Below are 124,949 nucleotides of genomic sequence, written 5' to 3'. Positions count from 1 at the left end.
ACAGATTATTACAGACTGGGTATGTGTTTCTGACTTTCTGAGTGGTGGAACAACTATCTCTTGTAAGTCATCTAAGCAGGTCTGGTAGCAACATCCACTAACCACTCTGAAATTATTGCATTATATGAAGCAGCACTTAGACGTGTTCATCAACATGTACAGAATGTATGTGGAATCACTATTGCGCCTACCGCTACTATTATCTACGAAGATAATAAGACAATAGCAAGCTATCCGATGAAGAGCCATGCTGGCATAAATAAGAGGCAACACGAGAAATTAAAAACATGTATAGAGGATTAAATCTGCAGTATCTCAAAAGAAGAGGGAGAAATCAATCGAGAGAGAAAATGTTTTGATCAACCATCAAGAAGACTCGAAAGAGAAAATTTCTCCTAGGCGACACAGCTCGGCCTCACAATGAGACGACGGTTGGCCAGGCTCTGCTCGCTGCCATATCGTGAGGAAAATCGACGATTTAATTTCGGTTTCTACTGAAATTTGTGTCTGGCACCTGTTTGTCTACGTGTGCTCCCGCTCCGCCCCTTGGAGCAAGTGCGATCGCGCCACCAGCAGCTCGCACGGCTGGCCGCGCCGACTTGGCCACCGCTCTCGTAGCTCACTCACCCGGCCATGCCGCCCGAAGCTAGCTCGCTTGCCTAGCCATGTCGCCCCTGGCCGCACGCGACCGGCTCGGCCTTGTTGCCCACGGCCGGCGGCCGCCACCTGCAGCTTGCACGCAGCACGCCCAGGCGTGTCGCCCCTGGTTGCCGCATGCAGGCAACAAGCGATAGCACTGGTAACTGGGGTGTTTGGTTGCATGCATCTATCCTCGGCCAAGCTCTCCCGTCTGTTTGATCGGTGTATCTGTTAGACTACGGTTTTCTTTATGTAAAATTCTCCTTGCAACTAGGTTCTAGAGAAACTTAGGAATCCAGCGTACGTAGGAATCGAGTGTTTCTATGAGGCCAGATTAACACAATGCATACTGGGGCGTGCAAACTATATGAAATGAGAGAGTACAGAGCAGTCACGCAGTGATGCAAGGCCAACTCCTGTGTCCATGCAAACCAATCAGCTTCTCTACTTGGCCATGCTACACTCACCCAGACGACCAAATAGTGAGCAATTGCATGACAGTAGGCTGCCATGGAGGACATGTCTCGGCCGGTACGATACAGATTGAGACATACCGACAACCAAACGGCCCCTAAATTCCTCGGGCGAAGCTCATAGAGCTACAAGCCTACGACTACTAATATGTTGTATTCATGAGATGAGCTCTAAGGTTGGGTTGGGCCAAGGTGGGCCAAGATGGAAGGGTGGAACAAAGAGGAGCAATAGAGCATAATATAGTTACGCACATTGTAGAAACAAAATCAGTAACTATTATCCACCTGATTGAGTAATAGTACGTAGCAAGGAACAATCTATTAAGTAAAGAATAGTTAAATGTAATTAATATGTAATGAGCAAAAAATTACATTTATGAAAAAAAGAAAAGTTATATACTATTAGAATACTAAATCTGAGTATATGTTGACGATGATACAACCTACTTAATAGGAAAAAAAAGAATCTTAACTTCTGAGCTTTTCCTTGACTGACCAATATTGGGTGTTGAACCCTTACTTTTTCATAACAACTGTAGAGTTTTTGGGTTTCTATTCTCTTTCGTTGCAACCCATGAGTGTATAAATGACCATACAATAAACTATGTGTCTCTTACTCCCGTTGCAATGCACAAGCATTTCTGCTAGTAAACATAAATATTAAAATACATGCACAAGGTTCTAAGATAACATATTTATATGTCTATTATTTTAATCAACATACTCGTGCCAATAATCAACATTCATATTTATCATTCCATAACAAACTACTTAACAATTATGAAATGGTCAATTATATCATTTAATTATTATGTAAAGAACAAATGGGGAGGTTAGGTTATATACATTTACTTCCATTGTACTATAGTGCATTGTAGAAATTTTAAGACAAATTAAGAGAGAACATTAAATATACATGTACCTCTATTTTATTTCCTAATCAGACGGTATCATCTATGTGATTAATGATGATTGATTGATAAATAGAAAGTATTTAATGTAAAAATAAGTTTTGTTCTCCGGAATGCATTATATTTGAAGACAAATTTTGAATATTAGAATGAACTATATTACAAGATGGAGGGAGTAGGCAATATCATAGTGCCCATGTCGTACGAGCTAATTGGTCCGCTGTATATAGAAACAACAAAACATAATGGTGACCACATTTAACATATATAATTAAAAGCAACCAAACATAGTCTTACTAAATGTAACTTGTATGTATAAAAGATCAAACACCACATATACAAAACAAACATGTCATGGGCGACACCCTTCTTGCCCACATCCTTTACTTCAGATTCAACGCCATCTGAATACACAACTTTAATTATTCAGTAAACTTCCAGCTCCATAGAAGATGTTCATATATATTCCAAAATGCAGAATCATTCCTAGTTACGCAAAGTTTTCTGATCAGGAGCCAAATAAAAATAAAAAAAATCCTTTGAAAGCATTAGGAGATGCACGCATTTTCTTATTGGCAACTAAACACATCAGACCTTGAATAATCAAGAACAGTAGTGAAGACAATATAGACAGCAAAAGCAGCTCACCAACGGGTTAAATTGAGATCTGGTCATAGTTGTTCTCAACTTATTCAGATTACTAAAGTCATAATATGAGGACACCAAAAAATATGGATAAGAAATGCATTTTCTAAGTATAAATCCAATAAATTAGCTAAGTATAACACTATAATCCAATGAATTAGCTAAGTAAATATGGATCGAGTCTACCTAATGTGACCTCTCTTTTGTTCTCCCAAGCCACAAGTGCACTACACGAACAATGTGGAATGAAGCAACGTTAGGAACAATGAGGAATGCAACAAACGTATAAGCAAGTTGTGGAGGAATCAAATAACTGGACCATGAGTGAATAAAATATAGCATAAGTAGCATCATAGTTAATAGAGTCAATTCCGTCGATGCCATTGAAGATTTTACCTATTTTTTCCCCTCATTGCCATCGAATTTTTCAAACTTCTGTCACTGCCATCGGATAAATTCACATTTCCCTTACTACCATTTCTGTCAACATCTGTTAAGTTTGCTGCGAAAATGACCATTTTGCCCCTCCCAAGAAAATGTTGTGAAAATTATCCTTTTCCTCTCCTCCCTCTCTCTCTTCCTTCCTGCGCCCCTCCATGAACGCTGGTGACCACAACCTTCCTAAGTCCTCGGGCCAATAGCGGTCGCCGCAGCCGACAACCAACCAGCCACATTAGAATTTAAAAGTAATCCACAACCACATGCTAGTGAGCAACTATCTGCATGCAGGTAGCTGATCTGTTGGTATTGATTGGACAAATGCAAGTAACCAAATAGAGAGCCATCTTCATTCTGTGGGACTTGTACAACCAATCCTTAACACAAACAAGGAGGGCTAAGGGTTCATGTGTCATTTGGCTTGGATTATCACTAAGAACCAATGAAGTTGTCATTGACCCAATCATATGAACCAACGGAGCCATTCATTGTCGTCAAACTGTCCAAGTCCAAGTAGCACACGGTCAGTGGAACTTTTAAACAACTACTCCCTCCGTCTCTAAAAAGGTGATATTTTAAACTTTTAGTTGACCATTCGTTTTATTCAAATTTTTTTTACAAATTATAAAATAAATAAATCATTAGTAAAGTATCTCTAATAATAAATAAGTCTTAACAAAATATATAATATTTATGTAAAAAATTTTAATAAGACGAATGATCCAAAACGATATCTCAAATTCTAAAACGACACTTTTTTTTGAGATGAGACGAGCGATGGTCCATCAGGCGAGAAGGTGTCATATCTAACAGCCGGAGCTTGGGCCTGCCATGCTGCACCTCCCGTAGGTGTCGGATGGAGGCAAGGGAAGAGCGGGGAAGGAGAGTGGCCGTACCTGGACTGGAGCTGGGAGAGGACAATAACGGTACGTTCATCTATAGTGGTGCATGGGCACCATGGTAGAAAAATAGTGTAGCATTAAGTAACCTTTTTTTACCATGTTAATAAGCTCTCAAATGGTGATGTTACTACAAGGCTATGCTTGTGTGCACCACTATAAATGCGGAACTGCTAGCGCCCGGACGTCCGGCGCCAACAACGCGTCCGGACGCCGAGCCCCCCACCCGCGTCACAGAAAAAAAAAGAAAACCCCATCCGTCTCTAACCAACTCACCTCTGCCCCACTCGCTCCGCCTGGAAGACTATTTCTTATCCGCTCCCTCCCAACCAACTTACCCCTACCCCGCTCGCCCCACGCAGAGGACCGCACTTCGTCCGTTTCCCGCGCAAGGAGCCCATCCTCCGCCCCTATGAGCATGGGATCCGCCCTACCCCTCGCTTTGTCAGCCCCTAGCAGATCTGCCTGCCGCTAACTCGTCCCTACAACCTATTCCCACACTTGACGCTGCAACACAATATGTATAATAGTGCAACAACACCTAACATACTGCTACAACAAACAAGTTGAAGTAGCTGAAACATCATAAACATCATATTACAACAAACAAGAACAACTGCTGCAACAGCATGCAAACAACTGCTACAACATACAGATTGAAGTATTGGATTGAATAGCTGAAACACCATAAATATAGTATTACAACAACAAAGAACGGTTGTTGCAACAACATGTAACAACTAATACAACAACATAGGTTGAAGCATTGGATGGAGCAACCGAAACACCATAGACATAGTATTACAACAACATCGACCAACTGTTGCAACAACATGCAACAACTAATACAACAGTGCAGATTAAAGCATTGGATGGAGCAACTAAAACACCATGGACATAGTACTACAACAACACCGAACAAATGTTGTAACAACATAAAACAAACTACTACAATATGCAGACTGAAGCAACTGAAACAACATCTCAAAACACAAAACTGCAACAACGACTAAAACCTAATGCAACGTCTAGATAGAACCATTGCAACAATGACGAGATCTGAACCCGAGAGCTCGCCGGAACCCTATCCTACTGCAACATCACCTGAAAAATATACTGCAAAAAACCAGAGAACACCATTACAACACGTACGAGCACTGAATCCCAAGAGCTCACCGAAACCCTAGCCAACACAATATCCCATAGATCTAGATCCAGAGGAAAAGCAGGAGGAGCAAGAGGTGGAGGAGGAGCAGAGGAGGGCTCAGATCCGGATCCATAAGAGGAGAGAGAGAAAAGGGAGAGAAAGGCTTCGGATCCAAATCCCTCCCCACCTACCTCGTCGGAGCTGCGTCGTTGTCTCCATCTCCAGATGCATGGAGGTCACGAGAGCGAGAGAGAAAAGAGCAGGGAGGAAGGGAGTTGCGCCGCTCACTGAAAGCTGTCACCGTCGTGCTCTACTCCGGCGGCATGGAGGGCGTGTGGGTCGCAGCGGAGAGGGAGGAGAAAAAAGAGGGGGGAGCGGCTCGCGCATGGTAGAATGTGCGGCCGCATGGTGCGAGTGGTGGAAGTGGCAGCGAGATGTGAGAGAAGAGTGGGGATGAAAAAAAATGAGTGGATAAGAAGGCGTGGGAGAGCAACAAAAATGAGTGGACAACAACGACCGGACGGACGGACGTATTATAAGTATCATTACCGCATAAATTCTATTTCAGCTTCGCCTCTGGGTACGGTGTTGTCGATGACGGCCGTCGTGTGACTGGGCGAGTTCGCAGTGTTAGAGATGGAAAGAGTGAACCCACCCACGGGTTGAACCACATGAACCTGGGGAAAAAAAATCAAACCATTCCAACCCGATTTCCTAGCAAATCCAACTCATCTCAACCTGTTTTGACCTCTGAATCCATTACCACCCATCCAAACAATTTCATAGGACACCACAACTCAAAAACTCCAATTATTACCCGATCCATTAGAGCAGGCTTAACTGCAGCTGCCAGATTCAGCATAATTCATTGAACAATTTGTACGCTAAATACAGTTGCTAGAGTACATGCACCACCGCCCCCTTCGCTGACATCCTTGCCAACGGAAATTGCTTCAGATGCGAGAACAGCGCAGACCGACCCGGGTCACTTTACAGCACGGTCTCAATCCAATTCATCAACTCCTTTCTGTTGTCAGATTGGGCTTTGAACAGAATTTACATCAGTTGGCGGCGGCGGCGAGCTTGCCCGGGCCCGGCGGTGTTGGCTGCGGCTTCTTCTTGCCGAGCTTGTACCTGACCATCCTGAGGATCCGCAGGAACCAGTAGGCGCTCACCAGCTGCAGCCCCGTCGCCATCGCCTGCCAAAGCGGAAGCAACAGAGCATGTCGTCAGAGATGCGAGGAGTGCCATACTGCCATGTCGTCAGAGCTTTTTTTTTTGAAAAGTACTAGTAGGTTGGTGCGATAAGGTTTGGCTGGCGAACGGATTCGGTGAGCGCATGTGTACTTACGTACCTTGATGAGGATGGGGTAGTCGGCGGTCAGGGTGACGTAGGTAAGGTAGGGCCCGACGCCCATCCGGGCGACGGAGAAGGTGACGGCGAAGAGCACGTCGATGAGGAGGTTGAGGTCGGTGTCCCTGACGCCGAACTCCTTGAGCATCTCCCGGAGGTGCAGCAGCGGGCTCGAGATCTCCGTGATGAACAGGCACGCCACCATCTCCGTCCCGCACTGCACGGCATGCATGCAGGTGCAGCTCGTTAGTTAGTTAGCTCAACTGCAGATCGCCAAACTAACGGCCGGCGGCCGCGCGCCGGCAGCCTACCGACTACCGACGACGAAATGCATTGCATGCATTACCCTCTGGTAGGCGAGGCCGGCGCCGATGCCGACGATGCTGACGAGGTGGTGCACGGTGTTGTCCAGCCGCACGTCGCCGTTGAGGTGGCAGCACGCCGCGTCGTAGACCATGTACGCAAGCGTGACCGCCAGCGCCTTCATCTGCCGTCCAGTGACGCCACGGTCGTCATCGGCTTATTTATTACAGTATTTATTTGTATGATGAATTGATGAACTGAAAATTAAAGGTATACCTGGCGCGGGGAGGACGCGGCGGCGAGCGGGCAGACGGGGCAGGACCAGTCGGCGACGGAGAGGCAGACGGCGGCGACGGCGTGCATGGTGGAGACGGCGCGGTTGCAGAAGTCGTAGGAGCGCTTGGGGAACAGCGCCCGCACCAGCAAGAAGGCGGTCGACCACAGCACCACCCCGGACGCCACCCAGCTCACCACGCTGCTGCCGTTGACGACGACGCCCGGCTCCTCCATGGCCATGGCCGCCGACGACTCAGTCGCCATATATAGCCTTGAGGATCTGACGAGAGAGAGAGAGAGATCTGGGAGGAGATCGATCGAACAATGATTGGGCCCAAGCAAAGCAAGGCGCGCGAGTTATATAAGGCCAGTCTCATGGGGTTTGTCATGCACATGAAACGAAGAGGAGAGAGAAGCAAATAGTTTCACTATGGTGAAACTCCGCGGGCGTTGTTTCCCACGCGGTGAAACAGGATGAAATCTCCACTGAAGACTAAATCGTTTCACCATCTTACATGTGATCCAATCATTTTGCAGTAATTAAATGCGTTGCCCAGCCTAGAAAACATCAAGGTGAAACTCATGCATTGTGGAGGTTGTTTCATTGTTCGTTTCATTGATGCTCTGTCAGCAGATTTGTTTTGGAAATAGTGTAGTGAAACGGGCCATTGAGACTGGCTTAAGAAGAGACTAGAGACTGGAGGAGGAGGAACTCGGACACGATCGGTCACGGCCGTAGCGTGACTGACAGCAGGCATATATATACTGAGGCCTTGTTTAGTTCATCCAAAAACAATTTTTTTTAATTCCCTATTCAATCGAATTTTACGACATATACATGGAGCACTAAATATAAATAAAAATAAAAACTAATTACACAGTTTACTTGTAAATCGCGAAATTGATCTTTTAAATCTAATTACTCCATAATTATATAATATTTATTAAATAAAAACAAAAATACTACAGTCTCAAAAACCAATTTTTTTTTAAAAAAACACTGAGGGCCCCGCTCTCCGTAGAGATTCAATGGGGGCGGTTGGGGACGGCGGACGGGTATAGGTCGGACTCGGACTCAGGTGGCTAATAATACGCAGCTGATTTTAAATCAGCGACGTCAAAGGAGAGCAATGATTTCTTTAATTCGTTCTTGGTTCTGGTTGACGATGCACGGGACGTGTCATACCTCTCCGTTTCATGTTTTTTCCCTCGTGCAAAAAATATGCGTTTTATATTATGTTATATAAAAATAAACCATTTATTGTCACCCGGAGGTTTTCCATTTCAATGTATGGTTAGTAATCTGTTGCACTGGTCCTCAGATAGCGACGTACGTTGGCTAGTTCAGTTTCAAGGAAAAACTATAATAATTGGTACAGCATCATATATAAATGTACTGTTGCAGATAATTCATACATGGTTTTAAATAAATAGCAAGCTAAAGTATTTAGCGGTGGCATTCTTCTGGAACTGAAACTATATAAAACTATGATAACGAAATATAATGTAAGGTATTCTTGTTGATGCAAAACTGATCTGCAAACACAAAGGGCTAATACCCGATTCAAACGTTAAGGCGTGCCAGCCGATTTGACCTTGCTATCGGCAAAGGTGATAACTCGAATACTTTAGTCCTGACAACAGCGATGCGCCCGGATGTCACGGCTAAGAGGTACTCACGCGGAACTCGAGAACACGCCGAGCTTAAGTCGACGAATTCCTAAGAACTCGTAATAAAAGAAAAAAAAATATGACGAAGTCGTCGAAAAGTAGATGCTGGAATATGAGTAAAAACGTGTGTTTGATTGATTTCTTGATATCTTGATTACAAGGTCCTAGGGTTTATATTTATACCCGGCTCAAAGAGCTACGACCAGACACGATTAGAATTCGAATTCCAAATTACACGGAATCCGTATACAAAACGATGCAAATAACTAAGGAAATAATAAAACTATCCTTCGTAACAAACCGAAACTCCTCCAGATGACAACTGGCAGCTTCCGGACTCCTCCTTCGCGTCATCGGCAATCCCCTTGCCATAGTCATCGGCAGACCTTTTTATCCAGCCATCGGCACCATATTACTGCCTGTGGACTTAGTCACATTCAACCTCTCCCTCATCGGCAACCATCCTCATCAGCAACCCGCATTGTACTGCCACCCTATCCTGCCATCCTGGACACGTGCCCAAAAACGGTGTCAACACATGCCCCCCAGTTTCGGAGTATAAAACTATTAATGCTCCGAAATTCTCTGCAGTAATGATGCCTTCTCCGCAATTAATGCTCCTAATCCGGTAACCGACAACCTCAATCTGGACAACTCTGATCCTAATCCTCCGCAGATTCCTCGAAATTCCCAACTTCCTAAACGGGCATCTTTCTTGGTAGTACATCGGCAACAATTCCGTTATAAAGATCTGCCGATGCTCTGACCAGGATATTCGCAAAAAACGGTTACCCCCCGTCTATCCGCCCATCGGCAAGATGACCGTTATAGAATATCGCCGATGGACCGACCAGGAGATCGCGCACAGTAAAATATCTTTAGATAATGACCGCTTCCTGTCAAATCACCTGCACAATCCCTGGATTACCGTGCGAACAGTTACCATATCCACCTGAGTACCCTCGGGCTTCTCGGATGCGGCAAAGAGATAAGACGGATTTGCCCTTGCCCATCTTGTCCTATAAATAGTTCCTTCTTGGGTACTCCTCCCCCATTACACCATTCTACTATCCAACTTTGCTTTTCCAGCGGCGGCGCCATCTGCAACCCTCAAGACCTCCGACAAGCACTCTTCTTCATCAACTCCGGTGCCCTCCAACGTCCTCTTCACGACAAGATGGCCATTGGCTTCATCGTCCCTGAGGTCAGACTTCCATCTCATCTGTTGTACCTTTTTCTCGCATTCCTGTTCATCTGCGATTCATCTTACCGAACATTTTCCTTTTCCTTTTTCTTTGTATTTTTATTCCCCAAAACACTAGGAGTTGTCCAACAAAATTGTCATCCCTACCGATCAACCACACCTTCAGTGCCTCGGCCCTCTAGGGGATCCAGATCCAACCGACCTTATCAATGCAGAAACCAATAGGATTCCCTTTAGAGCTGAAAACTTTTCTTTAGATCTGTGGAAAGACACCTTTCGTTCTTGGCCCAGCCCTACTGTAGGGTGGAAAGATTGGTTCTTGAGGGTCAGCAATTCTTATGAAGTTCAATGGGGTGAGAGGAAGCTAGCTCAATGCATTAGGCTATCCATTGCCGATATGCACAGGAACGAGTCATTGCTGATAGCTGCATCCTACTTTTGGTCAGACACTCTCAATGCTTTTGTTTTTGGCCACGGCCCTGCTTCTCCTACCCTTGCCGATGTAGCCATGCTTACTGGGCTAGATATATCTTCTGCCGATAGCACCCACTTTTTTGATACCGCCCCCAGTGCCAAAGTGGAGACTCGCGCTATCGGCGGTTGGTCAGGGTACATCCAGAAGTACCGCGGGAGAGGGCCTGTCACCACAAAGGAGCAAACCACCTTTCTGAACATGTGGCTGGACAAGTTTGTATTCTGTGGTCGATCGGCAGGACCGACTTCTGTCTATCTATCGGCAGCAGAAAGACTGGCTAGCGGCGGCCAATTTCCTCTCGGCCGATATTTGCTCGGCGCTGTTTACCACCTTCTTCATCAGGTAGCCCAGAAACTCCTGCTTGGCCAATCCATCGGCAACTTGGGAGGCCCCTGGTGGTTTATTAATATGTGGCTCAATCTGCACCTGCATAAGCGCCTTGATTTCAACTTGTTCTCACAGCACTTCCCAAGAGATATAGCCGAGAATCATGTGTTAGGTGAAGAGGAATCGGCAACGCGTGCCCCCTTGAACTTTGGTGAAGCCGTTATAGTCTTACCCGGTTCAGGGAACAATCCTGATCAGATCGGCCGATTCTTCGAGACTCTGTATGAGGGTCTGGCCAGAGATGAACGACCATGGCTGGCTTATGACGACCCAGACAACATGCTCCCTCTAACCTTCAATCCATTTGATGAAGCTCTTGACAGGGACAATGAGGTGATGATGGCAATCGTGACTCCCAGAGCCATACCAGTGAATTTCTTCGGTAGCACGAAAACCTCCCCCCAAACCTATGAATTTTATAATCCATCGGCATTAGCTCGCCAGCTAGCTTTCGGCCAATTGCCGATTGCACTTCCTTATGCCGATGTAATAAAGCCCAGAGAACCCATCGCCAACCTCCTTGAGTGGACTCGAGTAGCCCAGCTACCACCAAATGCCGATACAGATGTAGATCTGTCAGAATGGGTTCCAGCTGCCTTTATCACTCAGGCATACAAGCTATGGTGGGCAGAATGGAAAGAGAATCTATTCTGCAGATCGGCCCTCTCATACCGCGGCATGATCGACCCCGAATACGAAGTCCCTGATGACACTGTAAGTATTTTAAACCGATGTCTCATTTTCCAATACTATTCCCATCGGTAACTTACCCCTGTATTCCTTTTGCAGATTGTCAACACCCCCCCATCGGTTAGCAGGAGTGGCAAGCCGATCGACTTATTCCCATCAGGCCCGATCTCCTCAATCGGCCATAATGCTCCCACTCTGGCTTCCATCGTGCACCGGGGTGCGCGTCTCAAGAAAGTTACCACCAGGAAAACTCAGACATCACCAACGGTAACTGCTTCTACTCTGGCGCAAGCTTTCAAGGCAATCTGTTAAAACCTTTTTCATTTATGCTGACTATCTTTGTATCGGTTATCTGTGCTCATAAACTCCTTTTTGTTGTTGCAGCAAACTGGTGCATCGGCAAAAGCCAAACGCCAAGGTGCCGATGCCCCCCAGTCTAGCCAGCCAAAGAGGAAGGGCACCCAAGGTGCTAAGGCTGGAACAAAGCGCCAGAAAGTGGCAACTCCTCCTCCTCCGGTGTCCCCAATCCCGGTGGAATCTTCCCCTTCTCCTCCAGAAGTCCAGACACAGCAAGCACCATCTCCCCAACCAATACAGGAAGCATCACAGATGGAAGAACCCCAGCAGGAAGAACCTCAAACGGCAGGTACATCAGCTGACGTAGGTGAACAAACAACTGGCCTGGCAGGCCCAGTTATATCATCGGCGGTTTCCCCGACTCAGGCAGCTGTTCTCTCTCCTCCGGGTAACATATCTCAACAATACTTCCGCCGATAAACTTATTCTCATTTAGTCTCATAATCCTTCCTGTCTTCTTTCAGGCGATATCGTTCCATCGGCAACATTTGCCGATCAACCTGTAGCTCCATCGGCCTCTTTGAGTCAAAGGCAAGAAATCGCCTTGAAGCAAGTAAGTCATCCAATTTTCCACCAGTATCGTCTGCCGAAGTTTTGACCATAAAACTGACTTATTTCATCTTCATTTTCAGGAACAAGATTCTCCCAACAGCTTATTCTCCTTCGCCATTGATATCTTCGAAGAAGAAGGCGAGGAAGCAAGCTCCTCCCGGGCAGTTGGAACTGTATCGGCAGAAACCAGAGCTAAGCTGGAAGAGCTATCGGCCATACTTCATCAAGACACAACTCAACTGGTCAATGATTCTGACCCAGCCAAAGCCCTGTTCAAGACCCTTAGAAGCCAACTTCCTGCCGATGCTGAAGAAACACTCTTCCATGCTGCACACCTAGAAAGCCGCCAGCTACAGTACCAGAGAGCCACTCAACGCCTTGCCGATAGAGCCGCTCAAATCCAGTTTTCTGAGGAGATGATGAAAGAAAAACTCCTAGCCGATGAGAAACATAAGAACATCGGCACCTTAAAGTCCTCAGGTGATGCACTGAAGCAGAAAGTGTCTGATCTATCGGCAAAAAGAGAAGCTCTACTGGCCGAACTCAAGCAAGTAGAGGACGCTTTGTCCCAAGCCCAGCAAGAAGAGAGTCAACTGCCGGAGACCATCAAGCACCTTGAACAAGAACGAAACGTCCATGGTCGCAAAGCGCTGCAGCTGAAGAGGAAGCTGAAGCCGATAGAAGGTTCTGCCGATGATGATATCAAAGAGATAGAGACAGCCAATCAGATTCGGCTGCGCGCCATATCAGCAATCCAAGCGCTGCTGAACATCTGAAGCTTTCATCGGCAACACACCTTTGTTTTTCCGCTTTTAGCTTTTAGTCTAGCCGATAAGACTGTTATCGGCATCTTTTGAAACATTAAGTCTGCCCCCGAACATTTAAATCCAGCCGATAGGAGTGTTATCGGCACTTAAACTTTCATGCGTCGACCCATATGCTGGGGTAGTACTTCTTTAAATATTTGCCATTTAATGCTCTGGGAAATTCAACTCCTTCGAGAGTTTCTAGAATATAGGCATTACCAGGAGCTGAATGTCTTATCCGATAAGGACCTTCCCAATTAGGAGACCACTTCCCAAACTTCGAACTTTTAGTCCCGACTGGCAAAATCAACTTCCATACCAAATCCCCATCGGCAAACTCCTTAGCCTTTACTTTTTTATCATACCATCTAGCAACTCTCTTCTTATTTTCTTCTATACTCATTAAAGCCTTTAACCGATGCCCTGCTAAATCATCTAACTCATCGGTCATCAAAGTGGCATAATCATCGGCCGATGTGAATCCCTGGCCTAATTTTCCATCATCGGCGAATCTATCCATTAAAAACCGTCGTCAGAACTGACTGCTTGGATCGGTGGAATCTCATAATCGGCAACTTTGAGAAAATCTTTCTCCCAAACTTCTCCTGAAATGCACCTAGTCTTTTCATAAGTATCCGCTTCTGCCGATGCGATAACATAAGAAGAGTCCCCTGGGACGATCTCAATCTTGTCACCTACCCACTGAACCAAGCACTGGTGCATTGTAGATGGGACACAACAATTGGCATGAATCCAATCTCTCCCCAATAATAAATTGTAGGCACCTTTTCCGCTGATCACGAAAAAAGTTGTCGGCAAGGTTTTGCTGCCGATGGTCAACTCTGCGCATATCGCCCCCTTGACTGGAGACACGTTTCCTTCAAAGTCTTTGAGCATCATATCGGTCTTGGTCAAATCTTGATCCCCTTTCCCAAGCTTCCGATATACTGCATACGGCATAATGTTAATAGCAGCTCCACCATCAACTAGGATCTTAGTCATTGGCTGCCCATCAACCCTTCCTTTGAGGAACAAAGCTTTAAGATGCTGCCTCTCGTCATCGGCAGGTTTCTCAAAGATAGCCGTCATCGGATCCAGAGCCAACTGAGCTATCTGATCAGAAAATTTCAGGTCATCGTCACTGGCTGGTGCAAGAAACTCCATCGGCAACATGAAGACCATGTTGACGCCTGCCGATGGACCTTCCCTCTTAGTGTCTGACGGCTGCCGACTTCCAGAGTTCTCTCCCTTGTTTAGCTCCTCTTGCCTTTCTCGTTGCAATCTCCTTTTCTGTGTCTTGGTTAATCCTTGAGGGCACCATGGAGGAAGTGTCCTTTGTCTTGCCATCGGGCGTCGGTTCTCCCTTGACTCCATACGATGTGTGTTAGCATCTCTGCAAAATATGAACTCATCGGGAACCCGCGCATTAGCCATCTCCTCGAGCTCTTCCTGGTTCCTGGGAAAATACTGGACACGGTCACCGAGCCGATCGCGAACGCTAAGCCTGCCCCCCAGCCGATCATGAAGTGACGCCCTTCCTCTGATTGGCCCATTAAATCGCCGTTCATCATCATGATAACGCCGATCGTTCCTATCGTACCGATCATAACCGTTGCATTCAGGGCAGTCTCTGACAGTAGGGAGCTTGATATTTTCCTCCCAACAATGGATGAAGAATGGGCAATTCCAATGATCCCTGTGCCGATTCCACTCCTGTCGGCGTCTTTCTTCTTCCCGTTGATAATCTTCCTGCTGGCGCCGATACCGATCTTCCCGTTGTTGCCATCTCTCTCGAGGCCTTCTATGAGTTATGACGATACCAGATCGAGGAAGTCTTCCTGAGCTAGCTCCTTCCTGGACCAAGCCCTTACTTCTTGCATCGGCGGTAGTAACTTGATGCTGAGGATCTACCGATGCACTCTTCTCAGCTGTCTCCGACGTTAAGACCTTAGCCTTCCCCTTAGCATCCAACATGTTTGTCGGGAAAGGATGTTGGTCTATCTTCATCGGCTTCTGGGCTTTGGAACTGTCAAACTTGATTCTCCCTGACTCTATAGCCGATTGCAGCTGCTGTCTGAACACTTTGCACTCGTTGGTGTCATGTGAAGTTGCATTATGCCACTTGCAATATCTCATCCTCTTCAACTCTTCTGCCGACGGGATCACGTGGTTAGGTGACAGTTTGATTTGACCTTCCTGAAGTAGAAAGTCAAATATCCTATCGGCCTTGGCGGTGTCAAAGGCGAACTTCTCTGGTTCCTTCTGCCCAAAAGGACAAGACATCGGCTTCTTGTTTTTTACCCACTCTGCCAAACCGATTACTGGTTCCTCATCGGAATCTGAGCTTGTTGCTTCGTCAACAAATGACACTTTCTTATTCCATGCCCTCTTAGGCTCGAAAGGCTTGATGTCTTGATCAGATATCCTCTGCACCAAATGACTTAAACTTTCGAACTCCTGAGAGGCATACTTATCCCTGATATGTGGTAACAAACCTTGGAAAGCCAAATCGGCTAGCTGCCGATCATCCAGAACCAGGCTATAGCATTTATTCTTGACCTCTCGTATCCTCTGCACAAATCCTTCCACCGACTCATCGTTACGTTGCCTCAACTTGACCAAGTCGGTGATCTTCTTCTCATGAACCCCCGAGAAGAAGTATCTGTGGAATTGCTTCTCTAGATCGGCCCAAGTAATTACTGAGTTGGGAGGTAATGATATGAACCAAGTAAAGGCCGATCCAGACAATGATGATGAAAATAGACGAACCCTCAATTCGTCCCTGTTACCAGCCTCTCCACATTGAATAATGAACCTGTTGACATGCTCCATGGTTGACGTGTCGTCCTGTCCGGAAAACTTTGTAAAATCCGGTACCTTGTACCGATGTGGAAGCGGGATCAAATCATACGCTGGAGGATACGGTGTCCGATAAGAATAAGTGTTGACTTTGGGTTTTATCCCAAATTGTTCCCTCATTACTTCAGCAATCTTATCGGCCCAATACGCATCGGCATCTTGCCGATGAGGCAGCTGCGGATCTGGCATTTGGTGGCGAACCTCCACATGTCTGTTCGGGACGTGACCTGTATGGAACATCGTATTGGTCACCTGTCCTCCAATCTGCGGACTACCAAACTGCTGTCCACCGATTGGCTGTCCTCCGGGTTGCTGTCCAAAATTTATTGGCTGGTTGGGAATTCCCTGACCTTGGAACCCGGGATAAACCTGCCCTTGCTGGAACCCCGTAGTCTGATAACCTTGCTGGGGCGATTGTGGAAAGGCTTGCTGTCCAAGCCATCCATTATTAGCGTTCATCGGCATAGGTACTGCCGATGATTGGTAATTGGGTACCGTCGTTGAATTGACATACCCCGACTGGGCCATAGGCCTCTGTTGCATCAGCATTGACTCTGCCGATGCGTTGGGCATCTGGAACATTGAATCTTGAGGATTTCCAGTGTGAGGCCTTGCAGTAGTAGTTGTGGTATACCGAGGACTCTGGTTCACCGGCACATTGGAAGGTGCCGATGTCATAGGAGTTTTGCCCCTCATGTCAGTTATTTGTGATGTTCCCGGCGTCAACTCTGGAGGCATACCATAACCCCACCAGTTGGGAGGAAGCGTTAACCCTGACATTGTCGATGCCAACATATCTGTTGTCAGTTTATGCTGCCCAACTGAAATTTGTGGGTTGGTTGCCATCGGCATGGATAGTGCACCAGTAGTCCCCAATGTACTTGGAGGGACGGCAGACTGTGCACTTGCACTCGTCAAGGCAGCCGATGGAGCCGTGACCTCTGGTGCCGTGGGTTGATGATGGGAGGGGCCCACATAATCCGGCGGGATTTGTCCTTCCTTGAAGGTTCTTGCCACGGCGTTGAAAACCGTATTAGACAGTACACCAGCTTGGTTAATCAACGCTCGATTGATGGCATTGTCAACCATATCTTGAAGCTTGCCAGGATTGGCGTCGAAGGTGACCTGCCGTGGTGCCGGCAGTGCATCTTTCTGGACCACTTCGCCGCTCCTGTTTATGCTGAAAGACTTCAGGCATTGCTGCTTGAACTCTTCCATGGCTTGGGCAATAGCTTGCTTCAGCTCATCCTTGAGGTTGGCCTCCGTCACGGGGATGACGTTGTCTTGATCGAGGTCAGAGATCGACATGTTGATCTTGATCTTGAATCGGTCCCACTGGGCGTGCCAAAAGATGTGTTGATGCAAAACTGATCTGCAAACACAAAGGGCTAATACCCGATTCAAACGTTAAGGCGTGCCAGCCGATTTGACCTTGCTATCGGCAAAGGTGATAACTCGAATACTTTAGTCCTGACAACAGCGATGCGCCCGGATGTCACGGCTAAGAGGTACTCACGCGGAACTCGAGAACACGCCGAGCTTAAGTCGACGAATTCCTAAGAACTCGTAATAAAAGAAAAAAAAATATGACGAAGTCGTCGAAAAGTAGATGCTGGAATATGAGTAAAAACGTGTGTTTGATTGATTTCTTGATATCTTGATTACAAGGTCCTAGGGTTTATATTTATACCCGGCTCAAAGAGCTACGACCAGACACGATTAGAATTCGAATTCCAAATTACACGGAATCCGTATACAAAACGATGCAAATAACTAAGGAAATAATAAAACTATCCTTCGTAACAAACCGAAACTCCTCCAGATGACAACTGGCAGCTTCCGGACTCCTCCTTCGCGTCATCGGCAATCCCCTTGCCATAGTCATCGGCAGACCTTTTTATCCAGCCATCGGCACCATATTACTGCCTGTGGACTTAGTCACATTCAACCTCTCCCTCATCGGCAACCATCCTCATCAGCAACCCGCATTGTACTGCCACCCTATCCTGTCATCCTGGACACGTGCCCAAAAACGGTGTCAACAATTCTCTTTAGCAATTTATACATTAAAAAACATGAGAAAAATTCATAAATACAAATACTAAAATACAGGTATAGGGTTCTAATATTTATTTCAATCGGCATACTCATGACAATAATTAACATTCATATTTACTTATCATTTGATACCAAACCACTTAACAATTATTAGACAGTTCATTATATCATTTATTATGTAAAGAATACATATAGTTATACCCGTCTAGAGTAAAAAATGAATATTGTGAGCTGGTTAGGATTATTAGCGGCGTTGGCTAAGCCAAAGATATAGCAATTTTTAGTGGAGATAAACTGTTTCTAGTTACAATAGGAAAATAATTGGCAATATGGCAATGCCCTACGAGCTAATGGGCCGGTCCACCATGTACGAACAATGCAACAAAGCTTAGCGGCGACCACATTCAACATCGATCTATAATGGAAGCAACCAACCATGATCTTACTAATTGCAACTTTTTTGTATATACAAAAGACAAAATTAAGCACCACATTACATATGCATTCATTTCTAAGGTCTAATGCAAACTAGGCTGGTATATACAAGCAACTAATCAAACCGATGCTACAACCTCTAGCCGCATACAGCAAAACAAAATTCTGGAGGTGGCACATGAGGGGAAAATACCTGTTTTTCAGTGATAGATGTTATTTTTCATGACTTTGTATCTACACTAATTTTCTCTGTTCAGTATCGGTGAGAGCGTTGAAGATAAAAGTACTACAGGACACATATTTTTCTCATGCAACTAGTTTTCAAACTAATAATTAAAAGTTTTTTTTGGTATTTGTATCTTTTAATGTCTAACCAAAATTTGAGATACAAGATATGTTTTTTTTCCATAATCGGAGGCTCAGTTCATTGGAGTCAACTTGTCAAACTAACTTTTAGATTGGGTTTCTTGTGGTGTAACATGTTCACTTGGAAGTCCTCGATTTGGCACAGATACTCGTATTCTTCTGGATTTATTTAAGGATTTAATGACATTATGTTTTCAGTGGTAGACAACGTCTCCATTGATTACGAGATATCTCTGGTGACTTCATGAATCTCGAGATGATCTGCCAGCTTAGTTCTTTGCATATATGTATTCATAGGAGTGAATATATATACGTGTCGTGGATGCATATGTACAACATTGTACCGTGTAATCTAAAAAAAATACTAGTCAAACAAGGAACTAGCTTGTACCAAGAAACTAGATAGACATGTGCAAATAATTAAAGCAAAGGGGATAGCTTTTGTTGTACATACAAAACAACACCGCCATCTAGTTATCTCAGCGCGCGTATCCACAGTTGGACCTGAATGAAACATGTTCGTGCATGTTGTCTCTAATTTGCTGCTATATAGTAAGGGCTTTCCCCCACACACTCGCTATATCTCAGCACTGATCGTCCATGTCACAATCAAACGGTGATCTCGCAGGTGTTAGAATATATATAGTCTTCACAAGCTGCATAGGCCTCATCTGACGAAAAGTTGAGGCCACTGCTCAGTCTCGCGTTACAGAGAAAGGGTGGTGTCCCTAGCACATGCACATCATCTGCAAAAAGCTACAAAGACAATTTTAATGATGCAATAGAGTGTGCGCGCGCGTTGGGAAGATGTGATTTCTCTCTTGGTTGCTTATGTGTATATTTTTTTGGGAGGATGTGATTTCTCTCTTGCTTGCTTATGTGTATTGTATTTTTTTTTATGAGGCTGTCTTATTCGCTTGAGCTTATCAGACAAATCTATCAGACATTTAATAATATTTTTTTCTTACAATAAATTAACTAACAGTAATTTCTATCATGACTTATCAGCTAAATAAACAAGACCACGAGGTGTTACCGTGTTATTAGGCTGTTAGTTGGCTGGTCAGCGTCACCAGTGTTGCAATGACTCTGTCAGAGAAAGGTCGATTGGCTCACCAGTCACCACAGTCCACCACAGCATGCATGGTTGCTCGATCAGCCCAACTGTAAGGCGGATGTGATTGGGTCAGCTGTCATGTACTCCTAATTAAGTGTCGGTTGGCGCGCTAACTATTTCTTTTGAACCTTGTCTCCCTATTTATTGAGGTGTCTTTAATCACCAAATCATTTACAAAGCTCCGGATTGGGGGGTCTATGCTGCAAGTATTATAGTGGGCTATAAGCTGGATAAATGCTGAGTTAAGGAGAGAAGGGAGGAGAGAGAAGAAGCATGCTGTAAGCTTACAACCAGCTTAGGCACAGGAAAAAAGAAACTTTGTGAGAGATAAGTGGGCCATGTATTAATAATGAATAGTTAACTATTGTATGAGTGGGCTGAAAGAAAGCTACAAGGAACCTTGCAGCCAGCAAATAGACTGTATTATTAAACTTGCTCTAAGACCAGTTTCAATAGAGTTTTATTAGAGTTTCATACACATTAAATATGCTAATATGGTACTATATTAATAAAGAAAGAGATGATAAAAGTTTCATAAACGTAAAGAGAGTTCCATCTCCATGAAACTCTTCTGCACTATTTCTAAAATATAGATGTATTGAAAACTGGGTCATGAAACTCTCATCTCCGATCCTAATCCAAGGATTTTGGCAAGATAAAAAAAACTCATCTCCAAAATGTATAAGTAGACGTAACTCCCTAAATAGGACATCACCTGGAGTCTGATGATTTATGGGATGTGAGTTGTGACCACTACTTCTCCTCCCTGTTGTCAACCATAGAGAATAAAACCAGACTATAAGAGAAAGAGATAGGAGGGAGAAGGGATAAAGGAGAAAGAAAAAGTATGTATTGGGTGAGGAAAAAATTCCTTATAAGCCCACACAAGGAAACTATGTTGGATGATAAGGTTTCTAAGAGAAGTTTCTTATTGAGGTGGGAACTATGGAAACTATGTAGCAGTTTTAGGGTTGGTACTATCCTCAATATGTTTATATGGTTAGTTGGTTACAAGAGGTGGTAAATGCCTTATTTAGGTGATAAATATTTAACATTAGGGTTATCTAAACCCTTAGATTAGTACCACGATGACGTAATTAACTCTCAAACTGATTCTCTTAATTGGCCAATGGCTCCGGAGCTACACCCAGCGAATGCACTCAAACGCCTCCACTGGATCCCAACTATAGAGCCTAAGAGGTCTGACCATCCATCGCCTAAGGGCTCAGAGAGTCTTCGACCTTGTGGCCCAAGGGAACTGCCCGACCGAATGATACTCGGCAAGCTGGCTCGGGCAGATGCCTAGGAGCTCTTTACAAGTCCATGCCGCATACCAGGCAGGAGTCTGACACCTGATCAGTTGTGTCGAATAAGACATGAATGAATATGATATGAATATCCGAAATTAAGTATTTGGATAACATACTAAATCTCTAGATTCAGAGATGATTTTTTAGATAATAAGATTCAGATGACGACGACGACAACAACAACAACAACGACGACAAAACGACATTTTAGTGGCTAGAGTTGAAACCCAACATAAGCCCCTAGTCACGGTTCAAGCAAGTCAATAGCTGATTTCCAAACACTCCTATCTAAACAAAGATCTCTAAGTATATTCTAATCATTTGAATCTAGATAATGAGATTCAGAGACTATATTAAAGGTCTATTTGGTACAGCTTATAACAACTTTATATTTCTATAAAACAGCTTCATGGGTGAAGCTGTTTTTTCTTCTCTCACAAAACATGAGTTAGGATAGCTTATTATAGCTCTCTCCCTCATTTCTCTTTTATCTATGCATGAAGCAGTTGGTAAAGATATTTTACCAAATATTTTTTTTGCAAAGTAGCTCAGCTCCACCTAGAAAGTTGCTTATAAAGCTATTTTCTAAAAGAAGAACAATTTTATTAGTGAAGTTGAGTTGTGCCAAATAGGATCTAAGGCCTTGTTTAGTTCACCCCAAAAACAAAAAACGTTTGAAGGTTTCTCGTCACATCGAATCTTGCGACACATGCATGGAACATTAGATATAGATGAAAACAAAAACTAATTGCAGAGTTTGCCTATAAATCGTGAGATGAATCTTTTAAGCCTAGTTACTTCATGATTGAACAATGTTTGTCAAATAAAAATGAAAGTATTACAGTGTCAAAATTCTAAAATTTTTTGGATCTAAACAAGGCCTAAATATATTGTGGATACTAAATCTTAGGTCAAACTGTCACTTAAAAAATATTGGTGCATTCACACCTCCAGCCCTACCTTCGCTATTGCTAACTTCCTACTCCTATGGATCCTCTATGCTCATTGGGATCATCCAATACGGCTCTCCCCACATCTGCTCAACTTGGCTGCTTCCGAGCCGACACTCCAGCGTCTCTCCCACTTCCGGCCTATTCAGGCGAAACTCTTCCACGTTGTACACCACAATGCGGCGCCCTTGCGGGTCTTCCACCGGTGTAGCACTAATCGTGTAGACGCAGTTCCTCTTCACCCTGCCGGCAGTGTCCTCACCGCCTACGCCCACCGAGAATCCATGTAGCCTGTCAACGAACAGCGCGCGGTCGCCGATGTCGGTCACCTTGGACCACTCCGGCGTCGGTTTCTTGTGCCTGGCACGGTACACCTCGGAGAACAGCTCGCAATCCATGTCCCTTGCGCGGTGGACAAGCAAGAAGACGTCGTCCGTGGAGGCCACCAGGTGGACGCAGTCGACGGCGTCGTCGTCGTCGTCGTCGCCAGGCGGCGGCCAGATATCCGCGACCTTGTCGAGGGTCCTCGCGTCGATGACCGTGGTGACCAGAGTGCGCTGTTGGAGGACGAAGAAGAAGCCGCCGCGGTAGTTCACGGTCATTCCCGACGAGGTCGTCGACCGGTACAGTGTCGTCCACTCGCCGCCGCCCTCGCAGAAGAACACCGTGTCGCCTAGCGCGATCATGACGCCGCGCGGGGACCGGTCCCACGCGAAGCCGTCGTCGGTGGGCGGCGCCGCGCGGCGGCGGCCTTGCACGCGCGGCGCCTCGGGCTCGCACACCGACGATGGCTCCTTGTACCAGAGTGGGACGGGCAGGTCCGGGAGCGGCGTGCAGTCGCCGGTGAACGGGTCGACGAGGCGGGACGGGTGCCTGAAAGACGACAGGTCCGTGGCGAGCACCGCACCGCCGTACGGGGACGGCACGACCCGGCGCCCAGTGACGGGGCGCAGCCGGACGCCGTCGCGCAAGCGGTCGTCGGCGAGGGAGAAGACCATGTACCCGTTTCGCGACGGGAACGCGACGCACGGGAGGGTCGTCGCCTCCTTGTCCTCCGACGACGCTGTATCGTCGGCGGCGATGATACGTGAGCTTGATGACGATGGTAATGATTCATTAATCTCGCTGTCTCTATTGGGAGAGAGCATCAGGAGGGCAGAGCTGAAGCCAGCATAGTCGGAAAACCTACAAGCCTCTGCAAGCTCAACGTCGTGGTGCGTCTGCGGCGGCGCCATTATCGCCGACGATGGCGAGAGTCCGCAGGCGAACCTGCTCAGCTTATCTGACAATCTTGTCAACATGCTGCTGGGCGTCGTCGTCGTCGCGTGCATATTGGCAGCCCAACTCGTGCTTGCCATGGCGGCCGCGTTGTACGTTAATTTCTTCATCACGTGAGGAAAGAGGGATCATTGTTTGTCATAATAACATATAATATCGTTCTCTAGAAAAAAACATATATCAGCTTGACTTTAAAGGAATCCAATTAGGATTGATCTGCATTGTTTGACGAACACAATCAGAACCTACTCCTAATACATCTTCGATGATGAGTTTGTTTCCGTTACTTGTTCGTACAGGACCGGGTACCCCGGCCGGTCTCATCGGGAACCGCAAGGTTACATTTTTTTATTGAAAAAAACATACGTACTATGGACTTAAAAAAACAGTTTATGATGATTTTATAATTCATGTGTCTCCCAAAGTATATATAGGAAAAAAAATACAAATATGTGGCTCTTGTCTAGCTACGAGAACAGAGTCAATCCAATCACTTTGTACAGAAGTGTTACAAACAAGAGTATACGGGGCCAAAAAAAAAAAAAGAAACAAGTGGATACATGAACATTGTGCGAACCAATAACAAGCATGTTCATTACTCCATATATAAACAATACTACAATAGGTGATATTATTTATTATGGAACAATAAAATACGTGCAGACCAACAAAAACAAACAAGAAATTGGATAAACATCAATGCCTTCACTGTAAGAACCAAGATAGGGGCTTCACATGTAGATTCATCTGAACGATTCAAATGGGTTTCATGATTTCATCAATGACAACGTCGATGCCTTCACTCTAGGCACCAAGATCTCGCTTCTTGTCTTTTTTTTTCGCGATCGAGTATGAGACCCGATAGGTGCATTGAAAGTTTGAAAAGGTTATAATAGTATTTCCATCTTTGCTAGCGAGCCACTAGAAAGACAAGCGACGTCATTAAAACAGTACTATAGTACATCCGTAAAAATGAGCCACTGAGGCTGCCGGCAGTCACAACCGCACCCTTGTTGCGCTGCCTACTCCTTCCGTCTTTAAATATTTATTTTTATCTATTCCCAAAAAAAAATAATTTTGATTAATTTTATATAGAAAAATATTAATTTTTTTTAATATATAATTATAAAAATTTTAGTCTACTATATTTTTATATGTTCGCTGGTCTAAAAATTAATTAAACGGTGCCCCATCCCCTCTCTATTATGTTCCTTGCCGGACCGGAGTTCTACATCCAAGGACTTCTTCGTCGATAATGACCAAGAGCGTAATTGAAGTGATTTTTCTCATATACTAAGTACTATTACTAACTGAGTGGAGTTTGGTACCAATATTCCTTGCACGGTATGTGATTTTGTATTGTATTTTGTGCATGTACAAAAAAAAAGTTGGATGAAAATTGTGAACTGCTTCACAAAAAGGTGATGGCGCTGCTATGACTTAGGCTCGTCTGGATAAGAGGGACGTAACCTGCCTAGAGCTGTTGCTGCTCGTGCTGCTGCCTCTGTCAAGCTAGCATACTTGTGCTAGGAACATGAACTGTGCTACAAATAGGAACTGCCCAAGATACTGATGAAGGAGATGACAGTGAAGATCAAAATCAGCATGTAGAATCTGATTCAGCAACAACGGCTCAAGATATTGATGGAGATGACAGTGAGAACCAAGATCAGCATGTAGATTCCGGTTCAGTAACAGCAACGGAGGAGGAGGATGAAGAATCTGTACATACAACGGATGGATCTGCACTATGAAAATGGATCGAATATGGACGGATATCACTGATATTAAATTTGTTTTCATATTTCTAGTCGGATTCGGATTCGAATACGGATAATATTAATCATGTCGGATAAGATACGATTGGATGTCGACGTTATAAATACATAATTTAAGTATTCAGATACGAATACGGTATCGGATGTTGAATATTCAGACTCAGATATAGACAGATCTAAACCACTCTAAACAAATTCAGTCTCGAATACGGTCGGAAAATATACGTACCGTTTTTATCTCTAGAGATGGACATAGAAGCTTTCATTTGGATGATAGTTTGCTAAATTAGTTAATTTGATTGAAGAATCTGTTGCTTGCTTGATTTGCTTAATTGTCTGGTTTGACTATACGATTTGTAAATATTGCTAGAAATAACAAGAGCACCAGACCAACTCTGCAAAAAAGCTACAACGTGTATAGGGTGTCTATATCCACTAGATTATTACATCTGAACCAAATCAAGGACATATGCACTACTTCATTCGCTTGTCTTATAAGCCGTACTTTTTCTGACAGGCAGCAATATATTTTCAGCCATGGCTTTCCAAAACTAAAACATCACTGACTTATATTGGGAAGTTGAGATTGAATTTGCCAAGCATCAATGATACTCTGCAGGCCAGATCTATAAGTTGGATGAAGCAGATTAATACCAAGTTCCTGCTTCATCCGAGCATTAGAAACCCGTTTCTCTGCAGGTATAATTATTTCTTGATAATCCAAGCCTGTAGAGTTGGCATCAATGATTTCAGTTATCAGATCAGGATATCTCCTCTGTATCAAACTCCTAGCAAACGCAAAAACCTCAGCTCTTGGGGCAGGGTCATCATCCACCACATTAAATATTTTCCTGGAATAGAATTATAAACATGAGAAGCAAATCATTAGCAAACAAGATATTTCAGATTTCACTAGGTCCTGTGAAAGAACCAAACATGACTAAAAACTAGTACCATCTGTACTTGGGTTTGGAATTGAAGTTTTTATATTTGATAGTGTATGATCAGAATATCAAACGTGCAAATATTGCATCTAGAGGTATTAAACATTCCCTCCGTTCCAAATTATAAGTAGTTCTGGCTTTTTTAGATGCATAGGTTTTGCTACATATCTAGATATATATTTTTTTAAGGCAAAAAACGTGGCGGAGATCCCCACAGCACTTCAATTTATAATTTTATAGAAAAAGACAGTACAAACTTACAACAGACATTAACTCTAAGCGTCTAGCCAGAAACAAAAGGCTGATCTAAGATCCTCATCATGTCTAGATACATAATAAAGTTAGAATGACTTATAATTTAGGGAGTACCATTCAAAGTCCATAGCACAAAATGCGAAATTCCCACCATACTTGTTACCCTAAGAAACTTCATGATGCATGATATCATTATGTTGGTTAATTGGCAAGTACAGTTGAAATCTCTTGGTTGTGCATTCCCACAAGCAACGTGGCACATGAATTAAGACTAAAATATTGTTGGATATCACAAACTGAAGTGAAATCAATGCATCCAAAAAGGGAACCTTGCACATCTGATGCACATGCTAGCCAAGACAGCCTGGTAGATGTCAGCCACGTGGATTCGTGCAGTATACTGCTTAGATTCTCGCAACTTTTGTCTCTGCGACAAAAATTTGCCCTTGGCTAAGGTGTCCAAAGCACTGCAGTAAACAGGGTCTAGTCATTGGAATATAAGAAAAGAACTATGAAACAAAGGATTTCACAAAACAGTCATCAAGGTACTACAACAGTCTCCAATAAGATGTTCTTCATGTTATAATCTATTCTATTATTTGACCTGGCATTATAGGTATGTTTCAGTTTTCATAAGCTTTACACAGTGCTACTAATCAGCATGCCAACAAATGTTCTATTTTTGGTCAAACTGAATTAGTAGAAATTAAAATGGTGAAATGGAATGAAATTTCAGCAGGTCAAAACCTTCTTCCAGGCCCATATATTCCACCTAAACGGAATATAAAAGCTGACAGATTTAGATCATCAATAAGATTCAGCCATCCTTTTTCTGCATTATATCTTAGCTTGGCAGACTCACTCTTTGGGTTTACTGTATGACTGCATGCACAGCAGTGTATTTAGCTTTCTATTAAAATGTACTTCATGGACAAGAGAAGAACCAATAAGTCCCTTACTCCTCATCAACCAATACACCACCACAATCACCATACACACCTGAAAGTAGGAAATTGTTACAAAGTAGCTTTCTAAGGAAAATCTCTTATATGGTGCACTGCACACAGCATGATTTGTTATTACCCTTGACTCAGCTTCAATGTTTGACAAGTACAGATTAAGTGCATGACAAGATAAAAAGAAATATATGCATTATAGTTAATGACTACCATGATATAAGCAGAAGAATGGAAGAAGCACTCTGCTCAATTTGATGTTACTCCACATATAATATGTTGGCAACTAAATAAGATTTATACGAGGGGCCTATCCCCATGTTTGGATGTTTGGGTGTATAGAGATAGTGAAATTTCAAGTTTCTGCATCATAATTGCTTAGAGAAGATATTTGTTTTTTCTTCCCCACTATTTGAGCCTGCTAGTTTTCATACGAAACATCCATTTCTAATGATACTGCAAGAATAAGAACCCCCTCCCCCTCAGGTCTTGGGTTCAATTCCCTGTGGGAGCGAAATTAAAAAGGCCTGGGTTAAAAAAAACACCCCTCATTAGCTATGTTCCTGAGTTATACATGTAACCATCTGAATCTGATTTAGCGAGATACACATGTCCACAGCACGTCCAGGTCAGCTGGCCTTTGGGGTGTTTCTCGGCCTGCACATGAGAAGCTTCTTCTTAGTGCAACGTTGTTGGGGTGGTCTTGCCCCTGCAGGTCGATTTTTTTTAATATTGCAGCTTTTAGCTTATGAACAAAATATTGACATATTTAGTGTGGAAATTCCCCTGACTAATTGCAGCAATTCTCTTGACTAACCCCAAAAAACCTTGACAACTTTGAGCAGCAGGTGAGCAACTTCACCCTTCACAACCCTGAAATCCCCAACCCCAAGTAGCATATGATTTACAAATAATGAACATGTTAAATGAAAATATCATGCAATTAAACCTGAATGTGCACGAAATATTTGAGAGCTTACTTGTTGACGAAAGGTAGCATAACCATTCAAGATTACCATGGCTGAGTGTTCTCCTCAGGTCTTCGCCTAAATTAAGTAGCTGGGGGTAACAGGTGCAAATTACCATAAAGTGAAATCAAGTTAGCATTAAAGCTTGATCAAACAAACACAAGCAATGATTGAAATACAACTTACAGGATCACCAATTCCAGGGATGGGTGGGATGGAGATGAGCAAGTGAGTTGCTTGTCGCAAATTGTGAATATTTTCCAGGCTGCAAGTGACATATCTATCAGTAAGAACCACTTAAAAGTCGACCAAGCACAGAAATATTTATGTACAGAAACATACTACCATCACGCCCATTAATATGAGCAAGAGGATGTGGAGAACACATGCTAAGTAACAGGGATGTTCAGACCTCAGAATGGAGTCAGATACACAGTTTGATATCATGGTAACTAAGAAAAATAAACTCTACCAACTAGCCTATCTGATAGGCTTAATAGGCTTAAAGTACGGCTAGTGAATCTATGCTGCAAACAGTTACCTAGTGCAAGCAATGTGTTACAAAGCCAAACAGAAAAGAACCTTGTTACCACCTGCTTCTGCATGATTTCACCAGAAACTGCTATAGGCCCATCTCTACGTTCTTTGCATGTAAAATGTGCCGGTGGGATTCCTATCATGAAGGGAATAATCAGTGCTTACGGAGGGGCTTCCCCTATCATGAAGGGCGAATCTGCCCACTCTCACAACAAATCAGCGAACAATACTTTTGCTTATCAGCCAAGCGAACAACCATGGCTTATAGGTCGGTTCTTCTCTCCTTATATTTGATTCATTATTTAGAAATGCTTGTGGCTGAAGAACCATCAATATTTAAGCACAAATGGGGCAGGCTTGAAACAAGTGCAAGAATGAAAAGGGGGACAGGATAAACAGCACGAACCACGAATTCACACCTGCTCTCTGTAGCATCGAAAACGGAAGCATTCATGCCCAGCATCTCGAGCTCTCTCTTCTTGTTGACACTGGTGCACGTCCCGGAAACCTGCCTGCAGATTCATCCACTCCCAAGTCAGGAATTAGGCTGAGACGGGGAATTGGACATTAGGAAGGAGCGGGCTGGATTTGCGCGGCGCCGCCCAGCCAGCGAGAAGCAGGGAGGATGAAGTGGGCGGGGCAAGAGTGAGGGGGGTAACCAACCAGCCCTGCGCGAGGAGGCGCTCCGAGACGTAGCGGCCGACGAAGCCCGCGCCAAACACGAACATGTGCCGAGGCTGAGGTGCCCAGGCCACCGGCACCGCCGCCGCCGTCTTGGGGGCGATTCCTGGAATCATCGTGATTCGCGTTTCTGGCCCGCAAGAAGACTGTCGTGGAAATTAACAAGATCACAAATTCGCAGAATCGCAGTTCAAAATAGAAATCAATTGGTTAAATTGAATCCAGTGAATCCACTACAAGAACCTATGTGTGGGTGGTTCTGTTCTTGGTGTAGGCCGCCGCACACGCGGATGAGTCCTGCCAACCTCGGAGCTCCACCTACGACAGGGTACGGCAGCTGCCCCAGCCAGCTGAACTGAAGACCCCCACTCCTTTCTTCTCCTTCCATAGAAACTGTTGAATTATTCTGTTTAATTATAGAAAAAATATAGATATAAAGTTACAATAAAAATTTTATAATAAAATATATCATATTATATATTAACTGTGTATTTAATGTATAGATCAACTCATATAGAGTCCAACAAAATTAAATTTTCTATTTTATGATTTTTTTATTTACTATATATTTTTAGAGATTCAGTCAAAATAAATAAAAAATAAAAAGACAAAACCGCCTTCAAAACCGTTTATAATCAGGCTAGGGAGGTAAGTTAAACAGTTTTAAAAGTTGAGAAAGAGGTGGCTTGTCCGATTTTAGAGTTTAGAGAGGAAAATAAACTTTTTTGAAAATTGAACGAGATAAAGTGGATTTTTTCCTTTTTTTTAATGCAAATCCTCTTATACGAGTAATGATAAAGAGAGTTTCAAATTATGACATTTTAATTTTTTTTGGATCCAAAATTAAGGACCTAGAGCCTCAAAAAAATCTTTTTGATTTTCTAAAATATATGCTAAAAATTAAGGGTGACCCATTTAATTGTATTTTTACGCAAGATTTTATTTGCATTTTTCGTCATAGTTTCTGTAGATCCGAGATCAAAATTCTTCCTAAAAATGTTGCTCTCTTCGTTGTAAATTATAAGTTATTTTAACTTTTTAGAGAGATAAAGTATCTCAGGTACTTTTTATATATATTTAGTCAAATTTACTCCTTCGAGTGCAAGATAAGCACTGATTTTGAGACAGAGAAAGTATGCTATAGCTGACCCTTTGGAAACATCGTCTATGACTATTAGGTTATGTACAACTCACAGACGGGAGTCGTTTGCAAGTGCCTCAAATTAGATGTACAGACAACCAAAAAGACAGGTTATACAACTCATAGACACGGATCATCTGCAAGCTATTTAATGCTATGCATGTAGCCACAAGATCAATCATGAATACTATTTTGTATACCACTATATTGTTATTTGATATATAATAGATCACAGCTACGCTCAATTACATGACCATCGATCAGCATATCACGTGACGGGATTTGCCAATCTGAACTAAAAGCAAGCTGCCCAAATCGAACTGAAACGCTTCAACAATACATTATACAGATACACCATACCAGTCAACCAAAATCATTTGCATTAGTGTTCTGTACAATAGCAAGGAAGCAACATGGATAATCAGTGTGTTCAGTAGGAAAACTACTCGAATGGGCAAACGTCCAACAAACTCTAGGATTAAACCTAATAATAAAAGAGATTCAATTCAGTACCTGACCCGCAAGATAAGCATTTGGGCATTCAAGAAAGTTTTGATTTCTGGATATAACTAGAAAAACGTAAACCATCTATGCAGTCCATAACATTTTGCTTCTAGAACATATAACTGGTTCACGTATATGTCATTTTGCACCTATTCAGTCTTCTAAGAAAAAGGAGTTTTTTATGGGATCGGACTGTTTCGGAACCAAAAATAATCTATTATCAGAGCGGAAAAAATATTGTAACAACCATACTCGAAGTCATACATTTTAGAACTGTACTCATCATATTTTTAGAACTACAACAACTATTTTTAGAATTGAAACAGAATTGCAATCATACAACATGGTGACGAGAATCTTTGAATGATAGAAATGAGGTAGATAGATAAGCTAGATAACACATAACTTGAGTCTTCAAAGTAGCTTCCGCTTTCACCATGACAAACAATATCATCCTACGTAAGAGAATTCCTATTCAGTCTAATAATAATACTAATACTAGTATAATGCCCGTGCTAACGCTACGGCTTCATCTTGTGAATGTATCTTAAAACAATAAAATTATTTTTGCATAGTCTAATTTTTATACAATTGTATTTGAGTCTATATATAATTCGAAAGTAGTTTTGCATATAAGAATGTGTAGTAATATTATTTCTAATATTATAACCATCTAAGTTATATTCTGTCTAACTCCTTAATCATGTATTGGAGATCTTCAGAAATGTTGTCGAAATATTCGTTTGCACGACTCGTCAAAAACGTATGCTAAGAATTCCATCCTAAGTGAAGTTGAGAGCTGTGCATGGTATAGATAATTAATAATAAGTTATTATTTTTCTATATATTGTATAATATATATAAACAGAACATATATACTTACAGTGTTGATCTGTGGCAATCTTTCGCCATCCCACAACTTCATGTAATTGTATACAAGAAAGCCTCCTAGTTTTCTAGACAAGATCAGTTGTTTATTCGATGTACATAAATGAAATAACTATTTTTGTGTGATTTAATAGGTGACATGTATTACAACTGGTTACCAGTATTTATTATGTGTAACCTTTGTCTTGCAATGCTCTGACCATAAGCCTCGTTCCATTGCACAACCCATTGTTAGGATCAAGATTGTGGAGAAGAATCACCGGACAATTAATTTTTAGCTTCAGCTCATGTGGGGGGAGAACATTTGGAGTTACTGAGTTCAAAAAATTAATAGAAAAGTGATTTGAAGGATCGTCAACAACAGTGTCAAAGCTATGGTAAACCTTTTCCTCACTTGGAAACCTTTCAATCATCATCCATTATAGTTGCAGTTGATAATCCAGTTTCGAAATCCGTAATTTGATTTTGCACTATAGTTGACAATGCAGTTCTAAGATTCACACCTTGACATAATTAGGATGCATAATTAAGATGAAATGCAAAATTAAGATATATATACATTGAGGTGGACGAAATGCTTAATTAAGATTAACAAATTAGTTACCTGCGGACAAAGATGCCTGCAATATTTGTGAGACAACAGGGGTGTTGCTTCCATTTTGTAATGTAGCCTTCCTACGCGCTCGGTATTCCCGTTGGTACTCACGTTGTCTTCTATTAATCTCTTCTCTTTGTTTGTCAGTCATCTCAGCTCTCTGTCTAGTACTCATGTTTGTAGTAACGTTGTCTGTAGGTCGTTCTCGTGGGTCCGCACATATATTAGAGATAGAAATTTTTAAAAAATAATATCTACTGCATAAGACTATATTTACTGCATAAGACTATTGTGCATCTGGTGGGATATTTTCCTTGTCCAAAATAGTTAGGGTGTCTAGCTCCATACCACAATAATTAGTGTCTGTATAATTTTGTTATCAATTGCACGGTGGTAGTTTGCCCAATGGGTTAAAATATACATGATTTAATGGTGTAACAAGAAGCGTGAATCAAAGAGATTAGTATGTACCTATGGTCGAAGAATCTGGCACTATTTCACTAAGAGCACGGGAAGTGGTAGCATTTTGGGATGTAGCTTTCTTCCGTGCTCGGTAATCACGCTGATACTCACGTTGCTTTCTTCTAATTTCTTCTCTTTGTTCGTCGGTCATTTGAGCTCGACGATTGCGTTGTTGTATATTTCTTTCCTCTCTCCTCCGTGAGCCTTCATCTAAAGTGGATATTTTAACATATATATATATATATATATATATATATATATATATATGGTAAATTTTTCATACTCCTTAGGAGTAGTTACTCCCTCTCCTCTTTGGCACACACGAGAGGTGAGATGCCACTAGCTAACGGGTTAAAAAACTTGACCCGTTTACATGATACGTGTATTCGTGAATAAAAAATCAGCGTACCGATCGGAGGATAATTGGCGTGGAAAGCGGATCAAGCTCACGCTTGGTTGAGCGTGGAAATCGGATCAAGCTCATGCATGCACACATCATGGCTATCATTTATAATTTCTCATTTTTCTCTCCTCGCATCACTCCAGGACGGGGCGGCGGTTGCGCCGAGCTCTCGTCACTTCCACTAGCTGCTGTGATGTGGCGAGCCCTCCCCACCTCCCGGCGATGTTGACGACGATGGCGCAGGGCCCCTCCACCACCGGCGAGCATCACGCAGGGGCGGCGGCGCGGTCCTCTTTGCCACTAGCAAGCCTCACGCAGGGGCCATGGTGCCCCCGTCCTCTGCCGTGGCGCCGCCGTACGTCTAGCTTCACGGCGAGGGCAGCACTGGTACGGCTCCGTTCGCATCGGCAACGAGGCCACTAATTGCAAATCCAGATCGATGGCTACAACTCCCCCATGTTGCCGTACCTTGCTGAGTTGTTGCAACTCCACACGGTGCCGCGGCGACATCGTCTCAGCGAGGGCACTTGTTGCTGCTCCCTTCCATCCACAGTGACCGCTCGGCGACAGCCATGGCAATTGGCTGGTGATTCTCATGAGTGCGAGTGTGGCACGATTTGAGTCGTATCTATTTTCTTTGTGAATTCCAATGCTTCGTCTCTCTATTTCTTAAAGCATTTTGTGGTGAAAATTATTCCCAACAAATGCGATGTTGCTCACGAGTGGCACAGATGTGGATGTGTGCGTACAAATGCCAGGAACGACAGTTGCTAGATTTGTTCTTTCTGATCGTTTTTGTTTGTACAGAGTATAAATGAGTTTGGTTGATTTTGGCTCAAAAATTCATGTGTAATGTACATACTCTTCTCTTAATGTGTATACTCGTCGCCATGGAAATATGTGCATAGTCATACTTCATTGTGATACATATACCAGAGTATATGAATACAGTACACGTGAATGTATGCACATGTACTCTGATCGTCTGGTTTTAAGTATGCACTTATACTATCTTAATCTAGCGTATGCGTGCATACTTTATTTGGAAAAGTATGTATGAATACTCTATTCTAAAAAGTATCTATAAATACTACATGCCAAAAAAATATGTATAAATACTCTATTCTAAGAAGTATGTATATATACTCCATACTCCATTTTTAAAAGTATATATAAATACTCTATTGTAAAAAGTATGTCTATATACTTCATTTCAAAAAGTATGGACAGATACTCATAAACGAGCAAGCTCAATCTAGATAGGATAATCATGGTAAGCTGGAATCACGGCGACCGTACAACGTATATAATAATTAATTAAGTTTGTTAAATATACGCTGCATGTATCCCTCACAGTATCCACTACCCGTTATGGCTAGTGGTGTTAACGCAGCTGTAGTACAAAACAGATACGGAGTAACTGCTCCCGGGAGTATAGAAAATGCACCCTCTCTCTCTCTCTCTCTCTCTCTCTCTCTATATATATATATATATATATATATATATATATATATATATATATATATATATATATATATATATATATATTACAAGAATTTAAACAGGAATAGGAATTGAAATAAATAACTGGATCACAGAGAAAAATTGAGACAATGCAAACTGAAAATTCAGATAATGCATTTGCGAATGATACTGCATACTTAAAATTAACAAAGGCACTGCTGATATTGCATAATGATACTGCATCACTACTATAATGCTAAAAATTAACAAAGACTCTACAAAGCATAGCAATAAATAATATAAAAATTAATATATAAAATTAATAATTGTTACAGATCTTTCTTCTATATCCATATGAGCAAAGCATTAAATAATATATAGAAATTAATAATTATGGAGACCAAACAAAGTAGTTGTACTAAGGATGTTGGTGACGTCGCTTAGTCTCTCGCGTGTATCTTCTGGCGTAGACATTACAACATCTCAGAGCGTGTTGTCGTAGGCGAGGATGCCGCCGCCGCGGATCAGCCGCAACAGCCGCTCGTGATATCCTGATGTTTGCCGCAACAGTTGTGGATCACCCGTCAACAGCCGCAGATCAGCCGTAGTTTTTCTAAAAATTTTTGCTTCATGATCCACTTGACTGGAGAATATTTTCATGAAATATTTTTCTGAAATATTTTTGGATCCATACATAGTAGTTTTCCTTGTTGGCTTCCTGAACTGCCGTACTCAGATTCTGACAAAGGTACAGACTTCCTGACTTGGATCAAAGGGGAGGGCGTAGGATTTTGCAACTGGCCTCATGCTCAGGATTCGAGAGGACGCCGGCCAGTATGTTGTCGCGGTGCAGACTTGGTGCTTTGGATCAGAGGGGAGGGCGCAGGATTCTTGAACTGGTCTGCTGAGCAGGATTCCAGAGGATGTTGTCGCGGTGCAGATTTGGTGCCTTGGATCAGAGGGGAGGGCGCAGGATTCTTGAACTGGTCTGCTACGCAGGATTCCAGAGGAGAGGTTCCCTGCTGCCGTGCGCAGGTGTCCAGAGGAGAGGACAGCGGCCTGCTGTCGTGCGTAGGTTTCGGCGTGAGGGGGAAAGAGCGTGGGAGAGCGAGAGTTTGATGCAGGCTTCAAACTTTTCTCTAGAGCCGTTGGATTTGGTCCTAATTGATTTTGAGACGTTGATTTTGATAGAGACAAAATCTTGTGTGCGTTTTTCTAGGTACACAATGTTTGCAGCCCTCAGCGGGGTGGTTTTCTTTGGTGAACTAAGCATAATTCTGCTGGGTTAATTATAGTAGAGATGAGATGAGATGACCAATAACATGGAGAAAATGTTTACCTCATGGGCATTCTGGCAAACACCTCCTGTGCGCTATGGATGTTGACATACTTTGATATGGGAGGTGGTGGTGATGGGTGTTGCCGGGCCTGTAAATGGTGGCGTAGTTTACTGTGATGCTGTAGCCATCGTCCCCTTTGGCTTGGGGTGCCGGTGATCCCTTCCGCGGCTTCGCTTGGACTACCGCCGCCAGCAGCACGCGGCACGGGCAGGCAGATGTCCGAGCCCTTGGCGCTCAGTGGCCTAGGTACGACGACGATGGCGACGGCAATGAGATGGGGATGGAATTTGGCGGGCAATTTCTATGTCTCCCATGCACAACTCATAGTGCGACGAACTGGTCCGCGCGTCTCGCGGCGGTCGGGACGGAGATTGCCGCGCACAGGCTGTGGTGTCTCGCTACGGCCGCGGCGGAACTCCATGGTGCAGCTCACGGCAGCCTAGGCACCTCCCGCGTACCAATACTAGTTTCCGCGTGCACCCACGCGGGATCCGTGTGTGTCGGCGAGTTGAGAAGACGACTCGTACAACATTGCTCTGGCCCGCGATTGAGCCTCGGAGCATGGGCCCTCGTCGTCACCTCGCGAGACGACAGGGCGACCGTCTCCAAGCAAGATGAGGGTGTTTTTCGTAAAAACAAGAACACACAGACGAGGGGAAGAGACGTATTGTACGTGCTCTATCTTTGAGTGATACTCCGTATGTACGTTTCTTATGTTACAGATATAGTACCTCACTCACCACTAGAAATAAGGCCCCAGAATCGGTACTACTAGCAAAAGAAAAGTTCGATCCCTACCGCGTCAAGGTCTAGCTAATACACTATCATCAAGTTGCATATGTAAAATAAAATTACATATATTATGCATGTCAAACTAGAGATTCTTTTAACAGCGCCCGAACTTTTGCCAAATTTTCGAAGTTCTTCTTAATTAAGGTCTTGTTTGGTTTACCAAATACTAAAAAATTTTCAAGATTCTCCATCACATCAAATCTTGCAGCACATGCATGAAGTTCTCCCCTAAACCATCCGGCAGCTTCCAGGGAAAGAAGCAGGGTCCACATCACCCGAAATTCACACAGCCGTACGATCTCTCGATGAACGGTCCAGATTGATCGAAGCGGATTTTGCCGAAAGCAACTTCTTCTGCTTCTTTTTGGCTTCTCCAGCTTATCCTCGGCTTCTTGAACTTCTCGTTAGAATCCCGACAAGCAAATATATACAACAGCTTCCGCTCCACCTCCTGAGCCTTCTGCGTCTCGACCCTTCTCCTCCTCGCTCGGTCGGTCTCCGTCTCCCTCTCGATATGGGCAGCGACGACAGCGCCCTTGCAGCACGCGCCCCCACGGTGGCCATCCTCGACTGCCACGGAGCGGCGCGACCGGACCCCACTGCTCGCCGTAGGCTCGGCTCCTCCCAGAGCTGCCTCCTTCCGCCGGTAGGCGTGCGCTCGACGAAACCCTACCTGCATCTTCCTCGCCGCCACCGGCGGTGGCTCGGCTGCATCTGGCGGTACGTCACCCTCTTCATCTCCTACTTCCTCCCATGGCTCCTCCCCCAAATCCCTCTCCCTTGCGGGCGCGCCCTGGCCGGCATTTGTGCCTTAGTGGGCGACTTGAAGCAGGTGCCTGGCTGCACTATGCGCCTGCACCTGGTGGTTCACGTCCGCCAGCACGGCTGCTCGGCGTATCTGGCATCAGCCGGATGACAGCAACCGGCATCAGTTGGCCTGCTCCTGTGGTGTGGATTTCTCTGCGTTTTTTTGCATGGACCAAACAATTTGGATTGTGTAGATTTTTTTTGGCATTTTAAGTGAAACAAATTAAATTTGGAGATAATTACATAGTGCTAGGTTTTCTATTGTGCGAGTCTCCATATCACATAGACGCCCAAATGACTCCATGCTTTATGACATTGACCGGTCCTTGCATGATGCTTTGTGCATTTTGAAGAGAACCCCGGAAGTCAGAATCCTAGATACATGAATCTGGATGTCGCTATATAGACCATAACCATGCGAACTTCCAGGATATTGGAACAATAATTACTTTATTGTGTACTTATTTCATTTTGAAGGTCGAAGTTTAATACTTAGCCTTCTGCAGCTAATTAACTAAGTTCTTACAGGCTAGATTTAGACGTGGACTCTACAAACATATATGTCTTGGCTAAATAAATTTGCACAGAAAAAAGGAGATTCTCTTACTTTCAATGCCAGGTAAACCATTATTTTGTACCTTACAAAAAAATTATCACTCTTCTGTTCTCATTATCCTATCCCATGTGTTACCATGTCAACATCCTAGAGTGTGTAGCGAAATGGGAAAAATGTTAGTTCAAACTTCCATTTTATAAATATACTTACAGGCTAGATTTAGATGTGGCTTTGTTTAGTATCTCTACTTGGCTTTAAATATTTTTGAAAAGGCATTGTATGTTGGTGGCTGTTTTGCCAACGCTTTTATTGTGTTGTAACTTAACCGTTTTTTTTTCTTTTTTATTATTCTTATTTGTTATGCTGATTTAATTGACTCCTTTAGTATTCTTTTTCATCAATCCTGATGCAGATGGTCACAGGCTTCTGGGAACAAAAGAAAGTCCAATTTCACTTTGTATGCATCATCTCAGGATTATGGATTTAGAGTTTGTTTTTAAAGTGACATTATGATTTTCTTCATACAGTAGTACTTTCGCCATACCTAGAAAAAAAAGAAATTAGACAAATACGGGTCAAATAACAGTACCCTTCATTTCTTCTATTACATAACTTTTACCTTTCAAAAATATGCCAGTGCCATATGATCGAACCTTTAGGTAGAAACCTTGGACTTCAACAGGGAAACTTACTAACTCAGAAAATCATGATGTCCTACTATACAGAGATAGATATTAGTCACCTCATAGTTTCATAAACTATTCTAAAGATAAACCTTCGACCCCATCACCCTTCGGGCCCATAAAGCTACTTTTCTATATTGATAGATTTCAGGAAACAGGATATTTTAAATCTCCATTTTCACCAAAATAAGGTAGTTGATGCTTATAACAATGATAAATTCTCTTATGAGATTTGCAGTTCTTCTAAATTCTCGTTTAATGAATATGATCAACATTCATGTGATTCATGTAAATAACCTTTGCACATCTAATTTCATTCTGCTTTTTAAACTGGTGATAAAATGATAGTATTATTATTAAGTTTTTTTTCTACTCAATAGATATGATACTAGATTTACTCAACATTCTGGTGTTTTGGCCCCATATATTTTCTTCCACGAAATAGTGGTGTGATGGATGACTGCCACACTTTGTTTGTGTGTCTGCATCTACGAGATACAGGACAAACTAGAGGCAACATTAGAATTGCATGTATATGCCAGTCTAAGCTACCATACTTACTATTCCGACAATATGCTACATAGATACTACTACCATGGTGCCCACTGTTTTAGTCTACAAAATAAAGGTTGACTGATAATCCTATAACTGCAGCTAGGCATTTATTATGTGAGAAGCAGGGGAAGATCAATGAACCTTATTAGAAGCTGCAAAATGGATGGCTAGGTAGTGGGGACAAAGACCCTTCTGTTAAGTTTGTTAAGGTAAGGGGTAAGATTAGTTGGTTCAGATAACCTGCTACATTTTAGTTTTTATTATTGTGGACTGACCCTCCTCCCATTAAAATATAATATTGGATAAAAACAGTCCACACTTAAAGGTTACTTGGACGAAACTGTGTGACAAACATCAAGCACAAGGCAATTAATTTACATGTTGGAAACTTGCCTTATGCCCCATTTGTAGCAACGAATGTTCCTTCAATATGCCTGTGCAGTACTATCAATTGTAGGTTGCCAAGTCTATCTTCCTTTGATGCACTTTCTCCCTATTTGTAATGTTAGCCATATCAATATACCTGTGCAGTACTTTCAGACACTGACAATGTTAGTTGTCATTGTTAGAACTATTTTTCATGTAGAGTTACTTACTCCGGTCCTGCTTACATCTTTTTTTAAATCCATAAATTTGTCCCCTACATCTTGAAAATACATGGCATGGTTTTAACATCTACATCTCAGCTGGACATTGCCGCCACTCCATGTCCCTCTTCTTCTCACCTCCTAGACTCACCTTAGTTTGGCCATGTGCTTCTCTTTTTTAAATGATTTTGCTGATTTGTCTTCTCAGTTAAGATGCCACGGTTTCCTAAATTGTTTCCCCTTTTGTTCTGACTTTCACAGGACCTACACATGCTAATATGGGTCACACTGTGTACTACTATGTCATAAACTCCCTTCTTTTTCACTGATCTCAAGTTGCCAACTCCCATCAATTTTGGCAGAAAAATGACATGTGTACTCCTTATTTTGATTTCATCTCTATATTCTTACCCGTATAGCTCTGTTTGTATTATCTTTATTGATGGATAGTGGTGGCATCGTAATAAAAAGATTGTATTCAAAGATCTTATTGCTCAATCCCTTAGCTACAGATTTTACTTAGTTCTTTCCGCCATCTTTGCTTGGATGATTGGCAAGGTGCTGAGGCTCGACGAAATCATAAGCTAGGTGCAATCGCAGCAACAACAGGCCTGAGGTAAGTAGCAGAGCCCCAGTTCAAACTGTGCGATGCACCTAACAAAAATTCCATTTTTCCAAATTCTTATCGATTTCAATGCTTTCTAGCCCAGCTCTCTTCATGAAGCTTGCAAGACCCCAATTGACTTCAGCAACCTGCCTACCCTCCTATATAAAGATGCGAGTTTAAACTTTCCCCATGTTCCATCCTGTGAAGGACCAATCGACCAAATTAGTAGATTACTTACATGTCGCTGGCAACATTCAGATGTTCCAAGCCTATGGCCCTTTGACAAGCTCGGTCTTCTCATTGGAAAGCTCCAGCTTAGGATTTTGATTCAGCAATCAAGGAGATGTGTTCCAGTCGTCCGTTCCAAACGTCTTCGACAACCAACCAACCAATGGGCAGTATGCTTTTCAGGATGGAACAGCTGGCACAAACTTGCAGGTAAACCAACTAATGCATGAGGAGCTCATTTTTGTTATCCATTTAGTTAACTTACTGAATAGTCAAATCACTGGGAATCCTTGGGAATCCTAGCATAGCTTTGGTTGACATTTTTTTATTTTCCAGCAAAGAAGCTACTACAAGGAGGATCTCCAGAGCATTGTACACATCAACTACAAAGAGCAGAGCCACGACAATGGGTTCTCAATTTGAGCACAGAGCTTTCATGGTTGGTAAATAAAACACTAATATTCTGAAATGTTTTACTAAATCTTGCTCACTTTGCTCAAACACCTCACCTGAATTACCGCTCGGAGATATGTCAGTTAGAAGAAGGCCACATGAAAATGGAGTTCTGATGGTCAGCATAGACCAACCATGGAATGCATGGATTCAGGTACATTTCTCAAACGCTCATATAACAGATGCTCAAAACACAACTCATAGTTCCAAAAAAATTTACAGAGTATTTTCTCCATCAGACTGATCCAACAACATGGCCGGACCTTCCACAAACACAGCTTTTGGGACCGCATACGAGGATAATTGGGCGATCACTACCGACCTTGAAATGAACATGTATAATTACTCTCGATATCGCTATGTACATAAACCAAGACCTTACCCCCGATGTATAGAACTATGAAGCAGTGAACACTACTACACCTATTATTCATCACCCTATGTATAATTATAACAGTGCTAAACCTGTGAACTCTATCCGTATAATTTTGTGATAACTTATGTAATATTACAATCATGATCTACCATACTTAGTATCTTTCAATCGACAATTTCTCTCAATGTATACTGGCCCACACTATATCCTTTAACTACAACGCTACTTAGCCTTCGTAATTCTGTCTCCACGTGCGCGCGATGGCGCGTGCTCCTCCACTAGTAATAAATATAGACGAAAATAAAAACTAATTGCACAGTTTACTTGTAAATTATGAGATGAATCTTTTAAACCTAGTTACTCCATAATTAGATAATATTTGTCAAATAAAAATGAAAGTGTTACAGTTCTGAAAACAAAAAAAAATCAGAATTAAACAAGGCTTAAATTGTGAATGGCGTACTCATACCGATAATACGATCCTACAAGTCAACCGCCTAGCTCGATTATTGAATCGTGACTGGCTTGTTCGTGTATTTTCCTAGCGGCATCGAAGCCCCCGTTTGTATGAAAGATTCCGTTGACTTCAAGAGCTCAAAAATATGAGAATTTTACATGTATGTTATTATAAAAGTTGATAATTATTTACAGTGGCGGACCCAGGATTTGGTTATGACTAGGGCCAAATCCTAGTAGCGAAAAGCTAAAAACTACACCATCGTCTATATAATCTATGTATAAAAATTGTTATTACAAAGAAAATTTTTTAATCAGAAGTTCTCCAACTACATATTGCCATACAATTTTTAAAGATACAACATTGAACTACAAAAATAAATACTTAGCAATAACAAGAATATAACATTGAACTACAAAAATAAATACCTAGCAATGGTATGCTACATTCACATTTTTCATGTCCTTTTCAGTAACGCCTAAATCTAGACACAAGATGTGAGAGTTAATTAAAAAAGACAAACAAAAAAGTAAGCTTACTTAATGACAATGGATTTGTAGCCTGAATGTATCTTGTAGCGTCAGAGAGGATCGTAACATTGTCCATTCGTTTCCAAGATTTATGGTGGAGTTTTCTTTTGTTAAGATCAGAACGGGTGTAGTAGAAGAATTACAGGGGATTCAATTACTTCATAAATTAGATCAGGGCTTTCTTGAGGCCGTGACAGAACTTGATGAAGCGTTGGTTGATCTTCTCCCGCCCCTTCCTCTCAGTGATGATGTTTCTCGCCTACTCGCCCGACTATGGTGCGGTGAAGCACTGGCGGGCAACGAGCACAAGTTACGAGTGGTGGCGTGAGCAAACAAAGCATCCAAGCGAGAGGGCGAGATAACAAGAGAATAGGCGTCGATTCCTAATCTCCCTGAGCTGGTTGGCATTAAAGCTATTGGGCTAAGGCCTTGTTTAGTTGGAGAAATTTTTTTTGGCTTTGGCTACTGTAGCATTTTCGTTTGTATTTGATAATTATTATCCAATTTTATAGACTAATTAGGCTCAAAAAATTTATCATGCAGATTATAGGCATACGGTGTAATTTGTTATTTTTTATATCTATATTTAATGCTTCATGCTCGTGTCTAAAGATTCGATATGACAAGAAATCTTAAATTTTTTTGGAAATTAAACAAGGCCTAAACTCTGATAAATTAATAAGACAATAGTCCAGAGATTAAAGAGCTGTACCTAGAATACCTAGTCTACCACTAGGGCCAAGGCCCTAGTGAACCTAGGCCTGAGTCCGTCAATGATTATTTATAAGCTATTAAAAAGGTTGAGCTCTCACAGGTGTTACTGCTCCAAACTCTTTTATCCTCTACGTCGCTTTTGTCAGATTTGACCTTAACGATGTTAAACTGCAGATATAAAAAGTCAAAAATACACTCATATCTAAATATTCAATTAGGTTTTTTTAAGCATCTTAACGATCATAAATGAAAAACTCAAAACTAGAAAGTCATAGATATCGTTGAGGTCTACAATATTTATATAATAAATAAATATTTTTATCTGATTTTGTATAAAAAATATTTTTTTTTCTAAAACATATTAATCATATCAAATCATATATTTTTTGTACGAAATTCAATGAAAATAATTTTTATACAAAACTTATAGATATTGTCGAGATCTACAACTTTATAGTTCTGAGTTTTTTCATTTGAGGTCATTAAGAGCATCTCTAAAAGATTAGCCAAATCATTTTCTAAAGGTAAATTTAGCTATTATGGAAGGAAAAACGTTTCCAACATATACTCTGTAAACGACTCTTCAAATTTAATAGCTCTTCATCCCACCTTATTCGCTCTCTATTTTTGGATAGCCTACCTCACTAGCCATCCTTTACGGAGTCTGTTGGAGTACTCTAATATTTTTTTTGTCGAATCTATTTTAGAGAGTAGCTAAATCAGTAAATTTGTCTAGTGTTTTTGGCTAATCTTTTGGAGATGCTCTAAGATGGTCGAAAAAATTAATTATATATTTTGCCTCGAGGGTATTTTTGACTTTTCACACTCGCGGTTTCGTTAGAGCCAAATCTGACAGAAATGGCATGAAGGGCAAAAGAGTTTAGAGCAATGACACCTATGAAAACTCAATTTTTTTCAATAGTTTGTAAGTAATTACCAACTTTTTATAATAACATACACCTAAAAGCCTCAAAAACATTGCTTAATTCGAGAGCCAATGAGCTCAGCATCTGGTTTAGGCCTTGTTTAGTTGCAAAATATTTTGCAAAATGTAAATAGTACCTATTTCGTTTGTATTTAACAAATATTGTTCAATCATAGACTAACTAGGCTCAAAAGATTCGTCTCGTCAATTCCGACCAAACTGTGTAATTAGTTTTTATTTTCATCTATATTTAATACTTTATGCATACGTCTAGACTCGATGTGACGGGGAATCTGAAAAATTTTGCAAAATTTTTTTGGAACTAAACAAGGCCTTATACTCCAAAAGGACTATGTCATTTCAAATGGCTCCAAAAGGAGAGAATCGAACTGGCTGTGCGGCGCCTACTAACAAAAGCAAGCCAGCTGACACCACACGCGAGTGTAGGAGCGAGGAAGAATGGCTAGCGTCCATGGCTGCAAGGACTTGCATGTCCGAGTCGTGAGCCGCCGTCTCGTGATGGCCTCCGACACCTCCATCGAGCCGCATGTCGTCGCCGTCTCCAATCTCGATCTCCTCCCGCAAACCATCCGGGTCGCCATGTTCTGCCTCTACCCCAAGCCTCCGGCCACGGCCATGTCCTTCGACGCCGTCGTGGCCACCTTCGAGCGAGGCTGGCTTGCCTTCCTTGCTGAACCACTACTTCCTGCTCGCCGGCCGCATCTCGACCAACCCGAGCTCCGGCTTCCCCGAGGTCCACTGCAGCAACCAAGGCGCGGAGCTCGTGGTCGGGGAAGCCGCCGCCGGCGTGGCGCTGGCGAGCCTGAACTATGCTGAGACGAGCGCGTCCTTGAGGAGGATCCAGCTGCCGTACGGCGACGACGTGGCGCTGTCTGTTCAGGTGGTGTCCTTCTCGTGCGGCGGCTTCACCGTGGCGTGGTCCACGAACCACCTGCTCGTCGACGGGCGAGCGCTCAGCTCGCTCGTCGGCGCGTGGTCAGAGCTCGCCTTGTCGGGGAAGTCTCCACGGTGTCCCGCCGGCCGAACCTCGACCGCTCCGTGTTCCGGCCTCGCCCGACGCCGCCGTATGCCGCCGCCGCCGCGCTCAACGAGGCGTTCACGCCGGTGGTCGGTGGACGCCAGGAGCCAGGTCAACGTCCTGACATTTCAGCAGAGCTTCGTCGAGCGCATGTACCACGTCGACGCGCGTCCGACATCGTCTGGCTGCGCGAGGAGGCGAGCCGAAACGGCCGGCGCGCGACTCGCGTCCCGTCCAGGCGGTGTCGGCCTACCTCTGGAAGGCCCTCGCCGGCGTGGTGGGCGCGGCGGACGCACACGCTGCCGGATGGGGTGGTGGGTGGACGGGCGCCCGCGGCTCACATCGCCGCCGCGGGGGCTCCGCACCCGCACCGCGATGCGCAACTGCGTCGGCAACGTTACCACCTTCGTGCTCCGGGAGGAGCGCGTGGACGACGTCGCGTCGGGCGGCGCTGTCGAACGTGGCCGCCACGGTGAGCGAGGCGATCACGGCGCCGGCGTACAACGAGCACTTCCAGGAGCTGGTGGACTGGGTGGAGGAGCACAAGACCGAGCGGGTACGTTGAGGCCGCGTGCATCGGGCTGGGCAGCCCCACGATGACCGTGACCTCGTTCGCCACCGACACGGACTTCGGCTTCGGCGCCGCCGCTATGGCGCTGCCAACAAGCGCGTCGACGGCGAGGTTGTGCTGTGGGTTCATGCAGATCGATCGCCGCACGGCCCGGGGAAGATAGCTCGTGGATTGCCAGCGCCTTCTTGTGGCCGCAGCTTGCGGCGGTGCTCGAGTCCGACGAGCCGCGCGTCTTCAGGCCCGTCACCGCGGAGTACCTGGGCCTGTCTGCCACACAGTTCCTGCACAGCCGCATCTGATAAAAAGCTATACATATCGCATTACTGCAATCGTCATATGGCACGTAAACGCTAGCTTTGCATGTTTTTTTCCCCCTGGTGAACGTACCGTCCATATTATTTGTCCACCGTCTATATCGTGTTGCTGCAATCATATTATCGCTATAACAACTGATATTATTTGTGTCAACAATTGACAGTTTGATCTTCAACCATAACTTTCGGCTGTCAAATGTTGATAAAGTTACTACTATATCCGTCTTAGATTTGACTAATAAATTTATAAAATAGCATCAAACATCTACTATAACTCTAAAACAAATATATAAAAAAATAATTACTTATTTAATATGATAAATATTAATATCCTTTTATATAAATTTGATTGAACTTAAGATGCATTGCCTTAGCACAATGCTATATTATTCTTTCTATATGACGGATGGAGTATATCAAACATCATCATCAGTAGTGCTGATCTCTGCATTCAAATGCATGATCATCTAGCTACCCCAGACGAAAGATTGCTGCAATTAGTGGTAGAGACTATTCCACCACCACCATGGTTATATATGATTGTTGACGGCTTCTAACCTTTGTCACTGCATCATCAATCGTCCTACGTGAGTAAAATCGGTGAGAAGACTAGTCTAGCTATTATCGAAGAGCAAAACTAGAGCTAGCATACAATCATTAATAAACCAAATAAAAGACTAGTCTAACTATAACTAGAACCATATTGTAGTCTTTATGTGACATGTACCTCCTTAGAGCATCTTCAAAAGTACTCAATATTTTCTTCTCAAAACATAGAGTTTACAACTTCTAAAAAAGTATTGGAAGGAATAAAGAAACAAAACCATCTCCAAGAGTTTCTAATAATCCACTCATAGAAGACAATTTACATCAGAAATCCTATACTATCTCTAAATTATTCTAACCACTTTTATATATTCTCTTGTATATTTATTACATCAAAAACTTTTTCCTACCTTTTCCTACTTTTTATTCTTTTCACGTTAAATTGGCCAACAAACACACAAGGAGAGAAGATATGCGCCACATTTCCTAAGATCAGGAGGATGGATTAGGAGTTGTTGGAGAAGTTTTTTCTCATCTTGCTAAAAACCAAGGATTAACTTTTGGAGATGCTCTTGTAACTATGACTTCTATGACCACTGGAGACATGGCTCAACGAACCTTAGGCGTCTGAAGCTGGAAAACGCCATTGCCCAAAGCCCAGACTGACCATAGACCCCGGTTCAGTCCAAAATTCAGACAAGGCTGTAAATCATCACTCACAATTAACCTAGGGTGCAGCACCCAGATAAACCATTGAAGCACCAAACTCGATTAAGCATCCCCAAACACCGCACAGGGCGCTGAATTGTTGGGTGCAAGGGCAGCTCACACTACGGTACGACCTCGCATATTTATCATTCCCATGACATAATCTCTGCTTGGTGCAAACAGCAAGCCACTGCTTCATAGTTTACAACCATGCAGTTTATTATTACAGCAAGATTGAGGCCAAGCAACAAGCATACAGGTAAAGCTTATTATTGATCATATAAATATCACCTGTAAATATCTAAATATGGGTAGTAGTATAATGCTTATCTAAGCAGCACACTAGCACCACTGCAGCGTATCAAGGGCCTGTTTGTGGACACGGGCATCCCCAGCTGCTACCACGTTGAAACCTACAAATAAATCAATAGTGCAGCATGAGATGAACTGAAATTTTCTGATCAAAAGCAAGAAGTGCGCGATCTAAGTGACAATAGAGCAAGTTTTTGCCATAATGCAGTTTGGCGTAATAATCTCTATGAAATTACTGAAACCAGAGGGCCACTCTGAGCTGAGGGCCTGAGGCAACATTGGAAGGACTTGGAGACAGCAAAAATAGATTGATGATTTTAATGAGAAGGGAAGACTATACTTGTGGGCCGTGATTCTGCAGTAACAGGCCAATGGAGATTGTCCCCTCTCCAATCAGTTATTGACCCTCCAGCTCCTTCAATGACAGGTACCAGGGAGAGGAAATCATATGGCTGCACCAAGCCACCAACAAAATCAGTTATCGTAGTAAAGAATTCATTCATTCAGGCAGTAAATGCATGCTACATAGACTGCTCTTATTCAATTAAATATGATCACAGTTTTTTCTTTTCCCTAAGATTGTACTAGCAACTATAGTCATGTGAAATCAAATCTGAGTTCAGAGAATAATTTTTCTAAACTTCTGTTCTTTATCATGCATGAAGATAACTTCCTGATGATATCATATCACATATATGATATATATTTTCAAAATTCAAATGATTAACCAGGTACAAATATTAAATGATCCAGAAGTTGAGATTGAGACAGCATGGTTCTAGTGGTTATCTAGAGGAGTCAAAACAATACCTAAATCATAGCTATCCCTGTCCTCAAAAGAATGCAACTATGGTACGCGTGCCAGTTAAAGTGTTTCATGTTTGACCAAGTTTCTAGTAAATAATATTCACATTTATGGCTTAATTAAAATTAATTTATTATGAAAATACATTTTGTAATTAATCTAATGGTGTTTATTTGATATTATAAATATTTATACCTTTTATCTATAATTGGTCAAACTTGGTATACTAAAACATGACTGTGTTCTAGAATTGCATTCTTTCGGGGACAGAGGGAGTACCAAACTACCAACCAAATACCAGCACCATTGTATACAGATGAGAATAAAAGAACAGGAACATAACTTTAATGTTTGTTAATTAGTTGCTACACTAAAAGCTCGCTACATAAGCATGATCGACCAATTTGGTACAGCTAAAACACCGATCCAGAAAACAATGAATGAAAAGCTTTGGAAATTACGGTGCCCACTAGTTTTGAGTCAACCTCAGCTTTCAATGTTCTTAAGCTGACTTACGCTTTCAAAATATATACATAACTTCTGAGTACATCTAACAAAACTTAGCAAATTAAATGCTTCAGTAAGTAATTCAATCTTGCTAGAAAATCAAAAGGACCTTTGTCAAACTGTCAAATGCAAATAATTAAAAGTCAAAACCAACTCTATTAGCTTGATTTCAGTTTATTTATGGTCCTTCCCTTTATGTTGTCAGAAAAGGTAGAAAACAAGAAACCCTCTACTGAACACAATTTAAAGGCTAATGCCATATTCCTAGGTCCTAACAAAAAAAAAGGAAATCATACCTTCAAACCGGATTCAACAACAATATCCACAAAACCAGAAGCCAGAAGAGCATAAGCATAACAATCACAGCCATAAAGTGGGACTTTCACCTGGCAATAGAGATGGTAAATACATGTGAGTAATGTTGATGATTGCAGAAAAACATGAAGCTATAATGTAACACACATACCTTATTCCTTACACGAATAAATGCATCTTCAGCATCTCCTTCAAAGAGATGTGGGCTTGTTGTATATCTGTCATAGCAGAACAAAGAATTGTTATACTGTAATGCATTATTCAAGACTGTAAAGAGATGTATCCACAATACGTCTAAATACTAAAACAAATGTACATACAAGTAAGCTTGTGCAAGTAAATTACAAGAGCGAACGGATATTTCTTGTCCGTTCAAAGTTGTTTGTTTCCCATCCACCCCAATCCATCTTTCTCGCAAGATTGGTTGGTCAATGACACCAATAACCTAGAGAACAGAAGCAAAAAAATCAAGCTTAACTAAAGAAAATAGCAATATCAAATATATTAGTAAAGATGCCCACAAAGAAAATTTTCAAGAAATTTCTCAAAAGACATCATGATTAAAAAATAGCTAATGATTTAGAAAATTGTAATCAAAATACCATGTAAAGTAGTTCATTGCTGATATAACGAACAGAGACATTATATAAATATAACGATATGGTGTTTTGTGACCCTGATAAATCATTAACTATCTGCGTATGCCGTCAAATAGTTGTAAAACAGAATGAAGGAAATAGTGAATACCAATGAAAACAAAGGCAGCTAGAAATGAACAAAAGAAAGCAAGTGTACCGGCTTCCCATTGTGCAGAAGTGCTATAAGTGTACCAAAAAGAGGCTTGCCTGCAAACAACGAATTAACATTCATTATAATTAAAAGTTCAATTTAATCTTCTCAATCATAAACTCATAATGTGATCAAAGATCCACTACCAGTTATGAAACTTTTCGTTCCATCTATTGGGTCCAAAACCCAAACATAATCTGCAGAACTCTCTGCACATCTCCAACCATTCTCCTCACCAAAACTGCATGATTCAAGTAAATGTTGGAACTGCATGTTCAAGGTGCCATAAAAGTGAACATAACATTTTAAACACTAGCAAAGCAATCCCACATGGCATGAGTAGGGAAGCTCTTCAGTATAACTGACACCATTGCTTCTTCTGCTTCTCTATCTGCAATCGTAACAGGACCTGGATAATATTGAACAATTCTATAAGTAAAAAAAAAAGGCACAAACCCACCAATATAATTAAATAAAATATTCTAATGTCCCAGTGCAAGTATCCTTTTATCCAATAATCAGATATGGATAGTAGGTTCCTATACATCCCGAAGTCAGCCCAATTTAAAACATCGCTATGTTGATCAAGTTGAACGAAAGAGTACTTAAAGAACTTCAATGTTGGTGTGAACACTTTACACAACACGTCTATCAGGCATCAGCTTCCTGTATAGATAATTATTAGAAAGTTGTAACATAAAAAGGGTTGATTTTCTTCTACCTATTGATGCCATCGTGCTCGTCCTGTTGTTTGACCACAAATTTTCCATCTCAACCTACCTAATCCAACTAAGTCAATTACCAAGATTGACTTGTTGTCCTGACAAGGTTTTGCAGAATGGGTTACTGAGGAAGGAAGTTGTACAATTATATACAGTCAATCTTGTTCACAAGTCAAGCCCTAATGATTCTCTGGACTTGAAGAAAAACAAAACTATACAAGGATATACACAGAAATGGTGTAGAATCCTTGAATTTTCCAAAGCTCACCTGAGCACACCCATAGGAAGGAGGCTCCCATTAAGAGCACAAATAATGAATTGAGTAATTCCTTACAAAAGAAATGGTAATTTATCACCACTCTAATGACCAGTACTCCCTAAACTTTGAGTAATTTACAACCGCATACCAAATTTCCTACACATTTCTTTCTTTGGAAATGATTTGCATACTGCAGGACGTAACAAAGACTATCAGCCTGTTAGTTTACAGTTTCAAGTGATTTCAAACAAAGTATGCTCCTGCACTAGCCGTGGCAGCATTCCTTGCAACAGAAACTAATAATACTACTAAATACTTACGGAGTACTTAGCCCGTTCGCTTGTCTTATAAGCCATGCTTTTTCTGCCTGCCAACCGTGTTTTTCTCTCACTGAAACAACCAGCACACTATACCCTATACCCAAGCAGGAAGCAAAACAAAACTACGAGTGTGGTGAGCGTAGCACGCACTGTTGTCCTCCTTGTCGATGATCTCAACCCGCTGGCGGAAGTACTTCCTGAGCACCTCCCCGGCCGCGTCTGCCGCCCGCTGCGCCACCTCAACCAGCCGTTCCGTCGCCAACTCCCCCACTGCCGCCGCTCCCCAGCCGCCCGCCCCAGCGGCGGACGAAGCGCTGACCGAACACATCGGCGGGCGCCCGCGCGCGTTTAAGGCCGCGGACGGCACGCGCGATGCGGCGTGGAGGCGGAGGAGGCGGGAGCGGGGGTTAGGGTTTGTGGAGGCGGGGCCGGGGAGGGGCGAGGTGGCCGAGTGAGCGGTGGTGGAGGAGGAGGAGAGCATTGGGGATGAGGAGTCGGCGGCGGCGGTCGGGAGCGAAGGTTTAAATGTCGCGGCGGAGGATGACGCTCGGAGCACTGAGCAGCGGTGCGCCGACGTGGTGGGTTTTGTTTCCAGCGCTGGTTTTTTTTTTGGCTCTGACGATGGGATCCAGCCGTCTGCCGTCTAGCTCTGGCTGTTTTCTTCTCTCTCTCAAGCTGATATTGATTTGCCGTGAGAAAAAAATATTATTTCATATTAATTGATTTTACCTCTTCCTAAATTGTAAGTCATTCCAAAAATTTTAGAGGACTAAATTTATATTATAAAATAATAATTATTATGGTACTAACTAAGTATCATTAGATTCTTTCTTAATTATATTTTCATAGTATATTCATTTTACGTTACAAATCTTAGTATTTTTTTCTATAATTTTGGTCAAACGTGAAAATGTTTTGACTCTCCAAGATTCTTGGAATGACTTACAATTTGGGATGGAGGGATTAGTTAATAAGCTGAAGCGAACTAAGGGTGCCTTTGGTTGAGCTGCGGCTTTTGAAAAAAAACTGTTGTGGGTTGTGAGCTGTGGAAAAGCAGCTATTAGAAAACAGCTGTGGGAAAAGCAGAAGGTCGTTTGTTTGGAGGTGTTGTCAAACTGTAGATTGTTTGTGAAATACCTGTGTTTGCCCCTAACTGTCTAGGACATGTTTATATAGAAATTGCTCGAAACATAGTAATTTGTTCTTTAATTTATATGAAAATAAGTATTTAAGCAAAGGTAAAATAATTTAACATAATAGAAAAATATCCATCAAAGTTCGGATACAACAATGTCATCTCTCAACATAACTAGCCTCATCTCGCACTAACCAAAGCATCAGCTATCCTATCACGTATGATATTCATGGATTCATCGCTCTCCCCTTCGTCGGTACCATCTTATTGTGTTTGTGTTCTGCGTTTTGCACATCGAGGAATGTAATCCTCATCAGCATCACACCTGTCGAACTCCTTGTCACGTATTTTGCTATCACGGATGAAGTTATGCAAAGCAAGACAAGCAGTAATGATATGCGTCTGAGTAGTAGCATCAAAACTTGGCATGTCCTTCAAAATACGCCACTTTTGCTTCAAGATTCTAAAACACCTTTCAATGACATTACGAAGGGATGAATGTAAGAAATTGAAAACCTTATACTTTCCTTGAGGAGGCTCTGAACGATTCCGGAATTCTGGTATATGGTAGGTGCTTCCTTTGAAAGATGCAAGATACCCATTTCGGTTTGAATAACCCGAATCCACAAAATAATATTTTCCTAAATAAAATAAGTTAGTAAGGTACATAATAATACAACCGGCTAACATAATACAGGAACAGGAAATGATGAAAAATTTGCCAATGCATGATTGAGGATGCGTGAGTCATGGGCAGATCCCGGCCAACCGATGACCGCAAATGTAAACCTCATATCAAAGTCACAAATAGCTAGCACATTTTGAGAAGTATACCCACGACGGTTTGTGTGGTTAACTGTTTCATCCAATGGCACTATCACTTTAACATGTGACCCATCTATTGCTCCAATTGCTCCTTTGAAGTATGGCCAAAAACGGTTCTCTCTCACCCTTTCATGTTCTGTAGAATAAGTAGGATCTCTTGGCGTAATATTGTCCTTAGCTAACTTGCGCAAACATCTCAATACTTCATGAAACTTGGTGTGAATCGTCCAAAGTGACCGTGTGAATCGATTTTCAGCTTGCGAAAATAATTGCGGTCCTCCAACGATCCATAAAACATAGCTAATGACTCAATAGATGAAACATTCTTGTTTGAGGTCAATCCATAGTTAGAAACTAGCAAGTCATGAAGTTCATTGAAAACCTCAAGGCTCATCCGAAACATCTTGTAAAAATACCTGGGTGTTGACATACACCTCATAACCCATTGGATGCCAGTTTCTGGTGTTTCTCTGTATGCACCTTTTTGCAAATATTTTTCAGCATACGAGTTCCCCGTTCCTCCAACAATGGCTGCATGCTGTGATAGCTCAGCAAGCAACAATAATCCCTTCTGCCCTTTAGCTACAGCTCTCAAGTGGTCATCCATCTACAGAACACAGTAAGGATATGTAAAAAAAATAAAATCTGGAGCAAACACAGGATGCAGGTCAAGACATCTACAGAACACAAATAGATAAATAGATGAGTACAAAGATCACACAAATAGATAAATAGATGAGTACAGAGATCACACAAAATAGATAAATAGATAGAAAGTCATGACATGTACAAGCTGTTGTTCGGTACAGACTACAGTTTGGTTCAACACATATCACAAAAATTATGGTTGAGCATAAGAAAAAAAGTCTAACAAACATGGAAATAGATCACATAAGTTATAGCTAGCACATTTCAAATCAAACTGAGCCTTCCTTCTTGTTCTTCTCCTTCTCATGCTCCCTCAAAATCAAATTGAGCCTTCCATTATTTGTTTCCAGAGAGGTAAAGAACTCTCGAAATTCAGGATTGGCAAGTGCGGACCAAGCTGTGTACATTAGAGCAGTTCCTTCCTCCACACCACATTCTTTCACCATCTTCACAGCCTCTGCAATGGAAGGAATTTGGTTGATGGTAGGAGCAGATGATACTTTAACACTTGTCGAGATCCTCTCGGCTGCGTTTTCTATCTTCAAACAAGTGTTCTTGTACATACGAAAGAATGGACTCTTCTCTTCTCTTCAGCAGCAGTGGAGGTCCCCTTGCGTTTCCTTTTGCCTTGGTTGACTGTCTTTTCCTTCTCTTTTGTAGGTTTTGGTACCTCAGCCACATCCTCATCACTTGTATCATCGGAGGATATATCTCCAGGACAGGTTGCAGTAGACCCATCAACATGTGCCTTGCCAAAAATGACATGCATATCTTCAAGAAACTTTGGTCCATGCTTTCGAAACTTCACATGACTGCATTTGATTCCTTTCTCAGAATTGTTGCATCTCTGAAATTAAAAGAAAAAATTAGAAAGGCACAGCAAAAACAAACAAATGACAAAATATTTACAATGGCAGTACAATACTTACAGCAAGGTGTTCATCCCACCATTCCTTCGGGCAGTCAACAGTTTTGTTCTCTACATCCCATCCAAGCCCAGTGGCAAAATTCTTGAACTCCATAAACATTGTATATTCCTTCTTCAAGATATCTAACTTGTTCTTCAATTGTTTTTTTTCGTTTATTACCGGATTTATCTCCAAACTTGGAAACAACGTTCTTCCAACCAGTAGCAGTGAAAATTCCCATCGGCCTATTGCCAACATCTATTTCTTCTTTGCAGGCGTCAAACAAATTTCTCAAAAAACGATCACTCCAATCTGCCTTGTCACCCATACTTGAACCAAACAAAAAAATTTCAATCTAAAATTAGGACAATATCAGATGCATACAAAAATCGGTTTTCAAATCTTGACAGTTTTGAAGTCCTTGCTTCCTTGAACTTATAGTAATCTAATGGTAGATCAATCACTCCTAGAAATTTGTGATATCCTACTTTCTCAAATCTATTTGAAATTCACTGAAAGATCTATTCAAACACTAATGGAACCCACTAATGCACTATCAAGCTCCAACTCCTTTTACTGAAGCAAATCTTGACGTTTTTTAGGCTTCAAACATCATAGCTAAACAGGGCAGAGGGGATTAGACATCACAATCCAAAAGGGAAGAGGAAATTGGACATACCTTGCAGGTTCGTCGCTGGCAACGCCCTCGGCTTAGGTTGGCGACCTGGAGCCCTTGGAGAGTGTTGGTGAAAGCCCAAGTTTGGTTTTGGTAATTAATGACACCAAGTTGCTAATGCCTTGTGTTTAAGTGATTTGAGTTAGGCATAGCAACACATGTGATGAAGGTGCATGGTGGCATGGAAAGGTGGCCACATGATTACAAAGAAATGAAGCATGATGTGGAGATCATGATGATAGACGAGGAGCAAAGTTATCAAGGCAAATGTATAAACATAGGGTTTTACTTTTGCCGGTCTAAGATGAGTAGAGAAGTGTTTGACCGGGTTTAGGATAGATAGCCGACTATCAAGAGGGGAAATCACGGTCATCTCTCGAATCAAGTGCTACTAGGTCCATGTCTTGAGCATATGCATTAGGATCTAGTAAAGTGCTAACTTAACTCCTTTGGTGAAAATGTTTGTGAAAAGCTAACACATATGCACCTTGGTGGTGGACGCTTGTTGGTGTTAGCACATTTGCAAAGGAGGTGAAGTTCCTAGGGTTGAGAGGGGTTTGGGTCGGCGGGATTCGGCGCTTTTGAGAAAAATAAGTGTATACTTTCTATTGCGTCGGTGAAAAATTGGGTGAAGTCGTGGGAGTGTTTCTCACTGAGAAACACCCACCGGACGCTATGTGAGTGCGTCCGGTGAGGTCGTCTGCGGTTAGAGTGACTGGGTGCCTAGGGTTAGGCACCGGACGCTAGCACCGGACTCACAGGGTAGCGTCCGGTCCTATACCTAGGGAGGTCCAAAAGGTGAACAGGTCACCAGACGCTTTTTGAGAAAAATAAGTGTATATTTTCTATTGCGCCGGTGGAAAATTTTGGAGAAGTCGCGGGAGTGTTTCTCAGTTGGAAACACTCACCGGACGCTCAGTGCGGAGGCACCGGACGCTGGCCCGAGCGTCCGGTGTGCTGTTAGAGCTTGACTCTGTTAGGGTTGAGCACCGAACGCACTCTGGTAGCGTCCGGTGGTTAGCGTCCGGTGTGAGGGGTTTTTGCAACCCTCTCTGCGCACGAGTCCGGTGAGCACCGGACCGTCCGGTGCCTAGCGTCCGGTGAGGTCGCGAGTTTGACAAACTCTCTGCGCATGAGTCCGGTGTGCACCGGACGCGTCTGTGTGGACCTGCAGAGCGTCCGGTGATCCGCAGGTGACCGTTAGGATCTGACACACGAGATTTAGGAGGGACACGTGGCCAACTCCAGTGCACCAGACGCAGGGAGTCGAGCGTCCGGTGCTCACTTAGTAGCGTCCGGTGCCCCCGTTTTTAGCCCAGTGAAAAACAGCCAACGGCTAGTTTCTTTGAGGGGCTTATAAATAGAAGGTGGCCGGCTTTGGGAGGTCAACTCTTGCACATTTGATTACTTGAGGCATACATTGAGCTAGAGAACACTCCCTCCACTCATCTCCTTGCTTGATTGCTCATCCTAGTGAGATTGAGTGAGATTCAAGTGCATTGCTTTGAGAGTTGCATTTAGTGGCACTTGTTCCTTGAGTTTGCTGCGGATTTCTTGTTACTCTTGGGTGTTAGAATAGCTTCGATTTTTGTTTTACTAATCAACTTGTCTAGTTGAAGTTTGTAGAAAATTTAAATAGGCTATTCACCCCTCCCCCTCTAGCCATTTGGACCTTTCAGTTGGGACATGTCATGTTCGCATAGGCCAAGTCCCTAGAAGAGGCCCAACTCAAGCCATTGGAGTGGCATGTAAAATCCACCCCCACAGGGGGTCGCTTGTAAATTTCCACTTGCCTATATAATGCCATGATCATGAGGGCAAGGGGGGCTCTCTTCACTCTCCCACTATTTTCTCGCAAAACCCTAGCTGCCGCCTCACTCTCCCCCCTCACCTGTTGGAGCCTTCGACGACAGACCTTCTCCGTAGAATCTCCGTGCTAGACCATTGTTATGTAGCCTTCTTTGCGCAGCCTCTGTCATGGAGCCTTCTCCACGAAGCCCTTATAGAGAACAATCAACAAACCTTCATCTGAGGCTCTTGTTCCACGCCTTCGTCCTGGACCTTCGTCGAGAACCTTCTCTGGCCAGGCCTTCGTCCTAGACCTTCGTCGAGAACCTTCTCTGGCAAGGCCTTCGTCCTAGACCTTCGTTGAGAACACTCTCCAGCAGTGCCTATATCCTGGACCTTCGTCGAGAACCTTCTCTGGCCAGGCCTTCGTCCTAGACATTCGTCGAGAACCTTCTCTGGCCAGGCCTTCGTCCTAGACCTTCGTCGAGAACCTTCTCCGCCAGGCCTTTGTCCTATACCTTCGTCGAGAACCTTCTCCGGCCAGGCCTTCGTCCTAGACCTTCGTCGAGAACCTTCTCCAGCCAGGCCTTCATCCTGGACCTTCGTGGAGAACCTTCTCCGGCCAGGCCTTCATCCCAAACATTCGTCGAGAACCTTCTCCAGCCAGGCCTTCATCCTGGACCTTCGTCGAGAACCTTCTCCAGCCACGCCTTCGTCCTAGACCTTCGTCGAGAACCATCTCTAGCCAGGCCTTCATCCTGGACCTTCGTCGAGAACCTTCTCCAGCCAGACCTTTGTCCCGGACCTTCATCGAGAACCTTCTCTAGCCAAGCCTTCGTCCTGAACCTTCACCGAGGGACCTTCTTCAGCTAGCAATCCTCGAGGAGCCTCCACCTCTCAACCCTGTTCGGGACGCTTGTCCCAACAGGGAGGCGGTTGTCGTCGGGCAGAGACGTGGCCTGCGCGTCGGAGCAGCTTCAGTCACGGCCGGGATCTCAAGCGGAGATGCGGCCTGCGAGTCGGAGCAGCTTCGATCGCGGACAGAGGATCTCAGGTGGGGAGGCGGCCTTCGTCGAGCAGCTTCGGTCGCGGGTGGGGAGGCGGCCTTCGTCGAGCCTCAGGCAACGGTGGCGGCGGAGGAACCCTAGCCACTAGTCGCGGCCATGCGAGTGGTCGGGTGGGTACGGAGGCGTCGGGCGGAAGCAGAAGAGGGGAATAGAAGCCACCGAAACATTTTTTCCTTTTCATAACCTGTGGCAGTGGGTAATTTTCTCCAACTTGGTCATTCAAAAGCCGATGAAAGCAAGGGGGAGGTGCTTTTGAAATTATACTGTAGTAAAAGTTGCTTTTGGGTAAAAGTATATGTGGCTTTTGGACCCTTTGGTTGACTTTTGGCTTTTGCGAAAGCAAAAGCAGGTTGAAAAGTCCAACCAAAGGGACCCTAAGTTGCACCAGCTGGAGGATGGAAACGTACTCTGAGTTTTTGTTTCGGGAACTTTGCTTATTCGCAAAATGGGAACCTAGACCTTGTTTACTTCATCCAAAAACTTTAAAAAAATTAAGATTCTCCATTATGTCAAATTTTATAACACATACATGGAACATTAAATATAGATAAAAATAACTAATTGTACGACTTGTCTATAATTTATGTGATGAATCTTTTAAGCCAAATTAGTTCATGGTTGGACAATATTTTTTTATGAAACCGGAGGGGTAGCCCCTACTTGTTAATATATATTAATTAATAGCAGAAAAATATGTGTCCAAACAATAGAATTCAATAAACGAAAAAGGATAGGAAAAATTAAGAAGAACACAATTGGTGCTCTAGCAATTCTTCTATAAGAGGGAAATATTTTTTCTTCGCTCTATGGATAATCAGAGAAAACTCTTTTTTGAAAAATGCCCTATAATTTGATATAGATGGCTGAATTCTTTGGAATATATATGGTCATTCCTTGAGACCCAAATGCTCCAACTCATTAGTATGACGATTTTCATTAGTGGGACAGATTCAAGATCAAAATCAACATGTCGACTTCTGAGTTTGATCAGGAGAACGTCATCCCCGTGACGGAAGCCAATCTCAAGGATGAGCAGAAGCAAGCTATTGCTAAAGCTATGGAGGATTACAAGCAGCAATGCCTGAGGTCCTTTAGCATGAACAGGAGCGGCGAAGTAATCCAGAAAGATGCACTGCCGGCACCACGGCAGGTTACTTTTGAAGCTAATCCTGGTAAACTTCAAGAGATGGTTGATAGTGCTATCAACCGAGCTCTGATCAACCAAGCTGGTGTACTGTCCAATACGGTTTTCAACGCCGTGGCTAGAACTTTCAAGGAAGGACAATTACCACCAGATTATGTGGGCCCCTCTCATCATCAGCCAGGGGCACCGGTGGTTACAGCTCCATCGGCTGCTACAGCCGCTGCGGGTACACAGACTACTGTTCCTCCAAGTACGCTGGGAGTTACTAATACGCAATCCATGCCGATGACAACTAATCCACCGACTTCGGATGAGCAGATTAGGCTCACCACAGATTTATTGGCATCGGCAATGTCAGGACCGGTCCCTCCTCCTAACTGGTGGGGTTTCGGTATGCCCCCAGAATACATGAAGACACCTGGCACATCTCAGGCAACTGATATGAGAGGCAAAACTCCTATGGCATCAGCGCCTCTAAATATGCTGATGAACCAGAGTCCCCAGTATACTACAACTACTACTGCAAGACCTCACACTGGGAATTCTCAAGCTCCGACGTTCTAGATGCCTAACGCATCGGCAGACTCAATGCTGATGCAACAGAGGTTTATGACTCAGCCAGGGTATGTCAATTCAATGATGATGCCCAATTACCAGTCATCGGCAGGACCTATGCCGATGAATGCTAATAGTGGATGGCTCAGGCAGCAAGTCTTCCCGCAAACGCCCCAACCGAATCATCAGGCTACAGGGTTCCAGCAAGGCCAGATCTACCCAGGGTTCCATAATCAGGGACTACCCAACCAGCAGATGAATCTTGGGCAGCAAATCGGCGGACAGCAGATCGGCGCACAGCAGTTTGGTGGTCAGCAAGCGGGTGGACAAATGATCAACCCAATGTTCCATGCAGATCGTACGCCGCACAGACACGTGGAGGCTTACCAGCAGGTGTCGGATCCGCAACCGCCTCATCGGCAAGATGCCAATGCCTATTGGGCCGATAAGATTGCTGAAGTGATGAGAGATCAATTTGGGGTAAAACTTAAAGTCAACACTTACTCTTATCGGACACCGTATCCTCCCGCATATGATTTAATCCCGCTTCCAAATCGGTACAAAGTGCCGGATTTTACCAAGTTTTCTGGGCAGGATGACACGTCAACCATGGAGCACGTCAACAGGTTCATCATCCAGTGCGGGGAGGCTGGTAACAGGGACGAGTTAAGGGTTCGCTTATTCTCGTCGTCATTGTCTGGATCGGCTTTCACCTGGTTTATATCATTACCTCCCAACTCAGTGATTACCTGGGCCGATCTGGAGAAACAATTCCACAAGTACTTCTTTTCTGGGGTCCATGAGAAGATCACTGATCTGGTCAAAATGAGGCAACGCAATGATGAATCGGTTGAAGGTTTTGTACAGAGGATACGAGAGGTCAAGAATAAATGCTATAGCCTGGTTCTGGATGATCGGCAGCTAGCCGATTTGGCTTTCCAGGGTTTGTTGCCACATATCAGGGACAAGTATGCGTCTCAGGAGTTTGAAAGTTTATGCCATTTGGTGCAGAGAATTTCTGATCAAGATATCAAGCCTTTCGAACCCAAGAGAGCATGGAATAAAAAGGTGTCGTTCGTTGATGAAGCAACAAGCTCGGACTCTGATGAAGAGCCAGTTATCGGCTTGGCAGAATGGGTGAAAAATAAGAATCCGATGTCTTGCCCTTTTGGACATAAAGAGCCAGAGAAGTTCGCGTTTGACACTACTAAGGCCGATAGGATATTTGACTTTTTACTTCAGGAGGGTCAGATCAAACTGTCACCTAATCATGTGATCCCATCGGTTGAAGAATTGAAAAGGATGAAATATTGCAAGTGGCACAATGCAACTTCTCACGACACTAATGAGTGCAAGGTTTTTAGACAGCAGCTGCAATCGGCTATAGAATCTGGAAGGATTAAATTTGACAGTTACAAGACCTAGAAGCCGATGAAGATTGATCAACATCCTTTCCCAATGAACATGTTGGATGCTAAGGGAAAGGCCAAGGTCTTGACGTCAGGAGCAGCTGAAAGAAGTGCATCGGTGGATCCTCAGCATCAGATCACTACTGCCGATGCCAAAGGAAAAGGCTTGGTCCAGGAGGGAGCTAACTCAGGAAGGTCTCCCCGTTCTGGTATTGTGATAACGCACAGGAGGCTTCGGGAGACTTGGCAGCAACGTGAAGATCGGTACCGGTGCCAGCAAGAGAATTATCGTCGGGAAGAGGAAAGACGCCGACAGGAATGGAATCGGCATAGGGATCACTGGAATTGCCCGTTCTTCATTCACTGTTGGGAGGAAAATATCAAGCTTCCCACTGTCAGGGATTGCCCTGAGTGCAACGGATATGATCGGTATGATAGATCCGATCGGCGCTATCACGACGACAATCGGCGATCTAATGGGCCGATTAGAGGAAGAGCGTCCGTTCACGATCGGCTGGGGGGCAGGCTCAGCGTGCACAACAGGCTTGGCGATCGTATTCAATATTTTCCCAAGAACCAGGAAGAACTCGAAGAGATGGCTAATGCACGGGTTTCCGACGAGTTCATATTTTGCAGGGATGCCAACACGTATCGGATGGAATCAAGGGAAAATCGTCGCCCGGCGGGTAGGCAGCAGCAACTTCCTCCATGGTGTCCAGAGGGATTGACCAGGACGCAGAAAAGAAGGCTGCAGCGTGAAAGGCGAGAAGAGTTAAGCAAAGGAGAGAACTCTGAACAGTCTGGGGATCAGCAACAACCAGATCCTAAGGGGAAAGGTCCATCGGCAGATGTCAACATGGTCTTTATGTTGCCGATGGAGTTCCTTGCGCCATCCAGTGATGATGAGTTGGAATTTTCCAACCAGATAGCTCAGTTGGCTCTGGATCCGATGACGGCTATCTTCGAGAAGCCTGCCGATGTTGAAAGGCAGCACCTCAAGGCCCTATTTGTTAAAGGAAAAGTGGATGGTCAGCCGATGATCAAGATTCTGGTTGAGCCGCTATTAATATCATGCCATATGCAGTGTATCGAAAGCTTGGAAAAGGGGATCAGGATTTGACCAAGACCGATATGATGCTTAAAGACTTTGAAGGGAATGTGTCTCTGGTCAAGGGGGCAATATGCGTAGAGTTGACCATCGGCAGTAAAACCTTGCCGACGACCTTCTTCGTGATCAGTGGAAAGGGTGCTTACAATTTACTGTTGGGAAGAGACTGGATTCATGCTAATTGTTGCATCCCGTCTACAATGCACCAATGCTTGGTCCAGTGGGTAGGGGACAAGATTGAAATTGTCCCAGGAGATTCTTCTTATGTCATCGCATCGGCAGAGGCAGACACCTATGAAAGGACTAGGTGTATTTCAGGAGAAATTTGGGAAAAGGATTTTCTCAAGGTTGCCGATTACGAGATTCCACCGATCCAAGCAGTCGGTTCTGATGAAGGTTTTTAATGGATAGGTTCGCCGATGATGGAAAGTTAGGCCAGGGATTCACATCGGCCGATGATCTAGTAGAAGTAGATATAGGTAGTGGTGATAAGCCTAGACCCACTTTTATTAGTGCTAAGTTAGATTCTGAGTGTAAGCAACAGTTAACTGATTTGTTAAAGGAATATAAAGATTGCTTTGCTTGGGATTATACTGAGATGCCTCGTTTGGACCGATCAATTGTTGAACATCGGTTACCCATCAAGTCTGGATTTCGGCCACATCAGCAACCGGCTCGCCGATGTAATCCTAATATTCTCCCTGATATTAAGGCCGAGATAACCAAACTTATTGAAGCCAAGTTTATTCGGCAGTGTCGGTATGCCGAGTGGATTTCCAATGTTGTTCCGGTCTACAAGAAGAACGGGAAGCTTTGGGTCTGCATTAATTTCAGGAATCTTAACAAAGCTACACCGATGGATGGATACCCAATGCGAGTTGCCGATCTGCTGGTTGACGCTGCGGCTGGGCATCGGATTATTAGCTTTATAGATGGCAATGCCGGATACAACCAAATATTCATGGCCGAAGAGGATATTCCGAAGACCGCGTTCAGGTGCCCTGGTCATGTTGGATTATTTGAGTGGATAGTCATGACCTTCGGCTTAAAGAATGCTGGTGCTACTTATCAAAGGGCAATGAATTTTATATTTCATGAGTTCATCGGCAAGTTGGTGGAGATTTATATTGATGATGTGGTGGTAAAATCTGGAGACTTCACAAAGCATATTGCTGATTTACGAAAGGTGTTGGAGTGCACAAGGAAGCATGGTTTGAAAATGAATCCCCATAAGTGTGCATTTGGTGTATCGGCAGGACAATTTCTTGGTTTTATGGTGCACCAAAGGGGGATTGAAATTAGTCAGAGATCTATTGATGCCATCAATAAGATAGTGGCCCCTACCAACAAGACCGAACTTCAGTCCTTGATCGGCAAGGTAAATTTTATCAGAAGGTTTATATTTAATTTGTCTGGTAAAATTCGTGCTTTCAGTCCTCTTTTGAAGTTAAGGGCCGATCAAGGGTTTGTCTGGGGGAAGGAGCAACAGTTGGCTCTAGACGAAATCAAGGACTATTTAGTGAATCCTCCAGTTCTAATTCCGCCTCAGCAAGGGAAGCCCTTCAGATTGTATTTGTCTACCGATGGGATGGTCATCGGTTCGGCTTTAATTCAAGAATTTGAAGGGAAGGAGCGTGTGATTTATTACTTAAGCAGGAGGTTGATTGATGCTGAGACCAGGTATTCGGCTATTGAGAAACTGTGTCTGTGCTTATATTTCTCTTGTATCAAGTTAAGGCACTACTTGTTATCGGCCGAATGCACTGTTATTTGCAAGGATGATGTAGTCCGGTACATGCTATCCATGTCGATTATGAGTGGCAGGATCGGTAAATAGATTTTGGCGCTGTCGGAGTTCGATCTGCGTTATGAATCGGCTAAGGCAGTTAAAGGGCAGGTTATGGCTGATTTTGTGACTCAACATTGTGGTACAGTGGAGGCTTTGGAAATTGTACCTTGGACGCTTTTCTTTGATGGATCTATGTGTGACCGGGGGGCAGGAATCGATATAGTATTAATTTCCCCTCGGGGAAGGAAGTATGACTTTTCCTTGCCGATTGTTGCCACGTCGACGAATAATCAGGCTGAGTATCAAGCTTTGATAAAAGGATTGGAATTGTTAAGAGAAGTTCATGCTGATGCTGTTGAGATCTTCAGAGATTCTATGCTGGTTATAAATCAATTGGCTGGAAGCTATGAATGCCGAAGTGAAGTTCTCATAACTTATTACGAGCGGAGTATGCAATTGTTGAAGGAATTCAAGGATTTCCAATTAGAGTATGTTCCTCGATTGCATAATGAAGAAGCCAATCGGTTGGCTCAGCATGCTTTGGGATATCAGCCTATGGTTAATGCAATATCGGCAATTGGTGCCGATGATTGGAGAAAAGAAATCGTTGATTATTTGAAAGATCCATCTAAGAAAGTCGAAAGACGAGTTCGGTTTCAGGCCACAAAGTATGTGCTCCTCAAAGATGAATTGTATTATCGAACTATTGATGGGATTCTTCTCCGATGCTTAGGTGATGATGAAGCTAAAAGTTTGATGGGAGAAATCCATGAAGGGGTATGTGGAGCACATCAGTCGGCTTTTAAGATGAAGTGGATGATTAGGAGAAACGGGTATTATTGGCCAACCATACTTGAGGATTGCTTTAAATATTTCAAGGGATGTCAAGAATGTCAGAAATTTGGCAACATTCAAAGAGCACCCGCATCGGCCATGAATCCTATTATTAAACCTTGGCCGTTCCGGGGATGGGCTATTGACTTAATCGGTCAGATTTATCCGCCATCTAGCAAAGGGCATAAGTTTATCTTGGTTGCTACCGATTATTTCACCAAGTGGGTTGAGGCTATTCCTTTGAAGAAAGTTACCTCGGCCAATATGATTGATTTTGTGAAGGAGCACATTATTTACCGATTTGGGATTCCTCAAACAATTACTACCGATCAGGGTACTATGTTCACATCGGGGGAGTTTGATGAATTTGCAATCGGTATGGGAATTAAGGTGTTAAACTCTTCTCCTTATTATGCTCAAGCTAATGGGCAGGCCGAGGCATCTAACAAGGGAATTATCAAGCTTATCAAATGAAAAATTGAAGAGAATCCTAAGCGGTGGCACACAATGTTAAATGAAGCTTTATGGTCCTATCAAATGGCTTGTCATGGATCAACCAAGGTTTCGCCTTATCAGTTGGTGTATGGACATGATGCAGTGTTGCCTTGGGAAATTAAGGCTGGATCTAGGTGACTATCTTTTCAAGATCAATTGGCTGCCGATGATTATGCTACTTTGATGACCGATGAGTTAGATGATCTAGCAGGACATCGGTTAAAGGCTTTAATGAGTATAGAAGAAAATAAGAAGAGAGTTGCTAGATGGTACGATAAGAAAGTAAAGGCTAAGGAATTTGCCAATGGAGACTTGGTATGGAAGTTGGATTTGCCGATCGGGACTAAAAGTTCAAAATTTGGGAAGTGGTCTCCCAATTGGGAGGGTCCCTATCGGATAAGTCGGTCGGCTCCTGGTAATGCCTATATTCTAGAAACCCTCGAAGGAGTTGAATTTCTCAGAGCATTAAATGGCAAATATTTGAAGAAGTAATGCCCAAGTATATGGGTCGATGCATAAAAGTTTAAATGCCGATAACACTCCTATCGCCTGGATTGAAATGTGTCTGGGGCCGGACTTAATGTTTTAAAAGATGCCGATAACAGTTCTATCGGCTAGACTAAATATCAAGGGAGCTGGAAAGTAGAGTGGAGCGAGTATCTTGCCGATGAAAGACTCACGTGTTTAGCAGCGCTTGGATGGCCGATATGGTACGCAGGCGGATTTGGTTGGCTGCTTCTATCTCTTTGACATCTTCATCGGCAGAACCTTCTATCGGCTTCAGCTTCTTCTTGAACTGCAGTGCTTTGCGACCATGGGCGTTTCGCTCTTGCTCAAGGAGCTTGATGATCTCTGGCAGTTGACTCTCTTCTTGTTGGGCTTGGGATAGGGCATCCTCCACTTGCTTGAGTTCTGCCAATAGGGCTTCTCTTTTTGCCGATAGATCAGAGATTTTCTGCTTCAGCGCGTCTCCTGAGGACTTCAAGATGCCGATGTTCTTGTGCTTCTCATCGGTCAGGAGCTTTTCTTTCATCATCTCCTCGGAAAGACGAGTCTGAGCGGTTCTGTCGGCAAGGCGCTGGGCGGCCCTCTGGTACTGCAGTTGACGGCTCTCCAGGTGTGCTGCTTGAAAGAGGATTTCTTCGGCATCGGTGGGGATGTGGCCTCTCAGAGTCTTGAATAAGGTCTTGGCCGGGTCGGAATCATCAACTAGCTGGGCTGTGTCTTGGTGGAGGAGAGCCGATAATTCTTCCAGCTTTGCCCTGACTTCTGTCGATGTGATCACAAGTGCCCAAGAAGAGCTTGCCTCTTCACCTTCATCCTCGGAGATGTCGATGGCGAAAGAGAACAAGCTGTCAGGAGAGTCCTGCTCCTAAAAAAAGAGAGAGAAAAAAGAAAAAAAAAGAGAAATAAAACAAGTTATTCTGTGGCCAGGTATTGATAAATGATGTAAACAGGGGTTGGATAACTTACTTGTTTCAGGGTAATATCCCGCCTCTGACTCGAAGATGCCGATGGAGCCACAGGTTGATCGGCTAGAGTTGCCGATGGAACTATATCAGCTAAAAATTAACGGAAGGGGTTATAAGGTTGGGAAAATAAGTTCATCGGCAGTAATATTATAAAAGTGTGTTACCTTGAGGAAGAGCAGTACTTGTCTGGATGGAAGAGACCACCGATGCTATAATGGAACCTGCTGGATCGGTGGTTCGTTCATGCACATCAGCTGATGTGTCTTCTGGTTGAGGTACTTCTGGTTGAGGCCTTTCTGGTTGGGGTTCTTCCACTTGTGGTGCTTCTTGCATTGGAGGGGGAGATGGTACTTGTTGCGTCTGTGTTTCTGGAGGAGAAGGAGAAGATTCTACCTGAATTGGAGATACCGGGGGAGGAGGAGGCGTTGCTATTCTCTGGCGCTTCGTTTGTGCTCTGGTACTCTTGGTACCTTTTCTTTTCAGCTGACTGGACTGAGGGGCATCGGTACTCTTACTTCTGGTCCTTACCGATGCGCTGGTGTGCTGATACAGAAATGGAGATTCGTAAGTACAAGTGCAACAGATATAAGAGTGAGATCGGTATGAAAAATTTGAAAATGTACCTTGAACGCCTGTGCCAAGGTAGAGGCAGCTACCGATGGGGATATTTGAGTTCTCTTGGTGGTGACTTTCTTGAGGCGTACACCTCGGTGCATGATGGCGGCCAGAGTAGAAGCGTTATTGCCGATTGAAGAGATTGGACCTGGTGGAAATAAGTTAATCGGCTTGCCACTCCTACTAACCGATAGAGGGGTGTTGTCAACCTGCAAGATGATACAAAGGTGAATCACCGATGGAATTAAAATTGAGAAAATTGAAACATCGTTTGAAGACACTTACAATATTAGCGGGGATTTCGTACTCGGGATCGATCATACCGCGATACGTAAGAGCCGATCTGCAGAACAGATGCTCCTTCCATTCTGTCCACCATTGCTTGTACGCCTGAGTGATGAAGGCGGCTGGAACCCACTCTGACAAGTTTGCATCTGTATCGGCACTTGATGGCAGTTGGGCTACTCGAATCCATTCAAGGAGGCTAGTGATGGTTTCCCTGGGTTTTATCACATCGGCATAACAGAGTCCAATCGGCAGTTGGCCGAAATCTAATTGACGAGCTAGTGCCGATGGATTGTAAAACTCATAGGTCTGAATGGAGGTTTTCCCACTGCCAAAGAAATTCACTGGTATAGCTCTGGGGGTGATCAGTGCCATCATCACTTCATGATCCTTGTTGAGAGCGTCATTGAACGGGTTGAAAACCAGAGGAAACATGGTGTTTGGATCATCATAAGGCAACCATGCTCGCTGCTCTCTGGTCAAACCTTCGTACAAAGTTTGGAAGAATCGGCTGACCTGATCTGGATTACCTCCTGTACCAGGCAAAGCTATGACAGCCTCGCCGAAGTTTAGAGGGGGGCGTGTTGCCGATTCTTCTTCACCCAGTTCATGATTCTCAGCTATATCTCTGGGGAAACGCTGTGCGAAGAGGTCAAACTCAAGGCGCCGGTGCATGTGGAGGCTGAGCCACATATTGATGAATCACCAGGGACCTCCCAGGTTGCCGATGGAATGGCCGAGCAGGAGTTTCTTAGCCACCTGGTGGAGGAGATGATAGGTAGCACCAAGCAAATATCGGCCGAGGGGAAATCGGCCACCGTTAGCCAGTTTCTCTGCTGCCGATAGATAGACAGAAGTTGGTCCTGCCGATCGGCCACAGAATACGAACTTGTCCAGCCACATGTTAAGAAAGGTGGTTTGTTCCTTTATGTTGACGGGTCTCGTCCTACGGTATTTTTGAATGTACCCCGACCAGCCGCCGATGGAGCGAGTTTCCACTTTGGCACTAGGTGCGGTGTCGAAAAAGTGGGTGCTGTCGGTAGAGGATACATCTAGGCCGGTGAGCATAACTACATCGACAAGAGTAGGGGAAGCAGGGTCGTGGCCAAAGATGAAAGCATTCAAGGTATCTGACCAGAAGTATGATGCGGCTATCAACAGTGATTCGTTCATGTGCATATCGGCAATGCATATCGGCAATGGACAATCTGATTCATCGATCCAGTTTTCTCTCACCCCATTGGACTTCGTTTGAGTGGCTGACTCTCAAAAACCAATTCTTCCATCCTACGGTAGGACTGGTCCAGGAGCGAAAGCTATCCTTCCACAGATCTAAAGAAAATTCTCGGCTCTAAAAGGGATCCGGTTTGTTTCTGCGTTTATCAGATCTGTGGGATCTGGGTTCCCTAGTAGACCAAGACACTGAAGATGTGGTTGATCGGTAGGGATGATTATTTTGTTGGACAGATCCTAATGGGTAGTAAAAGGAAAAAATAAAAGAAGAAAAAAAAGAGATGTTCAGTAAATAAATTGCGAACCGACATGGATATGGTAAAGGTACAAGAGACAGGATGATGAACTGACCTCAGGGACGGTGAAGTTAATGGCCATTTCCTCGCGAAGAAGGGGGTGATCGAAGGCTTCGGAGTTGGTGAAGAAGGGGCTTCGTTGGAGATCTTGGAGCTCTCGAACAGTGCTGCCGCCGGGAAAGTGAAGCTGAAGATGTGGAATGATGTGATGGAGGAGGAGTACCCGAGAAGGAACTATTTATAGGACAAAATGGGCAAGGGCAAATCTGACTTATCTCTTCGCCGTATCTGTGAAGTCCGAGGGTACTCAGGTAGATATGGTAACTGTTCGCACGATAATCAAGGGATTGTGCAGATGATTTGACAGGAAGCGGTCGTTATCCAGAGATATTTTACTGTGCAAGATCTCCTGGTCGGACCATCGGCAGCGTCTCGCAACGGTAATATTGCCGATGAGCGAAGAAAGTGGGGATAGCCGTTTGAGAAGATAAATATGTGAACGTCCTGGTCAGTTCATCGGCAAGTCCCTGTAACGGTAATATTGCCGATGGGCGATTAAGACGGAGATGTCCATTTGGAAAGTTAAGGATTTCGAGGAATCTTCGGGGGAGTCGAACCAAGGTTGTTCAGGATAAAGTTGTCGGTTACCAAATCGGAAGGATTAATTGCGGAAAGGTATCATTACTACAGAGAATTTCGGAGCATTAATGATTCCATACTCCGAAATTAGGGGGCATGTGTTGACACCGTTTTTGGACACGTACCCAAGATCGGTAGAGTGTGGATCGGCAGAAAGAAGGCAACTGTGACTGGTCTGCGGGATAGTTGCCGATAAGGGTGGTTGCCAATGAAGAGATGGCTGGGTGTGGCTAAGTCCGTGGATGGTGATGTGTTCGTACCAATGGCCAGTATTGATCGCTGCCGATGGGGAGTCTGCTGATAATGTGGAAGGAAGACTTGAAGGTTACCAAAGCAATCCGTGGTGGTGTCCTAGCTTGTCACGGCAAGATAGTTTTATGTTTTCCTTAGTTGTTTGAATTGTTTTGTACACGGATTCTATTTGATTTGGAATTCGAGTTTTAGTCGTGTCTGGTTGTAGCTCTTTTGAGCAGGGTATAAATGTAGACCCTAGGGCCTTGTAAAATATAAAACAAACACAAGTTTTTACTCATATTCCAGCATCTACTTTTCCGACGACTTCGTCATATTTTTATTTTCATTACGAGTTCTTAGGAATTCGTCGACTTAAGCTCGGCGTGTTCTCGAGTTTCGCGTGAGTACCTCTTGGCCATGGCATCCGGGCGTATCGCTGTTGTCGGGACCAAAGTATTCGAGTTATCACCTTTGTCGATACTAAGGTCAAATCGGCTGGCACGCCTTAACGTATAAATCGGGTATTAGCCTTTTGTGTTTGCAGACCAGCTTTTGCATCAACAGTGTCAAATGCTAATATTAAGACTGAACCAGCAAGCTTGCGCGAAGTCACACTTGAAGAATAGGTGTTCCAGGGTTTCCTCCGTAGGTTGGGTGCACAAGACACAATCATAAGAGGGAAGATCCATGTTCTTCCTTCGGAGAAGTTCTCTTGTGTTAAGTCAATCCTTTAGAAGTAACCAAAAGAATACTTTATGTTTGTATTGACAAGATGACCTCTAAATCCATTTGAATGCCAAGTGTATCTCTGTGTGACCAATTAGAACTCTATAAGCCTTTGTAGATTTATACATACGAGAGTTCCAAATATAAGACCACCAGTCATGTTCAGGTGTCAAAGTGATGCCTTGTAGATCTTGCTCCAATTGTTGTAGCTCGACAAAAGCTTCAATTGACAGGGGGAGATGAAAAAGATTGTGCAGTGGTATGATTGATTTGGCTTTGCTGAGTGTTATTCTCTTATTTTTCGCAAAGAAAAAGAGCTTAGGGTATGCTTGACTTGAGACTATACCAAGCCAAAGATCCTCCCAAAGGAGACGAGATTCTCCATTCTGAATGTTAACTAATCCCATTCCTTTAAAAATATCTAAAAATTCTAATATAAAAACGAAAATTACCAAATAAAAACTAAAATGTTACAATATCCAAAAACTTTTTAGCTCTTCAACTAAGGCCTTGTTTAGATACACCCAAAAACTCAAAACTTTACAAGATTCCCCGTCACATCGAATCTTGCGGCACATATATAAAGTATTAAATATAGATAAAAAGAATAACTAATTGTACAGTTTAACTGTAAATCACGAGACGAATCTTTTAAGCCTAGTTACTCCATAATTAGACAATGTTTGTCAAATAAAAACGAAAATGCTACGGTGTCAAAATCCCAAAACTTTTTGCATCTAAACAAGGCCTAAAGGCCTAGCGGGATATCGTGTCGTAGCAGCGCTGGCTCGTTGCTTGCCTTCTTTTTGTGTGCTGCTCAGATACCGAGCCTTTGATGTTGTCACAGTTTTGCAGCAAAAATGAGCTTCTCAGGGTATATTTAGATGTCTTCAAAATTTCAAAAGTTTATAAGATTCCTTATCATATCGAATCTTTAAAAATATACATGAAACATTAATTATAGATAAAAAATAACTAATTATATAATTCTGTAATTTAGGAGACAAATTTTTTAAATTTAATTAGTCTATCATTAGATAATAATTATCAAATATAAACAAAGCTACGTGTCCAAAATATTTTGGATATAAACGGGCCCTCAGAATAGGGCGATGGGCGGCAGCGTGCCAGTGCGTGTGCGGCAACGGCCTGCTCGTGCGTATGCGGCGGTGGCATGCCCATGTGTGGTGTGCGTGCGTGGGTGGCAGCGGCCAGCAACTCTCAGGATGGTGATTTGTACGGCCTGGATCTGAAATGAGCTTTAGGATTTGTAATTGATGGATGGTTCTATTCGTTGGACGGCCCTAATAAAAAAACAAGCGATTGAAAAAAAAATGAGGCATAGGGATTTGAACTCGAGATATCCAAAACCAAACTTTAATTTGCATGAACCAACCACCACACCCCAAGCGTTCCACTATACATTCTATTCTATTTGTTTGTTTGTTTGTTTGAGTGAGTTTATCAGCTAAAATCAGCTCTATTTTTCAGTCATAAAATAATATTTTTCTCTTACAATAAATTAGTATATATGTCTCGATAGTTGAACAAACAAGTCGAAGCTGTATACCCCTCCATTCCATAGTGAGAATTTGAATTATTTTTTTTTTCTTTAGAAACGGAGGACGTCCATGTTACGTTCCTGGATCGGATGATCCAAGAGAATCGGAGAACTGAAAGAGGAATTTGGACGGGGAAAAACACAGCAGAGAAGGAAAATCGGAGAGGAAGGAGAAAAATAGGACAGGGAAAATTCGGTTAGAGTTCTGTTATTTCCTGCCTGGTTCACAAGTAGTCGCCGCCTTATATACACGGCCGCCGTTTACAAGAGCAATTGAGCCAGAATACAGAGCCGCAGGCCCAAAGCGAGAAAAGCCCAAACGAAAATGGTAATTTTAGCCAGAAAAAAAAAAATCTATTTTTCCTCCCTCAACTTCAAAACTAGAAAAATCATCTCCCTCAATTTTCTAAACCCTGCATTTTAAATTCTTAGAGCAGTTTCAAAGGTGTTTTTTCTACCGTGAATGATGATTTTTGCTGCAGTACTGTGGTTTTATCTCTTTCTTTTTAATTTATTTTTGTAAAATCTTTGAAAAATCATAGTAAATCATAAAAAAACATAAAATGGAAAATCTAATTTTATTGGACTGCATATGAGTAGATCTACACAGTGAATATATAATATGATATACTTTAGTATAAAATTTTTGCTACAAAGTTTTGTCTTTTTTTATTTATTTTAGCTAAATCTTTGAAAAATTATAATAAGTTAAATAAATTATAAAATAGAAAAACATAGTTGATACGAAGGCAATATTTTTTTTCATCTCATCCAAGGAAAAAAAAAAAGCCCGTGAGTGGAGCAGGATATACTGTAGTGTACTCAGCTCGGTCGCCATCGGATTTTACGCAGCTGCGGCTGGCAGCTGTTGCTGCCTCCTTTTTCCACGAGCTCGTCTTTCCGAGAAGTTTCCTTGCCCGCTGTACTGCGAAGCAAAGCGTGGCGGAGAAACGCGGACGGTTTTTTTTCCCGTGCGAATTGAATTGATGCTGACGATGGATGCTCCGGTGGCGGACGCACGGGGGCGCGTCGGTGCCTCCTGGCAGGCGAGCCAGGCTTGAAGTCTATAATTTTTTACTTCATTTATTATTTCACAAACTCTACGGTCTTGTTTAGTTTTAAAAATTTTCAAGATTTCTTATTATATTGAATCGTTAAACACATACATGAAGTATTAAATATAAGTAAAAAAACTAGTTACATGTAATTTGTGAGACGGAGGCCTTGTTTAGTTCATCAAAAACCCAAAACTTTTCAAGATTTCCGTCAAATTGAATCTTACGACACATGCATGGAGCATTAAATATAGATAAAAATAAAAACTAATTACATAGTTTGTCTGTAAATCACGAGACAAGTCTTTTAAGCCTAGTTACTTCATAATTGGACAGTGTTTGTCAAATAAAAACGAAAATGCTACGGTGTCGTTTTTCTAAAAATTTTTAAAACTAAACAAGGCCGAAGTCTAGTTAATTTATGCCTAAATAATAAGGCCTTGTTTAGATGTGAAAATTTTTTGGATTTCGCTACTGTAGCACTTTCGTTTATTTGTGGTAAATATTGTCAAATCATAGACTAACTAGGGTCAAAAGTTTCATCTCGCGATTTACAGTCAAACTGTGTGATTAGTTTTTGTTTTCGTCTATATTTAATGCTTCATGCATGTGCCGCAAGATTCGATGTGACAGAGAATCTTGAAACTTTTTAGATTTCAGGGTGAACTAAATAAGACCTAATTATCAAATACAAACATAAGTACTATAATAGCTAAATTAAAAAAAAATCGTGAACTAAACAAGGCTACGTGCCATGTGCCGCTGCGATGCGCTAGGGAGAAAGCGACACTCGTGTGTGTTCACTTGGGCCTTGTTTAGTTCACTTCAAAAATCAAAAAGTTTTTAAAATTTCTATTGAATCTTGCAATAAATACATGAAGCATTAAATATAAACGAAAATAAAAATTAATTACACAGTTTGCCTGTAAATCACGAGACGAATCTTTTGATTCTAGTTAGTTTGTAATTGGACAATATTTATCATAAATAAACGAAAGTGCTACAGTAACGAAATTTAAAAAGTTTTCGCATCTATTGTTTTGGATTCAACTTCATTCAATTCGTTGGTGCTTTTGGCCTTGTTTAGTTCCAAAAAATTTTACAAAATTTTTCAGATTCCCCGTCACATCGAATCTTTAGACGTATGCATGAAGTATTAAATATAGATGAAAATAAAAACTAATTACACAGTTTGGTCGGAATTGATGAGATGAATCTTTTGAGCCTAGTTAGTTCATGATTGGACAATATTTGTCAAATACAAACGAAATTGGTACATTCACATTTTGCAAAATATTTTGCAACTAAACAATACAAACTTTTTGCTACGCGACGTGAAAAGGTTTGTGCGAGACAGCTGGCCTTGTTTAGTTCCCAAAAATTTTGCAAAATTTTTCAGATTTCCTGTCACATCAAATCTTTGAACGTATGCATGGAGTATTAAATATAGATAAAAATAAAAACTAATTGCACCGTTTGGTCGGAATTGGCGAGACGAATCTTTTGAGCCTAGTTAGTCCATAATTGAACAATATTTGTCAAATACAAACGAAAGTACTACTATTTCTATTTTGCAAAAAAAATTTGGAAGTAAACAAGGCCAGATAGGCCGGAATCGACATTTTCGTTTGCGAGTGTGCTAACTACCGAGCCTCTATATATATATATAGGCCTTGTTTAGTTCCGAAAAATTTTGGGAAATCGACACGGTAGCACTTTTGTTTGTATTTGATAAATATTATCCAATTATAGACTAACTAGGCCCAAAAGATTCGTCTCGTCAATTTCGACCAAACTGTGCAATTAGTTTTTATTTTTATCTATATTTAATACTTCATGCATGCGTCTAAAGATTCGATGTGACGGAAAATGTGAAAAATTTTGCAAAATTTTTTAGGAACTAAACAAGGCCATAGCTACTAGAACCAGAACGGAATAAGGATTGAGCGGGACTGTTATCGTCGTCGTTGTACGTGGCTCCATCCAACGAGCAAAAATGATACTAGTACGAGGTATGATATCTAAAGAAACCAGAAATAATCCCAAAATTGGAAGGTGAAAATGAAAGTTACAGCCAAAAACCAGAAGCAAAGTTACTGCCAAATAAGTTGCAAATAAAGTTACTGCCAAATAAGTCAGATGTATGTAGCTTGTCATCAGCAGACGGTACGTAAGCTGAACGCTCACTTCTTCATCAATCAAGGAAAACAAGAAAAGTGCATGCACTATTGCGCCAGCACGCATCAGACATCACTAGAGTCAAAGTCAAGACTCAGTCAAGCACAAGGCACAACGAAAAAGGAGGCCGACTTTTTTCGTGTTCATCACAAAAGAAAGCGGAGGAGAGATGGACCGACCGGGCCAACAAGACAAATTTAAACAGCGGACAAAGGGAGATCGGCGTGGGAATCGCCTCAAAATGGCAACGGGGCTATCCCCGCTGGGTTTGAATAGAATGTTCTCTTTCTCGAGTGAAACAATACTCCCCGCTCTCTGTCCTGGTCCTCGAACGGGGATTTCGTACCCGTCGGATTTTCCATCTCCGATATTATCTTTAAGAAACAGATTGCTAGCAGCAGCAAATTAAGAGAAGTACAATGTGAATTGCACATTTTAATATGTAAATTCAACACCAATAAAGTCTCAATTCTGCAGCACCACTGCAAATACGACAGATTCACATTCAATCAGCAACTAAACATCACAATTTAATAGTCTTTGGAAACATCACAGATTCACCTTCACAGCCAGAGTTAGAGTCTCAATTCTCTAGATCCAATCCAATACAGTCTACACATTAGAACTTTAAAGTCCTACAAAATAACCAGCGACGATTTGAAATTGACATTAAATTTATGGCGGCCTCGACTTCTAGCAAGCCGGCAAAATCAGCAAGAGAGCAAGGTAGTAGTGTAACCACACATCAGTCATTACAACAAAAGGTTACATAAATAGTTAATACTTATGTAAACAGTTAATGCTGAGTGAGTTGTGAGTGCATTGCACAAGCAAGCCATCTTGATCCTGGTGAGCTAACAATATGCACTTCTAAATTGTTAGGTCCTACATGGATACAAAAACATAAAACTTATTATTAACCTACAAGTCAAAAGCCAAATCTGAACATTGTTGATGTATTTAGTAACTCACCTGAAGACCTTCTTGAACTTCTTGGAGGAGAACAGACCAGAAGCTTGTCGCCCTTCATCAGTAACCATGCCTATATTTTTGAAGTATTATTTTGAGCTAAAATTTGGAGGTAACCAAGTCAATATGAAATATGAATTGCATATGAGTTATACCTTTGTATCTGTTGCAATCCAATCCTGTGAGCACATTAGAGCTTCTAGTAATTGAGAGGTCAGTCTGCTGCAATGTTCACTGAGGACTCGACCATTGGTGCTAAATACAGATTCTGAGGCAACGGTGGTTATTAGAATGGTAAAATGGTAAAAAATATCTTTTGCTATCATTCTCAGGGTAGGATAGCGTGTTTCAGCAACCTTCCACTAGTCCAAGATATCAAATCCCTTAGTATGAATGTCAACCATCTCATCCTCTAAGTATCGATCTAATTCAGACTTGAACCTCATGGATGATGGCACAATACTTGCAACATGGGCACTAAAGGAAGACAAGAAGCCTGAACCGAGTACTGGAGTTGCTTTACTGCTGCTACTACTACCTTCATCCCCATCAGAATGGTACTGACTCATCAGATCACTCAAACAGTCCTTCACTTTTTCAACCTCATACTCACAGTCTACTCTAGTTGTACCAAGTAGCACCTCAAAGCAATGAAGGAGCATATAATATTTGAATTGAGGATCAAGCAAAGTAGCAATACCCATCAGCCCCTGAATATCAGTCCAATATTTCCTAAATTTGGCTTCCATGTCACACGACATTGCTTCTATCAATGGATTGCCACAGGTTGACCATTCTCCAATGTTACATCTAATCTCACAAACTTTTGAGCTGTGCAAATATACTTGCAGATCAACATCTACTAATAAAATTGCAAATATGCTAAGTAGCAAGCCATCAACATTTATTTATTAACCAGTGGTATCTGCTAGTCTACTAAAATCAAGGACATATTGTAATTATACTTGCAGATCAACATTCATATTCATATTTGCATCTACTCATTCATATTCTAGGCTAGCAGCAGTGAAATAAACCAACAAAAAAGAACAAAACCTAAGTGTTCTAAGCACTAACCCGACAGATCAAAGACTATTGCGTCCATCTGCAACCTTCTTGGTTGCAGTTGTCTTCAGGCAAGAGCGTTTTGGGTTGGATCCTTTATCCGCAGGCGGTCGGAGAAGGCGCTTCGGGTCACCAGCTGCTACGATGTCTTTGGTGGACGATGTCGGCAGATCTGTCCTCTCCTCCGTCGGAGTAGGAGGAGCCACTGGTGTGCTTGATCCGATAGCAACCTTAATTGACCCAGCTTGATCCGGCTGCGGTGGCTCGGACGCGTCGTCTTCGACGCCCCTTAACGTGGGACGAGCACGATCAATAGAGGCAGAGGCGCAGAGCAGAGAATGCTGCAAGTGAGGATTTGTTAAGACTGAAGGATGAAGATCTTCACTGGCCCATGATGCAGGATCCAGACGCGATCCTTGGGAGCAAGGAGCTCTCTGTGAGCTCTCAAAGGCTCAGAGACACGGCCAGACGACCCGCCGCCAGCAGAGGCTAAGGGGAGGGACCGAGGGAAGCAAGGGCGGTGGGGGTCGCAGTCGCAGGGCTGCGGATCGAGGATCGACGATTGCGAACTTGCGGAGTTGACGGTGGATGGTGGGGGTCGCCGGTCGTGCACTCACGTTCGCGCAGTTACGCAGTCGCGCCGTCACAAACTCGCAGAGGGCGGTTGTTGCTGGTGGTGGTGGCAAAGGGTGCGGCTGCTGCTGGTGGGTGGTGGCAAAGGATGGTGGGGAGGATTTCTAGGGTTATATATATATATATATATATATATATATATATGACGCGTTTCTTTTACACGCGCGTGTAGTTACTCTCATCTATATATATCTCTAGATTTAAGGTGTATATGACCAAACGAAATGTATATAGACAAAGTATATGATCTAGACCATCTAGAGTGATATGTATGTTAAGTATGTATGCATACGTAGAGTATATGGTTATACTTATTGTATATAATATAGTAGTGACATTTTAGTAATATATTTAAAATATTTTTTTTTAAAAAATTCGTGTGGTAAGATCTAGAGTATCTTAATATGAGTATATAAACATACTCAAACCGATAAACAAGTATGAGTACATACACAATGTAGTTTATTGAGGATGAGAGTAACTACACGTACGTGTAGAAAGGAATTTATATATATATATATATATATAGGGAGAGTATACTCTGTAGCTAGCTACAAAATATATTATTCTGTAGCCACCACCATTTACGATAATTTTATATACTAATTTACGATAATATGTATACATATTTACGATAATTGTGTTACTATAACATATGGGGATATTTACCGTAATGTTATAGTAAACCACTTAGTAAGGAGTTACTATAATCTTGTAAATTAATATAGTAATTATCGTAACTGGCTATTATTTTTTTCCTCTCCGCAGCCGCAGTCTGCACTCGCCTCTTTCCCAGGGATTTCCTTGCCCGTCGTACGCCCGTACCCGTACGCGAGATCGGGCGGCTGGCTGGAGAGCAGATCAGGTGAGGATAGTGGAGAGAGGGAGGGCAGACACGTCCTCGACGCGCACGTGGACGCTATATTTTCGGCTTTTGTTTTCCCAGCGTGCGGGCTGAGATGGCGGCTCATTCGGTGAGGCCTTGTTTAGATACAAAATTTCTTTAGATTTTGCTACTGTATCATTTTCGTTTGTTTGTGGCAAATATTGTCCAGTCACAAACGATTCATCTTACGATTTACAGATAAACTGTGTAATTAGTTTTTATTTCTGTCTCTATTTAATGTTTTATGCATATGACACAAGATTCGATGTGACGAGGAATTTTTTTTGTTTTGAGTAAACAAGGCCTGATGCGCGCGTGTTGGCTGACGGCGCTCCGGAGCGCCGAGCACGCACGCACGGCGACGTACGTCGGAACCGTCGAGGGTAAGCAAAGGATCGGATCGAGGCGGGAAGACGGACGTGAACGTGACAGCCGGTGGTCGCGCACGCGACAGGCTGTACTACCGCTCCTCATTGGCCCAGTGCATACGTTGTCATGCTAGCTGTGCCACACACAGCTGGCGTTGCAAGAAAACTATCCTTGTTTCGTTACGTGTTGAGAGCGATTGCGGTGTGCTTGTTCGATAGCGTCTTGTTTAGTTCATTCTGAAAACCAAAATTTTTTTAAGATTTTCCGTCACATCGAATCTTGTGGCACATGCATGAAACATTAAATATAGACGAAAACAAAAACTAATTACACAGTTTAGCTGTAAATCACGAGACGAATCTTTTGATCCTAGTTAGTCCATAATTAAATAATATTTATCACAAACAATCGAAATTGCTACAGTACCGAAAACTTTTCGCTTTTCGGAACTAAACAAGACCTAGGTGTCGAAATTACTGCCTAGTACGGACGACGGCTGCGGCATCACCGCATCAGCCATCAGCATGGAGTTGTCCGCCGTCGGCGTACGGTACGACGGTCAGGTGGAGTTATCCGCCGTCGACGTACGGCACGACATCCCCATCGTTTTCGGAGCTAGGAGCTCTCATTGATCGTGTAGGTAGGATGGAGAGGAGCTAACACAGATCCTATCAAAGGTTTATTCGGGCCATGTTTGTTTTCTCAGCCGGTTTACGTGACCCAGTTTTATATAGCAAGTGGTAGATTTTATATAAGGTCCGGTTTGGTTTCTACAAGATTTTTAGATTTTTTTTTAGACAAAAAAAATCTCATGTGTTTAATTGGAATCCTATGTCTATATGTTAAAATCCACTAAAATTTCGTCTGTTTGGATGAGATTCTATGGTTCTGAGATTTTTTTAATCCAGATTCTAAAAATCCTATAGAAACGAGACAGTACCTAATTAAGATGACTGAGAGCATCTCTAATAGTTACCAAAAGATGGTAAATCAATAAGTTTTCTAAGTCGTTTATAAAATAGTTATTATATATATTTTTGTTTCCTCTAACTATTTTTAATATATATATTTTTACTTCTAAAAAAAGCTAGAAGCTAATTTTACACCAGGAATCCCGAACTATTTCGTTTTTAAGTCACACTATACACTTATATATATAGTTAATATATACTTTTTTATCTCTCTTGTACATTTACATTAAAGCCCTCGTTTGTCTTATTCTTCTCTGTCCTTCCACCTTGATCTAGATCCGTCGATGGGATATACACGCCTAACTTTCCGCACGATTGGATCCATTTTTCCAAATATGAAAAGATTGGGAGTAAAGATAACGAGTTATTAGAGGATTTTTTTTTCAATTTTACCAAAAAAAATTGAGTGGGAGTAGGTTTCAGAAACTCTTAGAGATGCTCTTATAACTAATTATAATTAATCATGTGGTTGTAAGGTGGGTTATATCTATACCTTTGTACCTATATCTCTATTTAATATTATTATCTATATCTAATCACTATATCTACTCTCTAACTAATAATATTTAAAAAGGTGAACCATTTCTTTTAATATGTTTTTTATTCCAAAATATACTCTGCACTTTCGTGTCTTGTATGTGATCTAAACTCATGCTTCGTGCAAATATCTCATGTCCAATGATAGTACAAAGTCCACTTACAAGACATATTAGGTTTCAATTTAGCACACGTGCACCTTTGCTTGTATGCTGACAATATTAAAGAGCAAAGGATTTCTTCTATCTAACTTTTTTTTACTTCCTGAACTATCCTCATTTCTTTCGTGACTCGTGACCCATAGTCATATGAGTTAGAGAAAGTCCGATCTAACAATGACATAGAGTTAAATTTCAAGACATATTGGGACCTCGCTTTTTACGTCCCAAATTACCCTCACACCTTCTCCCATATGTGACCTAGATTTGTTGTATGGTCTCAAATCCTACTTGTAATAGGACTCAAGAGAGGTATGCTATTAGAACTTTTAGTTCTATTAGGATTTGAAAGTAGATACCTACTAGGAGTATGACTTTTACTTGCATGTATGGGGTCTTGGAGAGGACTTATAAATAAGGGATAGAGATCATATTTGTCAAATAACGCAACACAAGGGTCTCATCCATAACTTATAAGAGCAACTAAGAATGCTCAAGAGGACCATGCTCAACAATTCTATTGCATTGGATTCTTGTATAAGGCAGAAATTTGAGGGTTCTAGAGGATTAAGTAGGGTTGCAAGAGGGTGACAATCACCTGTACTCCCTCCATCCTGAAATACATATGAGGTATAGTATTCAAGCAATTTTTAGACAAAAACAAAAAAACCTAACAAAAAGACCACCTTACCCCTCACTAATTAGGATGGAGGGAGTAGTTCAGTTGTTATTTTCCTTATTCGCTAACTAACTGTTTTGGGTGACACAAAAATTAAAAGGAATCTCAATATTCTACCAAAACAGATGTTGAAGAGATTGAGGGTTGATGACGCATAATATCCTGTATTTTGATAAATTTCAAACTCTAGATCCCTTACATTCTAGGACGGACGGAGAGTAATCTTTTAGAGTTGTTCTTATAGAACATAGTTGGCTTCGCTAAAATCCTAATTTTTTTTGTCATCGTTGTTTCAACATCGTTGTCTAGAATTTGCTACAAGATTTGAATTGGTCTACGATGTTCTTCATAGTGTTAAAGATTTGAGATTTTGTACATAACTAGGGGATATAAGTTTCTAACAGGATTTATAACTTCCACTCATTTATAAGTTATAACAACTCACATCCATAAATGATATGGAGTCTCATTTAAAGACGTATGAGGTTCCATACAATGCACGTGCATTCGGCCAAAACAATAAAGGTCTGAAATTTTATATTTGTGAGCTTATAATTATCTGTAGTCAAGGTCACGTAATTCGGCTGCGCGCAGATCAAAGACGTGCCTTCCATTTTTTTCTGAGTAGATAAGGATAAAGGCATAACACCATGATTCTCATTCTCTAGATCCCCACTTTGGCACTATTGAAGAGATTCTGATCAGCCGTGACGGCCTGGTTCGTTGCATTGTTGGACCATGACAAGGCCACCTCGACACACTCTCACTGCTGACTGGCGAGTGGTGCGCGGAGTCCAGACAACACTAGCGGCACGAGCACCGAGGAAGGAGGAGCACAGGAAGACTTGCCCCGCAAGACAAGTCAAGCCGCCGTGGGGGCTCCCCCACCTGGCAGCGAGGCAGCGAGGCAGCAGCGGCACTTGGAACCGGAGGCGATCATCGCCGATCGGATTCGGACGATTCGCATCCAACGGGCCGCAGGGCCTCTGCCACGACCTCACTACCTCAGCCTGCCGTCCGATCCATCCTCCACCTCACTCGGCGACCCGCGACCGGTGGTCACGACGCCCGCGTTAAGCAAACGACCCAGCCCGGCCCCCGCGTCGCCAGCGCGTACTCTAGTTAAAAACGCGGGCAGGGGCAGCGCACCCGTCGCTTCCTGGCTGCTTCGTCCGTCCCCCGTCCGTCTCGCCCAATCGCCCTCTCGTCTCGTCTCCGCTCCGCTCCCCAGCAGGACCCGCGACGCCTCTCCTCGCCCAGTGCCGCCACTCCCAGCCTTGACTCGTTCGCTGGGACCGAGCACCGCCTCGTGCTCTTCGCCGTGCTTCTGCGGGCTCCTCCTCCTCTCCTCCGCGCCCGGCGCGGCGCCGTCCTGGTGGTTCCGCGGGGCGCCGGTCGGGCGCGATCGGACGTGCGGCCAACCCGCCCGGCTCCGGAGAGGTGAGCCGATCCCGTCCTCGCCGTGCCGTATCTGTTCGTCCGGTGCTGGTGGCCTTGTCGGGTGCTGTGTTTCTGGTGGGGTTCCTCTGTTCTACGCGTCCCTGGCGCTCGGGGGGCGACTGCACAGCGTGTGCGGTGCGGCCACGTTGGTGGATTTTCGCTTAGGGTGGGGGCGGTGTCTGCTGATCGTGGGACTCGCTTAGTTAGGGTTCGTGGCATTTATTTGGTCGGTTAAAGTTTCGGCTGCCGATCCTAGGGCTTCGCGTTTTTCGTCAACGGGAATTTCCTGTGACTTTTTGAAGGGTTTTGGATCTGATTGGCGCCGGGGTCAATAGGCTGGGGATTCTTCTTCTTCGGTGCGAAATCTGGGGTCCTGAAAAATCGCATCAAACGTGGATTCTGGTGATCGTGCCCAGTGTCCTCCTTTCTTGCCTTCGGTTGCATTCTGGCAGTGGAAGGAGCAGGAGAGCTCTGCTTGGAACTTGGTGATTTTTGGTGGCGGGTTTTGAGCTCCTCGAGCGAATTTGCAAAATGTTGACTCCTTATCTGGGTTCTGGATAACTGCTGTTACTAGCACTCGGAGTCATTGATACTTGTGGTTGTGGGATTCAGAAGTTCACTGAAATAATTAGATGATGAAGTTATTCCCTATTTATCCATAGAGAGAACAAACAAATCAGTGGTACTTTTTATAATTAATTACATCCTATCGTAATGGATTAGTGCGAACACACATGTTTAGCAGGCTTTAAGCTTCCGTGATTCTTTGTGATGGTGGCCCTGTTAAGTCTTAAAAGGAAAACATGTACGTTAGATGGAAAATATTGTTCACAGAGAAAAGTGGATCTGCTGGCTCCCTTGGAAATGGGGCTTCTTCTCTGTCTTCAGTATTTTGTTTTTGTTACACTATATGCTGAAAATGCCTTCATTTTTTAAAACAATTAAATTGGTCCTTTTTAGTTTCGTGGAACTGCTATTGTGTAACTACCTTTGTTCTTTGACTAAATGCTTTGGTGGATTTTTTTTTTCACTAGCAAAAGTTTACTTTGCCATATAGGGGGGGGAAGAGTGAAGAACTCAAATCCTTATTTTTTTTGTTGTAACACTTTAGAAATTTCTGCTTTGTTTTGAGAATCAAGGCCTCAAGAGCTTCTTCTACTGGAAGAGTTAATGAGCTCAATGTATATTCTGCCTTTGCTAGCATGATTATTGACAGATCAATATATACTCTGCATTTGTAGGCATGGCTGTTTACATCAATCATTTGCGAATCCATACTTTTGAATTGTTATGGTTCTGATCATGCTTGTGCTTTTGTGGTTAATTCAGATATATTGTAAAATGGAAGTACTGCGTGATATGCACCTGCCACCAGGATTTGGATTCCATCCTTCGGATCCTGAACTTATTTCTCACTATCTGAAGAGGAAAATACTTGGCCAGAAAATTGAATATGATCTTATACCAGAGGTGGATATATACAAGCATGAACCATGGGATTTACCTGGTAGGTTGACCATGCTTTCATAGTTTTTTAGTTGAGTTCGTGGAGAACTTTGCCAAAAAAAAGTATCTCAAGTTTCATCTAATGAGTTTGGCCTAGATGTGATATCTAGTTGAATCCTATGAAGTCCTTGTGAATCTTAGACAGCTACACGAGAAATATTTTTCAATCAAGTTTACCACTGATGCAGCTCTTTTGTTTTAGTACATTAAAGTGATTCCTGTCAATCTGTATCCTCTTTATCTATTATCTGTTCTTTAGCTCTGTGGATGAAGCTTTCTGCTATTTGCACCACTTATGAATGCAATTCAAATGTTCTCTCCTAATGAATGGCTCATATCTTCATATTTCCTGATCTTCTGAGTTCTGATGGTTTTTTGCAGCAAAGTGCAATCTTCCAATCAAGGACAACAAGTGGCATTTCTTTGCCTCTCGTGACAGGAAGTACCCTACTGGCTCTAGGTCAAACAGGGCAACACTCGCTGGTTACTGGAAATCAACTGGGAAGGACCGAGCCATAAAGCTGAACAAGCGAACTCTAGGAACAAAGAAGACTCTAGTTTTTCATGAAGGCCGGCCTCCCTCTGGCAGACGCACTGAGTGGATTATGCATGAGTACTACATAGACGAGAATGAATGTAAAGTCAGCCCTGATATGAAGGTATTGCACTATTGATTGTAATACATGTTTCTGAGTAATATAATAGTGGTTTCAGAGAATTATATCTTGAAGAGTATATATTGGATCTTGCTTTGTGGATTTATATGTTATTATAGGAATAGGACTCACTCTAGATGGCATAGGTGGGCTATGCCACATGGGCTGGCACCAGGTCGGACTTACTGTGTGCTGTGCGCCTGTGCCTCCAAGACATCTTGCAGTCAATTTGCTTGGTTATATGATTATCCTGTATTCTGTTGCCTAAGGTTGAGGACCAGTATGCTAATGTAGTTTTTCTTTTTCTGCAGGATGCCTTTGTCCTCTGCCGTGTTACTAAAAGAAGTGACTGGGCATTAGATAATGATAATGAGGTGGGCAACAGGAACTCTCATCTGGAACAACTAGATGATGCTGCTACATCAGTTGTCAGCACTGTAAAGCCAGAAGATGCTGCTGCCTCAGTCATCTGCCCAGAAGAATCGAATCATGCTGCTACACCAGTTGGCAGTGCTGAACTATGTAATGATGTTGCTCAGGCAGCTATCACTCCTGATTCAAGATCTCCAAATGGTGGCATTGAACTGGAAACATGGCTGGAAGAACTGTTGGATCCTTCACCTTCATTTAACCTTGTAGCTGATACTGGTTCTGCTGGCGTGTCTCTGACTGAACAATGTGCTGAATCATCGGTAAGTTTCTGAGACTCACAGTAGTTCTAGACTTTTTTGAGTAATTACGCTGGCAGTCCATAAGATTCTCCCATTGTGGTCATACATGTCCCTAAAAAAATTAAATATAAATCTGGGTCCTTAAACTTACTAAGTGTGCCACTTGATCTCCCTACTCATCGCATAACTTTCTTTTTTGCGAACGGGATGTGCCCGTATTTCATTAAGACAATAGGAATTGTTTTACAGCGTTGTTAGTCCTGCTACCTGAAGCCGATATCCTGCAATGGCATGCCAACATAGCCATCTCCCTTCGCATAACTGTCTACATGGCATGCCAACATAGCCATCTCTGTTCTCTTCCCCTCCACTGCTGACAAGATATCCTGCAATTGACAATGAGGCAGCCTTACCAAGATGTTACTGTGAGAAAAGTCTGGGTACCACTGGTGTAACTCTAAATATTTAGGGGAATTTAGTTCCCCTGTAAGAAAAGTGATAATTCGCAGGACAACAGGTTGCTGGATGAAGTTACAAGCTGACATTTTTAATTATATATTTAACATACTTATTCTAGATTAAATTTTCCTTTTAGGATTACAAGGTAGGTGCACACACAAGCCTGGTGTGCATGCAGAAGAAAATGGGCCTCCCAAGCACACATCCATAATAATTCTAGAGGCACTAAAAACCTTGATGCGCCACCTAGCACGCAGAAGCAAACCTAACAAGCAGTTCTTCAATTCTCCCTGTTTGTATGTGCTGAGCAGTAGTAGATGGTCGGCGCTGAGTAAGGTTTGCATCAAAGCACTTCTGCCATGGGAATACTGAAGAAGTCTGCCAACATGTGGATACCAATTACATCACTTCCATAATTTTTTTTGATGTTTTCTAAATCTAATCCGAGTTACACCAGGCCCTACTTTGTCTTGGTACTAAACTACCAGTTGGCTCATTGCAAGCTTATAAGTTATAACCACACTGATTGACTACTAAAAGTGCAGGGACACCAATATCTAGTATATTGTGGGGCACCCAAAATTTGGATTTGTATTTTACTTTTTTTATATAGTTGATGCCCTGTTTGGTAGAGCTTCTATGTAAGGGCATGTTTGGTACAGCTTCTTCTGCCCTTGATTCTCTGAGAGAAGTAATTTTGTGGTTGAAAGTGGATTCTCTAAGATAAACTATATGTAAACGGTGATTCTGTGCGAGAAGTGAATCAAGATAAGCTACTTTTTTCAGCTCCTAGGCTCTTGGTTCATTTCAGAAGATCACTTTGCGGAATCAGCATAGAATCACTTCTCTGTAAATTACTGTTTGGCAGAGTTTCTCCTGGATAGAATCTGCTTCGGGAGCTCTGCCTAGTAGAGATGGCAACGGGTATAAACCCGCTGGGTTTTGTTAGTCCAAACTCATGCCCATGAATATAAAATTTGCCCGCTAAAAAACCCATGACCCATGACGGGTTTAATTTGGTGCCCAGACCCGTGCCCATCGGGTCATGGGTACTCATCGGGTTGCCCATGGGCACATCCACATAGCAACAAAGAAAAAAAAAATAGAACATGAAAATCATGTCTCAGAACATGAAGTTTTATTCATTCTTCTCATTTTTCGCTTGAATAGACATATCATCTTATATATGTCTCTGAACGTAGTAGTTTAGTAGAAAAAATTAGGATGTTGTGCACTGATATGGTTCACTATGATGGATCGGGTTTTAAAAACCCATGGGTTTATGAGTTTGGGTACTACATCCCTAGACCCATGCCCACAAACCCATTGGGTCTGGATTTTTGCCCATTAACAAACCCATGGGTAGAGAAATTGACCCATACCCTTACCCTAATAGAGTAAAAACCCATCGGGTTTAGGGTATTGCCATCTTGACTGCCAAGCAAGCCCTTAGGTTAGCATAATGTTTTTATTTTCATTGAGAAGCTCTAGAATAAAATAATTGATCTCTGCAAAAGTATGAAGAGTGAACTAAAACATAAAGCGGCCAAGTTATTTTTAGTTTGTTTGATCTTTGAGATTTCTGGATATTTCCTGATTGGGTAAACTAAACCTATAACTATGCATTCAGTTCCCTTTCCCTTCAGTACTTCTTTTCTCTTTGGACCATGGAAAATTCTTTCTGCGAATTGTCAAATTCCTTCTCTGTTGTTGTATTGTCCATGCTTTATTGTATTTTGACTGGGAGTTTTTATTCACTGCTTTCAGAAATGGTGTGCTTGTTTTGTAGTGGTCCATCACCCTTTGCATCTGTTTTCCTTGCAGAATTTGCAGAATCCTGGTTTCATGGCTCCAAATATTGGACCAGGCCATGCTAGCCCTATCCAGGATGGAACAGATGCCACAGACTACCTATTCACTGATGATCTTCCTGAGGATCTTTACAGTATGTTGTATCCTGGTACTGACCAGTTCAATGATAATATATTCTTGGAACAAGTTGGCCAGGAAGGTATTGCTTTTCCTACCAACCAGGCATACTACATGATGGGAACAGATGCTTATGCTCTTCCAAACAACTTTGAGAATGGAACTCCGAATGTTGAATTGCAGTTAGACCAGGAAAATGACCAGATGAATCTGCCAAATGGAAATGTTGACACTGGAATTGCAATACGAAGTCGCAGAGCAACAGCATCTCCTGCTAACATTTCACTAGCATATGGCAATATTAAAATGCAGGTTGGAATTAAGAGGATGGTCACAAGTAATTCCGAATCTATCAACCAGACTATGAAGTTTACACATAACAGTGGTCGTCGTCTTGATCTCAGGACTGATGTTGAACACCAGAAGAAAAATACAAACAATGTCATTTCTGCCAAGCAATCTGATGCAGCCAAGACTGAAGGCCACAGCAATCAAGGTTATCTCAAGGGCTTCAAAAGATGTTCATCAGCTGGGTTCAAGTCATACATATTTGTTGCCTTTTTTGTGGTTGGAGTTGCTGCTGCAGCTGCAGCGCTGCATTATCACCGCTCTGGTGCCAACCTATAAATTTGAATCATCAAAGATCAGCACGCTTAGTTGTAGCTCTAGTGATCAGCGGCAGCATTGGCTTGAGCTTAGAATCTTCCCGGCTTCATCCTTGGAGTAGTTCGTCAGCTTGGGGTTACTGGCCTTCTGGGGATACATTTGTGTGACCACTGATTCCCAGCTATCTCCACACGTTTTTTTTGTGGTGCTGTACATATTAAGTTTTTTCTTCTTTTTTGATCGTCTAGTTGCTACCAACGGGTGCCTATCAAAAAAGAAAAAAAAAGGGAAAAAGGGTTGGGGGTGTATGAACAAAAAAAGATGTAGCTTTGGCTTTTGTAATCTGAACCATGCTCATAAATGATAGTGGATGACTACATTATTATTACACAGACCACTGCATTCATTCTCTTTCATTATAGCATCTGTTTGAACAAGTGAAGATGATCTCTCGCTTGACAACAGAATTGTACTCCAGTGATCCATGTGAAGTCTGCTGTCCAAGAGTTTGATAAGTACTTCAGGTTTCAGAATTTCCTATGATACATCGTTTGTTTCATGTGCTGTATTTCTGGTTGGCATAAGCTGATTGCTGCTGCCTGCTTGCATAGTTGCATGCAAGAGCTACAATTTTGGTGAAAAGTTACGCTAGTAGGTTGGTTACCGTGTGAGTGTGACTTCAGGACACTATACGCTAGCTGTGTATATACCCTGGAGCAAAGTGCAACCCTGTCCTTATACTTGTTGGGGTGTATCATCCTGGTCTATGAACTCTCAAAACGGCTAAGGTGATGTTTAGTTCTCCATAAAATGTAAAATACCAACTATATTGAAATGATGGAATGCAAGATATTAAAATTTTTAGAATTTAGTTCCATTCAAAATACAGAATTTATTGCTCTCATGAGGACCTCTTGACGCTCTTTTGGGCTTTTTTAGCCTCTTAAGACCAAAATCTAAAATAAAAAATAACGAACATATCCGGTGGAAATCATAACCTTCGTGAAAACTCGTGCAAACTACATTAAAAAAGTCATCTAAATTTACAAAAAAAATTCACGCATGTAGATAATATGACGATGCACATCTTGTAAAATATCTTGTCCAAACTCGACTTCGTTTGTGAGATATAAAAATAATAAATTTCAAGCCAGAAAGCTGTCCACAGGATTTGTTAGAAATTTGTTATTTTTATATCTCACAAATGAATTCGAGTTTGTACAAGATATTTTATTAGGTTGTGTAGCATCATATCATCTATATGTGTGATTTTTTTGGTGAATTTAGACTTAATTTTTTACCGTGGTTTGCACAGATTTTCACGAAGGTTGTGGTTTCCACCGGATACGTTCCCTAGGAAATTACCACCTTTTGTTAAAAACTTTGTATGATGTTTAGTTCTATTATGCAAAATGATGAGCCAAAACCCAAAATTTTTTAAATAGAAGTGGAACTAAACACCCCCTAATTAAGTCGGTAATCTCTATTTTTGTGTCGTTTAAATCCATAAGCAAGGATGGTGTGGCATGTTATTGCAATTAGGCCCCTCACTTATGTAATTTCACCTACATCCCTTCGTGACCCTTTGGATTCATCGTCGTGGTTCGCGGCGAGGGCGGCTACGAGGCAGGTGACTAAAGAGACGACATCGAGGGCAGTGGGAGCAGCGAGGGCCTATGCGCTACTGGAGTAGGAGAGGCGGGCGACTGAGCACTGGAGCGGTGACGCTGCGGCTACAAGGATGGTCGCGTCGTTGTGGCCAAAAGGGGCACCTCTCCCCTTTGTATGGTGAGTTCTGATTGGTGCTTTCTCTTCTTGATTCGTCTGATTTGGTAGGCTAAGAGGATGCACATGAGGTAGAAGGCAAGACTTTGACATGTCCGGACATCGAATTAGAGCAAAGTTTTAGGGTTTTGACATTTTTTTTGTCTTCACTGCAATGTACCTTGTGTTGATTTTTGTCTATTCTCTATAGGTGATTGTAGAGATGTATTCACAGTAGAGATTCACCATGATAGTTTTTTTGTTGGTTATGGAAATCTCATATCATATGTGGATGAAAGGGTGTCTTGGTTTGATAATATAGAGGTAGATACATGGTCTCCTTTATGGTTTCCGGACTTTTCAGAGCATGCAGTTAGGCCACCGGAACAATCTAAACGTGAAGGTACATTGGCTGCTACCAGGGAAGACAGTACCAGATGGTCTTCCTCTCATACTTTCAGATGCTGACACCAATGTAATAGCAACATATGCAGAGGATGTGAAAATTTTGGTAGTGTATTTTGATCATCAAGACTTGTACGATGAAATTAATTGGGATGATTTTGTTGCTAATCCAGTGCCTGAATTGTCTAAGGTCATTAGCCCATGCAAATCCAGTGCTTGAATTGCCCAAGGTCCTTAAATGGCACAAAAATAGAGATTACAGACCTAATTAGTCTTTTTGAGAGTTTATAGACGGGTTACACACCGCAACAAGTATAAGGATTGGGTGTGCACTTTGCTCTATACCCTGCGATGAGACTTCGATAACGAATTTTGTCTGTCCCAACTTCGCTTGCAGCGCAAACTACCTAGCAAATCTTCTACAAACAGGCAGAAGTGGAGCTCACATTTGCTAGCAATTTTGCGTTCAAAAACATCTAGTAGCATTTTTTCTTCACTGTCAGCTGGGTGGTGGATATGCGAACAAACAGATACTCAAGCCTTGTTTTGGTAAAAAATTTTAGGTTTAGCTAATGTAGCACTTTTATTTGTATTTGACAATTACTATCTAATTATGGATTAACTAAGTTCAAAAAATTTGTCTAGCAAATTATAGACAAATTATACAATTGTTTATCTTTTTATCTATATTTGATGCTCCTCCAAAGATTCGATGTCATAAAGAATCTTAACAAATTTTGGCAAATTTTGGAAACTAAACAAGGCCTCAGTTCAGCCTTCTCAACGAAAAATTCTACCACTCTAGCCTTCAACAAAAACGCATTCCATCGAACAATAAGTACCTTAATCAATCATAAAAAAGCTGCGAGTACAATAAATAATCTAGCATGCTGGTTATGTATAATCTTGCAACCCAGCATTGGGCCTTACACCCAGGAAGGCCACACTTTCTGTTAGAATGCTACTATTACTAAAGCTGCAACTGGGGCCTACAACAACCCTGTCTCGCATGGTATAAGAAACCTTGTTATTCTAGTATCCTGGATTACTGGAACCTGCGCTACCATGCGCTCTGCACCAGTAACCGAATACGATGGCTGGGAGAAACTTCCAAATATGTTGGTTGCTCGGCAGCCCTTGTGCCAGTCTGAACTCCATTAGCTTGCACGCCGAAGAGTTCACCTCCTCTTAAAAATCCTTCCTGTGAAAAGAACACAAATTCAATTAATAATGTTGTCCACTTAAAAGTTAAAACTGTTCAGAGATGACATGAGAAATTCCAAATGCGACCCTGATTTGAATGCATCCCCGTGATGACAAAAGGAATAGAACTAGTAACCTCCTATATGAAATTGAACTTACCAAAACATAATAATGGAGACCAGCCCACCTAATGATAATTGCAAGCTATTCTACTCTCTCCAGTGTCTTGCCCAGAATCCCTTCTTTCTTGTCGAATCAGTTTCTGAGACTGACCGAGGTGGTCGAGATCCAATGGAGAAATGTCTCCTCAAAAATGGACGACTAAATGGGACCTTCATGCTTGAACTTGTACCTAACCTGGGCTCTCTTCTACCTTTCTTCTGGTGCTTATTACCGTTCCCATCTGGATTCATATCAACTGCAACATTTTTTGGTATCTTGTTCTTAATCTTTGATTCGAGCTTTCCAAATAGCTTCACTGTACATTTCTCACCATGGGTACATACAGGGCAGGGAGGATCATATTTGTCAGCTTCTGTAGTTATGCTGTCCAGACAGTCAGCATGGTACACATGTCCACACAACAAAACAGCAACAACAGCCAGCTCCTGAGCGTTCCATGTCGATCTCTCTTTTAACATCTTTAAACACAGCTTGCACACCTCTTGGTCAGGGGGAAGTGTAGTAGAATTCGAAGCACTTGATCTTGTCATTTTACTAGAAATGGATCCCAAGAGCTCACTGTCAAGTGACCACCTCTCTCTTTGGGATGTTGCGACCATTTCAGAAAATGTGCGCATTGACCAGCCATCTGATGACTCACCATAGGATCCTGCTGCTGATAAGTCATTGCTGCAGACTGATAACATGGAAGAGGAAGGCCTTCCTTCAGGAGAGCTTATCTCATTGAGAGATCTGAGAGATGGAATTTTACTGTCCGAAACCTGTCTGTATAATTGATACCCTGGTGATCGCCGTGCTTTCTTCGTCGAATCTGAATCTGTAGGTTGAGAATGCCCCCTGGAGGATGATGGATCTGCTCTGGATACTAAGGGTGGCGTTGAAGGAACAGATACTGATGTCTTCAAATCTGAAGCAACACTTGACATGTCCAGTGATTTCCTGGAAAGCTTTGCCTGCACAGCATATTTAAAAAAAAGGTGTCAGACAACAAATGCAGTGGTATTACAATTACATGGAACCTAGAAGGTAATAACTTCTTGGCAAGTAGCTTGATGACGAATACCTCAGGAGAACAGTTACTTGCTGTGGTGCGGTCAGCTGAAAATAAGTAGAAATCAGTAAACAAAGTCCATCAGGTTGGGAGATTACAAAACACTCCCTCTGTTCCAAATTATAAGACGTTTTGGACTTTTAGATACATTGCTTTTATGATGTATCTAGTATGGTGTATATTTAAGTGCATAGCAAAAGCTATGTATCTAGAAAAGCCAAAACATCTTATAATTTGGAAGGGAGGGAGTATAAAGGATTACTTAATGAAAGCATAGGCCATAGCAATGAATTGTTCATTACCTCGAGGATCAACCTTTGTAACCTTCGGTGCTTCTGTTTTTTTATCAGATTTGTGCCACTTTGCTCCGTGAAACACATTGGAAGGGCTAGTTCCACGGCTATTTCCATTAGAAAATCCTTCAGTTGGGGCAATTGAACCACTCTTTGTATCAGGCCGAATGCTTCCACTACTATGGTTGGAGAACAGAGTAGGGATATCCATTATGTCTTCTATATGTGTGCGATTGTCCCATCGAAAGCTCCATGATGGCGAGTGCCTCACATTCCTGTACGCTGATACTTCTATTGGAGTGATGCATGGCTGTGTCCTCTCCTTTGCAGCAACGCAGCAATTAGCTCCCATATTGCTTAAAGAAGGGGAATTAATATGCTCACAGTTTTAACACTGAGATGCTCATGTGATACAAATGTTACAACCCAACACTGCTTAGCTGTACAGGGAGACAATAACAATAATAAGGTCGTTTTCAATAAAGAAATGGGCAATATAAAGTTAAAGACGATAGTATACAGGTGCACTCTAAGCTTACAGAGGGAGCTAGGAGTACCACATAGAAATAAGAAAGCAACCCTGAAGGGGAAGCTAAGGGGCATCCACAGCAAGATTGTCAAAAGAACTGGTATGATTGGAATTACTAAGCTTTGTTAAATAAAAATGCACATGACAATCTTGTAGCCTTTGGGAATCTACTCCATTCCAAATTATAAGACGTTTTGGCTTAAGCTATGTATCTAGAAAAGCCAAAATGTCTTATAATTTGAAATGAAGGGAGTACTAGAAATGCAATCCACAATGAATTGGGCAGCATACTGCAGGTGTTGGGCTACTGAAGAGACTGGAGAGAGGCAATGGAATGTGACAAAGCCACAAAAAGGAGACACGCAAACTAATGAGTCCAACAATAAGACATTGATCAGGTAGGGGTCATAAGCCCAAACTAGGATGAAAACAAAATGCTTCTTGTTCCTGCTGCATTTAAATTTATTTGGGTAAGCAATTTTTGTAGCAAATAGAAGAACACTAGTAGCATGCTTTTAGTACATTTGCATTCCCTCATATATCCCTAAATACTTCCAGGTGGGAACACATCAACATCTATAAAGCAACCACTTCACTTATTCACAATAAGAAAGCTAAAAGGAATTAAAAATAGATGCTTGTTTATAATTCAAGGCACAAAGTTAGGGGAGCTGGCTAACTACAGTCGGGTGAAAATGTGTGGAGGAAGAAAGCAGCTGTTAGGTAGACCAGCATCAAGACATTCCAAAACTAAAGTACACTCAAAGGCCACATCCTTCGCCCCACACAACAAAATAGCATCTCGCATCTATCCTTGCTGCCCAATACGCACTGTGCAAAACCATGGTAGGATGGAACAAGTATAATATTTTTTTTGTCCGGTATCCGATTAAAGCAAAATAAAGAAAATCCTGCACCCAGAGCCAGAATACAATACGATGTGCAATTCGGACAGGTCACGAATATATTGCTTTGAAGCCACAATTATTCTCCATGCAAAATTTTTCCCGTTGATTTGTAACTAAAAGTCTCGACGGTTATAAATCACCAAAGAGCCGATGCTAAATCTAACTGATGAAATTGTGGCAGGAACTAACACAAAATATCAGGTGAAACCAATAATATATCACACTTGAATCATATGCAAAGAGTACAGATGCACTAGGGTAACAGATGAGAAGTTAGCACCGATCAAGACCCACAATTCATCGGGAGCTACCTTCACGGACGACACCGAAATTCCCCATTCCGAACAACCCCCACCCCAACTAACGCAAAAGGCGGCCCCCTGAAGTTCGCGGGAATTACCTCGAATCACGCAACCTAACGGCGCGGGGCCCGGATCTGACACCGCTGGGCCGCCGCGACGCCCGACGCGTAAGACCGCTCCCCGGCGCCGCCGCCGCCGCAAGCAGGTGTGTGTTCCGTTAGGGTTGGGGCTCGGCCGGCGAGGGGTGAGATTGGGAGGAAGGGAATGGAAGGCGACGGAGAGGAAGGGGGGAGAAAACGGCAGTGTGGCTGTGCGGGTATAAAACCCGGTGCGGATGCGAATGCGAATGGGTCTCGGTCGCCGCTTGGCGCTGCAGCCTGCGGAGCGGAAACGAAACTGCTCCGGCCACCACTTGAGTGGACACGAGACCGCGCCTCGCGACGCTTCCTCCCGCTGCCGCTGGGCCACGTGCCCAGCGCCCCAGCGCGTGTCCCGGACCCGGGCCCACCTGCATTGACTCGTGAGCACACGGTGTCGGCGTTCGCGGAGGTTGTTGGTTTGTTCGGCAGTACTCCTCCGTTCCGAAAAAAAATACGTGTCTGATATTCGTGCCGGTTATTTTTTTAAGTTTAATTACATTTATTTAGATTTATAAAAATATTAGTAACATCAAATTTTATAGTGATCAATTAGAGGATATATACTCGTCATTAGCAAGCAGCTTGGAATAGTTCATACACGCCCATCAAAAATCTCATTGAAGTTTGCAGGGACTTTGTTGGAGAGCAGGGCACTAGAGTATTGCTACGTGTGGTTCTGAACGTTAGGACACAACGGAGATCTCTAGTGTGTGCACCGTAGAATGAAACTAGAGAGGGTTTCACCGGTACTCTCTCGTCGTTCATCACGTTAGGACACAACGGAGATCTCTAGTGTGTGCACCGTAGAATGAAACTAGAGAGGGTTTCACCGGTACTCTCTCGTCGTTCATCAGAGATGTCATCGAAGTGATCTACAGTTCAAGAACTATTTTATGTTCATTGGAATCATGGAGTTCGACCATTGGGATACTTTGGTGCTCACTGGAGCTATCTAATGCCTACATAGAAAGTTGATTAAAAGTTGGTAACAAGCAGTTAAGGTTATAAATAGGTGGTGAGCTTGAGCGCTTCACCTCTCCCGGGCTACATTTGAGCTCAAGTTAAGCCTCCATTCACATTTGCTTAGTTGAGATTGCATTTGAATGAGATTGGATAGGATCTAGTGCATTTGCATTAAGAGTTTGCACCTAATAGCACTAGTGACTAGTTGGGGCCGCTAATCTCTTGTTACTGTTGAGGGGTTGCTGCCATGTAGATGGCTTGAAGTAGTTAATTTTTTTAAGCACTTAATTGGAGATTGTGAGGAGCTTAGGACTTCGATTGTAAATTAAAGGGCTCTTGTGCTCTCCTCGTAGACGATCATGAAGAGCAACTCTTGTGAAACCAAGGCTTATAGAGTGCCTAGTTGACCGATTGACTCATAAGGAAGAGCTCACATTGGAGCCAAGCTTGAGGGCTTATTGAGCTTGCGGAGGAGCAGCAATCTTTGGGAGTAGGATGTTGGCTAGCAACCGAAATTCGGGAGAAAAATATTGTGTCATCTTGTCTCCCTTATGGTTTGCTTCTAACTACACTTGTTATTTACTCTGTGCAATCCTTTTCTTGTGTAGTTTCTAGAGTAATCGAGACGCTCTTATAGCTCTTGTACTTAACTCAAGTAGATTGCTTGCTCTAGTAGTAGCTTGTTGTTTACCTTCTCACTCGGAATTGTGTAGCTGTGCTTAAGCTTAGCCTTACTTAGATGTTCTAGCTGCTTGCTAGTTTGTAGTCTTAGTTGAAGTCTTTTGTGTAGAGCTTGGTGTTGCTTAGACTAGGCCCATAGTGCTTATTAGGGCTCACCTTTGTAATTAACTATTGCGCCTAGTTGTGTTTGTGCCTTGTAAAATTTTTAATAGACTATTCACCCCCCTCAAACCGTCAACCAATCTTTTCAGTAAGCCAAAGCATTGTACCAAAACTTTGGTGCATACAACTCCAGTTCGTATCAGAGAACTATGGTGCCCTACGCGACAATTGCACTGATCTAGCTTGCATTGTGTCAAACCTCCTATGCACACGGGAAAGCTCTAGTGAGTATAAAAAACTCCACTGAACTCTTTTCTCAAGCCTTTTACAAATAGGCTAACTCGAATAGGTGTCCCATTAGACAACTAACATCTTTAGCACCAAGTTAGCATTTTCAACACATTTTGAAAGGTTTTCTCCTGCTTCCTCGCCATGCCACTTGATTTAATACATATGCAATGTTAGACCTCGTCTAGTGGCAAAACAAAAGCAAGGAATGCAACATTGACCACATACTGAAGGGGTTATGGCTTCCCGTGATTTAACTGAATCAAACCACCTATAATGGAAAAAAAGTTCAGTAGTATTCTAATAAAGCAACAATGATCGTATAATACACCGAGTGAATGCCTGAATCACATAATACACTGAGTGAATGCCTAAATCACATTATAAATGCTAGTTTGGTTGTGGAATGTCCTCAAGATCTCTTCATATGGATATCGACTCATGAAGAATTTTTCATCTTTATAGTATGAATGTCTATACTAAATTCGGCTAAATCACTTCTCTAATCACCTTAGGACAATGAAAAGCAAACATATCTTATACCTTTGCCTTGCTTTGCTTTCATCCATCTATCACCTCTATCATCTCCTCTCATCTTGAGCCCTTGCACTTCATGATCCTAGCCACCTCCTCGATGACCTTCATGTTCCTCAAGACAAGCTTGTATAGTAACTCACCCAATCATCTCACATAAAGTATAATAGTCCACTTATGTTGTCACTCAATTACTATACCAAAACCAAACTGAGACCTTCAACCATCTATGTTCATGCTTGGGTTTTCTTGAGGAGAATCTTGAATATTTTGTTACTTTTCGTGTTTGCCAACACCTAGATGACCTAGTGAAGGACTTGGTGACCTTCCTAAGCGAAGCTATTGTGAGGAGGCTCCAAGGAGCTTTTACATAGTATGAAATCCACCATGTTGGAGTGGTGAATGGGTATTTGCAAGTGGAACCTATAACCAAATCTTTGTGACTTAGTTGCTCCAAGGTGGATTAGAGGATTGTGGCAACAACATAATACCAAGGAGAAATCCGGTTGTCTCTTTACCTTCCTTTTCCATACTTGCTTTACATTCATTGCTTGCTAAGTCTCATTGAGTGACAAATAGAATTTAAGTTAGTGTGTGCTTATGTCACACCCGGATGTAGAAGAGCATACGAGTGCCAATCACATGTGTGCAGGATCTCAAAATTACACACATGCAACGACATCATCAATGGTACAAAACACTGTGTCTAAAAGTATTACATAAACGAGCATAAGAGTACCATTATTACAAGTCTTTCGTTCAGAGTGCAGATAGAAACTTAATTCGAATTGTTCCATAAACAAATAAAAAAGCTAATAAATGCCAACGCAGCAGGGGCCACCTCTCCATAGGAAGGTCAATGGTAGGAACACACGAGCCTAACACCCACGTGACTTAGGATAATCCTTAGGGAAGTCAAAGTTGCTATCTTGACCGTCTGAGCAACCTTTAATGTGATTATAGCAAGGGTGAGTTCATGTCGAACTCAGCAAGCACAGACAGAAAGTAATAATATGCAAAGCTTAAAACAAGGAAATAACTAACATAGTTTGACTGCGGGTAGCATTTTAGTTGGTCTCTTTCATTATAACAACCTATTACTATTAGTGAGTAATAAAAGCCCAATCCTTAATTAATGTAAGTAATTATTAGCAAGTTTTAGTTTTGATGCAAAAGCGGATCTGCAAACACAAAGGGCTAATACCCGATTCAAACGTTAAGGCGTGCCAGCCGATTTGACCTTACTATCGGCAAAGGTGATAACTCGAATACTTTGGTCCCGACAACAGCGATGCGCCCGGATGTCACGGCCAAGAGGTATTCACGCGGAACTTGAGAATACGCCGAACTTACGTCGACGAACTCCTAAGAACTCATAGTAAATGGAAAATATGACGAAGTCGTCGAAAAAGTAGATGCTGGAATATGAGTAAAAACTTATGTTTGATTGATTGATAGATGATTTTGTTACAAGGCCCTAGAGTCTACATTTATACCCTGCCCAAAGAGCTACAATCAGACCCGACTAACACTCGAATTCCAATTTAAACAGAATCCGTATACAAAACGAATTTAAATGACTAAGGAAAACATAAAACTATCCCCTTGTAACCGACCAGGACACCACCACGGGTCAATCGGCAACTCCCACGGAGCCATCGGCAACCTTCCTGCTATCGCCATCGGCAAACATTGACACTGGCCATTGGTTAGGAACGTGCCACCACTCCTGGACTTAGTCATACTCAATCGTCCCTTCATCGGCAACCTTTCTCATCGGCAACTCTTCTGCAGTCTAGTTACCGTTGCTCCGCCTGCCGATCTTGTACTCTACCAGTTCCTGTGCACGTGTCCAAAAACGGTGTCAACACATGCCCCCCAGTTTCGGAGTATGAAATTCTTAATGCTCCGAAATTCACTGCATTAATGACGCCTTTCTATAGTTAATCTTCCTAATTTGGCAACTGATCATTAAATCCGAACAACCTTGGTCCGATTCTTTTGCAGACTCCTAGAATTTCTCAACCTCCCAAACCACATAGCGGATATCCTTTCTTTATTCGCCCATCGGCAATATGACCATTGGAGGAGGATGCCGATGGACCGACCAGGAAATCCCGCACAGTGAAATATCTCCAGATTATGACCGCTTCCTGTTAAATCGTCTGCACAAGCCCTTGATTACCGTGCGAACAGTTACCATATCTACCTGAGTATCCTCGAATTTCACGGATGCGGCAATGAGATAAGTCAGATTTGCCCTTGCCCATTTTGTCCTATAAATAGTTCCCTCTCGGGTACTCCTTCCCCATCGCATCATTCTACAGCCCCAACTCTGCTTTTCTGGCGGCGGCACTACTCGAGGGCCCCAAGAACTCCAACGAAGGCCTTTCTCCACCATCCCCAAAGTCTTTGATTGTCTTCCCTGCGAGGAGATGGCCATCAACTTTGCTGTTCCTGAGGTCAGTTCATCACCCCATCTCTCCTGTATTTTCACCGCACTCCTGTTCATTTGCAGTTCACCTTACTGAATACCTTTTTCTTTTTCCTTTTGTTCTTCTTTTTACCCCCAAAAACCTTTAGGATCTATCCAATAAAATCGTCATCCCTACCGATCAACCACACCTCCAATGTCTTGGTCCGCTAGGGAACCCAGATCCTACCGATCTGATCAACGCAGAGACAAACAGAATCCCCTTTAGAGCCGAGAACTTTTCTCTAGATCTGTGGAAAGACGCCTTCCGTTCTTGGCCCAATCCTACCAAGGGATGGAAGGATTGGTTTTTGAGAGTCAGCCATTCAAATGAGGTTCAGTGGGGTGCGCGAAAACTGGATCAATGCATCAGGTTGTCCCTTGCCGATATGCATAGGAATGAGTCACTGCTGATTGCTGCATCATATTTCTAGTCAGACACACTCAATGCCTTTGTTTTTTGCCATGGCCCTGCTTCTCCCACCCTTGCCGATGTGCTTATGCTCACCGGTCTAGATGTATCCACTACCGATAGTAGTCACATATTTGACACTACACCCAGTGCTAAGGTGGAAACCCGCTCTATCGGCGGCTGGTCTGGATACATTCAGAAGTACCGTAGAACAGGGCCTGTTAACATAAAGGAACAAACCACCTTTCTGAACATGTGGTTGGACAAATTTGTATTCTGCGGTCGATCGGCAGGACCAACCTCTGTCTACCTATCGACAGCAGAGAGATTAGCTAATGGTGGCCGATTTCCCCTCGGCCGATACCTGCTGGGCTCTGCCTATCATCTTCTCCACCAAGTAGCCAGGAAACTTCTGCTCGGTCAACCCATCGGCAACTTAGGGGGTCCCTGGTGGTTTATCAATATGTGGCTCAGCCTCCATATGCACAAGCGTCTTGAGTTCGACCTCTTTGCACAACGTTTCCCCAGGGATATAGCCGAGGATCATGAACTGGGTGAAGAAGAATCGGCAACTCGTCCTCCCCTGAACTTTGGTGAGGTTGCCATAGTCTTGCCTGGCACAGGGGGTAACGCAGATCAGGTTAGCCGATTCTTTCAGACTTTGTACGAGGGCCTGACCAGAGAACAACGAGCATGGATGCCTTATGAAGACCCAGACACCAGATTTCCTTTGGTCTTCCATCCCTTCAACGATGCTCTCAATAAGGATCATGATGTGATGATGGCACTTATCACCCCAAGGGCCATACCAGTAAACTTTTTCTGCAGTGGGAAGGCCTCCAACCAGACCTATGAATTCTACAACCCATCGGCACTAGCCCGTCAACTGGCTTTTGGTCAGCTACCGATTGCACTTTGTTATACCAATGTGGTAAAACCCAGGGAAACTATCACTAGTCTTCTTGAGTGGACCAGAATAGCTCAACTGCCACCAAATGCCGATACAGATGCTGATTTATCAAATTGGATCCCGGCCCTCTTCATCACTCAAGCATACAAACAATGGTGGGAAGAATGGAAAGAGCACCTGTTCTGCAGATCGGCTCTTACGTACCGTGGCATGATCGACCCTCAATACAAGGTCCCTGATAATACTGTAAGTATTTTTAAACCGATGTTTCAATTTCTTCACTGTCCTTTTCAATCGGTAATCCCCTTTCTCCATCTCATGCAGGTTGATGATACACCACCATCGGTCAGCAGGAGTGGCAAGCCGATTGAGCTCCTTCCATCGGGTCCGATCTCCTCAATCGGCAACAACGCTCCCACCTTGGCTGCTATAATGCATCGAGGTGTGCGTCTCAAGAAGTTTACCACCAGGCGAACAAAGACATCCCCATCGGTAGCCGCCACTGCCTTAGCGCAAGCCTTCAAGGTAAAGTTTTTAATTCTTCACTCGTACCGATTCTACTCTTATACCTCGTTAGACTTGCACTCACAAAACTTCTTACTGTTGTATCAGCACACTGGTACATCGGCAAAGACCAGAAGTACGACTGCCGATGCCCCCCAGTCCAGTCAGCCAAAGAGAAGAGGTACCAAGAATACCATATCACAAGCAAAGCGCCAAAGAATAGCAACGCCTTCTCCTCCCCCAGTATCTCCAATTCCAGTGGAATCTTCTCCCTCTTCTCCAGAAGCTCAGACACAGCAGATACCTTCTCCTCAGCCACAAGAAGAACCTCGTGCAGAAGAACCCCAACCAGAGGAACCTCAGCCAGAAGGCACATCGGCTGATGTGCATGAGCAAACCGCCGATCCAGCAAGTTCAATTATAGCATCGGTAGTTTCCTCAATCCAAACAAGTACTGCTCCTCCTCAAGGTAACATATTCTCTAGGAAATCATTGTCGATGAACCTACTTTCCCTGTCTTATAATTACTTCTGTTAACCTTTCAGCTGACATAGTCTCATCGGCAATTCCAGCCGATCAGCCCGTGGTTCCATCGGCATTATCTAGTCAGAGGCGAGAGATGGCCCTAAAGCAAGTAAGTTACCCAATCTCTATCTGTATCGTTTATCAATGCTTGATCATAGAGTGACTTATTTTATCTTCCTTTTCAGGAATAGGGCTCTCCTGACAGCCTGTTCTCCTTTGCCATCGACATTTCTGAGGACGAAGGCGAGGAGGCAAGTTCTTCTCGAGCAGTCGGAATTACATCGGCAGAGATCAGGGCAAAATTAGAAGAATTATCAGCCCTCCTCCATCAAGACACAGCCCAACTAGTTGATGACTCCGACCCGGCCAAGGCCCTATTCAAGACCCTCAGAGGCCAAATTCCTGCCGATGCCGAAGAAATCCTTTTTCAAGCTACACATCTAGAGAGCCGTCAGCTGCAATATCAAAAGGCTACCCAGCATCTTGCCGATAGAGCTGCTCAGGCTCAGCTTTCTGAGGAGATGATGAAAGTGAAGCTCCTTGCCGATGAGAAGCATAAGAACATTGGCATCTTGAAGTCTTCAGGAGATGCGCTGAAGCACAAGATCTCTGATCTGTCGGCAAAAAGAGAAACCTTGTTGGCAGAACTCAAGAAAGTAGAAGAAGCTTTGTCCCAAGCTCAACAAGAGGAAAGCCAGCTGCCTGAGACGATCAAACTTCTTGAACAATATCGCTGCAGATGAAGAAGAAGCTGAAGCCAGTGGAGGGCTCTGCCGATGATGACGTGAAAGAGATAGAAGAAGCCAACCAGATCCGTCTGCGTGCCATATCGACGATCCAGGCCCTGTTGAGCATGTGAACTCTTCATCGGCGGTGTTCTTTACTTCTTCATTCTAACCATTTTGGTCTAGCCGATAGAACTGTTATCGGCACCCGTTTAAAACATTAAGTCCAGTTCCAGACACAGTTTGATTCAGCCGATAGGAATGTTATCGGCATTTAAACTTCTACGCATCGACCCAGATGCTTGGGTAATACTTTTTCAGATATTTACCATTTAATGCCCTGGGAAATTCAACTCCTTCGAGAGTTTCTAGGATATAGGCGTTTCCAGGAGCCGACCGATTTACCCGATAGGGACCTTCCCAATTAGAAGACCACTTCCCGAACTTTGAACTTTTAGTCCCGATTGGTAAAATTAGTTTCCATACTAAATCTCCATCGGCAAACTCCTTAGGTTTTACCCTCTTATCATACCATCTGGCAATTCTCTTCTTATTCTCTTCTATACTTATCAAAGCTTTTAACCGATGCCCCGCTAGATCATCCAACTCGTCTGTCATCAAAGTGGTATAATCGTCGGCAGCCAATTGGTCTTGAAAAGATAGTCGCCTAGATCCAATCTTAATCTCCCAGGGTAGCACTTCATCGTGCCCATACACCAATTGATAAGGTGAAACTTTGGTCGATCCATGACAAGCCATCCGATATGACCATAAAGCTTCATTCAACAACGTATGCCACCTTCTAGGGTTTTCTTCAATCTTTCCTTTAATAAGCTTGATAATCCCTTTGTTAGAAGCCTCGGCCTGCCCATTAGCTTGAGCATAATAAGGAGAAGAATTCAACACTTTAATTCCCATACCGATTGCAAACTCGTCAAACTCCCCCGATGTGAACATAGTACCCTGATCGGTAGTAATCGTCTGAGGAATACCAAATCGGTAAATAATATGCTCCTTCACAAAATCAATCACATTGGCCGATGTAACCTTCTTCAAAGGAATTGCTTCAACCCACATGGTGAAATAATCAGTAGCAACTAAGATGAATTTGTGCCCTTTACTAGAAGGCGGATAAATCTGACCGATTAGATCAATAGCCCATCCCCGGAACGGCCAAGGCTTAATAATGGGATTCATGGCCGATGCGGGCGCTCTTTGAACATTGCCAAACCTCTGACACCCTTGACATCCCTTGAAATATTTAAAGCAATCTTCAAGTATGGTTGGCCAATAATACCCATTCCTCCTAATCATCCACTTCATCTTGAATGCCGACTGATGTGCTCCACATACTCCTTCATGGATTTCTCCCATCAAACTTTTAGCTTCATCTTCACCCAAGCATTTAAGAAGAATTCCATCAATTGTTCGATAAAATAATTCATCCCCGAGGAGCACATACTTGGTGGTCTGAAACCGAACACGTCTTTCAACTTTCTTGGATGGATCTTTTAAATAATCAATGATTTCTTTCCTCCAATGATCGGCGCCAATTGCCGATATTGTATTCAACATGGGCTGGTATCCTGAGGCATGCTGAGCCAACCGATTGGCCTCTTCATTATGCAATCGAGGAATATGCTCTAATCAGAAATCCCTGAATTCCTTTAATAATTGCATACTCCTTTCGTGATAAGTTAACAGGACTTCGCTTCGGCATTCATAGCTCCCAGCCAATTGGTTTATAACCAGCATAGAATCCCCGAAGACTTCAACAGCATCAGCATGAACTTGTCTTAATAACTCTAACCCTTTTATCAAAGCTTGATATTCGGCTTGATTATTTGTTGATGTGGCAACAATCGGCAAGGAGAACTCATACTTCCTTCCCCGAGGGGAAATTAGCACTATGCCGATTCCTGCCCCCCGGTCACACGTGGATCCATCAAAGAAGAGTGTCCAAGGTACAATTTCCAAAGTTTCCACGGCTCCACAATGTTGAGTCACAAAATTGGCCATAATCTGTCCCTTAACCGCTTTAGCCGATTCGTAACGCAGATCGAATTCCGACAGTGCCAAAATTCACTTACCGATCCTACCACTCATAATCGGCATAGACAGCATATAACGGGCCACGTCATCTTTGCATATAACAGTGCATTCAGCCGATAACAAATAGTGTCTCAACTTAATACATGAGAAATATAGACACAAACATAGCTTTTCAATGGCCGAATACCTGGTCTCAGCATCAATTAATCTTCTGCTTAAATAATAAATCACACGTTCCTTTCCTTCAAATTCTTGAATTAAAGCCGAACCGATGACCATCCCATCGGTAGACAAATATAACCTGAAGGGCTTCCCTTGCTGAGGTGGAATCAGAACTGGAGGATTCACCAAGTAATTCTTGATTTCCTCTAAGGCCAATTGTTGCTCTTTCCCCCAGAAGAACTCTTGATCGGCTTTCAACTTAAGCAAAGGACTGAAAGTACGAATTTTACTAGACAAATTAGATATAAATCTTCTGATAAAATTTACCTTGCCGATCAAGGATTGGAGCTCGGTCTTATTGGTGGGAGCAACTATTTTGTTGATAGCATCAATGGATCTTCTGCTAATTTCAATCCCTCTCTTATGCACCATGAAACCAAGGAATTGGCCTGCCGATACACCAAATGCACACTTGTTAGGGTTCATCTTTAAACCATGCTTCCTCGTGCATTCCAACACTTTTCACAAATCGGCAATATGCCTTGTAAAATCTCCAGATTTGACCACCACATCATCAATATAAATTTCCACCAGCTTGCCGATGAACTCGTGAAAGATAAAATTCATGGCCCTTTGATAAGTAGCACCAGCATTTTTTAAGCCAAAGGTCATGACTATCCACTCAAACAGCCCAACATGACCAGAACACCTAAACTCTGTCTTCGGGATATCTTGCTCAGCCATAAATATTTGATTGTATCCTGCATTGCCATCCATAAAGCTGATGATCCGATGTCCAGCCACAGCATCAACTAGCAGATCGGCGACCGACATCGGGTAGCCATCCATCGGTGTGGCTTTATTGAGATTTCTGAAATCAATACAAACCTGAAGCTTTCCATTTTTCTTGTAGACTGGAACAACATTGGAAATCCACTCGGCATACCGACACTGCCGAATAAATTTAGCTTCAATAAGTTTGGTTATTTCGGCCTTAATATCAGGAAGGATATTAGGATTACATCGGCGAGCTGGCTGCTGATATGGCCGAAATCCAGACTTGATAGGCAACCGATGTTCAATAATTGATCGGTCTAAGCCAGACATCTCAATATAATCCCAAGCAAAGCAATCTTTATATTCCTTTAACAAGTCGGTTAACTGCTGCTTACACTCAGAATTCAACTTAGCACTAATAAAAGTAGGCCTAGGTTTATCACCACTACCTATATCTACTTCTACCAAATCATCGGCCGATGTGAATCCCTGGCCTAATTTTCCATCATCGGCGAACCTATCCATCAAAACTCCTCATCAGAACCGACTGCTTGGATCGGTGGAATTTCATAATCGGCGACTTTGAGGAAATCCTTCTCCCAAATTTCTCCCGAGATGCACCTAGTCCTTTCATAAGTATCTGCCTCTGCTGATGCAATAACATAGGAAGAATCTCCCAGGACAATCTCAATCTTGTCACCTACCCATTGTACCAAGCATTGGTGCAATGTAGATGGGATGCAACAATTGGCATGAATCCAATTTCTCCCTAGCAGCAAATTATAGGCACCTTTTTCGCTGATCACGAAGAAAGTTGTCGGTAAGGTTTTGCTGCCGATGGTCAACTCAACGCATATTGCTCCTTTGACTGGAGACACGTTCCCTTCAAAGTCTTTGAGCATCATATCGGTCTTGGTTAGATCTTGATCTCCTTTTCCAAGCTTCCGATAGACTGTATACGGCATGATGTTGATAGCAACTCCTCCATCAATCAATATCTTGGTCATGGGCTGACCATCAACTCTCCCTTTGACAAACAGAGCTTTAAGATGCTGCCTTTCATTGTCGGCAGACTTTTCGAAGATGGCCGTCATCGGATCCAGAGCCAATGGAGCTATGTGGTCGGAAAACTCCAACTCTTCATCATCACTAGTGGGTGCAAAGAATTCCATCGGCCACATAAATACCATGTTAACACCTGCCGATGGCCCTTTTCCCTTAGGGTCTGATTGTTGCTGATCCCCAGACTGGCCAGAATTCTCACCCTTGCTTAGCTCTTCTCGTCTCTCGCGTTGCAGTCTCCTCTTCTGTGTCTTGGTCAATCCCTCTGGACACCATGGGGGAAGTCGTGACTGCCTTGCCGATGGACGACGATGTTCCCTCGACTCCATCCGATGAGTATTAGCATCCCTGCAAAATATGAACTCATCGGGAACTCGTGCATTAGCCATCTCCTCAAGTTCTTCCTGATCCCTGGGAAAATATCCAACACGATCACCAAGCCTATCGTGTACACTCAGTCTGCCCCCCAGCTGATCATGAACCGACGCTCTCCCCCTAATCGGCCCATTAAATCGCCGATCGTCATCATGACGGCGCCGATCAGATCTGTCATACCGATCATAACCATTGCACTCGGGGCAATCTCTAACAGTAGGTATTTTGATGTTTTGCTCCCAGCAATGGATAAAGAACGGGCAGTTCCAGTGATCCTTGTGCCGATTCCACTCCTGTCGGCGTCTTTTCTCTTCCTGATGATAGTCCTCTTACTGGCGCCGATACCGATTTTCACGTTGCTACCAAGTCTACCGAGGCCTTCTATGAGTTATCACAATACCAGATCGGGGAGGCCTTCCTAAATTGGATCCCTCCTGGATCAAACCCTTTCCTTTAGCATCGACAGTAGTAATCTGGTGTTGAGGATCAACCGATGCATTTCTTTCAGCTGCTTGTGACGTCAGCACCTTAGTTTTCCCCTTAGCATCCAACATGTTTGTCGGAAAAGGGTGTTGATCAATCTTCATCGGCTTCTGGGCTTTGGAACTGTCAAATTTGATTCTCCCGGATTCAATAGCCGATTGCAGTTGTTGCCTGAAAACCTTGCACTTGTTGGTGCTGTGAGAAGTTGCATTGTGCCACTTGCAATATTTCATCTTCTTTAATTCTTCAACCGATGGAATCACATGATTGGGTGACAGCTTGATGTGACCTTCTTGAAGTAGAAAGTGGAATATCCTATCGGCTTTGGTGATGTCAAACGCAAACTTCACTGGCTCCTTATGCCCAAAAGGACATGTCATCAGCTTCTTATTTTTTACCCATTCTGCCAAGCCGATGACTGGTTCCTCATCAGAATCCGAGCTTGCTGCTTCATCAACGAATGATACCTTTTTATTCCATGCTCTCTTGGGTTCAAAAGGTCTAATATCTTGATCAGAAATTCTCTGTACCAAGTGACTTAAGCTTTCAAACTCTTGAGAAGCATACTTGTCCCTGATGTGCGGCAACAAACCCTGGAAAGCCAAATCAGCTAGTTGCCGATCATCCAAAACCAGACTATAGCATTTAGTTTTGACCTCCCGTATCCTCTGCACAAAACTTTCAACCGATTCATCATTGCGTTGCTTCAATTTGACCAAATCGGTGATCTTCTTTTCATGGACTCCAGAAAAGAAGTATTTGTGGAATTGCTTTTCTAGATCGGCCCAAGTAATCACTGAGTTAGGAGGTAATGATATAAACCAAGTGAAAGCCAATCCAGACAATGATGACGAGAACAAACGAACCCTTAACTCGTCCCTGTTAGCAGCTTCTCCACATTGGATGATGAACCTGTTGACATGCTCCATGGTTGACGTATCATCCTGTCCAGAAAACTTGGTGAAATCTGGCACCTTGTACCGATTTGGAAGTGGGATTAAATCATATGCAGGAGGATACAGTGTCCGATAAGAATAAGTGTTGACATTGGGTTTTATCCCAAATTGGTCTCTCATTACTTCAGCAATCTTATCGGCCCAATAAGCCTCGGCATCCTGCCAATGGGGTGGTTGCGGATCCGGCACCTGCTGATATACTTCCACGTGTCTATGCGGTGTGTGATCTGCATGGAACATTGGGTTAATCATTTGGCCACCAATCTGCTGACCACCAAACTGCTGACCACCGAGATTCATCGGCTGGTTGACCAACCCCTGATTCTGGAACCCAGGGTAGATCTGGCCTTGTTGAAACTCTGTGGCCTGATGATTCTGTTGGGGCATTTGTGGAAAGACTTGCTGCCCAGTCCATCCACTATTAGCATTCATCGGCATAGACCTTGCCGATGTCTGGTAATTGGGCATCATCATAGAATTGACATACCCTGACTGAGCCATAAACCTCTGTTGCGTCGGCATTGAATCTGCCGATGCATTAGGCATATGGAATGTTGGAGCTTGAGAATTCCCAGTGTAAGGCCTTGCAGTAGTAGTTGTAGTATATTGGAGACTCTGATTCATCGGCAAATTTGAGGCTGCCGATGTCATAGGAACCTTGCCCCTCAAATCAGCCGTCTAAGACGTGCCAGGTGTCTTCAATGTCAGCTCTAGGGGCATACCATAACCCCACCAGTTAGGAGGAGGAACCGATCCAGACATCGCCGATGCCAATAGATTTGTAGCAACCTTGATCTGTCCATCTGAAGTCGATGGATTGGTCGTCATCGGCGTAGATTGCGCGTTAGTGACTCCTAACGTGCTTGGAGGGACAGTAGTTTCTGTGCCCGCAGCGGCTGTAGCAGCCGATGGAGCTGTAACTACCGGTGATCCCGACTGATGATAGACAGGGCCCACATAACTTGGTGGCAATTGTCCTTCTTTGAAAGTTCTAGCCACGGCATTGAAAACCGTATTGGACAACACACCAGCTTGATTGATCAAGGCACGGCTAATAGCACTATCAACCATGTCTTGGAGTTTACCAGGATTGGCTTCGAAAGTAACCTGCCGAGGCGCCAGCAGTGCCTCCTTCTAGATCACCTCACCACTCCTGTTGATGCTGAAAGACTTCAAACATTGCTGCTTATAATCCTCCATGGCTTTTGCAATAGCTTGCTTCTGCTCATCCTTGAGGTTGGCTTCCGTCACGGGGATGACATTCTCCAAGTCAAACTCAGAAGTCGACATGTTGATCTTGATCTTGAATAAAGTCCCACTGGGCGTGCCAAAAGATGTGTTGATGCAAAAGCAGATCTGCAAACACAAAGGGCTAATACCCGATTCAAACGTTAAGGCGTGCCAGCCGATTTGACCTTACTATCGGCAAAGGTGATAACTCGAATACTTTGGTCCCGACAACAGCGATGCGCCCGAATGTCACGGCCAAGAGGTATTCACGCGGAACTTGAGAATACGCTGAACTTAAGTCGATGAACTCCTAAGAACTCGTAGTAAAAGGAAAATATGACGAAGTCGTCGAAAAAGTAGATGCTGGAATATGAGTAAAAACTTGTGTTTGATTGATTGATAGATGATTTTGTTACAAGGCCCTAGGGTCTACATTTATACCCTGCCCAAAGAGCTACAATCAGACCCGACTAAGACTCGAATTCCAATTTAAACAGAATCCGTATACAAAACAAATTTAAACGACTAAGGAAAACATAAAACTATCCCCTTGTAACCGACCAGGACACCACCACGGGTCAATCGGCAACTCCCACGGAGCCATCGGCAACCTTCCTGCTATCGCCATCGGCAAACATTGACACTGGCCATTGGTTAGGAACGTGCCATCACTCCTAGACTTAGTCATACTCAATCGTCCCTTCATCGGCAACCTTCCTCATCGGCAACTCTTCTGCAGTCTAGTTACCGTTGCTCCGCCTGCCGATCTTGTACTCTACCGGTTCCTGTGCACGTGTCCAAAAATGGTGTCAACATTTAGAAGACTACATTATTAGATTATATAAGCCAGGGTTTAACCCCAAAGAGGTATGAAGGGATAGCCATCCCAGCCAACACGGAATAGCCATTCCACCCATGCACGAGGTAGCAACCTCAACCAAGTTCCTTCTCCAAGGTCCATGTGATTCCAAATTGCTCATCATGTGAGGATCCGGGCCGCTCGTGACCATGAGCACTGCTGATTTATCAGTTTTATACTCTATAGAGGTGTGCACTTTCATTCCGAGTCGTGATTCCCATTTGCCTGGGGTCATGACTCCCCAAAACACTACCAAGGTGAGCAGGTAGGGTTTCACTACGAGACCTTTCACAGGGTCTAACTAATAGGATGTCACTCATATATAAGTTTTAGCCAGGGCGCTCAGCAGCCATGCCCATAGCCATGGCGCACCGGACAACCAACAACTTAATATAAATTACCCAAGTCACTTCCTTAAGCCTACCCAGAAAGTAACACCCTACTAGTGGAGGTCTTGATAATTAGTCAAGTCAGAGCCATATAGCTTAGAGCCACACTATATGTCTTAGGTGGCCGCTCCATAACTAAGTCCTTATGAAGGACAGAGACTAGTACGCTCGACAACCAGACCAACCACCAGTACCCGTTCCCCCTGTCACCACCACCATTACAATGCTCATAGGCATCCAACATCTCCATCACCGCAGTGACTGTTGTACAACATTTATTAAGCATCAAGTTAAGTAGAGACTATACTTTCATTATGTCATATGTGTAAGATAAGTAGAGCAGCTAAGCATAACTAATATACCCTAGTCTACCCATATACATCACCCTAGGAGTACAAGGAATGATAGATAAAGCTAGTTAGGTCCTTAAGGTTTGCATTTATTGGACAAATGTAATAAAGGTAAATGATATTAAATGTATAGGAGCAAAATGATCAAATGGTGTCTGCACTTGCCTTGATCAAACTCGGGTTGCTCAAACTCAGCGAGGTCTTGGCTATACACAACAATCATCACACAAAAGAGCAATACATGCAAGCAAGCAAACCCTATTAGGAACAGTACACCAATACAAGCAAAAATAGTAAACAAGTACATAAAAGTAATCTACGCGCGAGACGAAACTATAGGAATAAGAACCACCTAAATCGAAGTTAAAACGCGAAAGATATGGCTAAGATAAGTTACAGTGGCAAAAGTGTAATTGGAATAAACTAATTTCATAATTTAAATAATCTAAACTGAATTCTAAAAGCATTTTGGACTAAAAGCATACTCCCTCCGTCCCAAAAAGAGTGACGTTTTTTATTTTTAGAAATCGTGTTTGACCGTTCGTCTTATTCAAAAAATTTATGTAAATTATAAAATAAATAAATCATTAGTAAAATATCTCTAATGACAAAATAGGTCTTAACAAAATATATAATATTTATGTAAAATTTTGGAATAAGACGGATGATCAAACAAGATGTCTTAAATTCTAAAACAACACTCTTTTTGGGACAGAGGAAGTATATACCAATGGGCTCAGGGTCTATTCTGAGGACTGAGATCTAATTAATTTTGAACTAAACCGTTTTGAATAAAAACTAGGGGTCTTTTTGCAAAACGGCTAGGGTCGGTGGCGGGTGGCCGACTTGACCACCACATGGCGGGCCGTGATAGGCGGGTCCACGTCCCCGGTCGTGGACTGAGGAAGGCGACTGTGGTCCACCGGTCCATGGTGGACCAGGGCATCGGCGAGCGAGAGCTACAGCGGTGGAGCCATGGCTGGCGCCGGTGAGCTTGCGACGGCGGCGATGCGGGGTACGAGCGCAAGGCTGAAAGCCCTAGTTTGGTTTTGGATAATTGATGAAACCCTAGTACTAACCTCTATGCTAAGTGTGTGTAGACTTAATGAGGTTGGTACATGCCAAGTGATAGAGCAAGTGATGATCATGGTGATGATGGTGATGACTACAAGATGATCAAGTGCTCAACTTGGAAAAGAAGAAAGAGAAAAACAAAACCCTATGGAGATCAATGCAAAGATATTGCTTAGGGTTTTGGTTTTGGTGATCAAGACACCATAGAGGGTGTGATCACATTTAGGATAGATAGCCGTACTATAAAGAGGGGAATTCTTTGGCTAAGCGGTTATCAAGTGCCACTAGGTGTCATTGTTCATGTGCATGCATTTAGAACCTAGTGAGCTAACTTAACTCCTTCGAAGAAAATGTTTGTGAAAATGCTAACACACGTGCACTTGTTGGTACACACTTTGTGGTGTTGGCACACTTTGAGAAGGAGGTGGAGTTTGAAGGGTAGAGAGAGGATGGGTTTCGAGAAAATGAAGTGCATATTTTCTATTGCGCCGGTGGGAATTTTGGAGAAGTCGCGGGAGTGTTTCTCGCTGAGAAAACACTCAACGGACGCTGGCTTCTGGAGCACCGGACGCTGCGTCTGAGCGTCCGGTGCAGACAGTGCCTGGCCCAGTTAGGGTAAGGCACCGGACGATAGGCACCGGACGCTGGCTTGAGCGTCCGGTGGTGCGCGTCCGGTGTGCGGGCGTTTTGCGACCCTCTCTGCGCATGGGTCCGGTGAGCACCGGACGCTAAGGGTGCGTCCGGTGACTTGCGTCCGGTGACCCTGCAGTTTGCGGAGCTCTCTACGCATGAGTCCGGTGTGCACCGGACGCGTCCGGTGCTAACTTGCTCAGCGTCCGGTGCTCTGCAGGTTACCGTTAGACTCTGACACGCGGCTGATGTTGGAGCACCGGACGCTGGTGTTGAGCGTCCGGTGCCCCTTTAAGAGCGTTCGGTGACCCCGCAGTTTGCCCAGTAAAAGAGCGAACGGCTCTATTTGCTTGAGGGGCTATAAATACGTGTTTGGCCGGCTTGGGGCTTACACTCTTGGCATTCGAACATACTTAACATCCTTGTGAGCCTAAGCAAACACCTCCCACTCATCTCCTTCATAGATTAAACATCTTTGTGAGATTGGGAGTGATTCCAAGTGCATTTGCTTGAGTGATTGCATCTAGTGGCACTTGGGGATCGTTCTAGCTGCGGTTTTCTTGTTACTCTTGGTGGTTGCCGCCACCTAGATGGCTTGGAGCAGCGGAGGAGGATTGGCACGAGTTGGTGATTGTTCATGGCCATCTCCCGTGATTGTGAGGGGTCTTGTACCTTCCCCGGCGGAGAGCCGAAAGGTAACTCTAGTGGATTGCTCGTGTCATTGAGCTACCTCACTTGTGGGTAGGTTCTTGTGGTGTCCTAGTGAGGACGAGGTTCGTGCTACACCTCTTAGCCACCGAACCACCAAGTGTTGGTCGACACAACGGGGACGTAGCGTGCCGGCAAGCACGTGAACCTCGGGAGAAAAATTGGTGTCTCAATTGTGTTTGATTGGCATTCTCCCGGTGCTTGATTGTTTATATTGGTGATTGGTTCATCCCCTACACGGCGGTATAAATATCTCATCCTATCCTTTACTTACCGCAAACTAGTGTAATTAGTTTAGTTGCATACTTTGCCTTGTGTAGCTTAGTTCTCTAGTGTAACTTGTAGAGACTTAGTTCTTGTGTGCATAGTGATCATAGCAACTAGAATTGTTGGGTAGGTGGCTTGCAAACACCCCTTTAGAGCTAGAGCAAAAAGCTTCGCTTTGTTATTTACTAACTCCTTGCTCTAGTGAGTTTGTAGAATTTTTAAATAGGCTATTCACCCCCCCTCTAGCCATATTAGGACCTTTCAAAGGCGCATGGAGCAGCGGACTTGGTACATGCGGCGGCAGCAGCAGGGCATAGCCGAGGCGCGTGGGCCACGTGGTGGTGCGGAGCGGCCGCGACGGCGAAGCTTCGACGAGCGCGTGTGTCGCGAAGGGAGGGAAAGGGAGCGTGTTGAGCACATCTACGTGCCCATCGCGTTCTTGCGAAGCTCTGGGCGCGATTACCTTAGCGAGGAAGATGGCGAAGACGACGAGCGATGGCGGCCGAATCACGGCAAGCTTCGGGTGCTCGAACTAGGGCAAGCTTCGGGTGCGCGCAAGGTTAGGGTGGCACCTAGGGTTCAAAGGGGGCGCGGGGCGAGTGCAGCACCCTATTTATAGGCGCAGGTGATCCTTGGGGTGGGTGCTCATGGGCCCACGGCCCGAGACGGCGACGATGTCCTCCTCCTCCGAAACGGAGGTAGGGGATGACGGGTGGGTCCCACCCACAGGGCCCACTCATTAGCGGCGAGCAGAGAGGGGGTAGGGGTGTGCGCGCTGAAAGCTCAAGTTTGGTTTTGGTAATTAATGACACCAAGTTGCTAATGCCTTGTGTTTAAATGATTTGAGTTAGGCATAGCAACACATGTGATGAAGGTGCATGGTGGCATGGAAAGATGGCCACATGATCACAAAGGAATGAAGCATGAAGTGAAGATCATGGTGATAGACGAGGAGCAAAGTTATCAAGGTAAAGGTATAAACATAGGGTTTTACTTTTGCCGGTCTAAGATGAGTAGAGAAGTGATTGACCGGGTTTAGGATAGATAGCCGACTATCAAGAGGGGAAATCACGGTCATCTCTCGAATCAAGTGCTACTAGGTCCATATCTTGAGCATATGCATTAGGATCTAGTAAAGTGCTAACCTAACTCCTTTGGTAAAATATTTGTGAAAAGCTAACACACATGCACTTTGGTGGTGAACACTTGTTGGTGTTAGCACATTTGCAAAGGATGTGGAGTTCCTAGGGTTGAAAGGGGTTTGGGGGATTCGGCGCTTTTGAGAAAAATAAGTGTATATTTTCTATTGCGCCGGTGGGAAATTTGGAGAAGTAGCGGTACTGAGAAACACTCACCGGACGCAGTGCGCGGAGGCACTGAACGCTGGCCTGAGCGTCCGGTGTGCTGTTAGTGCTTGGCCCTGTTAGGGTTGACCACCGGACGCACTGCACCGGACGCAGGGTGTTCCCTGTTCATGCGTACGGTGTGGCCTGACTTTAGCAGAGGGTGTCTGACTGAGAGCACCGGACGCTCTACGTGCGTCCGGTGTGAGGGGGTTTTGCAACCCTCTCTGCGCACGAGTCCGGTGAGCACCGGACCGTCCGGTGCTTCGAGTCCGGTGAGTTCTGAGTTTTACAAACTCTCTGCACACGAGTTCGGCGAGTACTGGACGCGTCCGGTTCTCACTTGGTCGCGTCCAGTGGTCCGCAGGTGACCGTTAGAGTGACGCGCGAGATTCAAAGGAGGACACGTGGCCAACCCTAGAGCACCGAACGCAGGGGGTCGAGCGTCCGGTGTACCCTGCTGAGTGTCCGGTGCCCCCGAAATTTGCCTAGTGAAAGTGGCCAACGTCTCTTTTTGTTGAGGGGGCTTATAAATAGAAGGTGGCCGGCTTTGGGAGGTTCTCTCTTGCATATTTTTGAATACTTGAGGCATACATTGAGCTAGAGAACACTCTTTCCACTCATCTCCTTGCTTGATTGCTAATTTTAGTGAGATTGAGTGAGATTCAAGCGCATTGCATTGGGAGTTGCATCTAGTGGCACATGATCCTTGAGTTTGTTGTGGATTTCTTGTTACTCTTGGGTGTTTCCCGACGGCCTAGACGGCTTCGAGCAGCGGAGGTGTTGAGCTCGTGATTGGAGATTGTTTCGAGCTTCACCAAGTGATTTGTGAGGGATTCTTGAGCCTTCCCTGCGGGAGATCGCAATTGGCTACTCTAGTGGATTGCTCGTGGCTTGGAGGATCCCTATCTTGTGAGTGGATGTGCGGCACCCGCTGAGGGTTTGGCTTTGGATTGCCAATTAGCTCACGATCCATCAAGTGGGTGTATCGCCACAACGAGGACTAACTTGCCGGGAAGCAAGTGAACCTTGGTAAAAAATCTTGTGTCGTCTCTTGCCGAGAATTATCTATTGTGATTGTGATTGTGAGTGATTGGTTGGATATATCTCTACTCTACAACGTTGGTATAACAATCACACTTCTCTCCTTTACTTACTTGTATACCTTGCTAGTTGTTTAGCTTGTTTAGTATAGTCTTCTTGTTTAGGAGTGTAGTTAGCCTTCTCTTGTTGTTGTGTTTTAGTGTTTAGCCTTGTATTAGTTGTATAGGTGGCTTGCATAGCTTAGTTGAGCTAGTGCTAGAATTGTTTCATCATTTGTTTTACTAATCAACTTGTCTAGTTGAGTTTGCAGAGAATTTTAAATAGGCTATTCACCCCCCTCTAGCCATTTGGACCTTTCAGCGCGGGAACTGAGCCGAGGGTGCTGGGCCGGCTGCTGCGCTGCGGGCCAGGAAAAGAAGAAAACATCCCAAGTTAAAAGAAAAACCTTCTCCTTTTTATTTAAACCTGATTTTGACTACAAAATGGCTTCAAACAAAAATTTGCACGAGAAGTAAACACACTAGTCAAACAAAAAAATTATGTAGCAGCATGAATGCAACATTGCAAGTTTTCTACCTTATATTTAATTTCAGTTATTTTTATAAATCATTTAATAAATGCTTAAAATGCCAAACTCTACTGGATTTAAATTAAATTCAAATTCAAATTTTGAAATGCAGATTCGGAGTGTTATAGCATAGGTTTTATTCTTGCTCTTAAGGATATTAATCTTAATGTGCTAGCTTGTGTGTGTTACAAATTTCATATGTTAAGGTTTATCACTTTAAATTTTTAGAGCTCAATTCATCGTCCTCTTGGGCCATTTGGTTTTACACCCACATGGATAGGTAAGGATCACAAATTGTAGGTCATAATTAGTGGATTCATACAATTATAAATTCTACTTAATCAAATCAAAGGATCAATCTAATAAACTAAGGTCATAAAGCCGTAAAATCACGCTATAGATTCACAAATTTTGACAACTATGGCCAGAGAGCACTAGTTCAAGGTCATAGTGAACATAATCTTAATGTTCAACAAACATCACTGCGTGTGACTTACATTTCAGAATAAATATCATGTTGATTTTGACTTTAACTCAAACTGCAATTACTATGTGTTTGGTTGCAAGGTCGAAGAGAGATTGGCTAGTTTAGTCCCTCTTTCACATGTGTTTGGTTTGAAGACAATAATTGATAGGGTTATTCCGTAGAGGAATATACCCTAAGATGTAGGTTCACCCTGTCCCCGTAAAACATAGGTTTGTGGGTCTCTTTTTGTTGTCTTCATAAGTCCTTCGTTCCATCCTCCTCTCGGGCAACAAGTTCTTGAGGTCGGTCACCTATAGTAGCAACACAACATCACTTTGCCTCAAGTCTAGCTCGATGATGTGGCGCTCTAGAGCCAGCACTAAAATCAACCTAGTCCATGTTCCACCCTAGGCGATAGTGCCATGGAGGATTGGAGGTTGAGGCAGAGGAGTCTTGGCGGCTAAGGTCAGGGCAGAGGAAGCTAGACAGCTGAGGTTAGGCATTAGCGTGGCTGGCGTCATGGTTCAGGGTAACGAACTACCAACAAGGAGACACAGTTCGGCGTGAAGTTCATAAGGCTCATGAAGAATCGAGGGGAAAAGAAGTATCAAGTGATGAACGTGGGATATACCATATATGAGAGGATGACAGGTGCCCCCCTCTCCCCCCGTCCGGGCAGCTGACAAATAGCCCGACTGATCCCACTTGCCTAAAATCACCTCCAACCAAATACAAAACATGATGGGCCTATATCCTCAACAAAACACAAAATGGTATCGCTCTATTCTAAAAAAATCAAGGATGTTACCAGAACGTCCCCAAACAATAAAAAATGTTTCAGCTGGTTGCAGCTTGCAATAATAAGATAACAATTCAACAGCAATCTGTGTTTTAACCTTTCAACAGAGCATGATACCCTCCTGAAACTTATACCCTTTTTCTGTTCTTTATACTGGTAACTATGACTATTGTCTGCACGAATACAACCACCCTTGGTCGCATACTTGCTTACTATAAGACATGCTTTTAAACACTACATTTGTGCTAGCACAATGAGTGCTTCTACGATATGAATACTGCAGAATCATATAGATTGTATGGCCAGCTCAGACAGACCAAACCCTTGCCCCAGTTTGCCTACACTAGATCATTGCTTTACCAGGAGCTCACAGCAGCAGCCCTGCCCCAGTAAATTAACATGAAAAGATATGGCACTATGATTCTCTCCACATTGAATGATGTCAAGCTGGCTATTCTCTCCAATGCCTTGACCAGAAGCCCTTCTTTCTTGTTGGTTCACTCCCTGAAACTGGTGTTGATGGTTGAGAACCAGTGGAGAAATGCCTCCTCAAAAACGGACGACTAAACGTAGCCTTCATGCTAGAACTTGTGCCAAACCTGGGTTCTCTCTTAACTTTCTTCTGGTGCTTAAAGCTCCCATCAAGATCAGTATCAGCCATATTTTTCGATGTCTTGCTTTTAACCTTCAGTTCCATCTTTTCAAACAGTTTTGTTGTACATGCCTCACCATGGGTGCATACAGGACAAGGAGGATCATATTTCTCACTTTCTGCAGTAATACTATCTAAACAATTTGCATGATATGCATGACCACAGAATAAAACTGCAACTACTGCCAGTTCATGACCGTTACATGAAGACCGCTCCTTTAATAGCCTCGAACATAGCTTGCATACCTCTTGGCCAGGGGAGAGTGCACTGGGATGTGAACCAATTGATCTTGATGTTTTACTAGCATTGGAGCAAAGGAGCTCATTGTCAACAGACCACCTATCTCTTTCAGTTGTGGCCACCAAATCAGAGGGTGTGCGAGTTGACCATCCATCAGATGTTTCACCTTGCAACTGCCCTGCAAACATATCATTGCTACAGGCAGAAAGCTTGGAGCTTGATGGCCTTTCTGCAGAGCTGTTTCCAATTAAAAGTTTAAGGGATGGAATGTTTACATCCAAGCTCTGCCTGTATAGTTGATGCCCAGGCAATTGGGTTGCTTCCTTTGTCGAATTTGGGTCAATGCAAATAGAATGACTTCTAGAGGAGGAAGGATCTTCTGAATCTGCCTTCGGTACAAGGGGAAGTGTTGAAGGAAGAGACTCTGATGTCTTTGTATCTGAAGCAACAGTTACTATGTCAGGGGCTTTAGAAGACTTAGCCTGCACAAAAAGGTGAAACAGCAATGGAAATAATCATTAGAAACGATTGCATAGCTCAATAATCACATCTACTAATTTGGAAAATGAGAATGATATGAGACTGCACAAATGCACCGTACCACATACCTCAAGAGTTGGATTGGCTGCAGTAGACTGATGTGCTGAAAACATGAAAATAGATATCAATAAAGAATGATCCATTTCTCCCGTGCATAGCTGTTTATTCCCATAGGCAACAGAACCTCGGCAGGCTGGTTATTTTTCACTATGGGTTTAGCTTATGATATGTTTGAACTGCAAGTTTGATAATTTAAGGTATCAAGATATGTGGTATTTGAGTTTTTATCATTTTAGCATACACTGAGAAAAAAAATGACTTGACTCATGGAGAAGAACAAGAAACACAAAATTAAGCAATGAGGAAATCAGCTTCATTTCATTGTAGCATGCATGTAATCCTATTCAGACAGTATATACCCATAAACTCCTTTTTTTGTGGAAGTACATACCCATAACCATTCAGTCAGTAATATGAAATCCATGCAATTTGACACATTGTATTCAGACAGTGCATGGAAAGGGAACACAGGACAGGAGTAAATACTAAGCACAAGACAAAGAAGTATTTCAAGCCTATACCTGGAGGATCAAATTTTGAGAGCTTGGATGCTTCCATCTTTTTGTCAGATTTTTGCCACTTGACCCTGCGGAGAACATCAGAACGACTATCCCCACTGTTATGGCCTTCAGTTGGTGCAATGAAACTATTCTTTACTTCTAGATGAATGTTTCCACTACTTTGATTAGAGAACACAGTACTGTTCTCCATTATATCCTCTATGTGTGTACGGTTGTCCCACCGGAAGCTCCATGATGGCGAGTGCCTTACCCGGTATGTAGAAACTTCAATTGGGGCCATACATGGCTGAGAATTTTCCTTGGCAGCTATGCAGCAATTAGCTCCCATATTTATTACAGAAAAGAAGTCAACGTCCTTTATAGACAATCTTAATCAAATCTCAGAAATTCACCATGTGATCAGAAATTGCTAGTCATACTGTCAAACATAACATGCTGCCAGTCCCAAGGTGACACTGCAAAATAATGAAAACCATCTCATATTCATGATGAAGCAAAGGAATTACTCCAAGAAAGCAATAGCAGAAGTGAGGGCATTATTAGCTATATACTAAAAGGTCTTGAAACTTTCCTTGTTGGCACAGCATTAAAAAGTGAAAGCAACCTTAACAAGGAACCAACGAGCATCAGAAATAAGCTTACTTAATACAGTACAAAGTAGGCAAAGTGTTAGACTTTCTGTTAAACTTTGTGAGAGATGAATTACTAGGTAGGGAGTAATTGCCTTGCAATATATATGAGATTCCCCGTCACATCGAATATTGCGGCACATGCATGAAGCATTAAATATAGACGAAAACAAAAACTAATTGCACAGTTTACCTGTAAATCGCGAGATGAATCTTTTCAGCCTAGTTAGTCCATGATTGGACAATAATTATCCAATAAAAACGGAAGTGCTACAGTACCCAAAACCCAAAAAATTTCGAAACTGAACAAGGCCTCAGGCATCCACTATTGGCTAAGTTTGTTTGAGACTGAGTCAATTATAGTTTCTTGTTCTAGATTGGTTTGGTTAGCAAGTTTGTTAGGGTCAGCTCTATACCTATGAGATCGACATAACTGTTGAGATTAAGCAAGAATAAATGTTGAGGAAGGGTGAGTTCAGTTTATCTCTGCCATTCCCATCTACTATAACCGACCATCCAGCCATAACACATGAACTTGTAAACCACTAATAATCATCTCGGCGAAAGGGCCACTAGCTGAGTTGGTTAGGTGGCTTGAGTAGCACTACCTCATGTCCTGGGTCCTACTCCCCGTGGGAGCGAATTTTCAGGCTGGGAATTTAAAAAATCCCCTCGTCTGTTCCACGCCAAAGCACAGATTTAAGGCCCGGCCCCAGTCGTGGTCGTTCTCACATGGGCTACGGTGCCGATGTGTATGAGTGGGGCCAGGGTATGGGGGTTTGCTTGACCTGTGTGATAAGGTCTTCTTCTTAATGCAATGCCTAGGGGCTGTCTTACACTCTTACTCTTACCCCCTACAGGTCGAGTTTTAATAATCATCTAGCATTTGGGGAAATTAAGTTTAGCTTTGTTTAGTTCAATAGATCATAAAATTCAGAGAATTGATTGGGGGAATGATTTTCTGAAGGTAAGTGTATCATGTGGACAAGAGAACCAGTAGCATACCACGCTCCGCGACCTCGTACCTCGACCCCATTGTCCCAGAAACTTTGTGACTATGGTTTGAAGTACTCCTACGGGAGATAACATTTTAAATCTTATGAACATAGGAGCACTGTCAAGCACCACTGAAGTTAAAAATGAAAGACATACACTAGGAGCTAACCATTTGAATATAATACAAACTCCTAAAAAAATTACATTGAAAAAGATTCTCACATATAATTAATGGGGGGTGAAAATGTTAAGGAGCTTAACAATAGCAAGTGAATCCATGGAAGGCAACATCAGGTAGCCATGCCTGACATATCCCAAAACTAAAAAGGACCTACCTCTCCAGACAATACATAAGCATCTTTGGTAGATAATTATGTATGTATGTGTATGTCAAATCAAGAATTGTGGAAACCACAAGTGTGGATAGCAAGAACAATCACGTATTCAGGTATCAGGCGCATAACTGCATAAGGTACACCAAATGTACGAAGCTTCTTTTGTACAATTACAAGCAGGCGCGGACCCAGTAAAGGACATGTGTGTACACATGTACACCCAATAATTTTTGCAAAGCAATCGAAGTTTGTTTAGTTCGCAAAAATTTTCAAGATTCCCCGTC

At 43.1% G+C, this 124,949-nt stretch overlaps 9 protein-coding genes and 1 pseudogene across 13 annotated transcripts in view; 4 read left to right on the top strand and 6 right to left on the bottom strand.

Annotated features, from left to right (window-relative positions):
• Nucleotides 5,938–7,816, bottom strand: LOC8085821 (transmembrane protein 136). The gene is made up of 4 exons (XM_002455356.2): nucleotides 7,086–7,816; nucleotides 6,853–6,993; nucleotides 6,508–6,723; nucleotides 5,938–6,351 (listed from the first exon to the last, which is right to left on the bottom strand). Exons 1-4 carry the CDS (start codon nucleotides 7,347–7,349, stop codon nucleotides 6,214–6,216), a joined length of 759 nt encoding a protein of 252 aa, XP_002455401.1. The 5' UTR covers nucleotides 7,350–7,816; the 3' UTR covers nucleotides 5,938–6,213.
• On the bottom strand, nucleotides 25,707–30,093 carry LOC8074498. 4 transcript variants are annotated; one of them, XM_002455354.2, is made up of 9 exons: nucleotides 29,963–30,093; nucleotides 29,702–29,865; nucleotides 29,458–29,550; nucleotides 28,688–28,766; nucleotides 28,514–28,592; nucleotides 27,537–27,576; nucleotides 27,325–27,459; nucleotides 26,907–27,044; nucleotides 25,707–26,229 (listed from the first exon to the last, which is right to left on the bottom strand). In XM_002455354.2, the coding sequence occupies exons 2-9, from the start codon at nucleotides 29,833–29,835 to the stop codon at nucleotides 25,938–25,940; spliced, it is 990 nt and encodes a 329-aa protein (XP_002455399.1). In that variant the 5' UTR covers nucleotides 29,836–29,865; nucleotides 29,963–30,093; the 3' UTR covers nucleotides 25,707–25,937. The 4 variants fall into 4 exon arrangements, with proteins under 4 accessions (XP_002455399.1, XP_021310852.1, XP_021310853.1 ...); XM_021455177.1 differs by lacking the exon at nucleotides 29,963–30,093 and adding an exon at nucleotides 29,084–29,174 and having other exon boundaries at nucleotides 29,702–29,721; XM_021455178.1 differs by lacking the exon at nucleotides 27,325–27,459.
• On the top strand, nucleotides 33,947–42,335 carry LOC8074497. Its single transcript, XM_002457563.2, has 9 exons — nucleotides 33,947–34,099; nucleotides 36,641–37,011; nucleotides 37,239–37,323; nucleotides 37,921–38,028; nucleotides 41,009–41,112; nucleotides 41,207–41,541; nucleotides 41,668–41,770; nucleotides 41,868–41,938; nucleotides 42,024–42,335. Exons 1-8 carry the CDS (start codon nucleotides 33,947–33,949, stop codon nucleotides 41,869–41,871), a joined length of 1,263 nt encoding a protein of 420 aa, XP_002457608.2. The 3' UTR covers nucleotides 41,872–41,938; nucleotides 42,024–42,335.
• Nucleotides 45,079–46,872, top strand: LOC8085819 (spermidine hydroxycinnamoyl transferase). The gene is given in 9 exon segments (XM_021457948.1): nucleotides 45,079–45,455; nucleotides 45,457–45,802; nucleotides 45,805–45,914; nucleotides 45,916–45,992; nucleotides 45,994–46,112; nucleotides 46,115–46,263; nucleotides 46,265–46,384; nucleotides 46,386–46,529; nucleotides 46,531–46,872. Coding segments are annotated over 9 exon segments (1,440 nt in total). The 5' UTR covers nucleotides 45,079–45,245; the 3' UTR covers nucleotides 46,696–46,872.
• On the bottom strand, nucleotides 47,979–52,624 carry LOC8085818 (bifunctional phosphatase IMPL2, chloroplastic). The gene is made up of 9 exons (XM_002455353.2): nucleotides 52,144–52,624; nucleotides 51,023–51,101; nucleotides 50,839–50,933; nucleotides 50,699–50,748; nucleotides 50,224–50,348; nucleotides 50,055–50,121; nucleotides 49,885–49,974; nucleotides 48,617–48,728; nucleotides 47,979–48,377 (listed from the first exon to the last, which is right to left on the bottom strand). Exons 1-9 carry the CDS (start codon nucleotides 52,472–52,474, stop codon nucleotides 48,307–48,309), a joined length of 1,020 nt encoding a protein of 339 aa, XP_002455398.1. The 5' UTR covers nucleotides 52,475–52,624; the 3' UTR covers nucleotides 47,979–48,306.
• On the bottom strand, nucleotides 54,871–55,837 carry LOC8074496 (annotated as a pseudogene).
• Nucleotides 84,088–90,594, top strand: LOC8085817 (NAC domain-containing protein 74). The gene is made up of 5 exons (XM_021456669.1): nucleotides 84,088–84,375; nucleotides 85,705–85,882; nucleotides 86,263–86,540; nucleotides 86,849–87,229; nucleotides 89,492–90,594. The coding sequence occupies exons 2-5, from the start codon at nucleotides 85,717–85,719 to the stop codon at nucleotides 90,221–90,223; spliced, it is 1,557 nt and encodes a 518-aa protein (XP_021312344.1). The 5' UTR covers nucleotides 84,088–84,375; nucleotides 85,705–85,716; the 3' UTR covers nucleotides 90,224–90,594.
• Nucleotides 93,174–97,254, bottom strand: LOC8085816. Its single transcript, XM_002455351.2, has 5 exons — nucleotides 96,939–97,254; nucleotides 95,111–95,541; nucleotides 94,821–94,855; nucleotides 93,734–94,710; nucleotides 93,174–93,572 (listed from the first exon to the last, which is right to left on the bottom strand). Exons 2-4 carry the CDS (start codon nucleotides 95,451–95,453, stop codon nucleotides 93,784–93,786), a joined length of 1,305 nt encoding a protein of 434 aa, XP_002455396.1. The 5' UTR covers nucleotides 95,454–95,541; nucleotides 96,939–97,254; the 3' UTR covers nucleotides 93,174–93,572; nucleotides 93,734–93,783.
• The window catches only part of LOC8085815, a 4,897-nt gene continuing 644 nt past the window's right edge, over nucleotides 120,697–124,949 (bottom strand). Inside the window, exons 2-5 of one of the 2 annotated variants that reach the window (XM_021457454.1) lie at nucleotides 122,956–123,160; nucleotides 122,706–122,770; nucleotides 122,193–122,227; nucleotides 120,697–122,066 (exon numbers count right to left, since the gene is read on the bottom strand). In XM_021457454.1, the coding sequence (XP_021313129.1) occupies nucleotides 121,143–122,066; nucleotides 122,193–122,227; nucleotides 122,706–122,742 (996 nt within the window). In that variant the 5' untranslated portion in view covers nucleotides 122,743–122,770; nucleotides 122,956–123,160 and the 3' untranslated portion in view covers nucleotides 120,697–121,142. Of the gene's footprint in view, nucleotides 122,067–122,192; nucleotides 122,228–122,705; nucleotides 123,161–124,949 lie in introns of both variants that reach the window. The other variant, XM_002455350.2, reaches the window with a different exon arrangement.
• Nucleotides 124,067–124,949, top strand: part of LOC110433621 (transcriptional regulatory protein AlgP-like) — a 6,651-nt gene continuing 5,768 nt past the window's right edge. Inside the window, exon 1 of the mRNA XM_021456112.1 lies at nucleotides 124,067–124,103. Coding sequence (XP_021311787.1) covers nucleotides 124,067–124,103 — 37 coding nt within the window. The remainder of the gene's footprint in view (nucleotides 124,104–124,949) is intronic.

Source organism: Sorghum bicolor, chromosome 3, assembly GCF_000003195.3.
Source record: "Sorghum bicolor cultivar BTx623 chromosome 3, Sorghum_bicolor_NCBIv3, whole genome shotgun sequence".
Classification (NCBI taxonomy): domain Eukaryota; kingdom Viridiplantae; phylum Streptophyta; class Magnoliopsida; order Poales; family Poaceae; genus Sorghum; species Sorghum bicolor.
The sequence above is the reverse complement of the archived record's forward strand: the minus strand, read 5'-3'. Positions and strand labels throughout refer to the sequence as shown.

Coding starts and splice junctions, on each gene's coding strand:
- LOC8085821 (XM_002455356.2), bottom strand. CDS start 7,349: ATGGCGACTGAGTCGTCGGCGGCCATGGCCATGGAGGAGCCGGGCGTC. Junction 6,724..6,852: donor CCGGCCTCGCCTACCAGAGG/GTAATGCATGCA, acceptor CATGCCGTGCAG/TGCGGGACGGAGATGGTGGC. Junction 6,352..6,507: donor ACTACCCCATCCTCATCAAG/GTACGTAAGTAC, acceptor CCGCTTTGGCAG/GCGATGGCGACGGGGCTGCA.
- LOC8074498 (XM_002455354.2), bottom strand. CDS start 29,835: ATGATTCCAGGAATCGCCCCCAAGACGGCGGCGGCGGTGCCGGTGGCC. Junction 28,593..28,687: donor TCCCTGGAATTGGTGATCCT/GTAAGTTGTATT, acceptor TGTTACCCCCAG/CTACTTAATTTAGGCGAAGA. Junction 27,460..27,536: donor GGTGTATTGGTTGATGAGGA/GTAAGGGACTTA, acceptor CTGTGCATGCAG/TCATACAGTAAACCCAAAGA.
- LOC8074497 (XM_002457563.2), top strand. CDS start 33,947: ATGGCGCAGGGCCCCTCCACCACCGGCGAGCATCACGCAGGGGCGGCG. Junction 37,324..37,920: donor TCGATCCCTACCGCGTCAAG/GTCTAGCTAATA, acceptor TGCTCGCCGTAG/GCTCGGCTCCTCCCAGAGCT. Junction 41,113..41,206: donor GCAGCAACAACAGGCCTGAG/GTAAGTAGCAGA, acceptor TTTCTAGCCCAG/CTCTCTTCATGAAGCTTGCA.
- LOC8085818 (XM_002455353.2), bottom strand. CDS start 52,474: ATGCTCTCCTCCTCCTCCACCACCGCTCACTCGGCCACCTCGCCCCTC. Junction 50,749..50,838: donor AACGAAAAGTTTCATAACTG/GTAGTGGATCTT, acceptor CGTTGTTTGCAG/GCAAGCCTCTTTTTGGTACA. Junction 50,349..50,698: donor TTCTGCACAATGGGAAGCCG/GTACACTTGCTT, acceptor TCTGTTCTCTAG/GTTATTGGTGTCATTGACCA.
- LOC8085817 (XM_021456669.1), top strand. CDS start 85,717: ATGGAAGTACTGCGTGATATGCACCTGCCACCAGGATTTGGATTCCAT. Junction 85,883..86,262: donor TGAACCATGGGATTTACCTG/GTAGGTTGACCA, acceptor GGTTTTTTGCAG/CAAAGTGCAATCTTCCAATC. Junction 87,230..89,491: donor AACAATGTGCTGAATCATCG/GTAAGTTTCTGA, acceptor TTTTCCTTGCAG/AATTTGCAGAATCCTGGTTT.
- LOC8085816 (XM_002455351.2), bottom strand. CDS start 95,453: ATGGGAGCTAATTGCTGCGTTGCTGCAAAGGAGAGGACACAGCCATGC. Junction 94,856..95,110: donor TACAAAGGTTGATCCTCGAG/GTAATGAACAAT, acceptor ACTTATTTTCAG/CTGACCGCACCACAGCAAGT. Junction 94,711..94,820: donor CAAGTAACTGTTCTCCTGAG/GTATTCGTCATC, acceptor TATGCTGTGCAG/GCAAAGCTTTCCAGGAAATC.